Raw genomic sequence first — 144,179 nt, 5'->3', positions numbered from 1 at the left:
CATGTCCTTTTGAGATACCTGGAGCCATGCCATTCATAAATCCATTTATATTGATGTTTCTCATGCTGATGGAGAGGAGGAATTAACATGTCTTGGAGAGGACAGGGGGTGCCCTTTGTTTGCTCCCTGCCAGTCCTGAACTTCAAAGGTCAGTTCCAAAGTGCCAGTCTTGAGAAATCAATACCGCTTCATCAAGCCACAGTCCCTAACCCCCTTCCTCCCACCTTCTTCGACCTAAGATGACCACCTTCTGTTCAGGTTATTGAAAACTCTATACAGTCTTAATTACGTCTCTGCCATATATTAAATGGGACTGTTTACAACACCATCTGGCAGTGCTACCTTACACAACAGAGATAATAAATTAATTTAAAAAACCTTAACTTGAACGTCCTCCATCTTCATGCAGTTCAAAGTCCCTATCGATGAAAGAAAGAATGCGATGAGACATCTGAAGTTTTGGATTTGGATATTTTGCAAGTAGTTGTTACATGTGTTCTCTTTACTGCATATTGTCATTAAATTACCATAAACTAGCAGAAGCAAGTCGAAAATTACAATTCATTCAAAGTGTTTTACTTGCTGTAATTAGGTTCACCCAGATTAGCACTAGTCTTGAACTACCAAATGTTATATCAGATAGGACAGTCCTAGATTAGCACTAACACTGTGTCAAGGTCTGCAAGACCAGTGATTAATGTCAAATGTACTTACTCATAAATAACAATCATTATTTTAAAAGAAAAGGTTAATATTTTCAGAATAAACCAACACACTCCTCCTCTCCTGCTGTACAGTTTACATCGATTTTTTTACATGTATATGTGGTTTTTACATGTGGTCATCACTGCTGTAAAAACTTTTTATATATGAGATTGATTTCCCTTCAGAGAAAGATGGTAAAACCGAATCTATATTTTTCCCATCCCTAAAGTGTTCTGTTATTAATTTGTTCATTTTAGGTATGTCCATGAAAGTTTGTTCATTGCTCGTACGTGATATTCACTACATTTATGTTGTCGTTTTGTTTTTATTAAAACTATGAAACAATATTTAACCACATGTCAGATGCCAGTCAGATAAGAAACCCTTATTAATGCTCATGGCTTTAGTTATATTGAAACATGTATTCACCTTCAAAATCTAAATACAGTGCCTTATTTCCAGACATCTACATCTTAGTTGCTCATAAGAACAGTGTAATTATGAATTTGTTAACATGTACTTAATGTGTAAAAAGTGTGCCATGCCCAGTATAGCTCCAAAGGCATCCTTACCAGACAAATGTGTAGTGACATATACCGTTAATCATTTTTAAACATTAAGTACATGCTAACAAATGCATAACTACACTGGTCTTATGAGTAACTAAGATGTAGTTACTGACTACCTACTATGTTAATGTACTGTAACTAGGGAGACCTACTGTAAAGTATTACCAAAATCATTATATAAAATTACGATGACATTGCTGGTAAATTTTGCAAAAATAGCGCTTCTGAATGTTAGAAACTTAAAAAAAGTTTACATGCAAACTTTCTAAGGTGAAAATATACCCTTTGTTAAAGCCCTAGTTCATTTCAATAGGTGACAGCTGCTTATCAACAGAAACGGTTTGAATGAAAACAAAGTATCAGTATTACCTATAATCAAATGCAATTAAACGGTCTATTATAATTTAATATTCTTTTTTAAAACTTTTATAAATACCCTGCAAGCTTTTCCTACGTTATATAAAAATGTGTAAACCTGAAAGCCCACAAATTTAATTTTCTGTTCATGTCTACATTATATGTCTACATTATATTCCAGTCATGGTTTCATAAAGTCAACTTGTTCACCTTAAAATCTGCCTGCAGTGCAAGACAGAGTGATAGCAATATTAAGGAGAGACGTCAGCACATTCATTATTTCTTAAAGAAATACTTAACCCTAACCCTCTGAGTGAGACTTTAACCCTCTTTTTAAGTGTCATCCCTGAGCAGAAATATGAACATGCACTGGGTCCATGAGATCTTGAGGAATTGATCTACAGAGGAGTGCAGAAGAAAGCAATTGGCTGGTGGGATGAGAGGTACTCTTAAAGAGGGATGGCTAATTGCTAACCTTGTCATATCTCCCAGCTGGGGCCTTGGTGCTCCTGTTCAACTCTGCAGGTTAATTAGAGGCTCTTCCCCCATTAGTGTACATGCGACTCTCCCATCCCCTCTATCTCTAATTAACAAATGTAGCTCGAAGACCTTCTACACATTAAATGAACAGAAGCCTTTTCTAATGTGGTGCCTGACCTCTTGTGGATCCCAGTCTCCCTCTGAATGATAACTGATTCGCAGCTGTACTGTGCGTCATAGTGGTACAGGGGCTGGTCTGGGTGCCTGGATAGGAAACCTACACTGTGGACAGATGCATTGGGATACTACCTGCGATGCCAGTGCATTACTTCTACAGGACACAAATAAACCTTTAATGTACCCCAATTGAATTACACACACACACATCCGACCCCACAACGCTTACACAGACACAAAAGGACTTAAGGAAGTTATTGCAAGGATTTATTTACCCTGTTTCTGAAACGTCTACACAAGTTCAATGTCTTCAAATTCTGAATTCTACTTCTGAAATGTTAGAACACACATCTAACGGAAAGCTGAACAAAATGATAGTGAGACAGAGAGAGAAACTGCAGTATTTGATGGCAGAGGCCCTTTGTGTGAGAGCACCGAGTTTCAGATTTGATTTCGAGATTAGCTTACACTGCATGTCTAAGTCAGACAGGCGTTAGAAGTTCTCAGTGTGAGGATAAGAGCAGCATAAGAAGGACGTTTTTTCAACGTATTTTCCATCATATTTGTGATTTACAGCACTAACTTGTTGTATTTTTGCTTCCTGCTGGAACTAACAAGCTGTATTTTTCCATACCTTATGAATGAATGAATAAATAAAGTGATTTTGTTAATAGTATGGACTTTGAGTTGTAGTAATGAAGTGGAGAGTACTGTTTAAGTTTGTATACACTAATGCAGCAATACTGATAGTGTAGAGAAATCCACGACTACAAAGGGGTTCTTGCATTGAACAATAAAAAGCAATGTGCTGATGAAAGTTGAGTGTCTTTACATAAACACTTTAATCTAAATCGCGCAGTAGCAGTGAGTCATCCACATGCAGGTGAACATGTATAAGCAAATGCAGTCACAACAATCACAAATAACCTCATAAGCCATTCTGATAGCTTCCATGGGGTACAGAATTTTTGACTGTGAATAAATATGAAAACAACATTAGATATCGATTGTTACAACCGGGAGACGATCGTCAGCCAGGCTGAGGTTGGTGATTAACACAGAAAGTGCTGATTAAAAAAAAAAAAATCTAAATGCCTACCCATGTGATTTCCAAATCATCTCTCCAGGGTCAAAGTCACATGCTTAGATATTGACCCCTCTAGCCGCATACTGCAGAGCATGAAATCAGGATATAAAAGATGCTTAATGAGACAAAGCAGGAACACTCTAGGGTACCGGAAAGCTTCAGACCACACAATTGCTCCATATGAAGGAAACAGCTGGTTCAGGTGCCCAGCACTAACATGCGGAGAGTTGGCAGTTCAGTAAACCAGATAGGAAGTCATCTGTTCCTTGAGGAAATGCTCGAGGCCTTGCTGCCTCTTTGCACAATTTTATTTATTCATATATTCAAATATTTACACAAGATGTATCCACTGAGATCAGTCTCATCTATGGAAGTGCCTTGTTGGCAGGTGTCAGCACATCGAGCTTAGTCAAGGTGTGGGATCCCGGCGTGCATTAAGATAAGAGATATGGAAGCAAAGAGGAAAAAGGCAAAGAAAATACAAATGAGCTAGTTAATGAAATTCACAAAAACATTAAATCACTTATAGTTCAAAACTATTTTTTTTGATTAACACCTTAAACTGAGTCTTGACGAGCTACACTAGTATTTTAATGCTTGTGCAAGCTACTGGTCAGACAGATAAGAACTGAGGAGTAGGATTTAAGCTGAGGACTTGTACAGACTGCAGGTAAGTTTTGTTTGTCAAAAACAGAACCACAGCATCTGGTAATTAAAGAGATGGCTCATTGAAAAGCTCTAGCAAAAAAGGTGGAGAGTGTAGAATAATGGGCAATATGGCCTCAAATGGGACCAAAAGAGACTAGGACAGCCCTGAACGCTGGAACACCATGTGTATAAAATGTCAGTGCCTTTGTTCATTGCTGTTCACAAAACACTACATGAAAAACAACCATACACAAGTGACTACACAGGGAGAAGTATACAGGAATGATGATGCTAGGTGTCCAGGCCAAGAAGGGATCAACACTAATATACACTGCGTAATCCAATTAAAGGAACGAAGCTACACTTTGCTTTCTTTACCTATCCCTTGGTTGGCAACCTGTCCGGTTATGTACTGTCTTTCAACGTGGCGCTGTGCTGGCTGCACACAGAGTCACCAGGGGTTTGGGGCAGGGAGAGAGAAGGCTTCATTACCCCCGGCAGATGCAATGCCATGCTGACGCCACCTGTTGAAGCTTCAGGAGGCACAGCCAGGCACCAGCCACCCCTGACCTGGCAGATGGCAGCAGAAAAACAAGCCTGGTATACTGCCCACTGGATTTGGATGCCTTTCTCATTTCTATTATAGATGAGATAGAGACACAAACACACACACACACACACACACACACACACACACAGAAGCAGTGCTGCAGGTCTGTTTGCATAGATAAACACAGAGCTTTGCGTCTAATATTTATGACAACAACAGAGCAGGATTTTAAACATTAAGGGGCAATGTCAATTAGATTCTGTTTGGAACTTGTTTTATGTATATATTTATATAAAGAAAGAGAGAGAGAATTACATATAACCAGAACATATTGTAAAGTTTTTGTTCTTTCATACAACAAAAGCCTTTTAATATGGATTTACATCAATGCTCCATACAGAGACTTTGGGTCAGTAAGAAAAAGATGGCATCCTTCTAAAGCATTAACCAGCATCTTTAACTGAGCTCCATTACTGATAATTGATTTAAATGGAGACATTTTCTTGATAACATGCCATTTTCAACTACATATAAAAATGATTCCAAGTGCAGGGTTCACGGGGTCTATACAAAAAAGAGCTGAAGCCTGAACCAACTGAAAAGGACTACAGTTATGTCCTTTTCTTATTTTTAGAAAGTGGTTTGGCTGAATGTGTCTTCAAGGAATTAATCACTAAAGCTGTTAAGCTCCTACCTGTTTAATAATAAATGTAATCACTTCCTCTAGAGGTTCATTACTTCTTAAAAGAGATGCTTTCAGTTTTATTAACAACCAGCTTCTTCATTAAAGTCCAATTAAAACAATGCAGACCTAACAGCCAAGCTACACGTCCAGCACTAAAGCATATCTTCTGACAGTGCTCTACAATTCTTAAAGAAATAAAACTAATTAGAAATTACAATTACATTAAACATTTTCTTTACTCAGGTTATTTTTAACTTCAGAATGACAAATCACCCATGTTTATACTCTTCACTTACAGTAGTGACTAACAGTCAGTTATTGATCCACCCAATTTAGTAACACTTCTCACAGACAAACAAAAACACTTGTTTGGTTGAGTTATGTTCTTCCAAGTCTTCTACTTCTTGTCTACATGCGGCAAGGCTGGGAAAACTGAGAATTTGGGGGGGTGGCTTTTGTCTGGGACATCTAGAAGTCCTCAAATCTCTGATTAACAGGAGAAAAATGTCCATGGTAATAACACTGACTGGATTTCCATTACAGGACTTTAATTATAGAAACCCATGCCAGGGAAATTTAATTCAAAACCAAAATGATCTTCAGATGATCAAGTGCGCACTTCCTTTGGTAATTTTCAAAGCTGCACTAGAGTTATAGCACATTACGCTGCTTTTCACAAATGTTGTCCAGAAGTCCTATTCTGTGGTGATCTAATTTAATTAATATGATTATGATCGCAGTATTCCTGAGTGGTGTGAGAAGAGCAAGGAAGCAGAAGCTGGAGACAAACCATGAACGTCAGTATTTTTCCTTTAAAAAACGACATTCCATATACGATAACATACTTAGTTATTAATGTCATAGTACCATTTCCATAATGAGCATAAAAAGGTATATTGCATTCTTTTGAAAACCTTACCTTTTTTTTCTTTATAAAGTATTTCAGGAAAAGGGTAAGGTGTAGAAAATCAGTTATTAACTTCTAATCCTTTCAGATAGCACTTCTTTCTCTTAATTTCCCTCTTCGACATCCAAATGAGGGGGCTGGCATTTCGTGTAATCTTGCAATGTCTAGATAAGCATTACATGCTATAATTTACCATTTTACTGTGCTTAAGTCACTGAGAGAATCTGCATTCTTAGGAATATGAAATAAAATACAAAGCTCTGTGTCCATTTATTTGGATTTATTGATTATTATTGTTTAAAACAAATCAGCTTATGAAAAACCCTTGATTGCACCTTCATCTTCTCATCGCCTCAAGCCAGTCTCTGTATATGTCTAATAGAGATGTGTTGTTAGGTGCACAAAAGGTCTGCGTGTTAATTATCTTAAAAAAATACTAATCATTTAGGTTCTCAGAAAGGGCTGGTGAATCTTAATCTTGATCTCTTTCACAATCTTGGCTCACAAAGAATCTTGGCATAAAAAGAGGGGTGGGACAGAAAAAAACTTTTTCCCTTTCCTGTGAAAAGACAGAATTCAATGTCATTCTAATGACAGGCAGTAATAGCCTGAATGGTCTTGTGGCACCGCGTGCTCCGCTGCATAGTAATGAATCCAATCCTAGTAAACTCAATGACACCTTATTGCTGTAATCAACAGCAGTCATCAGTTGAATTCACATTTGTTCTACAGCAGAGGCTTTCCATTATTTGAACTTGCAGATTCTGATGGACTTTTTTTTCCAATGCTTTTAAAAAACACTTTAAGTGAAGAAATGAGGTGCTTTGAATACAGGTGCAATTAAAGGCAGCAGAGACAAAGCGCCCTCGGGAGCGATAAATTCTCGCCTCCTGCAGCGTGCACACACACACACGCACGCACAAGAGACGTAATGCGCCGTTATTATCGCAAATGTGAGTTTACGCCATATGTTTCCTCTCAACTCAGCATGGAGAGGTATATCCATAAAAAGCTATGACGACTGGAGAAATATGCCATGTTGTCAGACAAGAAATAAATTAACCTTATTTTAGGCTGTTACATATTAGTCTTTTTAAGCAAACTTATTCACACACACAGTCAAATAAGTGAATGTAAAATAGCAGCAGGACCAGAATGAAAAGTGTATATATGTGTGTCTTTCCTGTTACAAAATGTATCATAGCCTGAATCAGAACTGAATTATACCTTCAATATGCCTGCCACCTTCATATCTTTCCCTGAAATAAGAGGCATTGAAGCATTTTATTGATGTGGTTTTAGACTTCACCCTTTGCCATGTTAAAAAGTCCATTTTTTTAACATAATAATTAAGTCAGAATCTAGCCTTTAGTTTTAAAAACAAAGCAGATCAAGCTTAAAGTTTAAACCAAGAGACTTGAAGTTCTTTGGCAGCAACCTCAATGAAGAAAATGTTTAGGGAAGTGTGGCAGGGAGGAGGAGGAGGGGGTAGTTTAAACAAAAGAAAAGACAAGACGGAAAATTGCTTTCAGAAATACCTGTTGGCAAAGCAAAGGGCACTAATGGAATTGTGAATTTAGTTATTCATACACCTTCATAAAAGATGAGGCAATTTAACATTTATTTTTCTCTTTTTTCTTTTTAAGTTCTGAAGCTACAGAGCTAGAAATATATTTTTGAATACTGTGTAACCCCAGGTGTGTTGGCAACACCAGTCTTTGACAGGCAGTAAGTAATTTGCTCATTCCTCACAGCAGGGCTATTAAAATAAAGTATAAAAGCTGACGCAGAACACTAAGCTGGATCAAACACAGTGCTACCTGAGGGGTCCCAGAGCTCAGGGGAATGCACAGATTTCCCATCGCTCTCTACAAGACAGGTTTTATTTTTCCAGTCCTACCTAATGTAGAACCGTACTTACATTGTGCAACTAATTAAGTATTTAAATTCAGTTTAATCGGGGACATTTAAGAAATCAATTTTATAGTTGACAGAAATGTCCTCAAGTGCAAATTACACTTCTCAATTAAATACTTCATTTTTTTGGTTTTGGAATTTACATCTGCACCCAATTTCTCCATATTATTCCATATTAAAATGTGCATACAATACAACTAAGAATAGTGATCATTTAGTTTAATGGCTTTAGTTTAGTCTAGTAATGAAAATGCAATGCTTTGAAAACAGTGAATAATGCCAGAAATACATCCCTTTAAAAGTGTTTTCTTTATGCATTTGAGGTCATCACTAAAGGTTTTTATACAATATTGTATGTTGTTTAATGTTTTGTGTACAGAAGGACTTATCTGTGAGGCACTATCATATAGAAAAATTATATAAAAACTCTTTGAAGGACTTTATTTTAATACTTATTTGTTGTAATTTATTATCTTTAAATACATTATTTGCCTTGAAAGTCCCCCCCCCCCCTACACCCCCAGGTTTATGTCTATGCAGTCACTGACCTGTGCTTTGTAATACAATGGGCTGTAGTGAATTAGCATTAATAATGGAAGGCTTTTTTCTTCAGCAGAATGGATTTTAATATACAAAGCACATAGTTTAATTAGTTTTCACTAAAGGATTTTCTAAGGATGTCATTTGAAAGATGCATAAAAAAATTGTGTTTTTTCACAGCTAATTAAACAACTCCTATGAAATGCGTCAAAGCAAAGACAAAGGGTCATAATGTAAAACCCATCTGAGTAGAGCTGCTGACAGAGATCTTGAACTATTCCATTTTTTTTAATTTGATAATAAATTTAATTAAGTGAGCACTGTTCAGCTTTGAGGAGCCCAGGCCATGGAGCAATTAAGTGCTGCACTGCTGCAGGTTCACACGAAAGGTAAACCACAGTCCAGCCATGAGCTACCATAGGACAACAGGAACCTTTTACAGATTCAACCAGGGGCAACTGGGTAATGTTTGCACAAGACTTTCACATCGAACCAAGAAGATCCTCAAACTATTTATCAGAAGAAGCAAGCACAAATAAATGTATATGTATTATTAATAGGTATCTATGTATGTGTGTATATATATATATATATATATATATATATATATATATATATATATATATATATATAATATTGTAGCAATTGTAATGTCACTCTGGACAAGGGCATCTGCTAAGGAAGAAGAAGAAGCTATAGATTGAAGACAATATATAAACCAGCAGTGGATTGATATAGGCTGATGATGATGATATACATACACACATGCACACATACATACCTTTACATGTACGAATGTGTAATAGGGTGTAACATTATAAAACATCTCAGACGAAATAAAGATAAAAAGGTGAGACTGTAAAAATGTCCAGCTTTCAATCTCTTCAGAAACAAATATACAATTGTTTGCGTTTCATCTAAACCTCCTGATGACAATGTCAATTTATACGTGCTAAAACATTTATGAAGCTCATGATTATTCTTTCCAGTACTGTTGCTCGTTATTTAAACATCAGCAACATATCCATGACACATCAGCAACATGTGGTGCAGCAAATGCTGACCCCGTTACTTTCAAAAGTAAAACTGTTAAATGTATTTCGTACTCCACTCCCAATTCCTTTCTAATCTGAAGCAGTAGCACAGTACCCAACATTAATTACCTAACCTGATATTTTCTTTGCTGAATGGAAACCTTCCAAGGTGCAGTGAAGAGCAAGAGAATTCAGGGCGATTAATGTAATCATTATAATCTGATTAAATTTCCCACCACACAATCTTTGCACATCAGCACTTAATCCACTCATTGAAATAATTGGATAATAATGGATTTGGATGTTAAATTGTTGGTTTCCACCCCAGAGCGAAGTCATGACCCGGTGCTGACACCCATGTTCTGGCCTGTCTCGATAGCTCAGGATTACAGGATCACCTTTAAAGTCGTACAAGGAGTTTATTGAAGTGGAGAAAAGTTTAAAAATAATTCTAAAACTACACTTTGACCAACTATATTTCAGGTTAGTATCTTTTTGTTTTTTACCCCCATTTCTAGTTTACCTATACCTAAATACCTATGAAAATATATTCTGAATTGGTCTAAGAAAACTAATTGAGAGAAGACACAAAAGCAGCTGTTCTGTTAAAATAGTTTTTAACAATACCGCTTGCCCACTTCGATTCGGTTTATGTCGGCAAGACTGTAATGAAGCAGTTTAAAAATGCAGCCTGTCTGTTAGGTAATGGGTCTTCAGTGAAAACCAGGATGAATTTTTGAGGTGATAGCTAATTATGTTCTACCTTGTAATGCCACAGGCCTCTTCAAAGATCCAAAAAAGATTGGAGTGTGCAAGTTGTGGCCCGGAGCCAACACTGGTAAGTATTATAGATGCAGACAGCTTTTGGTACTGCTGCCTTACATGTACTTTGGCAATTTCAGCTTTAATCAATGTCAGATACAATGACCTCTGAAGAGAGATGGGTTGCAGATGACAGGAAAAATATTTTAAACAAACACCAATCAATCTGATCTTACATTAATTTGTTTTTTTCAAGACAACCAAGAATCCCAAAGCATTTCAACCAAGACTGATATACGAAAGTGCAAGAAAATGATTTTCAATATTAAAGTTCACAACTTCCAGAAAGAGTTAGAATTTATATAATGATTTAATCAGAAACAAACATTCATCTTTTCTTGATCACTTTATGATTTCATAGACAGGGACCAGTAATATATAAGAAAAAAAAAAACAGCTAGTGCTTTGTCCATCATGGAGAACATTGTCTTGGTCTGGAGGCAATGCAGTTGACATTTTGGAAACTCAAAGGGAAACTCAGGAGGATACCTTGACCAGTTTCAATACCACCCAAACCCAGAAGTGCTCGTCCAATTGGGCAAAAATCAGCTGTCTGGACTGAATACATTAATTTATATTTCTAAAACAATAACACTACACACCATATACATCCTATAGTGGTAAGGAAGCTCTCGCTCACTGCATCTGCTTATGCTGCATCACAAAGCTGAAAAAAAGCTCTCCCGACATTGCATACTGGTCTAGCTTTCAAAGAAGGCTCAAAACCTGATTAGATCAAGCTGACTCTCTTAGCTCATCTGTTGGAAACCTGATCCATTAGTCACAGATTCCCTGAGGTTCTCTCCAACAAAAAATAATTTTGGTCCCACCAGCTCTTATGAAATGAATCAGTGAGATGGGCAAAATTACTGAAGTTCAAAATATAAAAAATACAAGAGGACTTTTCACCTAAACCACCCTAAGGAGCTAACAGTTCCTAACTTTACTTTTCATCTGTAAGCAGGAGAGTGTGAGTGAAGACCTGATTTCACAAATTAATACTCTTGTAGCTCTGTATTCCACAACATGTAGGAAATCCACAGACTGTGAAGACAGCAAGTATTAAAACACACCTAGTATCAGAATATGTGTATGACCATATTACACAGACTGAGCTCTTTGCTGGTTCATCAAAACTCACCTGATAAGCAGAGGATGTTAAATATCCTAGAGGCCCATATTCAGATGGAAGAAAAGCACGTTGAAAATATAATTTGGGTTCATTTTACTGAGTGTCCTTTCATTGATGATCACAATTTTTGCATTTTTGCAATTTTTGACTTTTTTCTTTCTTTCCAAATGTGTTCTAATTGACTCCATTTACAACAATTAAACTTTCTTCGTACATCTTTCTGCATATCAGTAGTGGGTTTGCACAGCAGCTTATTAATTATGCCAATCACCACATATAGGTAGGTGGACTCATTCAGGTGTGCTTATCTAAAGCAGAAGCAGGAAACAATTTACTTACAGGCAGCTTAGACAAATTACTAAGCAGTGCTATCTATAGAGTCAGGAATAAATAAAAGCCTTGTCAGCAGCTCTTTATTTTAGAGACAGACTTGGAGCAAAGAAAGATCGATCCTCACTTTATAGCTGATGGTACTAACATTCTTCAAATTAAATGTTTTAACTATTAACAAAAGCAGACATTAATTAGAAAACCTTCTGCACTTCTGCTGTCGTTTAAACCCAACTGTTGCCTTCCGTTTTGTACACTGACCTGAGAGACAAGGTAAAAAAACACTGTTATCCTTTATATACAGGTTAGGGAATGATGGGTTTGCAACTCCATGGCCTTAAGCCTTGAACTGAAAAATTTGTTGTGCAGAAATAGTGAGGGAAAATACCTTTACTAACTTGTATTAACTTTACATTAAACGTAAAGAAAATAACCTTGATAGACCAAATATCCTTCCCTCTTTAAGATTTAGTAGTGGAGTATAAAAGAACAAGAGATCAGAAAAAGGAAAAAAAACATTACAACAGTGCATTTGACCAGATCTCAATGAATCAATGTATAATTCTAAATTAAGATGGTTTCACAGACCAAGATCATCACTAGTCCTGGACCACCCAATGTTATTTTAGGCAGGTTAATCCAATACTAGTCAATTAGGGGCTGTGATACCCCCTGTAATTGTGCAGTAAAAGTGTGAATACACCTGAGAAAGAAAAGACAAGGAGAAGACTCAATTGCTTTAACTAAAGTAACACTTATATACTAGACATATGGCTTTAAAATTGCAACACATATGGTATTAATTATAGTCCCATAATTAATATCTGAAAATATGCATAGTCAGTGATTTGTTAATTGCCAATTGTCTATTAGATATTTTCTGAATGGGACTTTGCTGGAGGACAATAGAACATTTTGGTTGTAAAAGCCTATTGGAAATTCAAGAAACAATCAATAGAAAGAAAACTGCTAATATGCATTGTTGTATGATGACAAAATGAATACTTAATAGCTACCAGTGGGATGCCATATTATTCACACTCTGGCTGCTTCTATGTAATGAGAAAAAATGCATTACAATTTAAGTTTAAATTCAGACCACTTTTGACTGTTCCTCATTTCAGTTAAATACTCATGTCAAATCTGCAATTACAACAATTATTACTGCTTCAGCTGTTTCAACTACATTAATGTTTAGGAAAAGTAAGCAATATCCAAGTACAAATTCAATAGATAGAATGTCACAAAACTCTGTCACTATAAGACTTTTTCTTTTCATATAAAGCTGCAGCATCAAAACTCAGTGTTGCACTAAAGTTCACAGACATCTAGGCCAGGGAAAATGCCACAATGACAAAGGAACAATATTGCCAGTCCTTGCCAGATAACAATATGAAAAGAGACATGTTGGAAGTACTTAATTGAAGTGAGACAGCAGTACTCCCAAATTGAAGCCTTGAAGACTGGATTGGTTTAATTTCCACCTGTGTTCCCATGATACAACTCCGAGCTGATAGACTGAAGGCTACCATCCTTCACGTTGTTTACTTTGAGCATCGAGTTGAACAGGAAGAGCCTCTGCACGCTCTGGCTTGGATGTGGTTGCCTCAGTGATGGATTAGTGTAAAGATGCAGTATACCAGTGTGAGGTATTCTGTAGGCACTGCCCATGTGGTGGCTAGCAAGACAGCTTATGTTTTGGATGATTATTCAGCCACAGACATTTTCAATTTAAAAACCACAAATCCCCCTTCAATCCTAAAATAAAGTAAAAGATGAAAGGAAACAAACAACCAGGGGATAGACTGTAGTCCATTATTATTTGGTTTAAAGTATATACTTTTGGAAATATCCCGAGAAGCTCTGACTGCATTATGTGACTCTCAGAACAAAAGGATTTTGAGATTTCTTTAAAAATATATATGTTTCCCTCAACAACAAGTAATACCTTGTTCTTTTGGAGGAATTAACAGAGCCACTGGATCCCTAGAGGCAGGATTACACTTCAGTCAAAAAAATAAATAGCTATAATACAAAAAAACTCTTGGCAATGAAAGGTAGTCCTGGTACACTTCAAAACCCATATTGTAAAAAACAACATTAATAGGATAGGATAGACATAATTCCAAAAGAAGAGAGATTAAATGTGACCACCAAACTGCTGTCCTTATGTTTAAAAAATAATAAATAAAAGTTCTCAAATAGGGTCTCGTAATGCAAACTGGGAATCTACCCACTAGTTACACACTTTAGACAGAAATAGATGTTCATTGTGAAAATTAAGGAACAGGGATACAACTTAAATCTTCTGTAAAAGACATTTATCTGCACAGATGCAGTGTGAAAGGGTTTCTTGGGACTTTCTTGGCACTGGGATGATATATGGGTAAGGTATGCCATAACTTACAGATAGGAGGTACAAACAGAAGCTGAATCTCTGATACCCAGAAAAGCATAAGATAGCCCAATGTATGCCCTAGAGCAAAATCTCTAACCTAATCCTGCTTTTAGTGGGGAAACAAAACACATGTAAGGAGAAATATTTTTCTGAGAAGAAAAACTTCCATATTTCACACTATTCCCAGGTCTTTCATGTGAGCAATATTACAAAATAACTTGGTACATATCAATAAATGTTAATGAATAGATATTTTATCATTCAGGACATGCCAAAGTTGAAATAGTAGAACAACGGGTGGACATTGTGGAAAGCAAATGCTGTAACCTATAGAAAATCAAACAGGAATCAATACTGCTGGCAATGGAGCAGCGATGGAAAGGAATGAGATAAAATATGTCAGCTATATCTCTGATCCGGAAGTATTTACAAGTTGCCACAGACAGACAAAGGAGAGTACAGGTGAGAGGCAGCCATCTTGTTGTTTGACTAGTTTCAGACTTAGCATTACTCATTTTGTTTTAAGTTTGCCTTAATTTAGTTAATCTTGTCTGCAGTTTGCCTTAATTGAAGTCAATTCAGTTCAGCTGCTGAGTTGGTGAAAGTAAATAGGTAATAGAAAGGTGATTTAGTCAAGAACTAGCAGGAATTCTTTTCCAGGTAGATCCAGGTGGAGCCAGATAGGTTAGGTGAATTGGTGTCAGGTAGACAAAAGCTACTTAAAGCAGCTGTTGAGAAAGAGCTGCGCTGTTCTCTGTGACAAAAAGTTCAGCAGTTGATTAGGGAACAGGAATCAAGAGACTGAAAAAAAAACTGTAACATTTAGAAGCATGTGGCCACTACAGTGTCAGGTTTGCAGAATGGTTGTCTTCCTGGATGAACTCATCCAAGAAGATTTCATTTGTGAACGTTGTCAGCATGTTGAAATCCTAGAGATCATGGTCAGTGATCTTGAGGCTCAGCTTGCTGATCTGCGCTGTATTAGTGATATAAAATAATTAGTCAATCTGCCCATGAGAGAGATGGTGTGCCCACCAAAACCTAGGAGAGTTGAGAACTTAGAGCAGGACAGCGTAGAGAACTGCTGGGTTACAGTAAGTTGTAACCAAAGAAAAGGGTGAACACAACCCTTAGAAACATCCCAAGAGCTAGAAATGCCCAACAGGTTCCAACTGCTGGACACCGAGTTGGACAGTGACAGCTCAAAGGGTGATGGGAGGTCAGTTGAGCACCAGAGCACCATGGTGCCCACTCCCCCCAGAACAGGGAGGTAGTTATAGTAGGAGACTCAATTCTTAGAGGCGTAGATCACACAGTGTGTTCTAGTGATAAGGAGACCTGCATGGTATCTTGACTCCCTGGTGCTCAGGTTGTAGATCTCCCTAAACTAGTAGACGGGCTACTGGCCAAAGCCAGGGGGAATCCACTGGTCATGGTCCATATTGGAACCAATGACACAGGAAAAAGTAGGACAGAGGTTCTGCAAGGCACATTTAAAGAGTTAGGAATGAAACTAAAGAGCAGAACCTCCACGGTAGTTTTCTCCGAAATACTTCCAGGTTCCACGTGCATGGCAAGGGAGACAGGAAGAGAATAGAAAGTTTAACACGTGGTTGAAATCTTGGTGTAGGAAAGAGGGTTTTATATTTATGGAGCATTGGTCTTTCTTCTGGGATTGATGGGACGTGTATAAACCGTACGGTCTACATCTAAACAGAAGGGGGGCTAATGCATTGGGAGAGCGTATGTGCAGTGAAATTGAGAATCATTTAAACTAGGAACCAGGGGGGCAGGGAGCTCTGACAATGGGAGATGTTCCACTAAGGAAAGAAACCCAAGGGAAACTGCTAGTAGGAAAGTCCTGAAATGTTTGTACCTCAATGCCAGTTGTATACGGAACAAGATGTTAGACTTGGAAGCCACATTGCTAGTGTGTGACAATGATGTTGTAGGAGTGACATAAACATGGCTTACAGAAAATGATGGGGATGAATACAAGTTGGAAGGATACACACAGTTTAGGAGAGACAGGCAAAATCGAAGAGGGGGTGGGGTAGCATTATATGTGAAAAATGAAATTGAGGCAGAAGAACTTGTATTAGATCCCAGTAACGGAACAGAATCTTTGTGGGTGAAACTTCTGAATAAAAGATCTGGAGGATTAGTGGTAGGGGTGTGTTACAGACCACCCAACTCTATTCAGAAAGATGTTGCATTGTACAGAGTAATCAGGACTGCATGTAGCAAGGATGTGGCTGTTATAATGGGGGATTTCAATTTCCCAAACATAGACTGGGAAAGCCCAGTTGGGACTACAGAACCAGAAATAGAAATGTGTTCAGATGGTAAATGACTGCTTTCTAACTCAGTGTGTCAGGGAACCAACCAGAGAGAGAGCATGCATTGACTTGATCTTTTCAAATGACCAAGATAGAGTCAGAGGGACACTAGTTAGAGAACCAATGGCAAATTGTGATCACAATATGGTTAGCTTTGAGGCATTCTTTCAAAAAACGAGGACCAAGTCTAAAACAATGATCTACAATTTTAGAAAAGCAAACCATTATAGTATGAGGCGGCACTTAGAAGAGGTAGACTGGAGCACATTGGATACAGATTCAGTTGAAAATGGATGGTTATATTTTAAGAATATACTACTTGAGGCTCAGGTGAAATTTGTACCAAAACTTAGCAAATTGAGGACCAAAAAATTGGCCAAAATGGTTCAATAGAAAATGTAAAAAAATGTAAAGAGAAAGAAAATGTTGTATAGCACATACAAAAGGGATAGAGACAAAACAAAATACAAAGAATATGTTGAACTGCAAAGAGATCTCAAGAAAGGGATCAGGAAAGCAAAGAGAGAAATAGAAAGAAACATAGCTCTTGGAGCTAAAACTAATGCAAAGAGCTTTTTTCAATATTACAACAGCAAGAGGTCAATAGAGGAAGTGAAACAGATAAAGGGCAAAAATTGAAGTATTTTTGAAAATGAACAAGATGTGGCAAATGTTCTAAATAAGTATTTCACAGAGGTTTTTACAAAAGAAAAAACAGATGACATGCCACAGGCTAACAACCAGTCCAGTCAAACCCTAAGAGAGATCAGGATAAATGAGGAGGAGGTACTAAAGGGACTAGCAGAATTAAAAACAAACAAATCACCTGGGCCAGATGGGATATTTCCAACAGTACTTAAAGAAATCGGGGAAATTATGTATAGGCCGCTAACTCAAATATTCCAAATGACACTTAGAACAGGGGATGTGAACTGACTGGAAGACAGCAAATGTCATACCAATCCACAAGAAAGAGGACAAAACTGAGCCAGGAAATTACAGACCAATCAGTCTCACCTGCATAACTTGTACAATGTTGGAAAAAATGATTAGACAGAAAATAGAGGAGCATCTTAATGAAAACCATATTCTTGGAGATAGTCAGCATGGGTTTAGATGAGGCAGATCATGTCTTACTAATTTATTAGAATTTTTTGAACATGCAACAGTAGTTGTTGATCACATGAAAGCATATGATATGATATACTTTTCAAAAACCTTTTGATAAGGTTCCACGGCAAAGACAAATAGGTGGCTCAGCAGATACAATCTCGGCAGCACAGGTTATTCAAAGGGACTTAGATAACATTCAGTTGTGGGCCGACACCTGGCAGATGAAATTCAATGTGGACAAGTGCAAGGTATTACATGCAGGTAACACAAATGTCCACTATAATTACACTATGGGAGGAACAGAACTAGATGACATAACACATGAGAAAGACCTAGGAGTCTATGTGGACTCCTCACTTTCTCCATTCAAACAATGTGGGGAAGCAATAAACAGGCAAACAGAATGTTAGGGTATATTGTTCTGGGCTCCACACTTCAAGAAAGATATCGCTGCTCTAGAGGCAGTTCAGAGGAGAGCAACCAGACTTATTCCAGGTCTGAAGGGAATGTCCTACTGAGAGACTGAGGAACGGAACCTTTTCACCCTGGAACAGAGGAGACTACGTGGGGACTTGATTCAAGTCTTCAAAATTATGAAAGGCATCGACCACATCAAACCAGAGGAGCTTTTCAAGATCAGCAGGGACACACGCACCCGGGGACACAAATGGAAATTGGGCTTCAAGGCATTCAAGACAGAAAACAGGAGACACTTCTTTACACAGAGAGGCGTCACAATCTGGAACAAACTCCCCAGCGATGTGGTTGAAGCTGAACATTTGGGAACATTTAAAATCAGACTGTATAGGATCCTTGGATCACTTAGTTATTAATGGACACCAAACAAGCACAATAGCTCGAATGGCCTCCTCTCATTTGTAAACTTTCTTATGTTCTTTCTTCTTATGTTCTTATGTTTCAGCTCACTGTCTGGCCCGTGGTGGAGTAGTGGAGTAGGAATTGACTGCTTTCAGACCCAAAATGGAATTGGCTCTTGGATGGATTCAGGGACTGCTTGTTTAAATCAATAGAGACCCTCCCGCCCTTCTCTCTTTGTACATAGATTTTGTGGTTAAGCTTTAATGAATGTAGTGGATTTATGACATACACAGTGTGCCTTTCACATTCAAGTAAGCACTTGTTCTCTGCTTGACATTGTGAGCTGCAATGGTCACAGCATGAATGATAGTTTTATCATGTCACCAGTAATGTGAACTTTGTAAATATGACTATTATGTGTAATTATTGTAGTTGTGTCTGTTTTAGGAGCAGTAGACACCTCAGGATATGACTCTGTGAGATACAAGATCATTACTGCCTGAAATAAAATCACCATAAACTCCCTATGTTAAGTATTAACACAAATAATGTTTACAAATCAACTTCTAATGACTTACATTTAAACATTTCCAGTTTAACATTTGGTATACTGTATATATATATATATATATATATTAATTAAGAGCTGAAGTTCAAATCTTAATGAAAAATCACCTATAGGAATGGTTCCCTTTACTAATATTAAAGGTAAGGTTCATTTTTATTTGATGATATTCTCTGTATAGGAGCTGAAGAAAAAACACCAGTCAGTGTGTGTGACAGGCCGCTGTCTGTCACGGCACGGCTGCTGCTGACGTTCGCTGATAAGGTGCTCATGTGCCGCAGCTGTGTTGTCCGCTCCCTCGCTAACAGGGTGCGGACTCACGGCTGCGGGCAATGAGCACCGAGGCGATTGTGACGTCAGCGGCAGCTGTGCCCTGTTTATTTAATCCCTCTCCCTCCCCGACGGAAGCAGCTAACCAGAGAGAAGGAGAACTGTTTGTACAATCCCTGCCTGCCCAGAGCACCCTGTTTTGTGGACATTTGTGTCTTTATTTTGCTTTTGTTTTCCCTGTTTGTCTGTGTCCCCTGAACGGACCTGACCATTAATAAAGCCTGGACACTACTGGAATTCGAGACTCTCTCTCCCCTTTGTGTCCGGCGTTCACATTTGGTGGCCGATGTGGGGAAGCTCCGCGGCATCATCATCCTGAACTCCCGACCTGGTAAGTGGAAGGACGGCTATGGAGGCAGCTTCTGTGGAACAATTGCTGGCCACAGTAGTGCAGCGCCGAAAGCTCAGAAGCCTCCGGTTCGAACACGGATCCCGGCCACGGGCCTTCGCACAACAGCTGCGGGACGCCTGCCACCGCTGGCTCAAGCCGGAGGAGCACTACGCCCTGAGAGACCTGAGAGATCGGCTATCGGCACTGGGGAAACTTGCACAGTCGCATGTCTTACAGGCCCAGGAGCGACCACAGCGCTTGTACAACAGGGGAGCCTGGTTATGATTGTTCACCCCGGGGGACAAGGTACTGGTGTTACTCCCAACTTCAACTTCTAAACTGCTGGCTAAGTGGCAGGGACCCTTTGTGGTCACACGCCGCTTAGGGGATGTCGATTATGAGGTGTGCCACCTGGACCGTCAGAGAGAAAAGCAGATATACCATCTGAACATGCTGAAGAAGTGGCGAGAGGAGGAAGCATTATATGCTTCTAGTTCTTCCCGCAATAAAGAGTCTGAAGCCGCTGTTTCTGAGGTTCGCATTGAACCGAATTTAACAAACACCCAGAAACAGCAGGTTCACTCTTTATTGTGCCGCTTCCAGCATGTCTTTTCTCACCGACCCGGGTTCACACCTCTCATTGAACACCACATTCACACAGCCCCGGACACCTGCGTGCGTGTCAAACCCTATCGCACCCCCTATTACAAAAAGCAGGCTGTCAACGAAGAAGTGCAGAAGATGTTGGAGCTGGGAGTCATTGAGAAATCACAATCGGAGTGGTGTAGCCCTATAGTCTTGGTGCCAAAGCCTGACGACAGCACTAGATTCTGTGTTGATTATAGGGAGCTCAATGCAGTGTCTAGGTTTGAAGCCTATCTGATGCCCCGTGTGGACGAGTTGCTGGACCGGCTGGGCGCTGCTCACTTTTTTACGACACTGGACTTAACCAAGGGATACTGGCAAATCCCCCTCAGTCCAGTGTCCCGAGAGAAAATCGCTTTCTCCACTCCTCGAGGTTTGTACCAGTTCCGCACTATGCCTTTTGGGCTGCACGGAGCCCCTGCCACTTTCCAACGGCTGATGGACTGTGTGCTCCGGCCTCACCAGCAATATGCCTCTGCGTACTTGGACGATGTGGTGAAGACTGGAATAGCCACCTTGTCCAGGTCGCAGCTGTGCTCCGGTTCCTTCAGCAGGGGGGGCTCACGGCAAACCCAGGCAAGTGCACATACTTCAAAATCTGATAGCCTACATATTACCATCTGTAAATGTCTATCTTTTTCTCTCCTATTCTATTATAATTTGTAGCCTCTTGTGCAATAACGTTTTCTAATGTCGGGTTACTCTATAGGGTTGGAAAAGCTCTGTGAAAGACTCTGTTAGCAGTATCAGCAGGGACCCTCTAAATAAAAACACCTGGCATGTGTACCTTATCACTCCCCAAGAGTCCCTCTCTGAAAACCTATTTTCTCTTTCCTTTCCATTCATACACACAGGAAAATCATGGCACCCTACTCAGTACAAGTTTACAATGTACTCATTTAACTAGTCCATGGCACTAGGAGAATTTCCCAAATAATACAAAAAAAATAAAATCCACTTGATTTCTTTCTCTCATATATTATATATCATCACCATCAGGCTATATTATGCACTGCTGGATGAAGGCCTCCCCAAGATGTATCCACTAAACCCTTTTCCATGTCATACCTGCAAAGTTTATTATTTCATCTTCTCGTTTTTAATATGGTCTTCTAGGTCTCTGTATCTCTTGGGATCCATTCAGTAGCTTCCTTCACACATCTTTGATCTGTTCTTGGATGTGTCTGGCCCATTGCCATTTGAACATTTTCACTCTTTATATATATGTGGAGGCCTTCATCCAGCAGTGGATGGACATGGGCTAATGGTGATGATGAATATAAGATTTTAAATATATACACACAAACACATTTGCTAATAGTGCAAGCCTTCACCTGAAAGACCTACAGTAAAAGCTTGAAAAAGTAATTTATTTCAAGGACTCCCATGAGCAACACTACTGAACCTTGTCAAAGTATGGACATGTGAAGGTTTCATTAGAGGAGAACATTTTCAGAGATGTCTAAGCTGAAATCACAATAATTTCATCTGCAGCATAAATCAGATCTGAGCCCAGCTCTGATAGACTTCAGGTTAACCATCTGTGGCATCTTTCACCCAGGAGTTGCATCTGGAAAACAAATTGCTTATTTCAAGCATTTCAAATGTATTGTTCTGTGTCATCTCAGAAAAGCATACCATTGTCTATATGAAAATGGTGTGAGGCACAGTGATGTATTATCTGCCTCCAGTCCAGACAATATTGAGCCCTGCCAGTCAGAAAGCAACAGACTGTTAATATAGAAACAGGCAGGACCCTGTGTAAAGGATTACCAGTACATGGAAACCATCGATACAGGACTGGAAAGAATAAAGAAAAGTCTACAAGATACAGCAAGACATGTTCTGAGTACAGAGGGGCCACAGCCCAAAAAGGGATGTAGATGAACTCCCGAGCCAGGCGGCAGACCTGGGAGGGTGCCTCTGTTTGGAAGGGGACAGATGGGAGCTGTCAGGATCTGTATGGCACTGGGTGGTAACATCAATATTAACAGACAGATCTAATCTCAGATAACTGCTGTAACCTTTAATCATGACAGGCAGATTTATCTCTTTGTCTCCCTCCCCTTGTTGGTGTCAGCTGAAGGTTGCCAAGCAGAACCAAGTGTTATAAACCTCTCCATTAAATTCAGCAGCATGGCATTGAATCCCAACTTTAATGGGATGAGACTTCCAATTCCAGTAAGTCAATGGGCTAATTTCCTCTTCTTTTTTTCTTCTACCCTAGACCCTCTATTCTGGATCACCTCTGTTTGAGACCACTGAGTACTGTGGATCTAGGAGGATATGACAATTACAAAATGAAGTGCTAAAATAGTGTAACTCTTACTTAGCCGAATTGGCACTACACTTCACATGCAGTTAGCAGACTGTGGTCACAGAGGGTCCTTACTGATTAATGTGTACAAGAGATATTCAACAAGAATTCCAAGGCTTCCAGTTGGTTGCTGGTGCTGTATGCACTGATAGACATGTGGGTTGATGAGGGAGCGGCATACCTGTCAATGGGGATGGATCTATTATATCACTTTGCAGTCACATGCATTATAGAAGCCATGCCGCAAAGCATGTCCGGGAATCTCTGCACCTCCGGGTCTAATGTATACTGTATATCAAGCCTGGAAGACCTAACAAGGTAACAAATAGGCCCCAGTTTTGGTAGCAGCTCTCGGAAGCTGAAATTTGTATCATGTATGAAGCAGCATGACAGTGTCAGAGGATTTCCATACCCTTTAATATGAATAGTGACCTTTCCAACAAGATGAAAACAGAGGACTTCAATTTTTTATGAGGGGTGATAAAAAAACGGAGCTGAGAGCTCTGTGTTCTCATGCCCATTATGAGTAAGAGGATCGTGTGACCGTAAGCAGTGCAGTTCACTCCAGAAGCAATTGCAAAGTCATTTTCGGACTTTGTTATGTGCAACGTGAAATTTAATTATCTTAAGGCAACAAAATAATTGTTACATTATTAAATATCCCTCTGAAAATTAAGTTACAGTATACGGGGCACTGATACAGAAGAGAAGCCGAGAGTAAAGACTAAGCCCTCAGCCCCATTTCCAGGTGAGTGAAAATGCAGCGTAGAGGACAGAGATGGATGTATTCAATAAGAAAATGAAAGACTTGCTGACATACCCTTAACATCCCAAGAGACCACTGTATACAAGTGTGCTCACTTCACACAGTCTTGTTTCCTTGCTCCAGCTCTGATGTATTCTATGTAATGCATGATGTTCTCTACAATACATGACAATGTGTTTAAATAGCCTTCATACATCTTGTGGCACTGGGTAATGCCTTTCTCCAGTACCTATAGGAGGTCTATATGAAAACAGGACAAATGCCAGCTGCATTGCTAGAATGCTTTACTAGACTTTTACATTTTTGAAGTGCTTTTCTTCTTGCTGAAATGATTCACCAATATTAAAACAAAACAAAAAATAATGTAAAGGTCTTTAAATGTCAATTTAGTCCACACAGAGTGTATGCAGGGTATGCTTTCAACGTGTAATATATTTGGCACACATTATCCTTGGACTACTGCGATTCATGTGTTAATTCCAGACTCGTCATGGGGGCAAGCTTGTGAAAAGGTGTAATTTATATGTAATGGCAACTCTAGATTTACATTTTTATGAAGATCTTATTTTTCAGTTGAGAGATTATTATCTGGACAGCTGGTGTTTTTAGGCAATGTTTAGAGGGCTATAATTTAGATAATCTTATGGAAAAAAAAGAGACATTTAATAAATAGTGTAATCTTCTAGCAATTAATTACACACAGTTTTCGGCACTATTTAGTTTGGTGATATGGGTGTAATTTCACAATGAATTCAATCTACAGGTCCTTTTGGTTCATAATGTAATGTCCAGAAATGTGTTCTCAAGCAGCTATAATGCAAAGAGGGAAAATATGTTCTGTCTGTAAGAACAATAGTTATTATTACTAGTATTATTATTATTTAAATGTTGTAGCCTATATTTTATTGAATGGTTATAATTTAAATTTGATTGGCAATTAAAACATATATAGTGATCTGATGTGGCATTGTTAAAACACAGATTGTTGTAATATGTATGAATAATACTAATTTTGTAATCATAAGTTTGTGTAATGATATGTATATATACACATATCTGGTGAATTAGGAATGTTATCTTTAAAAAAGTAGAAATTATAAGCAGTTTTCCAAATTGCTTCAAAATATTGTCATCTCATTAATAATGCACAGTAATACCTTTTAAAAAAAGCCACATTTTATTATAAATGAGAACATATATGTGTGCATTTACTATGCCTGGGGAACCATTTCAGACACCAGGTTGTTAGCAACCGCTGAGGAAAAGCAAAATGATTTTGTGTTGTGTTGAACTTGACATTTCTTGTAGTTACAGACTAATGTTATATAGTGATAAAAACGCATGCATGACATAGCCTATGTGTTTGCTTCAAAACCATCACGTTTACTTATAATTCAGATTATATAAAAAAACTATTACAAAAAAATCAGAAGTGTAGCTCTTGAAGAAAATTCAATTAATCTTTACAGATGTATCAAGAGACTTTGCTTTCATTGTTGTCAAATGGATTGTGCTGGTGGTGAAACTCTCCGGGCGTTTAAAATGAATATGACTATGTCCCAAACAAACACTCCACTCTCAGGTCACTTTCTTACCAAGAAGGACAACGAGACCGACTGAAACGGATGATTACGCTGTTAAATCGTATTCACCAACCAATCCATCAGCCAGGACCGTCATTTACAAGATCATGTCCCACAGCCTGCTGCATGTTTCACAGGAAATAAATAAAATAAATAAAAGACTAGCCAAAGACTGTTAAACATATAAACAGATATAAAAGTATATTTTGTTTGTGGTCTCAACAACATATTAAATTGAGGTACATTTATACCACTGCAATTGATACAGAAATTGGAATCCATAATTGCAATTAGAACACAAAAGACTGAATCCGATTCTATGGCTACCAAACAAGCAAGATGGGAAGAATTAGATCCTCGTTTGTTTTTAAGATTTTTACTCACAATAAAAAGTCCTGAAAACTGTCTACATCCATCTGAATTAAATTCTTAATTGTAGCCCTGTGTGGCATTAGTGAAATTCAACCCTATGGAGCAACATCAGCTTCACAAATCTGAAAACAAGACTATGCCTTGGGCTATTTGTCTATGGGGTAACAAACAGCACACTAGATGTGCTTGTTCTTTTCTGCTTGGAGAGGGAAGCATCAATGCTGCCCGCAGAACAGCTGAATCTTTTGAAATTATTTTCTTCATGCCATTGACTAGTCCTTGAGATTCAAGACACCACCATACTTAATAAAAATGAAAGCCTTTCCCTGTGGCAGCACAGAGACAGAGAGTTTTTTCCCCCCTTGTTGATAGGTTGCTAATGGAATGTCACGCCCAATTTCAGTAATTATGCCGACTCTTTCTTCAGTTCCCTGACATCTTCCTAATTAATGTCTTTCAGACACCTTTCTGAGCACTTTTTATTGCAATGTTTATGGCTGTAACATCATAACATATTAAAACTGCAGGACTCTTGAAGGGCTACCTTTCCATACCTGGCACAAAAACAAACAAACAAACAAACAAACAAGCAAACTGTCCCTTTTCCAGCTTTAGACAATTATAATTAAATATATATATAAATATATATTGTAGAAACGTTCATTGGGTATTGGTATAGGTGTGAATAATCTGTAAAGATTCATTTTTGAAGTTCATTAATAAGGGTATAAAATTACAATTGTAATGTTGCACAAATAGTGTTTAAAGAGTGATGTATTTTTTCCGATTCTCAGTGAGCTCAAACTGATTGACTGCCAGAAGTTTCATCTCAATCAGTTTGCTGCAGTGATAATGAATTACTTCCAGAACATGGCCAACCCCAATCTTTTCATCTCGACTGGACAAGTGGTGACAACCCTGAGAAAGAAATAACTAACCCAGGGAAGTTTTCAACACAGTGTTGTAATCCTCTCTTGCTGCCGATTATGCTATTGATTTTTCAGCGAAGCCTGGTTTAGCTGCTATAATAACAATGTGTAATTTATCGAAGCCGCAGGTTTGGTCTGAAACCGAGCAAGAGTGCTGCAATTAGGATTTATAGGCAAATCAATTTGAGCTTAATTAAAAAGATCTACAACAGTAGCCTCTATGTTCTCTGCAGTTCCTTCATCAAATTGTCAGACGCAAGAAAATACAGTGACATCTTTATTCAATCTACCCAGGAGTGAAATAGTTAGGCTACGTCTTAGGACACAGGGAAGCTGGCTGGCACCAATCTAAAGAAGGCTGGCAGAATTAATTGATCTGCATCTCAGTGCAGAACATGCTGAAAATTAGAAGTTGATTAATTTTGTTTCAGATTGATAGTGGCATGTTGCTCAGTGCTTGGTAGTCTGCTTAATCAGATGTTTTTCTCCAGCTCAGAGAAACAGATCCATAAACCAGAACCAAAGTTCTCACCCATCTACACTGAGCATGTGTTTAAGTCGGTCCAAAGAGACTGAAAATGTACTGTAAGGCTGAAGAAAGACAGACAAACATTTCAACAATTGATCAAGGAAAAATAGCACCAAATGTTTCTATAGGAAATAATTAGAAAGAAAAAGATAATGTAACTATATTTTATGTTAAAAATAAAAGGGGCCTAGTGTACATCACAGTTTCTTCAGAGAATCATTAACCAAAGTGGAATCTACACTGGAGGATATTCCTCAAGGTGTTAAAAAGAGAAACATTTCACTGAACTAACTGTAAATCTCAGGTAATTAAAAAGGAAATTATTTAATACATTGTTACACTTTTTAAGTACGTTACATTAATAATACTCCTAATACAGTAGAGTAATTTAAAATAGACAATTAATTAATGAATAGCCAATTATTAATGTAACTACAGCTACCTCCACTGCAGCCTGAGAGAAATTACAGCACAACACGAAGACCAACACATATTGTGAAGGCATCCATTTATTCTCTCAGTGCAAGTCTGGAATGCAAAGAGCAAAGCTATCACTTCAGACAGAGGTCTGACTCCGCTGTCACTAATAACACTGCAGGCAAGCCAAGGATGCTACAGTCAACTTCATCAGTCAACCACCGTGGTCTGGCCAATTATGTGCTTCCCAAAGAATTCCCAAAGACTGCCAGCCAATCCAGATTTGAACAGGCAATTCTCCAGGCTGCATGGCACATCCTACACAGCCAGCAGGGCGTTCTTGGAGAAGAGTTACTGAGAAGCCAGGAATAATAATAAGTTTAAGAACTATCACAAATCCAGAGCGCATTGGTAGAAAGAACTTACCACAGAACTCTCAAAGTGTGGGAACAAAAAAATGTTCATTTGGAAGTAAAGACATCTCCTCACTTGTCACAAAATGACATGGAAGGTTAGGAAACAAATAACCATCTAGGCTGTTTTCCAGCTGATTTCCCATCAGAAAAATGCTTCTGAATTCTTGAGAGATTTGTCTCTGGATGTGCAAAAGCAGCAATAAGATGAATATGAAACTAATCTAGTCTGATTTCTAGTCTGAAACTAATATTGCACTGTGGAACTAATTAAAAACCTGACCCAGAAACATTAAACAAAAAAACTACTTATCTGCCAATGTAATGTATTTTGTATATTTAAAAAAAATATTTAAATACTTAGCTACAGATTTTAGAAAAAAAACAATGTCCTTGTTAATAATTTCAGTAGTTATTCTGAATTATAATTGTCCTGATAAAAACACATTTTACATAAATACTGTTGCATTTAGGCAGTCACACTTTTTAAATTAAGAATGGATTTATGCTTTGTGATAGTTTGAAAAAGTCAAGTGCATAGCTTCAAAATCTGAATTAAATGGAAAATTACATCTTCATGTAAAACACAATGGTAAAAATGTTTGGCCCCATATGACAGTGTGGGACTTTTGAACAGAAGACCATCTGAGGGAATAAAAATGGCACTTGAATGAAGAGCACTGTGTTTTCTATTTCTTGTCTATCCAAAAAGTGTGTGTTCCTGAAATGGGACATTTTTATTTATAACCCTCCAGATCTTCCCTGGAAACTCTCCAGCTGTGGCACCTGCCAGAAGGAATCACTCTGACAGACAAAAACTGGAGATACTACTAAAAAGCAACAAGAAGAGACTCGTTCCCCGTTATGATTCAGCATCTTCTCACAGAATTTCTCCTGTAAAGCAAAGCCAAGCGTCTTGGATGGCATGCACCACAGTCAGTGAGGCAAAGGTGGTTGAAAAACGGCCTTTTATTAGCAGCCATGAATGCAAAACAGCTATAAAAGCAATATACTTGGAGTTTAAAAACAGTGAGACTTTCCTCTCTTGCTCAGGTCTATTTGCTGTTTTATGACATTGGAATAAAAAGAACCAGAGTCATTTCACAAATAGAATTACTATATTAATTGCGTATAAACTGCATGAAGGGCAATAGCTGGAGCCTCAGTACCGATGAAATCAGACCAACTCTGGACCATTAGCACCGACTGAGCAGTCCGTTCGATTGCACACAACCAATTTCTTTAACAGGCAGAGAATAATGAAGTTTGCCACGTTAGCCAAGTACTCTGTAATCATGTTCCACAAAGAGCAGAAATAAGATTGACATTTCAGCTTTGAAAATTAATCAACTTGTGATTAACAGACACACATTAAAATGGAACTTAATGTTCACCGCTGTTAATTTTATTTCCATCTGGGATCATTCTGCAAATCATTATGAAACTTTTGGATTGGCGGAAATGGCAGCTATAATAAAAATAACTGCACAGTGGTAACCCAGCTGTAATCAGTAGCAATCTTGTAAGTGGGGAAAAAAAAAAATGCATTTTGGAAACATATGGTAAACATGCAGATGGGTTCAAGTGAAACTGCATTGCACTTCCTATAATAAAGACTAGACTACATGTGTTGAAACAAGACACAGTATATGGTCTAGATCTGTTGTTGGGGGGGGGGGATTTGCCACTGACACCCAACCAAAATAAAATATGCTTCAGTCAATACATTGGCTGAGCCAGGAAGATGCTCATGTAGAAAGTAGCTCTTCCTATGCATCTCTCAAGGGTATTTTTTATATTTTCCTTTGCTTTATTTTATTATTTAAAACCAGAAGCATGAACATGATAGATTTACTAGTTTTTGACTGCCATCACCAAACGCCAGTCTGCCTCTCGATTTGCATTTGTACAGAGGCACTGCTGAGATGTAAATCTGCCTGTGTGAACGCGGGTCTGATAGAGCTATATACCTAGGGCTGATAACTATTCTCACTGGGCTCCAGTTGTGTTTCATTGATTGGCATTTATAAAACCATTTAAATACAGCATTTGGCTCTTTCGGCAGTGCTGGGGTCTCCAGTGGCTCAGCTAGAGCTCCAGATAACATTTAACAGCCAACCTTATCAGAGTCTAATGCCTCTGCCTACCAGCACATTTGCAGAATGTTAATATATCCTTTATTCCGATTAACTCTACATCAGCTCATAGAAGATAAAAGACTAATATATTGGACTTCGACAAAACGTGCACCTGTCAATAGTCTTGCTGAGCGTGCAAGTATAATCTTTTCACTTGCACTGCCACACAAAGTGCATTGAGTTTTAACTACAAACCATTATTTAAATTTTCCCTGCAAATGAGACAGAATTTGCAGGAGAGCCCTAAAAATATATAAATATATTAACTAGTATTTCATATTTGGGCTCTATATGTCACAATTTATGAATTAATATTATTATTATACACATGCTGAAATCGGCAAGGACAAATTTGAAAGAAACTGATCATTATTGTGCATCGCATTCAAGCTTTTACTTTGCAGGAGCAGCTCTGCGTTGACCAAGCACATACCGTAATGTGTACTAGAGCTACATTCTGCTTTTTATTTCAGTCTTGTAACTTATTTCTGAAGGGACATTTTGTCAACAGATTTAACATCGTACTACAGTGCACAATTCAATTAAGTTACTTTATCTGTTGAGAGTAGCATTCCCCCGAAGATATTTAAAATTGACTCATGAAATTGTCTTTCATTTGTTTAAATAGTTCTCATCTTCCTGTAAATAAGAATAAAATGGAAACTCATTTTGTTACACTGCCCAGACATTTATTTAGTTATTTATGTATTTTTGAAGTACTAGGTGAGTACCAATTATTTTCAGTGTGAAATTCCACTAGGCCTCAAGTATTTCCCCCCACTTTCCCCTCTATTTTGCTAGTTGACAGGAAAGAAAAATGAATGCCCTTTAATGATCAATAAATGTAACCTTTAAAAGTTAAAGCTTCCAAGTTAACACATCACTATTGCATTTTTGCTATATTTGTTTTTGGCTCAGATCCATTTGGATCACACCCACCAGCGGCAGGCTGCGTGGTGAGCAATTTCACAGAGACGGAGCCCAGACTGGTGACCCAGGACCCCAGGAGTCCTCAGTGTTATCTCATCACATACTCACAACACATGGAAAACCTCCGCCACAAAACAAGGATTTTCAATTGCTCTTCAAGCGCCGTATTCACAGTTGCAAAAACAAATCAAGTTCCATTCAGGATTAAATACATCTTTCCTAAATACTATAATAAACAATTTAATTGCAGAGACACTGTTGTGTGTGTATGGGTTTTTCTGTTAACTCAGCTTTTGGAAGCAATATTCTTCTCCTCAGCAAAGAATGCAGTTCCTCATATGAAACTCTCAGACAGTGTGATGTTTAATGCAGCTCCACTGTGTTTTGCTCCTCATACTTTCACCTCTGGTCCCTCATGAAGGTGCTGGAGTAAAAAGTATCATCAGTGAAGAAAGCCTGGAGACCTTAGCTCTGCCGGGCTCTATTGCTCAGAAACCCAGTGAAGTGACAGTGGGGAACCGGCAGGACAACACGAGAACAACAGAGATTGAAAAGAGAGACACGAGAAAACCACAAAGCAGAACACTAAGGGAAAAATAAATCTTTTCACAACTGAACCAAATGTCTTTTTATGCCGTTTGCTGAAATGATCAATCTGGAGCTTTAAATGAAGCTGTCCATTTAGAATAAAATAAAGAGAACCCACACCCCCCCAGAAAAAAAAAAAAATATATATATATATATTTTTTTTTTTTTCGATGATTTTCTATGTCCTGTTTAAAATGTTCTGAGCAGAATTAAAACTGTGCTAGGAAGAAAAAGAACAACAACAAACAGCATAAAATAACTTACAATTTTGACACCTGAACAAAAACATAATGGAAAACGAAAATGGGGACAGGTCATTCTTTTACAGTTGATTTAATCGCTTTTGAAATTGTAAATGGGGGAAAAAAATATATATATATATTTCTTGTTAGATGAGTCATTAAAAGCAATCATGTAAGCCTCCATTAACAGTGGACACCGAGAGCTCAGGCTATGCTAGTTATCATATCAGGTGTTTTCTTTGCTTGCTGAAAGCCAGGAATGTCACAGTCTGTAGCTGTAAGCACAGAGCAGCAACAGAATACCAATGAGCCCAGGAGGGCTGCGATCCGAGTCCCTTGCTTGGATTGGAAAGGTCTGCCCTATTAGTGGCTGTTCCCACACAATTTTCACCACTTCTCCTCTGATAGCACAAAATTCGCCACCTTCAGAGGGAGTTCAGAGTTCAGAGTTCAGCCTGTACTGCCAGCTTACACATGCCACCCCCACCCCCCATCTCTCGCTCCCTCTGGTGGGCAGTGGAGAACAGCAGTCAAAAATCATATGCTTTACAGACAGCGCTACTCTAATATTCCCATAACTGTGAAAGATTAGCAGTCAAGAATAGTTTGCGTTCAAATAATTAATCGTTTTCTTTGTTGGTTTTTTTTCAACATGACTAACATATTTCTTTTTAATGATCTCCCAAGTGTTGCAAATAAAATTACTAACAAAGCAATAATAGAATAGAGTGCAGATTAAAGTTATCATTTGTCACAATTAATGTAGAGTATTCAAATGTATACAAGAGTTATTCTTATGTGTTAACAGCATTATTATGCATTGACAAACAACGTTTAATTTGTAATTTCGCAGCCTGCCATTAACTGTTATTCAAGTTCATTAAGAATGCACTCCCCCAAACACTGGGAAAAAAAAAAAAAAAAAACTCTCCACGTGAAATATCTACTAAATCACAAAATAAATAATATAGAGCAATTCATCTATTCTTCATTTTTTTCTTTTTCTTCTCTCCCTACAACCCAATTCAGGGTGTTGTGTAAGTGACAAAATCTTGTGACAGAGTTAACATCATATTCTATCTCAAGAAAGCCACATTAGCATACATTACAATAATTCTGCATATCTGTCATTTCAAACATAATGAAAAGAAAACCGAGACAGGGTCCTTGTAAACTCTGGAAAAAGACATTCTAGGATGGCCCCCTTTCACCGTGATCTCTTCCCCAAGCAAGAGATTTGAAGTTGTCAATGGCCGTTTGGGGAATTGGCTCACATTTCCAAAAGCAGATGGAGTATCCCGCACTTGAGCACTGAGCGATGCCTTCCTCAGAAAGCCATGTTGTCCCTTGTTCTTGTAAAGAATCCAATTTTTTCAACTGCCTGCCTCCATTAGTCAGGGTCAGGCTCGACATGAATTTCAGGACCATCTCTCCTTAATGAAAACAAACCTGAGGAGGAACCTGTCCCCTGTCTGAAAGGTTAAATATGGCAGGGGGGAAATGAAGACGGCAGCAGAGCTCTCATCTCGGCCGTAACTGTTTCAGATTATTTAATGAATGAGAGAGGAAAGAGTTATCAGCTACCATAAACCCTCATGAAAGGGTCTCTTACAGTAAAATGTGATTTGATTTAGGAAACCCACTTTTACGGTAATTCCCCAGTCCCTCCTGTCAGCGGTCTCATAGTTGAAGATGGGGGGAAGAGAAAAATATACATATCTTGTTTTCATTTCATGTGATTTTATTTATTTTAATTGAAATTAGTTTTCACAGCAGCATCCTAGTATAATCCAGTCAGCCACTAGTTTGTCTTGCTCTTGGTTTTGACGAATATCTGGAAAATGTTTATGTACATCTTTAAGAAATCCCGAATCCGTGCACCACTTTTGTTGTCGTTAAAGATTTAAGTTGATTCCACATGCAACCCTTAAAGGTGATTGAGGGTTTCTTAATCATAGATGAGTATCTTGCAATTTGTTTTAATTTCCTTAGTGCTGAAAATGTATGCAAGAGACTGATAGATGTTGTATGTGATACTATGCATCATGCATGCAGATGACAGTGAGCGGTTTGCTGCTAAACACCTTTACAATATATTTTCTCTGGAACAACAATATTTAAATAAATGCATTTCAACTGGCTGACAGGTTCTCTCATCAAAAATGTGAAACAACATTGGTTTAAAAAACTAATCTCCAAGTGACAAGTCTACCAGTCCCAGCATTTCGCTCATGTAATGTGATTTATAAAAAATCAATTTGCTATGATAACCTTTTGAGACTACAGAAAACCCTGGGCCATAGATGATATTTATTATATCCATCATATGTATAACTAAAGTACGTCTCCAATAAAGGGAGCAATTATTTCTGATCAGCTAAGGAAATGGAATATCCTGGGGAGAAGGAGGACATATTTTGCATGAAGGATAATGACATCCATTTCAAGCAAATGTATACAAAACATTTTAAGGTTTTACTCATTAGTTCCCTTTATAGATCTCCCACCAACATTTTTTCAATTGCCATGCCTTATATAAAAGCAGAACGCCAGCGACCAGCTCACCTTGTCCCTTCAATGGTTAGATGCATCTACAGAACGCAATATAAAGGCGGTTTTGTTAATGTACAACATTCCCATCTCTGCACAAGTCTGCTGCACAAACTACTAGTAGTATTATTGTCATCTGTAAATCAGGTGGACTACCACACTCACAGTAGAGAAATATAGTTACTTCACTAGATTGTGGAAGTGGTTTTAGTCATTGGTATTCCCACCTTTCTCAGTAGAACTAAATTACAAAAAAAAGGTTTATGAAAGTCTGTAAATTGATCTGCAAACTAGATCCAATGACAGGGTTGTCAGTCGAAACACTTAGATAATCTTATCTGAAGCCCATGTTCATTTGCATTAGTGTACATCACGTTTATCGCAGTCATATTTGTTCTCCATATAGAAATGATCAAGGTCTAAGTGATTCCCCCAACTACTGTCATTGATTTAGCCTCCATTCTGACATATAACCTCTGTTATTTTCTGTAAGTATGATACAAAAACAGAATCTCTACTCAAGGGAATAAATTAGTATATTCAGTGCTCTACAGGGCTATATGTTGAGAGGCACACTAAAAAAATTAGTGGCACATCATCGTAAATGGTTCATATTTAATGCTAATATGAAAAACACATGCAAAAATGTTCAAGACATTTAAATACAGTGCTGTACAGTTGTACCTTGTGGGGGTGCAGTGGCTCAAACCAAAAAAGGGGCAATTAGTTCCAGGGGGGTGGGGCAGTCGGGTCATATAGGGCACTTCGGGGGAAAAAATGGCATGGGAAAGAAAATGGGCACCCCTGCCACCCACCTCTGCACGTCCCTGTGTAAATACACACACACACAGCAGCGCCGTTGGAAACTCATACGTTTCCCATTAATTTTTTTGTTTATGATATATATTTATATTTTAAATTCAATATGTTTTGCACTAGTTTGATTATATAGCATAATGCGCCACAGCTGTGCAACGCACTTCCAGAGGCTGAGGAACGCCCTACACATTTAAAGAAATGTCTTAAATCAGTTTTTGGAAAACGTTTTTAAAGTTCTCTGTTAGTTACAAGTTTTAAAATAATCTTTTCAGACTTTCTATTGTTGCTCTCCTTTATTGGCTAACCTAGCTGCTTGTTTTCTTGCTTATTTTGTTGTCTGTGTACTGTCCTGCTGTTTTGAGTAAAACGCTCACACTGTAGAGCCCTGATATTATAAATACATAAATAAATATGCAAAAATACTGTACTAAATGACTAATGCAAGAAAATGCATTGTATTATATCCAGTATGATTAATTTTAAATAGATTATAACTATATAAAATGCATTACAAATATTTTTGTCTACAGTTGATATCAAATCATGTAGAGTAATTTTGATATGGAATGTGAAATGTCAATGTATTCATTTATTTTAATCATTGCTCCATAATAATTTAGATGGTACAAGGGGCACATTCCAACAAGATGCACAGCAGTCGTTTTTGAATCAAATAAGATAGAGCTCAAAAGAGCAAGGTGGCACAAGGAAAGACACTGACGCCAGTTCAGAAGTAGCAATGTGGAAATGCAGGAATGTGTTTTCTTCCTTGTGTTCATCCCCGTCTGTGTCCATTTCCATTGCACTCTTCAAACCATAGCCATTTTGCTGTCCTCTCCTACATTACCTGGTCATATTTGAAGGAATAGTTAAAATAGCCTCATGTAAATGTATTACTCGTTTTGCCTTACTCATTGTAAAAAAAAAAAAAACACCAATGGCAGTAATTGTACTGCTTGGGAGAGGTACAGGCCATTCAGCAGCGCAATGTGCTCTCTTATGAATGATGGACGTACAGCTTCGCAGCACCAATGAGGATCTGCCATCGCTGGCTGCCACTGCTGAGTTATTTTAATAGCCCAAACGGGCATAAGTCAATCTAATTCTTTATACAGGCCCATAATAAAGGTCTTTTCTTTCTCTGTACTCTCTGCTTATTATAATGGGATGTGGATGTGAATGGTTATACTCCAGGATTTCAACATCTAGAGCACATAATGTTGTCGCTGATGACATTTAAAAAAAACACCACAAGCTGCTCTATTACATACATAACAGGTGGGAGCTCATTATTTTTTACATAATTCCCTGTGGCATGTGACCTGTACTCATCATGAACCCTTTTGGTGTGTGCATATAGATCTGTGTGTTTATTATATGTTTGTGTATGCGTGTATATATTTATACATACATATAAAACTCCTCCAGCTATCTTACACTATTATTGCATATTCATGTACTAAACTGAATGTATTATTTTGACCCCCCAACCCCACCCCACACACACACACACACACACACACTTTACCCAACCAGCACAAGCAAACCCCTCTAGGGATTTACAAAAACAGTATGCATTATTTGTATCATACATTTTAAATGACATGTTAGGAACAGTTTATAGCTCTTCATTGAGAATAATCACTTAAATGCTTAAATCCTCCAAGACAAAAAGCAAGCTGCTTCAAAAGCATAGGTGGTGACAGATTTTAATCCCGAATCAAAGTTGCATAAAGAATGCTCCAGGCATTTCCCATCACACCTTACAGACAATGACAATATCCAGAGAATAAAACTGCATCTAATAAGACAGTATCCCCAGCCTCCTTCCACTTAACTCTAATATACTGAGTGGGAATCCGTGCTTGCATATGATTAATATCATTGCTGCTTAAATATTATCCACTAATTCAATTTCATAGAGTATTGCATTACATTTCATTTCATTAATACATAATTTTGTCTGTAATGGTATTATGAAGATTACATTATACCATTATGTCACATGGAAAATACACAGGTGTCCTACAGAAATATGACTTCTCAAAAACAAGGAATTATTTTTGTTGATGGTGTAGCTAAAATAACAGTCTAGAATAATGTATAGTGAGGAACATACAGTCATCAGACTCACCCTGTAAGAATGAGATCATTGTTCAGATAACATAAATCTGAACACAGTTGTTGTTTTTTAAATATATATTACACAGTGAAGTACAAATCTCTGTAAGTAAAGAGACATTCAAGACTCTGGGAACAATTCAATCATGCCACCCTTCACCTTACATACAACAATGAGCTAACACATTGTGTGGCCAAGATCAGAAGTATTAGTATTTAAGATCTCAGCTCATTTTTGGCATATACTATATGGGCAAGTCCACACAGAAAGTGGGTTTACATTGGATATGTCAAAGACAGCCCATACAAGCTCAGTAGGTTTAATGTTGGTTAATGGGACACATAACTGATGCCAACAGACCTATATAAAGTGCACTGTGTAAGTCAGAAGTTCACAATGTATTTATTAGGTTGCAAGCCTATCTGTTGATGAAATCCTTTTCATACAACAAATATATCTAACCAATTTAACAGCTCTCTATATATAAAATTGTTACTCTGCAAAAAAACAATTTCCACATGTTAAAATCCATGCTCAGCCTCCATATTCCCATCTCTCCCCTTCCCGGTTCCCATCCTGCAGCTGTGCGCTAACAATCTGTCAGCGTTAGAGGCAGACAGTAAACTGGGAACAAAGTGATTGTTACAAACTGAAGCTAAAGCACGAAATCAATAAGTGCGTGTTTCTGTCATCACACAACAAGGCTTATTAGTGGCAACGCGCAATAAATCTGTGAAGCCCTTTTTCAATTTCCTGCTTCAATAAGCACCCCCTTGCTGCAGGACCCCTTTCCGTGGAAATGTTTTGTTTAACAAACCCCTGTGTAGGCAGGCTCATTACCCACTGTTGTGCGTGGTGGTGGGGATGGGAAGGTGGGGGTATTTGCCATTGTTAAGCTAATAATGTATTCACTGGATATCATTCAGCTTTTCTATTCCGTGACAAACACTCCTTCTCTATATGCCTCAAAGTTGATTTCAATCTCTGAAGATGAATACCTCCTTATCATTTACCAGCTTCTTGTATGTCAGTTTATTTTCATTTGAAACAAGCAATGACCTATTTTAAGATTAAAGCACAGGAGGGGTTCTTCTATGTCACCGATACTTGGAGTGTCATCAGCATTTTAAAATGGAAAATTAACTGAAATTACATCTAAACCTTTTAAGGACAGGTCCAGACAACAATTCTGCAACAGCAAATCACGCTATGAGCAACTACCAAGTACCGTGTGCCTTCAGCCTCTGTTCTCAGCCAGATGCATGATAAACATTTGAAACCTGCCTAAAACATAATGACTACTGGGATATCTGTCCTTCATCATCTAAAACACAATTGTACGTTAATGTATGATGTGGCGCATCAATGGCATTGGTAGTCCTCTGTCTATGGGAAGTTTAGAAACATCATGGTGTGTTTAAGAACATAGATCAATCCATGCATGTCTGTTCTGGAGACAAAGCTACACAGTAAAGATGTAAAGATGCACAGTATACAAAAATCACCAGACAATACCTGTTGAAGTAAAGTTGCAACAGTTTAAAACAACGAAGGGAATTAAGGGAAATTATAGACAAAAACCATCCCTCTTGCACTCTAGGCATCCAATCCCAGGCTTCTATAAATACCTTAAGAGTATTTTAGCAATGAAACGATATTGCTTTGTGAAACAATTCAAGGTGAGCTCCACATCAAAGCCATTCCAAGTGAGTTGTTACACAGAGCATGATAAAAGTAAAGCGAAGAATTACAATCCAGTACCCAAAAATAAATTGCATTAAGCTGTCAAAACATAGATACAGGACTCAATGCAAAACACTTCAAGCTACTCATGGCTTCTGACCTTTTCACCTGCACGAGCAACGTTTACACAACAAAAACAAAAGTAATATAACGAGTGGCACCGTGACTTTCAGAAGACATTTTAAGTTGGGTTTTTTTTTTTTTGGGGGGGGGGGGGAGGGGGCATAATACCCAATGTAGAGAGAATATAAATCAGACCCATTTTTAGTCTCAAAGCAATCAGCTCCTGAAAAAGTACACTGGTGTTCTGACAGGCAGCTGTTTCCATGAGTAAACAACAAATGTAACTAGTTTGTGGCAGCTCAGTTCAGCACCTGCCAGCTCTGTTATGAAGCCCAGGGGATAGAGAGGATAATATCATCTCTATGTAAGGCCTATGAGCAGCATCATATTATGGAGAGCATTACAAGGGGATTAGATTTGCTTAACAATGTTCTAAAGTGGCTGTCCTTCACCACACTTTTTACTAGTAAAAGCTTTTGTGGTGCGGTGAATGACAGCTAAAATACAACAGGACAAGACAGGATTGCACTGAGGAACAGACAACCACTTGGTAGTCAAGAATACAAAAAAGCCCCATATAAAGTAAAGTAAGAGAAGAATTTTGAAGTGAGAACAAATCCTCTGAGATATGACGTTTTGATTTTCAAAGAACCATAGGGGGCTGAAAATTGATTTGACCTTTTTACCTTCAACAACAGTGACTTATCTAACCATTTCTATTGTGTGAATAAAATGAAAAAATATTTGGAACCAGCAGATCAAAAAAAAAAAAAAAAACATAAAATATTTGACATTAAGAAAAATATAAACTTTTAACTAATTAAAAGCTTGAGTGTGCTAAGTAATATGTACCCTTGATTCAATCATGATATTTGTAAGCAGCTGAACTCCAGTTGCAGGTCACTACATGACAGGAAGATTTAAATGTGAACAACACATATTGTTTAGAATATCAGTCAAATGTAGTAGTGACTGAGGGAGACCTTATGACAAATAGTCATTCAGAGCTTCTCAAATTCAACCAAAATCCATTAAGAAACAGTTCATCGGATTGTCTTGTTACGCAGATCACTGCTACACCTTACAACTTAAAAAGCAATAGGTAATGAGACTTTACCTGATGCACACCTTTCACTGTATTGATTTAAACATTGGCCTTTGGTTATATAAAACTTTTGTTTAGTCTACAGTAGGAGGTGATGAAGGGATAATTTATTCTGTAAATTGCTACATGCAGCTATCCCTTTCAGATGCCTGTCTGACTTTTACAGATGTCCTGCTGTTTCAGATCACATACATCTTGAATGATTGAAGTATGGTAGCCTATTGAGATATGGTGCCTTTGCCATAAATGCATTTCCAGATGTTGACAGTTTCCAGATGCTTAATCATAGGTCACGTATGCCTTGGATCTCTCAATATGACTAGATACTTAGAGGAGATGTAGGAAGAATCACTTAAAATGCTTAGACACTAATTTCTTGTCCTGTGTTTGTATGTGCTACAACACCACCGACAATCTCATAATATTTTCGTTCTCAGAGGGGCCTTCTTAGACAAACTCTCTTCAGTCAAACCATGTCTTCAACACAGGGTGCACAATCCTGGTACTTTAGGGATACAATATATTCGGGTTTTAATTCTACTTGAACACCTAATTAAAATAAGGATATTGGAAAATTATCTAGCCGGATGTAATTCAATATTGTAATATTAAATCAACCCCATCCAACTTTATGCAGGGATATTTGGTTATTCTAGGCTGTTGCAAATTAATGTTCAGTATTGAATTAGTTCACTGACATAATTAAACTGATTTTTAGATCTATTAAAAAAACGTACACAGATAAGTACTCCATTTCCTTCACTGGAAGTTTCCAAAAGTTCAGTAGTATATAAACTCAGGGGATTTAAAATAATCTATAGCTCCACAGTTCTGGGTTACTGCTGTAAAAACAATGCATCATTAATTTCAAAGAAATTGTGGGTTTTATCAGTAACTGTCTGCTTTCTGTACTTTTGTTGCAAGGCATTCCAGCATGATTAATTACTTGTTTACATTTCCACCCCTGTTTTTCCAAGACAGAGACGAGAAAAATAAAAAAACATGATTTCTTCTGATTTATCTTTCTCACTTAAGAGTTCATTAGCAGAAGCATATTGGTAAAATAAAAGACATTGACACAGCTGATGGATATAATCCGATATTTTTCATTAACAATATGAAAATTGATGACACACAAGATCTTTGACTAGAGAATTTCAGTCCAATAACCCCTTTATCTCAGTCCACTTAGTGCTCCAACAAAACAAAATGCCCGTATATTTTGGTTCCCATAGAAACAATATTGCATTGCCAGCTAAATACAATGAAGGCATTTCTAATTATTAATATGGTATAGTGCATTTGTATTTGTTTCTTAAATTGTCCTTGAAATAAAAGATTTGCATATGTAGCTATATTTCTAAATATACTAAATTCATTGTACCTGAAAAGTATGGTTTGTGCTGGTAGAAACATTAAAATGCTTTAGTTCTGCATGCACAAATCATGAATTTTATGATGAATATTAAAAACCTCTGAAATGGCTTAGATACAAGACTTTGGTACTGCTAATTCTGTGTTAAATGCACTTACAAGAACGTATTGTACAGATCAGACACTCACTAAGAAGAAAGGATTTATCCTCAAACACAAGCAAGAAAAGTGCCAGATAAAACTACCTATTCAAATCAGAAAGGAAAATAAAATTATGAAGTGACTAATATTAAGCCACCCCTTTCCACCTCCAAAGATCACCATCCAATAATAAAAGAGCACGTATACGTGTAAGCCCAACACTGCAGAACTCCAGCTGTCCTAGCTTTGTCTTGCCTCAGGTCTTTCTCAGAAAAAACTAACCGTTCTTCTATGGTAGATTGGAGGTTCTAGCTTCGCAGGCCCTTGGTCGGCTGCTTTCAGCCCCATATCAACCTTACTTGGTCTGACAGGGTCTTTCCCCCCAGACTGAATGAGTGACACAGTCAATCAGGCTCAAATGCTATTCATTATGACTGCGACCCATGGAGCTTATAAGGGCTCGGCAGTTTATTACTTTGCTGGAGACCACACAATAATGGTTTTGTTCACATTGTGGAGCTCTGCAGGAATTTCAAATGGTCAATCTACAATGCAATGTCAGCATGGACACTAGAATCCACAATATACAGATCCCCCAAAACTTTCGCATATGAAAACAAATCTACCAACCTGGATTGTCAAGTGGGTGATATCTATGTGATGGGGCGCATCCTCACACTGCAGTAATCACTATACATAAATAAAGCTATATTCATACTACATTACAACTATAAAATGAAAAAAGCAATGCTCAAGAGATTCCAACGCGCTGATCAACCTCACCAGTGTAGAATCAAAGAATACTCAGATCCTCTGTGATGAATAATCATGCCTAGAGACATCATACCTACTGTAATTCTAATTGGGAAACGGTGCAGCCCAGGAGTGAACCTAACATCCTACAGGTTTCGCTGCAGTTGCTTAAGTCTTTCAAGTGCAACCGTAATCCTAGCCATTTTACATTATTTCCATTACCCAAAATAATTAAGTTTTCCAAACAGCCCCAAGTACTATTTACTCTGTATTACAGGAGATGCACTCCTTCGCGTTTTCCATCCAGTCGATCTTTCTATATGCCTGGAATGCTTTGAGTAAAGCTTCTCCTCTGGAAAGATTATATTTAACTCATAAAAAAAAAAAGAATTAAGCGCATAAGTATGTTTAAGATGTGAATTTATGCCTTAATGAAATTGACTTTGGCTGATGTTATAGGTGTTTAATCGCAGAAACCAATATTAATTAGATTGGCTGGTACTTGTTACTTCATACAGTGTTAAGCATTTGGCTTCTGTTCCATTAAAGAGCCACGCACATTTGTTGATTTTATATGACTGGTTAATGATTAGTCTTAATGCTTTCGGCAAGATGCATTTTGCAGACTTGATCTTATGATTACTACGGCCCCATGGAACACTAGCGGGGTGTAAATGAATGCAAATTATTTCCAACAGCTTGAGACGTCAAGATAAAAAGAAAAGCACTGCTTTCCTGTAACATCTTAGAAAAACTTCACAAAGATAAAGCCTGTTTATTTAAGGAGTATATGCAGATTACACTCGGCTCCTTTTAGACTTGATCCGAGACATCAGGACATCGTGTTCACTGTATTCACTGATGCAAACGAAGTTAAATGTAAGGTTGGATGGTCTTGAACTCATTAAGTGATACCATCCACCCCGTGCCCCATCTTCCAGCATAAAGATCACAGGCTCTCTGGCTTTTAAAGCTGCCACGTGACTGAGCTCACGATGGCAGTTCTGAAATAATTGAATTAGGGGTGTCAGACTCCAGTCCTGGGGGGCCACAGTGTCTGCAGGTTTTCGTTGCAACAGGAGCTTCCAATTTGTTAATTAATGTCATTACTGACTCAAGTAGGCTTATCTACAATTTTCATATTTAATTTGTATAGCCGATATCTTACAATGTTTTGATTTACTAAAAACACTGAACCCACTGAACATTTCAGAGTCTGGAGAGAAGTGTTAAATCTATCCAGATAATTGATTAATTAGACCAATTAAGGAGCTAAGACCTGGACTGGAACAAAAACCAGCAGACACTGTGGCCCCCCAGGACTGGAGTCCGACACCCCTGATTGAACTGTTCCAGGACTAGATAAGGTAAAGTAAGGTAGGTTGATTCTCTAACTACAGTTATTGGAGATCAGCTTGTTGTCCAGTATTTTGTTTTACAATTGTTACCTAATCATTTATTATTAAATAATCACTGCTTTGTGTCATTTTAAACACTCACACACTGTTACCCACATCAAATGGCACCCCAGGGACACAGTCACAGACCCTTGAGCTACAGTGTCATGTTTTAATCTGTGTACTGCCCTAAACCTCACTCATTATGAAAGATATTTGAAATGTGGTGTGTAACAAAGGCACATTAAACATAAATTAAAATCCCACTGTAGAATGAAGGATATTATGTAAGCCAAATGCACATACTTCTCTGTGTGTAACAGAAAAGGAAAAAAAAAACCCAAAAAAACACGATTACGCAGGTTCTCTCCAGTGATTTGTATGCATGCTTAGGTGTCACTGAGCAAGAATGAACAGGTGGAGATAATCCTGACATGGGGGAGGCCAGATCTCACACAAAGACACCAGAGATTGTGTTATAGATGCCTATCTCTCGGTAGGGTGCCTTTCAGCTCCTGCAGAGAGTCACTGTGGGGAACCTGGCCAGGCACTCAATAGGATTACCTCTGACTGTCATCCAAAATCAATGTCCTGTCGATGCAACATGAAAGGGAGACTTAAGCCTTATTTAGAAGAAAGGAGACATGGACAGAGCTGGATTAGCATATGTAGGTATGTCTGACACCCTCACCGCGGCCTGCTCACTTCTGCGCAGGCGTGGGAAGTTATTGTGGGACGGAGGGAGAGTAACAGGTCCTATTCTGCAATTAAAGCTACTGGACACGGCGATATACACCCCCTAGCAAACAAATACTGGACTGAAACACATTGTTTGCTAGTCAGATCACCTGGCTGGACTTTGTGACACGGAAACAAAGTCCAGTGTTTGTGTTGCTGTTTGAGGCACTCCGAGTCTGCGCTTCACCCGGAATAATATCGACATTCCCTCCATTGATTTCGCCCCAGTCATTATTCATTCATTATTCAATATTATTTCCTTGCCAGCGGAGGTGCAGCGTTTCCCGATGTCCCGGCTCAAGTTCAGCGCTAACCTGTCGTGGCTGTTCACGGAGCGGCCCGAGTTCACGCAGCGGCTCCAGGGCGCAGCGGCGGCCGGGTTTCGAGCCGTGGAGGCGGCGTGGCTGTACGACGCGGACCCGCTGGCGCTCCAGGAAGCCCAGCGACAGGCGGGGGTGGAAGTTGTGCTCATTAACACGCCGCCCGGTAAGAGATGCACAGATGATAATAACACCACGGTATTTAAAATTACAGTTTACCACCCGTTTGGCCAATTAAAATGTAGGCGTTTAATAATAATGCAGCAGCCCTGCACGGTCGATTACTTCTCGCTCTCCGTAGCGTCAGACGTGGAACGCGTAAAAACATTATTAATACGTACAGTGAACCAGGAATTTCTAAGTAAGTTTACCTTAAATGCATTAGTTGTGTTGAAAGTAAAATAAGTGAGTTAATCCTAAATTGAATACACTAAAACGTCCTTTACTATGCTGCACACTGACGCCGTGGCGGGGGATTTATAGCATAATGAGCTCGACGCCCCGCTTTCAGTTGAGCCCAGACTCGAGTTTAAAGGCCTGACAATGTCCTAGAGTTATTTCTTCAGGTAAATAAATGCTCTTTATTGCACCAAGTTTCCAGCTCCATGTGGGTGATGCTATCCTTGTTGCAGGAGATGTGGATAACGGGGATCTCGGGCTGGGGGCTGTCCCTGGCAGACAGGTGGATTTCAGAAGAGGCCTGGAGCTGGCAGTGAAGTATGCCAAGGCCCTGGACTGCAGCAGGTACAACCACTGCTCTGCCATGTGACCTGGAGAGCCAGCCAGTGTGCAGGGTGGCAGCATATGGTGCCCTGCGCAACACAGCCTCTTCTTCAGTTCTCCCACAATCCCTTTTCCATGCACCAGTTAAATATTATTATTATTATTATTATTATTCATGTATTTATTAGCAGACACCCTTATCCAGGACTACTTAGGAAACATTTAAAGTATTACATCAATGCTCGGGCCGTGCACTGTAGCATGCCTTTTAAATGAATCAACACTTTTTACATTTAAGAATCAATGCTTTTATTTAGCTCACAAAACAAATAAAGCATAACAGGCTCTGCTGCTCTTTTACAACTATATTAAGCATGCTGCATACCAAAAAAAGGGGGTCTATAGGGGGTTGTCTGATCTACTGAACATTTTAATTACAGAAAGTAGGATAGAAGCTAATAGGTGAAAATAATAAATACATATTCTATATATTAGCTATCTTTATTGAACATTGCGTGATTGTGCAGTGTCTGCTTGTTTCCTCAGGATCCACCTGATGGCCGGGAGGGTACCTGCAGGGCGGGACCGAGCGGCGGCTAGTGAGGAGATGGAGGCCACATTTGTAGAGAACCTGAAATACGCTGCTGGTGTTCTGTCAAAGGTCACTCTGGGTCACCAAGTTTCAATCTGGATCTGCATATGTGATATATATATGCATAATGCTAATGATTGTTACCCAGCGATCCAGTGCAAATGTATTGTGGCAAGCGATGGGGGATGGGGGATCTACGGGGTTGGTTTACAGAGCAGCTTGCAATTAGTTAGTAAGGGATGAAGATTAGGTGTCAAATTCACTTGGTCACCTACATAAGCTCCAGGGGCCGATTACACAGTGTGCATGATGCAGTTGTATTCTCCGTCTTCAGGAAGGGATTCTCGGCCTGCTGGAGCCGATCAACACCAGGATTACAGACCCCCGATATTTCCTGAACACGCCACACCAGGGTACGTTAGAAGGGATTCCTTGAACTTCACCTGTACCGGGTAGGTTCAGATTGCAAAAGATAGACCAGGAGTATTGACACGTGCAGAGAAATCTTGTAATTTAATCTTTGAAGTGAATTTGAATACTGGTAGGAATCAAATGTACATTTTACATGGTGTATGCTAATTCTGAATGATGAATGACAGCCATCAGGGAGGGTCAGACGCATGCGTGTGTTTGTATGAATGAGTAAACTAACAACAACCTGAATTGTGTATTCCTAGCTGCTGCTATTTTGCAGAAAGTTGGCCACCCAAACATAAAGCTACAAATGGTGAGTATGAAACCATTATACTGGGTTTTATATATTTGTAGCCTCTGGAATGACCTTTAACTGTAACCAAGAGGATAGTTTATACATTTGGTCTTGACAGCTAATGTATGTGCAGTCACCGTTTCCAGTAGGGCTATTGAGTCAGCTGTACTGTAAATAAAGGCTTTTGGTTTGGTTACATGCATTAAGTGCAAAAATCAATATTACACATTATATGTCATTTTATTCTCTCCTTCGCTCTCGCTCCTCCAAAGTACCATTAGTTGTATTATTCTGTCAAATAAATAAACAGCCAATAGGATTACAGACTGTGAGAAATTATTTAGGTTCCGAAACGCCATTTATTGTTGTTGTCTCAAAACAAAATGTGCCGATTTCAGGTTTTTTAATACACAAAAGACAGCACTGTGGAGCAGAAGGAGTATTGTCATATTCTAGCCCAGCACTTCATATTGAACAGAATTTTCCATCAAGTGAAGTGCCGAATTAGTTACACATCACTTTAAGTTCTACTAACTTTCAAACTGAGAAGGTATAAACAAACCAAAGCTTACCTTTTATGCTTGCCTTTTTTGATGGGCAAAGGATATAAAACCACATTCCTCAGAATGGTTTCTCTAAGCTGATTGAACTGTCAAAAGCAGTCTTTAACCCAGGAACTACGAAGAAATATGATTAAATAAGGACACAAAAGTAACTTGAAAAGAGCAATACTTTCTTAAATCACAGCTGTGTTGACATCTTGTGCTACCATGCAAATACAGCTCTATAATTGATGCTCTCTGACAGAATCCTTTTTTTTTTTTTTTTTTTTTTTTGTCACAGGACATCTTTCACTGGCAGATAATGGATGGCAATCTTACACAAAACATCAAAACCTACTTCCCACTCCTAGGCAAGTGCACTTGCTTTTCTGGGTTGTTTACATCGTTCAGTTTAATTCCTTGGGCAGCGTTGACTATGACTCAGGTGTCTTGGGGAGCTCAGCTGTGTGGCGGCACGACAGGCCACCTTGGAGCAGCTGACACACAGACGGCCTCAATATAAAATTAAAAACAGATCAATGTGCTAATATGAAGACGCATGCCTTGACTTGGGCATTGTGAAATGTACAGGCTGATAAAGTGTCTGCTGGGGTTCTTACCCTGCTTTATCGATCAACTGAATGAAGATTTTCATATCCAAATTAGTACATTTCAACAACTATTCTTAAAAAGAAAAAACAGTTGCGCACTTCTGATTGGCTGATTATCTTGTTCAGTCATTTTACACATTACACAGAACATTTAACCCTTTAGTTGACCTGGGTTATAGATGCCCTGTCATTCTTGGACTGTATTTGCAGGTCATATTCAGATTGCGCAGGTTCCCCATCGCAATGAGCCAGACAGCCCAGGGGAAGTGAACTTTCCCTACGTCTTCAATCTGCTAGAGGAAATGGGCTACCAGGGCTACATTGGATGTGAATACAGACCCCTGGGTGAGTTAATGAATCATCCCTGAATAAGGCAAGATAATTAGCTTTAAAGAGTGCATCATTAAGAAAAAAACAGCAATCTCGTTCATTATGAATAAGCAAGAGTACTACAAACCTACCTGTCCTACGCCTACATAAATTGCCTTGACAACTTAAAAGCACGTAATTTATTATTACTTAATTGTAACAAAGTATATCCACATTTAATACTACCTGACAATTAAGTATTGTATAGCATGAATGTATTGCAAGTGCTTGAAACACTGTAATTGTAAATTAAACAGCAGTACAATTTGTATGGTTTAATTTATTTTTTAATCTGAACAAATATTGTTTAAGGGAAACGCATAGCTGTTGATGCTATCAGATTTGTCGTGACATAAAAAAAGATCTCTGCAACACTGTAGGACATTTTTCTTGTGAATAAATCGGCGAGTAAATTATTGTAGCTCTTTACGGATATACTAAGGCTAAGGACCAAAACCCCCTTAAATGGATGGAGGCAGTAAAGATGAAATCTCAATCTAAAAACATTATAGAACATGTCTTCAGATTGTAGAAAAGTGAAAGGATAGGAGAATGATAATTAAGCAGGCTGAGAAGTAGTATTTACATATTAAATATTTGAAGTGCTTGGCCAAGATAGATTCAGCACTCCTGGCATGATTAGAAAGACTAATCCTTGATTGATTGGGAGATTCATTAATTGTATCCATTTGGTCCAGTAATCCCCTTTTGTTTCAAATCCATGGTTGTATTAAATCTGTTTTATAACTGTTCAGCTGTTTGTTTGTTGGTTGATTGGTTGGTTCTGGGAAAGTTCTGGGGACTGCAGCGGTTCCCTTCTCGTTGGTCAGCAGCTCTCATTATTCACAAACGCACCCCCCCCACCTTCCCCTGCTGGCTGTTCATTAACTGTAATATTTTGCTGCCCTACCAACCAGCTCCCCTCATTCCCATTTTCCCTGTCACCTGCGGCCCTGTAATTGAAATTAAGAATGCAAGTGGAGATCCACGCTGAGATGCTGTGATAAACACCGAGCAGGCAGGGGCCGGGAGGGAGGGCACCTAATGAGGCCATTGCTATGCAGAGCCAGCCGTGGACTCCTCAACTGAACACATCCAATTTCCGCCTCCCTCCCCTCCTCTTAACCCCAGAAACTGCTCTGATTTAACGGGAAACACAAATGATGACTTCTAGAGGCTCAGAGATTAAATGAGACTAATTCTGGCTTTGCTCCTTGTTCACTGAAGCATCGCCTCTTAATGTTTAACCCCAGAAAGCCATGCTGCCTTTGAAGTCACTACACAATGCCTCTGAAGAGAAAGGTCCTGTTTTTTTATTAATGTTGTCTCCTTTGAAACTTAATGGTTCCAGTTATTGCCCAGAAATGTCAGATTTAATATAAACCATTTAAAACAGGGAACTTTGACAGTGCAACACTTACATTATTCAGAGAAATAAAATAATGTACGTTCTTCCATTTTGCATGTACGTGCTCCTATTACTGTGAACACACAGCGTGCAAAGGGTTTTTCACAGCACTGGTGGTGTCTGAAGGGAATGATTACATGACTGGATACAGGACAAAGATATGGCGTGAATAGTTTTGTTTTAACCGTAAACTGCCAGTTTTCGCTTACTTTTGATGTGTGTTGTTTCAGGTGCTACAGAGGAGGGTCTCGGGTGGTTGCAGGACTACTGGAAGGATAACAAATGAAGGCAGGTGATGGGCTTTCACTGAAGACAAACAGTGAGGCCATTGCAAGACGGACACTAAAACCAACTAAAGAAAACTGTTTTCTGAGTGTGGATAAAGAGGTAATCCAGAAACAGATACACCTGGGGACTATGAATTCTTGGGGGAGATGGAACTAACAAAAAAGAAAAACTATGCAGCTTTAAACTGACTTCTGTCCAATCCAGAAATAATACAAATGTTTGCAAGAGTAATACCAGGAGGCAGTGTCTAATGTGGAGAGATGTGGATTAAAGTTGCTGATGCACACAAGATACATATTTAACACTGGGCCCGATCCTGATAATAGAGGTTGGATACGGTGTTTGCTACAGGAAGGAAGCCTCAGAGATAACATGTAACACAACAGCACAGACATTAGCAGTGCAGAGGAAGCTGTAACCTTGGGAGATGCAGATAAGCCAGGCTGCTGCTGAGCCTGAAGAAAGGGATCGACTAACAGAGGCGCCCGGCTTAATTAAAGCGGCGCCAACTCCTGCTTTTGTTGGTGGACAATGCGCTTCCTGTACCGAGATTTGAAATGTCTTCCATACTGGAAATCTGGTTATAGACACCGCCTAAAACTTCTCCAGCACCGTCTCCCACCAGAACTACACACGTGCTGTCCAATCTGAACACATGATCTCTCCGGGGCTGTTGTAGAATAAGATGTTTGATTTTATTCCATTTGAAAGGAAACAATCGGTCTCAAGGTCTTTCATATTCTTGTTAGAGCTTTTTAAATTGTGCGTGGAGAAAGTTTCAAAGCTCTTTCTACTCCTCATATGGTCTTTATCTGTTATACATTATAAATTATACTGTACAGAGTTGTACATTTTCTTAACAAGGAGTCTGTTGAAAATGAAAGGAAAGGAAAAGATTTTTGTCCCCTTGGCTCAGCAAAAAATAAAAGAATAAATGCACTGGCCCATGAAGTTGTGCAGTATGCAACCGATAACAGTTGTAATCAATTAAATAGTTTAAAAAGAAAGATTAATTTAGTTTTCATACAGATTACTGTGTGCTAATGTTTTATTAGCGACTCACATAATGCCTTGTTACCCACTGGCATGTCTCATTAGTGCATATGTTGTAGATTTGCCTGTCTTTTACTCTCAATTTAGGTTTGACACATCCTTCCAGCAGCTATTTTAGATGGAACTGGTGCTTAAAATATGACAATATCAGCAGAAATAACTGAAACATCACACAGAACTTACATTTTTAACAAGATCAAAGGGAAAAGGCTGATACATAGTACTCTTTCAACACAATTATAAACTACTCCATTGAATAAATGTACTTACAGCAACCATATTTCCATTCTCTAATCTTACTAAGCTGTTTTTTATTCCCCAATTAATTTTTCTGTAAGGATTTTAACAGCTTAATCTAAGGGGCCCATGCAAACTTGGCACCAGGCATCATCTAAAGTCACATTAGCACTGAAGAATGCTGACCCCTGTTGGTACAACAAGGGCACTGACTGGCCTATTGATTTGCTGCCAGTTATTTCACCCCTTTACAAAAAAAGGAAAATCAATATTTTAATATAATGCAAAGTTTTTATTTTATACTTACAATTTGTATATACATAATGTACATATTGAACAAGGTCAGACACTCAGTCACTCCAATCATAAGCTTACATATGCATAACTAAAACTCAGAAAGTTGCATTTTTAAAGACATGAATAGTTAGACCTTATTAAATACCCAGTGTTCTTCACTTGAAAATGAACTGCAAAGGAAGGAGACCATTGTCTTGCTTACACACATGATTAAAGCCTCTCCTTGCCTTTATCCTTTTTAATTAGGAGTGTGCAGAATGCTGAGATATTTGGTTTCCTTCTCGATACATAGACGTGAAATATTAAGGCCGTTTGCTTCCTAGGTCGTGCCATGACGTCTTTTGAGCCGAGCAGAATTGTGTGCGTTTATTGCACCCATGTGGTGGATGAGAGCGTGTGACGGGACATAAGTGAAACCTGCATCACGTGTCCGAAGCCGTTCCTGTAGAATACTAAACACCATCGCCTGTGACGCCCTCGACTGAATTAATCGGCAGTTTAATTGGGTTTTCAAAGCTCTCTCTCCCAAGGTCAATATAGTAATACTGTCTCCCAATGCATTGTTAAAAACGTAGGCACTTTTGGAATTAAGTTGTTGGCTGTCAGGAAATTAGGTAACACACAGTTGAAATGATAAAAGTATGAAAAATTTATAACTTTAAAGCTCTCGGCTTTAACAGGCAGCGAACATTCACATTTACTAAACATTTAGACCTGCCAGGTGAAATCTAATTTCTTTATTTTCTGGTTACAGAGCTTCATTTTTCATTCCTCCAGTGTGGGTTCTGTGCAGCACACCACGATTAATATTTTAAAACGTTCCTCCAGTGTCATGATGTACAGTATTGACGGAATCTAAAAGTTCAGCCGTTTCATCCAGGTGTTGTATAGATTTGTGGAACGAGTGCATAATTCTGTTGGCGGTTGAGGACTTTTTTTTTTTTCTTCTGAGATTTCACAGCATAGCTTTAGCGATTTAATACGAGTGCTTCTCTCCAAACACAAAATTACCAATTTTCAAGCAGCAGACGTGTGACAGGCCTTATAGTAACCTTCTCCATAAAGAAGCAGGTGCGTTTAAAGGGCTCACTGCGTAAATATTTTAGCATTGTGTCCTATATTCTGCTCTCTACAAATTCACTTCACACTAAGGAGCTCCATCAGTCAGTACATCCCTCTGAGGTAGTATACATCTCATATAGCGCCTCTGTCTTTGTAAAGTGCCCTTGCTCCAGAGAAATGCCCTCTTCACACACATGCTGTAGGTGTCCTCCGTCCTGGGTGGCAAGAGGCACTTTCACAGGACACGGGCAGGCATGCTCTCTGTCATCTCTATTTGTACAGTGTATCTTCCTGTATGGCACAAAAACTAATCTCCAGTTTTTGCCCCCTTTTTTTCCTCATTTTCAGGCATAGGAGGAACATTTTGAAAAAGTTAAATTAACATTGATTAAAATAATAATAATAATTCTTCAAGATCAGAAACCCAAGGCTCCTTGTGCTAAACAGATAATGATTCGGACCCTATCATAGACAAACCTCTTCAGTGTTTCAGACCACATACATCGATACAGACTACCAATGAGAACGGCCGCGTCGAGATGCACCCCAGGCACTGCATACAGATCACCAGTCCCTTTAGCGAGGTGCGCTGCCCGGCGGAGGGGAAATTAGCAACTCCAGTGTCATATCAGCACCGGAGAAATAAAGTGAATTTCCTGTGCAACAGCCGGCACAAACACGATTTCATTCTACAATGTGCCTGTGTGTGTTGATACTATAGCAGCCAGCACTAATAGCAGGGTCTGGAGAGCACGTCTGTTTGCACCCCAGTGCTTTGCTTGCCAATGTCACGGGCGGTGTCTACAGCAGACCCGTCCAGAGGTTGAAGCAGGCCGTGTTGATGACAGACTCCAGGTGGTGGTACATGGACACGAGCTGTGGAGGCGGGCTATTGCTGGGCTGCGGCTGGGATGGCAAAGGCTCTCTGAAAACCACCTTCAGGCTCTGGAAAGGAAGTAGTGACAAAGAAATGGCATTTTCAATCGAGAGGAAAAAATGTGTCCACCCGCGTCACAGCTTGGCATTCAGACACGCTCGGCTCGACTGCAGTGGTTACAAAACGGATTATGGTCTGAGGCTTTCCTGTTTAGAACAGATAAAAAAATGAATGCTTTCAAATGAAAATAAAAGCAATTGCTCACCGTTTTCCCTGCCTGGGAATTGAGGAAGACCAGAACAAAGCAGTCAGTGAATTTTTGGTTTAGGACAGCCTAAAAAAAAAAAAAATCATGAAGAAATAGTCAAAAGTCCAGAGAATAAAAAGGGGGATGGAATAACTATATCCCTAAAGCTTTCTGAATGCCCACCAGTCAATCGCAGGGTCAGGATCAGCTTTTCTAAAGATACTGGATATTCAAAAGGAAATACATTCTGTACAGTGTCACTAAAAACAAACATATTCATTGTTCACTATGTACTATGGAAATGTCAATACTGCTTTGTTTGGCAGACGTACATAAACCTAGGAAACCCCACCGAGATAGAACTCTTTGATTTGCACATATATAGTTATGTCTAAAGCTTATGGAGGCTTTTTGATGTCGAGGTGCAGTTTGAATAAAGAATACAGTTGAGAATGTGAGAGGAGGGCGAGATCTCTGTGCTGACGAGGAACCAGTGGCTCCAACAGGCACGGCCGGCACAGGAGGTCTCACCAGATACTGGATCCCACTGTCCGCGTCCACAAAGTGCCGGCAGCTCTGGGGGAACCTGGACAGCAGCACCTTGATGAGGCTCTGGTACCAGCCAGGGCTCATGGTCAGGAAACAGTCCTGCATCAAACACGGACACACAGCTCTTTTAGTGAGTGCACAGGTCTTTGCATGGATTGGATTGAAGGCCTCTTAAATTAAGCTTGGGAAACCTTTGATGGTAGACTGTGTAGGATATCTGTACTGTGATGAAGACAGACATTTTACAAACACACTCATTCATCACTCTGTTGCCTACTGCAGCCTCAGCTAAGTAGGTACTTGGAGGCACAATTTAGCACTGCAGTGTCCAGTCGCTAGAAATGCATTATGTTTAAAATAATATCAATTAAAATACTGAGAGATGGTCTGCAACCACTAGAAGTATTGATTTCATACTGAAGGACCCTACCACAGAACACAGGCCATTTGCATAGTCTCTATATACAGTGGGAATTGATTTTAGGGTTGAATTTGCAGGTGTCCTCTTAGATGCATATTGAATATAGTGTGAATGTGCCTGGGGGGGTGATTTATCAGATTTATGGTCAGAAAGGACGGTGACGTATTGTATCGATGTAAAGACAAACATTGTTTCGTTCTTTTAGTGGTAGATGGGGACGATGTAATTTACGTGTTTAGTCCAGAATACAGTGTAAGAAGGAATATGTGATGTTAGGTCTTGGCACATAGGTATTTCTGCTCCTGTATGTGGAGAATGAATCGCAAAAAAGCGATACTAGAGACAAGAGCATGAAGTGGAGAGGGTGTGAATATGTAATTTGGACAAGTAACGCGTATAACACACTTAAATCTGACTCACGAGGAAAGACAGCATATAATGCATGCCACATTTACAGCTCAGTGGGTTGTGTGAACACTGGCACGCCCTACTATAGCAGTTATTAAGGACTGAGTATTTACAGAAGCTGTGATAGCAACAGAGCGAAAGCCGAAAACGGTCGAGAGAACAGCTGTGCCGAATGAGTCCAAGGTATATATACACTGTGGGCCTCACCACCGGGCAGTCTGTAGCTCACTCTGCATTTTGACGGACACAGGCAAAACTCTCAATGGCCATTTAGCAGTGGAGTTAGTTATACAGAAAACATCTGAGGAAAGCTGAGCAGGAGATACTCCCTCGGCTAAAGGAGGACTGCTCTCCATCTCTTGAGATAATCGTTTCTCTCTCCCTCCATAGTCAGATGTGTTTTAAGTGCACAAGGATTGGTTAGTGAAGGGCTTTCTAATAGCACACTCGAAAGAGCCACAACAAAATCACGGCCGCTCGGTGTCAGCGCCCAAATCAATCAGCACCCTACGCACATGATGCATCCTCCTCCTTGAGCAGCGGGTTCCTACTCCAAACTGCCATTTAAACCGATAGCGACATGAAATAACTAATTTTAATTGTGTTCAGAAAAGAACAGTCCTTCACAAGAATGGATCTGAGCACTCATCTGAGCGAGCTGGATAATAGAGACCCATGCAAACGTTAGGAAAGGGGTCTGATTTAGAGAAAAAGTGAATATGAATTATGAATAAGTAATAAGACAATTATGATTGCTGGAAGAAAATTATGAATTACTCCATAACAGCTTGTGTGGTCTTACTTCTGCACCGGACTCAGAAGCTAGAGTATTGATATCTGTGCTGTGTTAAGCTGTGCCTGCCCTTTCTCCTGTGTGTAGGGTGTCCAGGGGTGCGGTTGTGGTTACCAGTTGGGGGTCGATCTCTCCCACCAGGCGGCTCTGCACGGCGTTCAGCAGCTCCTCTAGCTCCACGAAGGACAGCTTGCTCAGTTTGAGCTTGTCCGAGGCCAGATGCTCCCCGTGGAACAGCCGCCTCCACAGGTTATCCCTGCGGCAGTGTCCCATGGCCTGCTGCACGCTGGTCTGGATCTGCTTCCGCGCCGAGGTCACCTCCGAGGCCAGCAGGGGGAACAGGGGCGAGGAGTAGAAGAGCCCTGGGGCCATCCTGCCCTGCTGCCCACCGGAGTAGAACTCGCTCGAGTCGCTGCCCCCTTCCTCCCACGGGTCCAGGTCCAGCTCCCTGCTGTCTCCGGTCTCTGCCCTCTCTCTGGAGAATTTGCCCCCCAGGTCGCTGGGCTCACGGTGGATCTGGGGCAGCTTCTTGAAGCGCCTCATGTCGGCTGTGAGGCGGGGGAAGAGCTCGCGCTGGCTGGTCATAATCACGTAGTAGCGCAGCCTTCAGGGACAACAACCGGAGAGGACTTTAGTGCGGAATTGTTCCCACTTTCATTTGGACTTGGGTCCAGTGTATTCAATACATCATCTGCTTTAAAACTCACTGAATTGCAGTGGATGAACGTGTGTCTATTTGCGTTAATGTGTGTATCAGATTAGTTTTTGCTGGTACATGACACATTAGAGAGCCTGTTGCTAAAACATTACATGAGCACACTGTTCATATCAAGAGTGTCTTTTTGTCCCATTGTTCACATCGTGACAAGTTGTTTTAAAAAGTCGTGTTCAGCAGTCACTTTCATGATGACTGTGTCAATGAGAAGAACAATTGGTGGCACCATTTTTAACAGCTGCTGTAATGAAGATGAAACTGTTGCAATATTTTGAAACACTGAACTAAAAGAGAACACGTTTTATGTATTCACCAATTGGCAACAGTCGAACGGCCAGTGGGGGCCTTACCTGAGCAGGTGTCTCTCCCCCTCGGACTGCTCCTCGAACGGAGCGGCATTGTGGCACACCAGCAGAGAGACGTCAAAATCGTCATGGTGGCGCAGGCCCTCTAAATCCTTATATGATCCCGAGCTGAAAAGAATCAGAACAGGTTAGCTAAGCTGCAGGTGAAAGCCCTCATAATAACATCAGCATTTCAGCCATACTCCGAACACTCTGCCACAAAGGGTCTGAATAAGAAACTCGGTAATGTAAACGTTTCACTTTTCACTCCCCTACTGATGCCCACTACACGCCACTTTCATTTTTGTCTCCCTGACAGCACTGTACCTGTTCCACAGTGCCACCAGCGCGTACTCGTGCAGATCGGTGCTGGGCGCTCCCTTCTTGTCGCCGCCGCTCATGGCAGACTTGGACATGCGCAGGGGCTTCATGCCGTAGGTCCCAGCGTGGTCGGTGATGTAATTATACAGCTGGTGCGCTGTAATCAGTCCCATTGGCAGCGAAAAGCTACCTGTTGGAGAAGCACAAAGCAGCAAAGTGAGCCCACTACAGCAAAGTGCTCTTGAAAGCCATTATCTGTAGTTCTGCTGCGTTCTTCTGCCTGATCACTTCACTCATGTCAAAGCTCAGTCCTGGAAAATCTATAGTTTTGCTCTTCATAATCATAATATTTCAACCACAGCAATAATCCTATCTACTGTACACCAGTAACGTATCTGCAATTCATTTTTCAGTCAATCGTTTCAAATGGCAGAGCCACAGGCATTAAAAAGCCATTGTTTAATCCACAGCTTTCAACCACAATTCCTGGGAGGGCAGTGTCTTTTGTTTTTTTTGTACTGACAAAGCTCTCACTTATTCGGTGCAATTCTTTAACTGAATGGATACATTTAACAGTTCTGTCCAAACCCCGTTATCATTCACTGATAATGGAACTTGAGTCAGGAATACACCGAACAAACTTCACCCACCGAGCAAATAGATCAATTATGTTGATTGAACTGAAGACCGTCAGCTCACCCTGGAAGACGTGGTTCCGCCCAAACTTGGGGATGTCTGGGTGGTGAGCGATGAAGTCCTCCAGGAAGCTGGTCAGCTGGTAGCCCTGGCGCAGGGTCATGTGGCAGCCCAGCAGGTACTGGTGCACCACGCGCAGGTGGAAGTCGTAGCTGAAGGAGTGCACGTGCATCAGGTCCTGCACCTTGTCGCACTCCTCTGTGAACAGCATGGACAGCTGCAAGAGAGTCAGCGGCCCTGGTCAGCACAACATCTGCTGCACGACGACCACCCTTCCCAGCTCCCTGCACTCCTCCCCCTCTCCGGTGCCCACGCTGAGAGAAGTGGCAGCTCGCCTGCAACACGGCCATTCCCACACTGCGATCAGCCGACCCCTCTCCCCAGAGCCTGCCGTAGTGACGGTCACTCAGCACCCCGTCATTGCAGGTGCCTCCGCTTCCCAACACTTTGCAAGAAGAGTTCTAAAGCAGTTTTAGAAATCAGCCTAACCTGGTTTTAAACAGTTTTCTTCCCCCTTTAAGCAAATCTGTGAGATAAATCTGTGAGATAAAATCAATCCGATAAATTTCTCTCACAAGAAACAATAAAGGCCTGTTCAGTGGCGATTTATTTAACTGCAGATTGCAACACCATTTCATCACTGTACTTTTCAACTCCTGACTACAGCAAATAAACTAATTAGATTTTGTACCCGTCCACTTTACAGCCGACTGCAGTCAACTGATCTAAAATTCTTTCATATAATTACATCCAGCATCAAAGACTGAACAGCAAAAGCTTTACTAGTAAATGCAAATGACTACACACAAAGACTATAGGCCATTTGCCTGGAACCAATACAAATATCTTATTAAATCAAAGAGCTTAAGTAGACAATGTCAGTAAAATGATTAAATGTTGGTAAACCCTATTTTAGTCAATATTATATAGCATTCATATTCTTATAAGTCTCTCAAAGAACACACTACTTATCCCCACAGTTCTGCCATGGTTTCTATGTTTGTTAATAAAGTAGGGCTGATGAGACTAGTGATTAATGCAAACTAGAAAAGGTTTCAGTCTGAAACATCTTCTGCTAGCCTATCAAATTCTTCACACCTGATTGGTACAGCTGGTGCTGTAAACAAAACAAAACAAGCTTTAGAAGGATTTGATATACATCACTGCTGTGATATACCATGTGTTGACACTTGTGTGTTATTACAGCAGACTTTCTGAGAGCCATTTTAGCAGTAGTGTACTTTAAAACACTTTTGACACTCAGTGAAGCATTTTAATATCAGTCCTGCTGTTACCCCAACTTACTGTCACAGCTTTTGTGCTGCATTAAGCTGTGATGAGATGGGACCAAAAAAAAAAAAACACACACAAAAACTACATTAACCTAAATTACCCTTTGCCAAGCTGGGACCCAGTGAGATTCCAGCAAATTCAATGGTTTCTAACCTCTGCAATGCCAAGGTAATTTCATTTCTATTTACAAAATGTCACACACAAACAAGAGGGAAAGCAGAGTATAATGCTGAAATGTTCTAACAATGCATGAAAGAAGCCAGGGCATGCTGTTCAAGCCCAACACAATCTTGTGGTATCAGCAAGCTAATTAGGATCCATATTTTTAAATCGCTGCATGGACCAAAAGATACACACAATGCACAAGAAAAACACTGGCTCTCAGGTTGACTCACAAATGTATACTTAATTATACTTAATTACTAATGTATTGGTTCAGTCAATGGCGATACTGTAACCCAAATGTAAACATGAACGAGATGGGAAAATGAGGTTTTGGATTGACAATATAGATCCGTACGCTAAAGACACAAGCCTGACTGGAAGAGGAAGGTCAAGCTGAAGGAGAGCCCGCTGATGCCCAGCAGGGGTAGAAGGAGATGCCGGGTGAATAAGGCTCCTTCTTACGCCACAGTCCGTCTCCGACTATAATCAATGGATTCATTAACATATTGCATAAGACACCCAGATGCCTGTCCACTGGATCTGCGGATGTCAATCGTGCATATAAGCACCTGCATTACTCATCCGTTCACTCCAAACACCAAGAGGATTCAAAGCAGAGCATCCAAATATTATGTTAAGAGCTGGGATTTAGAGTGTTCCCTTTAGGCCACATCACCACTTACAGACTCAGCCCGGATCCCAGTGAGGTGATACTGTGGTGACAGTCATTAAGTGGGACCCAAAGGGCTACACGGTGATGCAATACGGCCGCACAACTCGCCAAATGATCCCTACAGGTCACCCCCTCTCATACTTACCGGAGGGCCACTCAGTCATGGGTCATTGGCATTAGAATGCTTATACAAAAGTCAAATTGAAAAACACAAAGTAATGGGGGAAAAAATATACACGTCACCATAGCAGATCAAACAAAAAGGAAGATGTAAAAGGTTACACAAACCCCCCAGCAAATAACAAGTGATACCTCCCCACCCACAGCCCCAAAGCAAAATGACCAATCAGAGGCAAACCCAAAGCAACATGGGTGGAAAAACAAAACACAAAACGGAGCCCTTTGAGCACAGAGGCGCGCTCCCTGCTCCCCACGGAGAAGTGGAGAAGACAACAGACTCAGACACTCAAGCAGAGACAGGAGAATCAACTAAGCGGGGTGTTCGGAAGCAGAGAGATGCAGGACAGAGGACAGAGGAGTGGGAGAGGAGGGATGGGGGGGGAGAAAAGCAAGTTTTGGAGAAGGACGCCCGATTGGAAGGAGGCCCCCGCCCCTGTGGATGCTGGGACATACCGCTGATTCGGAGACGGAAGTGGCCTCGGCGTACGGCTTGCTACGAGGTTTGGAGCCGAGTGAACCCTGATGGAGAGAGGAGATGAGATGGGACTGGGCACACAGACACTGGAAACACTACTAGCTCTACACACAGGCGTGGATTAGGAACAAGCGGCACCAGAACCAGTGGCATCTACAGCAGAGAGAGGACGACACAGAGGCACAGACACACAGACGGACACACGGGTAAGTCAGCTGCAGATGCACCACATGGTGGGAGGAGAGGAGGAGATTTTCAAGTGGGATCAACGCGGGGCATTACACACAGAGGATAATCACACGCTTCATCCACACCAATCATGAAAACAAACAGTATGTGAAATAGAAATCCAGGGTCATCCTTTCTTCTCAGATGTCCATTAGAACTATTTGGCAGACTTTATAACCTGAAACATTCCCAACTCCTCCCTTTTCTAGTCTTGCATATGTTATTTAAACTCTCACGTCTGAAGATTAAGAGACTAAAATGTTTAAAAAAGAAAAAAACAAAACAACAAAATGAAAATGAAAATGCAAAGAACCAGATAATTGTCACACGCAATTACGGCAGCAAGTGTAAGGAAGCGAGATTATGGTCTATGAAGGATCGGCGCGCGTGTCTGCAGTCCCCACAGCTCTGTTCCACTGTAGATAAATCCAAAGGTTCACTTTGTTCCAATATCCTGTGATGTTTAATCCTTTCTAGATCTTAAAAACATTAATACATGCGACGTTATGGGGCTTCCTCTGCTGTTCATTAAATCTCTACACACCACTAAGCTAATTAAAAGGGAGAACTGAGATGCATTTCTCTCCAAAGCAAAACCCATCCCACTTTGTTTCAGGTATTACAAGTCATAGATTAGACAAATGCAAATTAGCAACAAAGAACAATTTTCTTACTGGTTGAAATGTAATAAGTTACCAAAGGGTTTCTATATACCTTCCCATTACACAATTTTGTATGGAAAGTTCAATGTAAATTGAAAAATAAACAAATTACTTAAGTGTATTGCTGTATTACAAATATATACATACAAACATCTAACAGGTAGGCCTATGGCTCAAGTAGATTGAAACTAAAGATTTAATAGCGTGGGGATCCCAAAGTTAGTTCCAATTCACCCACCACAATTTACAATCTCCCCAACCCTAAATAACATCTGCGTGTGCAATATGGCAACAGTAATCAATAGCTCTTGTGTTCAAACATTTTTAAAGATACACAATAATATTTCATATCCAGTTGTATGATTAGCAATATTTGCTCTAGTCTAAGCGAACGCCTGTGACTAGTCCCGGAGCTGCCCGACACGGACTTCAAAGTAGCTGATGCAGCGCCCGTAACAGCATGGCTTCTGGCAAGCAACATCTGGAGATTTTTCAGTAAACACTAAGTGATCATTTGAAACTATTTACTGTTAATTATACCTCATTTGAAACAAAATTTGACTAATTCCATCAAAGGTAATTACAGCGTAGAAGAAAAAATGAAAACTACGGACAAAAAGCAAGTTTGGCCAGCGGGCACCTAGTAAAACATCTGCGAGAGCCACACATTCGCTAGGTCCTTTTCTCTGCTCTCGTCACTTTCTAACCTAGACACTAGCGCTTCGATAGCTGCAAAGAGATGCTCACAGTGAAGGTACAAAGAAAGGAGGCAGACTATCTCACAAAAGGGCCCCTCTGTTGATAAATATGCATCGTCTCTGTTACCTGTGAATTCACCGACTGTCCCATAGGGATCCGGGAGCACTCCAAAGCATACTGTTTCACACAGAAGTAACACCCCTGCCGGGAAGAGAAACACACAAGGGTTTACGCATTCTGCTACACAAATACAGTTCACAGAGACGCATTAAAATTCAGTAGCTTTAGTCATGATACATACATTCATAAAGCGTGCTGCTTTTTCTCCAAAGAAACACACTCCTTATAGAATAGCCGTTTATATTTTTCCAGTTCAAAGTATCGACCACATTTGCCTGATCATCTGTGGTAAAAGATGGCCACTGCGATGATCTCCCGATTGCTTTGACTCCGTCTAGAACGCGTCTTAGGGTTTAGTGTAAGAAACCGTAGCCTATTCTACTAATTTATGACCGCTGCTGCAGCCACATCCATTACGCCCTGACTTCTACAGGTCGAGCATCTTAAAAAGTAATTCCACACTAGAAGTCCCACTCGCTTCGGATAGATGCTGATGCCCAGAGTGGAAATGAGTACCAGAGCCCCCCCACCCAGCTGAAACACCTCCATTATAAAGCAAACGTGATATACACACATTCTCAACCTTATCAGGAGGCTCACAAGAAGAAATAAAACCTGTGGCCACAGGTTTTATTTCTTCTTTTGAAGCAGTGAGCAGACCCAGGACGTGCCCCCTTGCTCCTGCCCCGCATCCTCACCTGAAAGGCTAGCTCCATCAGCACGATGCCCCCCGGCAGCGCTCTCTGGAGGTGGTAGGCTGCGGCTCCCGCCCCGCCGCTCTGCTGTAGAGAAAATAATCTCTTAATGCTCTGCCGTCTCGCTTGGGGTTCGCTCCGAGAGCCGCTTCCCTCCTGCTCGGCTGCGTCCCAAACCCCCCGCTCACCTTGGGGCTCTCCTCGCTCTTCTGTTTGGCGAAGGAGAAGGACGCTCTCCCCTCGGTCCCCATGGAGCTGAAGGCCGCGGCTCGGGCGCGGGCGGTGCTGCCAGGGGCGAGGGAGGGCACCGTTAGACAGGGTACAGAGCATGCAAAATCACACCTTTCTTTTAAAGCCAACGTCTTTTGGCTGTTTTGGCAGAATCACATATTTTACTGTATGTGTCTAGGTCAGAACAGACAGCCCTCAGTTTTCAGCAGGCTTTCAATCTTGTTCTGCAAGGTCACGGCTCAATCAATTACCAGATCGTAGCAGTTATTTCTCAGACAAATGCTTCTGTGGTCAGGTTTTAAACATGCAGGATTAATGCAAAGCACGGACAAGACACGGAGCTGACTTGGTCATACTTAGTTTTTTTTTTGTAGTTTTTTATTTTATTTAAACTAAGGTCTGCTCAAATCTTCTATCAATCTAAGTAAGGGGGTACGATCTATATGATTGTGCCAGGGAAAAAAAATGGAATGTTTTACGGATGGCGTAACCCCTGCTTTTCCGGTGATTACCTCCTGGCTGGCGAGGGCGGTCGGACCTGCACCAGGATGAAGCCCATGCTCTGGAGGTACTGGACATACTGCTGCAGGAAGGTGTTCGATATATCCAGCAGCCAGGGCTCGTCCTTGAGCCGGGAGGGCAACATCTCCACGGAGTCACAGCTGTGGCTGCGGTCCCGGCCGGAGGCTGTTGAGTCACTTGAACGGTGCCTCTTCTGTGAGGGCCAGACAGACAGACAGACAGAGGGGCTTTAGACATAGAAAAGCACGGTGCCTCCTCACTAACCTCCTGTAGGGCAGTAAAACCCAGGAAACAAGGTTTCTCACAGAACAATGTGATAAATGTATCTGGAATCCCATTTGCTCTGGGGCTTCATCAGGCCCGAGGCTTTAATAAGAAATGGGAATAATTACAAAGCGCCTTGGTGCAGACTGACTCCAGTGTGGCACATCCAAGTGGGATCGGCACAGACAGAATCCCAGGATACACGCAGGGTGTGAATCATGCAAGCTGCTGAAGCATTGCAGTCTTCACAATGAGAAAAGCATCCAATGAGATCTGTCTTATGCAGTACAGCGACAGGGGAGCAGCTGAATAACCTGAATGCATGAAGCAGATACTGCTATTCAAGACCTGCACAGAAACAAAGCATGAAACCAAAAGGATACTGTAACTACACCATTTAATTTTCATACCCCATTCATTAGATTTTTTGTAGTACTTTTGCATTTCTTTTAGTATGCATCAATTTTTCACAAACAATAAAATTAAGTTGTATTATGCGTCAAGTCAGGGGGGCAGTAATAACCAGTAAACACGGTTTATTTTAAAAGGACAAAGGTAGTGTAGGAAGGGAGGAATAAATGGAGCGATTATTCTGACATTTGAACACACAAACACGAAGTCAGAGGTGTGTATTGATCCCCCCCCATATCCCTTCTCTGGGGCTTATCAAAGCCGTTTTGTTCGCTTTTAAGATGTGCGAGACCTTTGTAATGGAAAACAGGGTTGCTCAGTATTCCCACCCCGGTCGAGTCTGGACAAAACGAGGAGGTGGTGGTGCGATCGTATCGATGTGGCGCCCGGACCGTACCTTGATCTGGGGGTGGACGGTCTGCTCCTCCTGGATCTGCTTGCGAAAGATGGGGTCGAAGAGCAGAGGGGTGGCACAGTAGTGGACCAGGCGTGATGATTGCTTCAGGGTGTCCAGGTCAGCCACCTTCATAACGACAGCAGCAGACATCAAAGACCCTGTGGGGCCACACTCACACAGCCAGTGAATACTTCAGCCCCACAGGACAGCCCTCACAGCTCCTCAGTGCTGAGTGTGTGTTGTTTTGTTATTTATTAGTGATGAGTGGTCTTTCACAACTAATTTTACAAAGAGTATGGTAATTATTTACAGCTCTTGCTGTGCTCAAGATTAATAGTTATGTTTTACTCACCATTTAAGAGATTTGTCTACCTTGTGAAATGTTCTATTGACCTCTTTCTCTGTATATCCCATGCATTTCAGTAAAGTACCACTGTACATAATTACTATAGAAATCTACAAGACATCTATCAAAACTCAAATGCCAAACGACTGTTTACAGTCAAGGTGTGACATTCAATTTATGAAAAAGATTTATAGCCAGAAATAAAACTGGCCAGATTTCTCCAAGACCTTGACTCAGAAACAGATTTTTTTCAAACCACATCAATTGTAACATTAAAATATTAACAATCTGCCCAAATCTCACTTTAAGCATAATTCTCGTCCCATCAATTAACGTCACGTCTTGCTTATTGATCGATTTGTAACATTAACATGTTGATCTTCCCTATGCATTTTGGTGTTAAGCCCTTGATAAATCTGCTCTAACATGCTTTCCTGTCATTTTATGCAGTTGAATGTGTAATCCATCAGGCAGGGAAGACATTAAAGAATAGGGGTCCATCCGATAGCCGAATTACAGCGATGAATGGTGAAGCCACTCATCATGTTCAAATCATACTACATGTAAAAAATGAAATGCAGCAGAGTAATGACTCATTCATCCTTCTGAGCGTTTGGTGAAATTACACCGATCTGACTTTTGATCACAACAGTTCATCCAAATTGTGAAACAGGGACAAAAGGCTTTAATTTCTCAGCATTCATCCCTGGCACATCTTCCTCCATGCAAGGGGGCCCCCTTAATAGGGTTTTCTAATCTTTGACTTCTCCGTTATTAATAGGTTATTTCTCCTGACACTTAATGGATCCCAATCAGGTTTGAAATAAATTATGGCAGTCCTCACAAAAGTAATTAAGTCTTTCATCTAGAGACAAAGTGTACAAGAGAAAGTGCTACAATGGTTACAGATAACAATCAGGATTAAGAGCTTTAAAGCTCGTGCCATTTAGGTGTCCGGAAGTGTCTCAGAAGTGAGGGTCCGCAGATGGAGGCAGCGGTCCGAGATTCACTGAGCTCTGCCGTTGCTTTACTCTGGTCTACCTGCCATTGTGCTCCTCATACTTACTGTAATGGGCATGTTGGACTGTGCTGATCTCTGCTGCCATGTCACAAAGAGGTTCTCAATTTTCATCTGCTTTTCCATTTCTAACACCCAGAGAAAAAGTGACAAAATTAACTTTCAGTCAGATGCTGCATTCGTATTTTGAAAATGACTCTCTTTCTTCACGTCCTTAGTGAACGCAAGCCTAGCCTTGGGTGTCTCTCAGCCCACTCTTTCTTTCTTTTTTTGTACTGATCTATAGCTCGCCTGCCATATCATTCCACGAGACCCCTTGCTGTGCTGTAACACTGTATCTACACAAGGCAGTCTTTGTTAGTTCTGCAAAACTGCATTGAGGGCACTTCAAAAACTCATTACCACACAGATGTACAGAAGAATTTACACTTAGATAAGTGGAAATGTCCTTTCTTTCCTTGCTATTAACAGGCACCTTTTAATTTACAGTAAAATGGATTATATACAGAGTAAATGAACTACTATGATCTTTATTTTCAGACCAGGGGTTGTTAACGCTCAAAAGCTTTATAGGAAGCCAAGAGGGTTTATTTTATTTTAACGGCTTTGCATGAAACAGCCTTGAAGCTCTCAGTGTCTTCCCTCTCGTCATATACTGTTGCTCATGAAAATACCCCCGTGTCACAAACACAATCCTTTACACTCACCTAAAGGAACACCATACTAATACTGTGTTTGACCCCCTTTCGCCTTCAGAACTGCCTTAATTCTACGTGGCATTGATTCAACAAGGTGCTGAAAGCATTCTTTAGAAATGTTGGCCCATATTGATAGGATAGCATCTTGCAGTTGATGGAGATTTGTGGGATGCACATCCAGGGCACGAAGCTCCCGTTCCACCACATCCCAAAGATGCTCTATTGGGTTGAGATCTGGTGACTGTGGGGGCCAGTTTAGTACAGTGAACTCATTGTCATGTTCAAGAAACCAATTTGAAATGATTCGACCTTTGTGACATGGTGCATTATCCTGCTGGAAGTAGCCATCAGAGGATGGGTACATGGTGGTCATAAAGGGATGGACATGGTCAGAAACAATGCTCAGGTAGGCCGTGGCATTTAAACGATGCCCAATTGGCACTAAGGGGCCTAAAGTGTGCCAAGAAAACATCCCCCACACCATTACACCACCACCACCAGCCTGCACAGTGGTAACAAGGCATGATGGATCCATGTTCTCATTCTGTTTACGCCAAATTCTGACTCTACCATCTGAATGTCTCAACAGAAATCGAGACTCATCAGACCAGGCAACATTTTTCTAGTCTTCAACTGTCCAATTTTGGTGAGCTTGTGCAAATTGTAGCCTCTTTTTCCTATTTGTAGTGGAGATGAGTGGTACCCGGTGGGGTCTTCTGCTGTTGTAGCCCATCCGCCTCAAGGTTGTACGTGTTGTGGCTTCACAAATGCTTTGCTGCATACCTCGGTTGTAACGAGTGGTTATTTCAGTCAAAGTTGCTCTTCTATCAGCTTGAATCAGTCGGCCCATTCTCCTCTGACTTCTAGCATCAACAAGGCATTTTAGCCCACAGGACTGCCGCATACTGGATGTTTTTCCCTTTTCACACCATTCTTTGTAAACCCTAGAAATGGTTGTGCGTGAAAATCCTAGTAACTGAGCAGATTGTGAAATACTCAGACCGGCCCGTCTGGCACCAACAACCATGCCACGCTCAAAATTGCTTAAATCACCTTTCTTTCCCATTCAGACATTCAGTTTGGAGTTCAGGAGATTGTCTTGACCAGGACCACACCCCTAAATGCATTGAAGCAACTGCCATGTGATTGGTTGGTTAGATAATTGCATTAATGAGAAATTGAACAGGTGTTCCTAATAATCCTTTAGGTGAGTGTATGTTGGCATGCTGGTATGAACCACGTGTTGATATGCATCTACTATACATGAAATCACCTCAGGCTTAAGTTTTTGGACAGTATCTTAAACAACCCCCTATTATTGCAAAAGACAAAATCAAATGACTTTTTGCAGTTTGTACTGGAATAAGTTACTATTTACCTTGAAAACACATACTAACACATTATTACTGTGGATTAGCCAAGGCATACAAACCAGATTGCTTTTTAATTTATTTTTGTTTGTAATGTCCCCTGTGGATTAATCTAAGTACAGGTTACCGAGATGCACATGGGCTGTAAAGGAAATGTGTAATATGAACACCTCCACACGTCCAAAGTGGGGATGGCGAGTGAACAATGAAGCATGCGTCCTGGCATCCCATACTCACCCCTGCGCTCCATGGCCTTGATGTCCAGGAGCTGCGCCCCGTGCCTGGCCACGGTGTCCGTGTTTCCTGCCGCGTCATGAGCCGACAGGATAGGCCGCCCCACGCTGACGTCCCTCAGAGCTTCGTCGAAGGGCACCAGCTCCGGGGGGAAGTGCAGGGGCGGTAGGCTTCGGCCTGCGCTGCTCAGCCTGCCCTGGTCCTTACTGGGGGGAGGGATGGGGCTGCGGAGTAGAGCTTCAGCCTCCAGCGTGGAGTTCAGGAAAGGATTGGGCTCCTGGAAAAGAACAGCAGAACAACTTGAATAACCCGCAGCACAGCGTGCGAGGAGCCTGGAAATGCAACAAATCTTGAACGCACTGCAGCAATGAGAACAAGACAACTGACCACATTGGAAGCTGGAACTTAGATATACAAATCTAGCCGTTATCATTGTGTACATAAGCCTGAAACAGTGACATCAATCCACACAGATTTTGGATAATCTTTCTTTATAACATCGTAAAAATCATAATAATATAAACTTGGCTGTTTAAGTCTGGGAAATATTAATATCAGAAGTTCTTAATGGATGCAAAGGAGAGGTTGTAACTGAAAGGAATATTCTGGCTCTTCACTGTGACAACGAAGGATGTTACATTTACAGGATTCAACACAATAGTGAAGCAGAAGGGAAGGTTTGGATCAAATCGCCGATCTCGGGACTGGATTCAAAGCAGCAGCAGATGATTTACTGTGCGGGTATATTTTCTGCTGCATTAGCCCTGCCTTCTGTCCACATCCCTGTAAGGTAAACAATTAAAAGCAGAGACGAGTAACTTTTACATTTTCTTTTCTTCTTAGTTTTGCAATGACATTTCATGCTGCAGGCGAATAAGCTTGTATTAACCCTGGCCTAAACTCCAAAACAGCACACAAACCGCCTGGAGGAAATGGATCTAGGCACAAAAAGTGCCTGAAAACTGGGTTAAGAGAAATATTAAATGTTAAAATGTCTGAATTCTTGCTGTATGCCAGTAAGTGGCTGTGTCCGACAAAGCAGTTTAAGAGGTCAAGGTCTTTGGATCTTGTCCCCCCTGCTAATGGCTCAATCTTCCAGATTGTGCTGCTCATTGTACATACAAGTTCAATCCTTTTGAATTTGACATGACAATATTGCTTATTCTTGCAATAACAATGCTTTAGGTTTTCACCCGATTCATACAAGCTGTTTTCTAACTCCAGCCAATAGTTGGAGCAGTTGGAGAGTGGGAGTAAATATTTAACTGTGCTACACTCACCCTCCAGTATCAGACAGAATTATACATAAAAATGGCCGACTTGGACGGAGATACAGAGACAACTGTAAAAAATACATCATGAGGAGAGAAACTAACACGTCAGCAGAGTCACAACACAAAGCAGGGGGGCGGGGCTGATATTCACTAGCGAGGCGTCCATCTATTGGTGAGAATGACGTGGGCTGCTGAAAAAACCTCCAAGACATAAGAGGAAAATGGCTCAGTAAGGATGTGAACACCAGGTTGGAGCTATGCTAAAGAGGATCTGAAGATAGACAAACCCCAAACCAAAAAAAAACAAAACAATTAAAAAAAACAAAATCATATATATTTTGATGAGTAGCCTATAGTACACATACAGCAATGAGAAGCATCAACCCATGTTGGTTAAGCTATTGGCCGCAATATATCTTGTTATCACTCCTTCACAGATTTTCGCTTGCCAGACTAACTTGTCCATAAATAATGACTTGTGAAAATCCTTTCCGAAGCTGGCTGTCTGTGAAAGAGAGCGCTGGGGAAGGCCCTCTATCACCGCACGGAGCTCTGACATCCCTTGCTTTATCCTCGATCATTTGTGTCCTTACAAAACTTCCAGGGAAAATAAATAACACTCATAATATGATGTGAAATAAGACCCACCAGAAGATGATCAGAAGAAAGAGCAGATGATGCAACCCTGCACTTTAACGGAAACCAAGGGGGTTAAAAAGGCAGTCCCTGTCACGCAACTTGGAAATGAAAACAGCTGTGTGTTAAGTGCTGTAGCAGGTCCGGGCTGCACTGGTCTGGAAGCAGTCACTGAGTGTCCCTAATAGGCTCCATAGGCGCTCGACAGCTGCCTGTCACTGTCACTCCATCACTGCGTACCTGCAGGGCGTCCCGGAGAGGCCCTGTCAGTGTCACACGGACGCACGGCCACGAGGTGAACTGCAGGCTGTTGCCCTCTCCCTGCTCCCCAGACACCCTTCTCTCCATGGATAGGCTTCCCTCTCCCACCACCTTCTCTCAACGCAGCCCTGGTTCCCTTTAATCGGACACACTTGGATAAATGCACCATCTGTGCGCAGGACATGTGAAGCACACCGAGCCTCACAAACCTGAGGCGTTTCTCTCAGGAGGCGTTCTTTAACAGTTGCATTTTCTGTAACTTGAATGAAGTAAGATGAACACCTGAACATATAGGTATGGAGTTCAGATTATAGATACATTTAATCATGGCATGGGTCAAGGTATTTACATGAAATAAATAGAAACAGGGTGGGACACATACGCCATAGGAGAGAAACAAGAGAATGCAGTGGCTTCCAGTACGACTTCTGCATGTAACCCTGAATTGACAGCATAATTAGAACTCAGATTTGTATACCAAAGCATAGTCAATGTAGGGTTGGTCTCTCTCTGCTCAGGTTTGTAAAAGTCTGCACAGTACTTGTAATTCTAATTTGCCTCAACAGCCCAATGCCCTGCTTTTGGTTTATTACCAGAATTCAACATTTGGTACCTTTATTTTGGCAGAGACGGTCAAACTGAAATGATTAAAAATCTATATTGAATGCCTATATTTCAAAATGAAACCTGAAATGACATCATACTCAGGACATAACAACCGACCTTCGTACAATGTGGCATTTTTAATTCATGCTTGTTAAAGATTTTCTCGTAGGCTTCTCATTGAAACCTGGTTAGTCAACAAACTTCAAGGCTACAGGAAGCTTCTCGTTACTGAAGGGATTTATTTATGAACAATTCTCTGAAGTGATTCCCAACTGTTTAACTATAAAGGATTAGGCCGAATGGCCATGTTAATGTGCTTTTTAAAAAGTGTTCCAACTCAAAATCACTGCAGTCACCTGATGGGTAAAAGCAGAATGCAAATTAGCTACCAGCTGTTCCCACTATGGGAAGATGGCAAGTATTTATTTCACCCCACAGGCAGCCTGGTTTAAGGAAACCCAATTCTGAACAACTTTCTTTACAGAATGGATGGAAGAGTCTTATTTGACCTCAAACAAACCTGAAAAAGTTACCTTTATTCATATATTTGTATGAACAATTTCTGTTGATTTTGGCCTTATCAAGACTTGTATAAATCATCAGGGGAGAGGAGAGGAGAGACACCAAAAAAGATAGTTATAATATGAATAGTTCACGATCACAGACACACGCACGCGCGCACACATATTTCACAACACAGACGTGACATGTTAAAAAGAGAAGCTGTATATTGAAGCCAGTGGGAACCTCTTGGGGAGGCCTTCATTCAGCAGTGGGTCAATAGAGGCCGATAATGAAAATATACAGTAGCTATAGGAAGAATTCACCCCCTATTGAACATGTTTTGTTGTTACAACCTGAAATTTGTATGCATATAAATGGGATTTTCTTATTTCCTTTGATTTATACAGCCTACTCAACACTTTGTATGTAAGAGAATCTTTACACCGCTTATTAAAAAAAAAAAAAAAAAAAAACTGAGATGTCTTGGTTAGATAAGTCTTCACACCAAGTCAATACTTGGTAGAACCACATATTTGGCAGCAAATACAGCTGTGAGGCTTTTGGAGTGAATCTCTTCTTTGCAAATATAACTGAAGCTTCAATTTGCTTGAGGAATGAAGTATTGGATCAATGCATACAACCAGCGCTCATCTATGGTTCCAAAACCTGGTCACTGAACGCAAAAATGATACATACACACACACAATCCACTAGAAAGAGGCAGCATTGCAGTGCAGGCAGGTGCAGGGGTTACCTGTTTGGGGTCCTCATGGGTGGGCGTGTCCGAGAAGCAGTAGTGGTGGAAGAGGCCCATTTTCTGGCTGAGCAGGCAGTGCACGACGTGCGAGCGGGCGTTCTGCCACTGCACCAGGCGCACCAGCCCCCGGCTCACCGACACACCCAGATCCACCGACCAGTTGTAGGTGTACAGCGTCACCTACGGGGGGTGGGGGGGCAGGGGTAGAGAGAGAGAGATTGCAAGGGGGTGGGATGGGATGGTGGATAGTTTAATTTAATTTGTTTGTTTCTGCTTGAAACCTCTGAAAGATTAACCAACTTTTTTGGCCTGCTCTTAATTCAGTATGTTTTGAGGATGTAATTACAGAATAAGAATCTATCTGTGATCTATAATTTAGGAACAAAGATAACCTCATAAACCATTAAAATTAATATTTTATGCAAAAAGTGCTACTTCATCCTTTTTTTATCAGCAGAGATACTATTTCTAGATTTATGATTGTGTGTGTGGCATTATAATGGAGTCATGCAGATTTTTGTTTGCACTGCAATATGTTCTCTTCTGTCAGTTCAAGCATCATTACATTCCAGTATTTAAATGAGCAGAAGGTCATTTAAGTAAATGTTTCATAGCCTTTGAAAAGCACTTTCCCTCTTTCTTTCTTTCTTTTTAAACATCCCAATTAATGTTTCGGGCTGCAGCCCCTATTTTCATTTCTGCCACAGTGATTTCAATTTTTCAAGTCTGATCCTCGCCGACTACATGCTGGAAATGAAACATACTTCAGCGGTGGTGCCGATTGAGAGCAGGTATAAATCGCACTCCTCCCCGGATTGCAAAGTAACTATAAATGGATTCAGTTTTATAACCATTCATTATTTCTGCATAGTATGGTGCTCACAAAATGAAGGGAGACCAGGGAGAATTGAAAAGTTATAATTATCCCTTAACTCAGCCCTAACTTCTGAGCCATGTACACTTGAAGAGATAAGGAAAGTTTGTTTTAAAATATTCATTTTGGATCTGTAGGAAGAGGCACACATTTCAAAAACTGTCAGCCAATATTAACTTCCTAGGACTTCGTAATCTGTAAATACTGGTTCACAAAAGAGGAACCAGGAAACCCACCTTCTTGTCCAGGATGTGGATGAGCAGGAGTCTCTGCCTGGGTGCAAGGGCCCTGCTCGACAGGCCGGGGCCAAACGAGTCGCTCGGCTCCAGGGCCTCAAAGCGCTGGAACCCTTTGTGAGCTGCAGGTGAGAAACAGCAGAGTCAAAGCACAGCACTGGCAGCCTAGCAGACAAGAAGTAACACACTGTACAATGCCTGTTTTAATTCATTCTTCTGGATTTCTTAAAATACTGAAACCAGTCTTATTTTTAACCAAGAAAAATTGCTATATAATGCTCTAGCAACATTAAAACACCACTAACAATCTTGCCACTTACAAACACACTATGATCACACAATAAACCTAGATGGAGAAATGTATTTTCTCTCTACAGTATTGCCGAGGTTACAAAGGGAAATGCTTTAACACACCAAGAATGTATTTGCAGAGTAATGGACACAGGAGGAAAACTACAAGATCAGACTGGGTCCCAGTGCACTTTGTAATGAACGCCTGTGTGTGATTCAGTATACAACTCATACTACGCAGAGTCGCTACGGTAAGGCAAGGAGTCTGGGAACCTCCGAGCTGAGGACAAAAAAAGTGGCCTAATTTACTATTCCTGTAGTGTGGAATCGTGTTTACCTACCAGGGGATTTGTTTGTGCACTACTTTTATCTAAAGTGTGCACACTGTCGCAGTAGCTTCAGGCTGATGAATTAAATATCGGTTGTTGTGCGGAAATTGAGAGAATAACAGAGACCATTTACTGGGGTTTTATAGGGAGGGGAAGTGCGTCTATCTGAACGTAATAGCAAATTGATTGATGCGTCTTTCTTTTCTTTCTCCCTCCCTCTCTCTGTTCTTTTTACAATTATGCAGACAAATCCTTCTTTGTGACATCTCATCTGCAGAGATGCCTGACTAGAGACGGGAGCAGCAGGATACCAGCATTACACTTCTCCATAAAAAAGGGAGACCGTTACACAGACAAGTTAGTGCCGACAGAAAAAAATAATATATCATGAAAGTGGAAAGAAGTTTCTTTATTTTCCCGTGTTTTCCTGTGTTGTTTGTTTTTGGTGTATCGAATTTGATATGATGGATTCATATTAAATTATGTAAACAACTACAGAAATAAAAAAAGTTATCTGAAGCAGTCATTTTTGGTATTAATGTATTCTGTGTAAAATACAAATCTAAACTATACAGTTTAAGACCATTACAGCTTTGTCAGACTTTACAATCTTGCAGCTTCACTCTGTTGGTGAGACATTATACATGTCTAAAAACTGCTCTTACTCTGAAAATAATACATACAAATAATAACAGGAACTCTTCAAGGAGATTATTGCAGGGTGTTTGTTCACAGCAGTGATTTTGATTTAATACCCTGCAAGCTTTGCCACGATAAAGCCACAAAACAAATGGCTGAACAGAAAGTATGTGAAGCTGATATAAGATGGCACAGCTCCAACTGTAACAGAGGCTGAAAGCCCAGACAGAAACATTTCTTCTTTTTTTATTTCTGCTTCTCTCTGTAACCTTCACCTTGTGCGACCTTCCCCAAGAGAGAGGAGAAAAACAAACAAAACTAAAGGACTGTAACAAGAACAGCGAGTAACCCAGCTTTCCACAATCCCTCCACCACCACCGCTCCTCTCAGAGCAGCTGAGGTCAGACTTACGTGTGAACCTATTAACCAGAGGGTGGCTTTCCTCCTCAGAACTGTCTTCTGTGGGCAAACAGAGGATGAGCACACAGCATGGCAAAGCAGTGACAGTGACACAGACAAGTCTACACAGGCGCGCCAGCTAACTCTACAGAGAGGTTTTATCACACGGCTGGAGAACTCATTTTGTTAAAGATCAACTCGGGAGACTCATGACTGACGAAGTAAACGCTAAACAAAGCAGGCAAGCACAGAAATCAGCGCTGCGCAGAGGGTGAAAGGCAGACAGGGTTCAGACAAAAGCAAAAATGCTGCTATAATTAATTGAGTAGCATGTGCGCTAGCAGTAGAAGGCAGCTAAGAAATGGTTGTTTGCCAACCCTTATTGTTAGTATTTGTGTTAAAAGACCTTTTATTTAAGCACGTGGCATATCTTTAGAATATAAACTGGGTTAAGAAATACAGAGCCCAATAAACCAGTCACTCCATTTTCCCTCTCATGAAGAGTGCCCAGACAAAACAGAACTTTCCTCACCAGGAATGAGGAGTGAATCCATCACTTTGACAAAGAATTAGGGCATATTGACTACCTCAGCTCAAGGGAAGTCTTCGGTATTTTGTTCCTGAGCTCCTAATTTTTTGAACTTGAAGATGAAACCAATTGAACATTTTATCAAAACATTTACGTCATTACTATTGAGGTCCATTGTTTCAAATGACTGGTATATGAAATTAAAACCCATCTGTAGTTCAGTTAAGGGCACCATATGAATGGATATGAATAGATATAAAGTTGGAACAGAAGCGTGACAATATTCAGGGTTATTGATTTGTACTCCTTACACAAAAAATAAATATTGAGAGAGAATCTGTGAATTTTTCTTTACACTATTTACTTACTTAAAAATCCCCTCATTGAAACTACCACCAGAAACTGCTCCTGTTGTCTTTTTATGCCATTCCCTGACATTTCTGACAACCAGGCCTTTGGTCTTCCCTAAATCTGTCTCGAATCAGACTGGTGCTTGTTTTGCATTCAGCTGGTGTTAATACTAGGAATACCAGCCAAGATGCATGTTTGAAATTCTATTTTATAAAAAACATCTTGAGCTATCTTATTTATAACTCATTGAACTGGATGAAACAAGTATTTCTTTTTTTAACTAAGTACATTGCAATGCTCTGCATGAAGTGCTGTGTATAAGGTGTTTTTTTTTGCATTCTATTAACTCCTTTACTGTAAATATGTCCTAAAGCAATTCATGTTCATGCCAAAAAAGTCCTCAACCACGGAGGGAGATAAAACAGTTCTATACCGAATCTAATGGTATCACCATATACATAAATCACAAAGAATAGTAGCCAGCTGCAAGTGGATTTCCTTACAAAACCGTTAACAGAAACATAATATAAATACATATTTATGGATTTGATCTCTTTGACAATGGAATATTAAGGTATTTTTTTAACAAAACTCTGAAGTACCCTTTGATTCTTTGCCTAAGTATGCATCTACTTCCTCTAAAGAATAGAGCAGCAAGAAAAGGATAATTTTGAATTAAACAGCAGTGAGAGCTGATTCTAGTGAGTTGTAAAAAACAAGAAAAGGACAATAAAACAGCTCACTACTTTGATGTAACAGAGAAAATAGAGGCTAGAAAGAGCTTAACAGATTGTATATTGAGCATCTTCTGATATCATATTGAACCAACAGGCATTAATAAAGCAATTTTTTTGATTCACTTCAAAAATCAGGGAAGGATATTCACCAGAACATTGCAATACGCCTACTATCTCTCTATCACACACTGTTGAAAATACACAATTCAACACAATGGTTGGAATATGAAAAACTGACACACAAAGCAAGGTCTGGAACCTCGGCAAATAAACACACAACCAAAATAGAAGAGATTATGATTTGTTTTTTCTGCCGCAGAGGCGGACATTCAGTGAGTCAAATGCTATTATCCACAGGAAAGTATTCAATTTCCAAATCACGAGCAGCATAACTCTTGCGAAGAGTGGGGAAGCGATGGCTCTTTTAGAGGATTTAAAGTGTCAGATTCAGTACAGAGGGAAGAGCAAACAGAGTACTAAGAGAAAGAAAAGTTACCTTGCTCAGTGCTGCAATGCCATTGGTGGAAGTTGCGTCCAATGAGGATAAAGTGCCTGGCAGTGGCAGGAGGTGTGCTGGGGTGATGGCTGAGTGACAGGGGCATGAAACACTCTCCTTGAGGACAGCTGGGAAAAGAGAGAGTAATCACAAGAAAACTTAGTCCAACTACTCCTTTAATTGTAAAACATGAGGATTAAACAGAGGGATGTGTAATCTGAATAATAAAATAAGAGGGTTATGTCATATATGTCAAAACCAATAATATCCGCAAACATTATGGCAGTTGAGTGGCGGGGTCTCAGCGTTATTCTTCATTATGTTAGCAAGAGACGGGAGCCGATTAATTATTGATGTGTATTCGTTTGTTGCCATAGTGTCACTGCCTTGTTGACTTTAGATTTATCTCCTGTGTGAACAAGGGTAATAAGGAACAACTGCTATCAACTGTCTTTTCCATCGCCTGTCTGATGGGAGGTGTTCACTGCTGCAGACGCTGGACAGAGCCTGCGTTTCATACCAGCATGGCTTTTATAATTGATCATATTATTAGGAAATAGGGGGATTAAAGAGGAGGCCCACACACTCCTCAGATGTAGGCGCCTCCACCCACATCTGCCTTATAATAACAAGGGATTAGTGACAAGTCATCGCACATTTCCCAATTCTGATACACTGCGAAAAAGTGCGGTTTCGAGAAGCCTCCGCTCTCCCTCAGTGCGTTTAAAGATGGAGCAATTAAGGTTTTCAAATCCAGATTAGCCTCTATACCTATTCAGAGCTTTCCCTCCTCCTGTGCAGCTCGTACAGAAGACCCCCCCATTACCACCCCCGCACATCGCCGAAGCTCCCTCCACCTCTTCTCACTCAGAGAAAATTTCACCATCAACACTGCACTGCTCTACTTTTCTGGGGAAGCAGCTTGAGCACCGAATATAATTAATATAATTCTAACCACGAAGAACAAAAAAAAATAACAGCCAACAAGAAAGTCAGGACGGCGCTCTTCTTCTTTTGTTCACTCTCTTTCACGGATTCCAATGGTTTAGCTGATTGGGGAGATGTTGCCTAAGGCATTGTGGAATTTTAACCATAAAAAAATAAAAAAATAAAATGTATGCAACAATCTACCATAATACTCACCTAATTCTCTCAAACACTTTCACTGTGGTGTCACTGGCCAAGGAGGCTACCAGATTGACAATCTCTGTGAGGACAGAGGGCAGCAGGAACTGAGAGGCAATTTCGGCAGAGCCCTGCTGGATGGAGGGGCAGCCTGTCAGTTGGAAACACAGGACACGATTGTTAGCAACGGACAAAGCAGGAGAGAATGCCACCGGAGACAAGGCCAGGGCACCGCAAACTTTGGACACCAAGGACTATTGCATAGACAGGAGCTTTAGGCTATAAGTATCATCTCGTCTGGCAGTAGGATATCGAAAGCAGTACCTAGCTTTGCCATGAAGGTCAGCCATTGCTGGCAGGTGCCCTGGAATAGCGAGTGCAGGGTTCCCACCTCACCCTCCTCCAGCTGAGCCACACGCCTCCTGAGGGGGAAAACACACACATTTCTTCACACCGCCCTCACACAACACCACCCCCATCTCCTCAGCGGCGGGACTGTTACATATTTTAACAAATGGTTCATCTTTGTGGAGAGACTAGTAAAGAAATAGAAGAGACTGAAAAAGTAAAATGGGAAGTTCAATATAATTTACTCTTTGACGGCGAAGCTAGAGACACAACTGCATAATTCAGACATTAAAAAAAAAAAAAAAAAAAAAAAAAAACTAAATTCGTAAATTAAAAATGAAAGATAATTGCTGCCTTTGAAAGCACTGTTCAGTCTTACAATTTGATTGCAAAATGTACAAAGAGCTTAATTAACGAGCCAAAACTGGTATAAACGCAAACTAAAAGATGGTCAGCACAGTGATTACATGCCAGCGACCCCCTGTGAGAATTCCTTGATGTTTAAAGAGCAGAGTGAGCCCAGCTACAGAACAAGAGCCTGACGGCGTGTGTGGGCGCTTGCCTCTGGGCCTGCTCCATCTCGGCCGCCACGGCTCTCTCCTGGCTCCAGGGCTGCTTCACGCTCTCCGTCTTGTGTCGCCGCCTCACGGCCCGGCTGTCCTCCCCTCGCTCCGGCACGATGTCGTCCGTGGTCTTGGGGCTCCCCAGCTCTGAGGGGTCTGGTTTGCTCTGTGGGATACGCAGATATATCCATGCATTATAGTCTTATACGGCTGCAAAGTAATGAAGGGATGCCCGACTAAACGAACACTAATTAAAACAAGGATCTACATGACAATAAAGGATAAAGCCTTCTCGGGATGAGCACTGAGATGAGGAAGGATTTAAATGGGAACCATAATGAAATCATCCAAAAGCTTGTGGATTTTCAGCCCTTATTTTCAGAACAACATTCAAGTGCTGTGTAGCAGCCCCTGCCCGATGACTAACCAGTATTTCCCAAAAGCTCCGGCGTGCCGCTCGGCCAGTGGGGGTGGTGGACTCGGGGGTGCTGCTGCCAGTGCTGGGAGTGGTGCTGGCTACTGGGATTAAGGTGATGGGAGACGGGCTGGTTTTCTGTCTGCCAGGGATGCCCGTCTGCCTAGGAGAGTCTTTGGCCTCTGACTGTGGCTTGCTGAGGTGGCCTATAGGAAGTGGGGACAATTAATGGTCAGTGAGGAACTGCTCACAGGACACAACACAAGGAAACAAATGGCAACAGTTTGTTACGTGATTCCCACCATCAACAATCTACACAAAATACAGTTTCCAAAGCTACTAACTGCTTTAGTCTGTGACTGACTAAAATGAGATTGAAGATTGAATTGGAAAAGGTCGAAATACGATGTTGCATCAATGTGCTGTACAAATCTTTCTTTACCTAACCTCTTTCTAAGGATGTGACACAAAAATATACAGAACACAAGGAAAGGCATTTGAGAATGAAAGCAAAAAACACATTACGCAAGGTATTCTGTGACCTAGATACGTTTCCTCTTCAAAGTCCATCAAAGTTTCGTTTTTTTTTAATGCTTAAACTAAAGCATCATTCCTCACCTACGGAGAAACAACAGTATTCAAAAGGAGGACGGCAGTGGCATGCTGTCCGAACATCTTACCATTGGTCATCTCTGTCTGGGCTGAAGCAGAGAGGGGACAGAAAGCATCCACACAGAGCGGGTGTGGCAGTACCCGGAACTCCATGATGACATCACAGAGGGCGTGGCGCAGCGCACTCCTCAGTTTTTCAGTGAGCTGCAGAGGACTGACATTCCCCTGCTCCCACACGTCAAATCGAACCCGTGTCAATACTCCTGTCATACACAAACATGATGGAAAACGTCATCCCCATCCTAGGCAGCTTGAAACTCTTTAATGTTAACAAGAACAGACAATTTGGGGGAATTCTAGTGATTCTCTTATTACGTTTTGGTAAGAATGGAATTTCAATTATTAAAATATTGTGCTAGTGGCAAAATAAAACTTACTCATCTTGTGTGATTAGTACTATTCATTATTCAACTAAATCACATTTCAGTGATGATGAGAATTAATGAACAATTTTGTAAAGGCTGCCATATATAAACTCATACTACAAAAAGACAGGAGAAATTGATGAGGCTCAAAATAATCATATAAATACACAGTCATAGCCTGAGACGGGGACCGTGATGCCAGGATGCCAGTTTGGTGACACCAAGAAAGATTTATCAATGATCCCACCACATCGAAATTAGCACAGTGTCAAGTTAAAAATACATAGAAAACCATTAATGCCAAGAACAGAATGACTACTTATAATTGGTGTATTTAATAGTCGATTGAGGCAGCACTTTAAGTGATTTAAGTTTCTTTTCATCAGGTTCATGACATTAACAGCTTCATTTTCTACTCAAATAATATGATGCAAATTGCACTTCAGCGTAAAGTTAAATGTGAGCCGCCATCTCTACCTGTCTCCGGGCTGTCGGAGTCCACCTTGTTGACTGTAATGAGGGATTCAAACTGGTCGGGCTGCAGGGGGGTGGCAGAGCAGTCCCATCTCGGCAGCTCAGCGCACTCCAGGGCGGAGGCCAGCAGGGGGCAGCCATGAGCATCCACAAAGGATTGGGCGATACAGGCTATTCCTGGAGGACAGGGGGAAGGGTTATCAGAGAACACACTGGAAATAAAGAAAACATGACAAACAAAACTGTATAACTACCAGTCTGGTTAGGGTTTCTTTCAGTAATTGATTCGTCTGATGTAGCATTTGAATTTACAGAAGAATCTGTACATCACTAAAAGTTTCCACTGGTGCACACCACCAAACATCTTAGATTAACTAACCAACCACGTTCAGATACAGACACGAACAGATACATGTGTAATCTGGCAAATGGCCGAATGGTCTCTGGAAGACTTCTTTATTTACCTTTTACATAAAAAACACTTAAAAAAAAAAAAAGCACATGTACAGGCCTGTCTGAAGTTTGCCAATGAACATCTGAATGATTCAGAGGAGAACTGGGTGAAAGTGTTGTGGTCAGATGAGACCAAAATCGAGCTCTTTGGCATCAACTCAACTCGCCGTGTTTGGAGGAGGAGGAATGACCCCAAGAACACCATCCCCACCGTCAAACATGGAGGTGGAAACATTATGCTTCGGGGGTGTTTTTCTGCTAAGGGGACAGGACAACTGCACCGCATCAAAGGGACGATGGACGGGGCCATGTACCGTCAAATCTTGGGTGAGAACCTCCTTCCCTCAGCCAGGGCATTGAAAATGGGTCGTGGATGGGTATTCCAGCATGACAATGACCCAAAACACACAGCCAAGGCAACAAAGGAGTGGCTCAAGAAGAAGCACATTAAGGTCCTGGAGTGGCCTAGCCAGTCTCCAGACCTTAATCCCATAGAAAATCTGTGGAGGGAGCTGAAGGTTCGAGTTGCCAAACGTCAGCCTCGAAACCTTAATGACTTGGAGAGGATCTGCAAAGAGGAGTGGGACAAAATCCCTCCTGAGATGTGTGCAAACCTGGTGGCCAACTACAAGAAACGTCTGACCTCTGTGATTGCCAACAAGGGTTTTGCCACCAAGTACTAAGTCGAAGGGGTCAAATACTTATTTCCCTCATTAACATGCAAATCAAATTATAACTTTGTTGAAATGCTTTTTTCTGGATTTTTTTGTTGTTATTCTGTCTCTCACTGTTAAAATACACCTACCATTAAAATTATAGACTGATTATTTCTTTGTCAGTGGGCAAACGTACAAAATCAGCAGGGGATCAAATACTTTTTTCCCCTCACTGTACCTATATAGCCAGTAACGTTTAAAAGCAAATGATTTATGAACTCTATTCTAACAGTTTATTCAAGTTATGATTTATTTTAAAGACCACCATTCTGCTTAAGTCATAATGATCCTATTACTAGCCCGCCGATGGCAAATACTAGCACTTCTTCACAAGAAAACTCTCAACAGAGCATTTTAAGTGTTAAGTGTTTTTCAACTCAATGCATTTTTAAACAGGAACAATCATTTAGTCGATATCACTGTGAGGTCTGAATTGTCTAATTGTAGTCACTATAAAATGGCTATAATTTATTTGAGAATGATCTGAAAATGCATTACAATGTGTCCTAGTCCCCTTGCACAATTTATGATATTTTAAATTTATATTGGGAGGTGTAAGAGACAGTTTAACGCCATGACTACGTCTTTGAATTTACTGCATATATTAGCTTGTGCAGTTTCAAATTAACCGTAAATGTAATAATTTATTATGGCTCAGGAAAAAATATAGTTATCCAACTTAATCTTTTCTAGGTTCAGAGGTCCACTCTGTTCTTTAAGATATAACTTCTCCTCCTCCGACCTTCTACAGTTCACCAAACAACTCAGACATTTTGGTTAAAATAGATTAATAGCAAATAAGAAAGCCCTTATTTGGTTAGATTCCACTATAGGAATTAATGTGCAACATTAGCCAGCAGATGGATTGTGTGGAACTTGATGAATAGCAGTGTCTGAATAATAAATAGGAAGGTTTTTTAAAAAGGTATAAAAAAGATAATCCAGCAATAGTTTAAAATAAATCAGCATCATAGCTGTGCTATTAGTGCTGTGCTACTTCTTTCACTGGCTGCAGGATCTCCTAGTGCTGATCACTGTATTTCTATTTCTGGAAATAAGGCATAAATGTATTTCAAAATGTACACAAGGGCTGCACCTTGATGTCTAATCTTTATTACATTCTGTTTTCTGGAATTGGCTCCACAGTCACTGTTTCTGCTGCCGTCTTCATTGATTACACAGGGCTTTGCAAATCGGAGACTCTTGTTAAGCTTAGAGGGGTTGCCTGGGCCCTGATCTCAAACTACTTCAGGCAGAAGTCTTCACTTGTTTGTTTGTTTGTAACAGAACAGAAACCACATGGATTTGATTTTTTACAACACAGTCCTTGAGTGCATTATCCTAACAATCTATTGCAGCAGCCATCGCCAAAAAGCAAAATGAGATACGCATTTAAAAGAAGTGTCCCTAAACACAAGATGGGTTCTGTGTTATAGCTGGTTTTTAATCTCCACTCTCATCCAGAGTGGATAGATGTACTTTCATCAACATGAAAGCAAAAGTCTGTTACACTTCCAGGTCAAGGTCACTTCCCCCTAACGGAAGATTAGAAACCAGCACCACCTTGATGCGAACCCAAACTTTAGGACACAGATGTTCTTGTGCTCATAGTAGCATGGCTGAGGGAGGGCAGTCAGGCCATGAGGACAAGACAGTCTGAACCCCCATAGTGAAGTGAGTGATAAGATAGGTATGCAATGCCAGGCAGCTCCCTGGTCATCGATAAGAGATACAAATACATCCAAAGCCTAGAGCAGTAGTTTCCCACCATGCTCCTGGGGCCCAGTGTCCTGCTGGTTTGAATTTCAGCCGAGTTACTTAACTGAACTAATAATTTGCTTAATTTGACTTTTTAAATAGTCTAGCTTACAAAAAGTATCAAGTGCCTTATATCATTTTATATTTCCCCAGCTGTTTGATATAATTAAAAGGCACTGATTAGCCAAATCATTACTTCAGTTAAGGCCTCAATGAAGTGAATGAGAGCTGAGCTGGAACAAAACAAAGCAGGACAGTGGGGCATTGGGACCAGGGCGGAAACACCACTGGCCTGAACATGGTGCACCTGTGGCTCAGAATGAATTTGCAAGCAACAGCAATTTTCTTCTACACCTACACAGTATTTTGTTTTAAACTACATCCCTCTCTTAACTGGTAAAAGGTATACATGCTCTTCCAATATTTATAGGCTCGTCTTGAATCCAGGCTAGTTTTCCATTCTGCTTAAACCAACCCCCAGCAAAGCATAAACTGTGCAGAATGTATTATTTTACTTTTGCAGAAAGAATAGATTAAATAAATATAATGTTGGTCAGCATGCACCTGAAAATGCTCGACCCATGCATATTAACAAAACACCCAAAGAAAGGACTGCATTTCCAAGAATCACTGGCCTTCGTCAAATAACAAAATTGGATAAAAAAAACAAACATATATATATATATATATATATACACACACACACACACTCACCTAAAGGATTATTAGGAACACCATACTAATACAGTGTTTGACCCCCTTTCGCCTTCAGAACTGCCTTAATTCTACGTGGCATTGATTCAACAAGGTGCTGAAAGCATTCTTTAGAAATGTTGGCCCATATTGATAGGATAGCATCTTGCAGTTGATGGAGATTTGTGGGATGCACATCCAGGGCACGAAGCTCCCGTTCTACCACATCCCAAAGATGCTCTATTGGGTTGAGATCTGGTGACTGTGGGGGCCAGTTTAGTACAGTGAACTCATTGTCATGTTCAATAAACCAATTTGAAATGATTCGACCTTTGTGACATGGTGCATTATCCTGCTGGAAGTAGCCATCAGAGGATGGGTACATGGTGGTCATAAAGGGATGGACATGGTCAGAAACAATGCTCAGGTAGGCCGTGGCATTTAAACGATGCCCAATTGGCACTAAGGGGCCTAAAGTGTGCCAAGAAAACATCCCCCACACCATTACACCACCACCACCAGCCTGCACAGTGGTAACAAGGCATGATGGATCCATGTTCTCATTCTGTTTACACCAAATTCTGACTCTACCATCTGAATGTCTCAACAGAAATCGAGACTCATCAGACCAGGCGACATTTTTCCAGTCTTCAACTGTCCAATTTTGGTGAGCTTGTGCAAATTGTAGCCTCTTTTTCCTATTTGTAGTGGAGATGAGTGGTACCCGGTGGGGTCTTCTGCTGTTGTAGCCCATCCGCCTCAAGGTTGTACGTGTTGTGGCTTCACAAATGCTTTGCTGCATACCTCGGTTGTAACGAGTGGTTATTTCAGTCAAAGTTGCTCTTCTATCAGCTTAAATCAGTCGGCCCATTCTCCTCTGACCTCTAGCATCAACAAGGCATTTTCGCCCACAGGACTGCCGCATACTGGATGTTTTTCCCTTTTCACACCATTCTTTGTAAACCCTAGAAATGGTTGTGCGTGAAAATCCCAGTAACTGAGCAGATTGTGAAATACTCAGACCGGCCCGTCTGGCACCAACAACCATGCCACGCTCAAAATTGCTTAAGTCACCTTTCTTTCCCATTCAGACATTCAGTTTGGAGTTCAGGAGATTGTCTTGGCCAGGACCACACCCCTAAATGCATTGAAGCAACTGCCATGTGATTGGTTGGTTAGATAATTGCATTAATGAGAAATTGAACAGGTGTTCCTAATAATCCTTTAGGTGAGTGTATATACACACAGCTCAAAAAATTAAGACACCACTGCAATTTTTTCTTAAATCAGCATCTCTACATGTATGGCAGCCATTCCTTTTTATTCATATTTTTATTTGGAATTTGGGAGAAATGTTGTCAGTATACATAATAAAACAAAAATGTTAATTTTACCCAAAAACATACCTATAAATAGCAAAACCAGAGGAACTGATAATTTTGCAGTGGTCTATTCTTTTTTTCCAGAGCTGTATATATATGAGCAAAAGAAGAACATGTAAGACCATGGCACAAACTGAGCAGAGAAACAAATACCCCACAGCACAAGCACATGAAGCCTAAGTAAGGGTGTCAGTCTGCAGGGGGAAATTGCAGGCGATACCTTGGAACTGGGAAGGTGGGAAGAGATGTTGAACGAGCTCCGACATGGTACCTACGTCAACGACAGAACATCCACAGGGCGGCTGAGCACCATGTAACACACGCATGCAGGTACACACGAATGGAGGGCACATCTTCATGGGAAACAGACAGGATTGTACAGTCTAGATGAGGACACCACACCTGAAGACACACTTTGAGGTGGCAATATGCACAGAGTTCAAAGACATTAATTCACTTATTGCGAATTAAGGAGACAGATGAATGATGGAGTTAATCGTGTCTCCCCAGGGATTTCCATTACAGGGCAGCTTAAGATTAACCTGTTTTACAAATAACGCTCTGTGAGTTTGGCTTCAGTGATCCAGTAAGTCAGCAGATGTAGAGTCAAACTTTATACAAACAAAAGACAGCAGGATCTCTCTCTCTCTCTCTCACTTTCCAGGTTGACTTTGTATTCTGCATAACACTGAAGTGTTCAAAAGAGCCATCCAACAAACTTCAGTCACACATTGAGGACAAAATCTCTTATGACACCAAATTCTATATCTTCTCCTGTATGAAAGGGGGGGAACTTCACAGTATATCACACTAGGCTTAAAACTCTTACAAACAATAGAACTATTTATTATATGTTTTCTGTGTGAATGGGTCCTTCCTGGCAATTTTCCCACATTCAAAGCCAGTGTGAATGGGGTGCAACAGGAAAAGAGCAGGCAAACGTTGCCTGCAATTTTCCAGCATTTCAGTGTGAATGGGGTTATAGACAGACAAATTCACAATGCAAAGATTGCAATAATAACAGTCTTGTCTTAGAAAACTGATTAGTGAAACCTAAAACAAAGGAAACAAATTAAAATAATTTCCGTTGCACAGAGATAAACCCTACATTTATGGGAGGACATTATGATATTGGTTCATAGAAATCATAAAAGAAACTGCAGAGAACCTAAAGAAAAATGAGTATCTGACATAAGAAAATTGAATTTGAACATGAAGAACAAAAAACAAAACTCAAACCCTGTCACAGAGAGCCAGATTGGCTCCTTAAATGCAGTGGCAAATCATTTAGCAAATACATAGCATAACCGACAACAGCGGTCACGCTAAGAACTTATACACTTTAGAGCAGGAGAGCAGAAACCACAGGTGAATCGCACGGATCAAATAGCAGCTATAAAACCTGATTTTTTTAAAACTGTCAGTACTATTACAGAAACTTTAGTAACTGTTCAACAGGAACATTTTAAAAGCAGCTGCTGGTTTCTTTTGTATTGTAAGATTTAGGCCTGAGAAAGATGCTTGGTTTGCTTTCTTGCAGTCATGTTGATTTTAATTATTTGAGCGCAGCCTAAAATAGGATAGAGAATGACAGATTTCAGAGCTCAGCCTGTGACTCAGGCACTCTGCCAGTCAGTGTTTTAAGCGGTTTCAGACAAGCTCAGCCGCTAACACTAATGATAATTTTTCATGTATCAGTCAACTGGAACCACAAAGCGGGATTTAATTTGTTTTAATGCATTCATTTTGTAATATTTACAACGGCACCCCACAGCCCTGACATTCTGAATGCCGTGTGCGCTGTGACCAACATGCCGGGCCATCCATAATTATTTAATGCAAATGTAGAAATAAAAAAAGCCCATATTAAATTACTGGAGCTGTTTAGTCAACTTTTTTGTGTAATCAAATATAATTAGTCAGATTTCCATAAATCTGAAATGATTAAATCAAATACCATTTTAACCACCCCCAACCAACATCACCATCAGAAATCATTTCCCAAATTATTATATTCTACATACTCACATCAAATATCAGGAAATTAAGTTTAGGTATACTAAAAATGTGCACCTAAGGGTTTTTACCAATATCTTTGATCAGATATTTCTATTTCAGAATTCATATATATATTTATGTATGTTTGAAGGGTAAGTGCTTATAATTATACATTAAACAAGTTTGATAAAACCTACTAGAACCTGTATAGCATCTCTGAAACATTCAAATGGGAACAAGCTGTTCTGAGGCGTGGCTAATTCTGATCAGTTCAAAGTAGCTGCAGTATCGTATTTATTAAAAATATATGGAGATACATATTTTTAGTTCTCTTTAATAATGAAGGGAGAATTACTGCCTATGAAACCACATCTGTCAGCAAAAAAACAGACTGTCTTTCTCTGGACTGCGGCTTAAAATAAACTGTAATTCGATCCAACTCCAATATTTGGCTAGAAAAACCTATAAATTATTCTGAAATGGTAAACAAGCCAAGACTACCTAATTACATTTTCAGGTAATGATTTATATTGTGGGTAGGTTACATGTTATGGTTGTAATAGAAAACAACATGGTGTGGGGGGGGGGTCAGTGGCACTGTTGCTGCAGTGCTGAGTTTGTAAAATGTTATTACCTTTCCCTCCCGTCCCCTGACCTCCAGGCTTGTTGTAGAGGTAGATTTCTGAATCAGGCAAACCGTTGCTCAAGTGAAAGTAGTGCTGGAAAGGAAAAATACGTCAAACAGGGAAGAGAGAGGAAAAAAAACAGGTCAGCACTTTCAGGTCCTGCCTCTTTGAACATTCAAATAAATACGCCTGGGGGATTAAAAATATATACATCATAAAACAGCCTTTACCAAACATACCTCTTACATTTACTATACAGTGTCTCTGTTCTCTCTCCATTACTACTGACATTTTGACAAGAAAATATATACTTCATTATTTTATTTCTTAGCAGACGTCCTTATCCAGGGACACTTACAATTGTTACAATATATCACATTATTTTTAAGCACAATTACCCATTCATACAGCTGGGGGTTTTCAGTGGAGCAATCTATTTAAAGTACCTTACTCAAGGGTACAGCAGTGCCCCCAACTGGGATTGAACCCACGACCCTCCACTCAGGAGTCCAGAGCCCTAATCGCTACTCCATATTCTGCTATAACCACACATCAGAAGAGATCACTCCAAGGGGTTTAAAGCAAGCAAGCAAGCATTTCTATAATTGTAACTTCCACCATTAATGGTGAAATGGCAGAAATATGGTCTGTTTCACTGGGAACAACAGTTTGATATCAACGAAGACTAATTTCCATTGTAATTAGGCTGCTTGCTCTCGGTCTCTGCGTTGCCGCTCAATGGCCCTCGTGCTAATGGTATGAAGTCAAGATCAGAGCCTGTGCTGTAACTGAGAGGGTCTCCAGTCACAGGGGCCAATGTTCAGTCTCTCCAGTACCTTGAAGTGGTGCTCCATATTGCTGTCAGTGTACTTGGGGACGTGCAGGAAGATGAGAAGGTTTTGCCGGAGGTAGTGGGCAACAGCCTGAAGCCAGGGCAGCGAGAACTCGGGCAAGGTGAACTCGATGACCTCGGTGGCCGGGGAGCCAGGTGGTTGGATGAACTGTGGATGAACACCGCCAAGGGAGCAAGAGGATGAAACATTTTGTTCAGCCATGTGAATTACGCAATTATTTATGAAGCACGTTATCAGCTCTCTCTCAATTATTTTTATAGTTTTTTGTCCCTCAAGAAAACGAGATAAGTATAACAAGACAAAGGGTTATGCGTACATGCAGAAATCATATGTAGTACATGTTCTAATGGTGAAAAACAAACGCTAAAACTTAATTATCCCTAAAACAACTTCTCAATTTAAAAGAGGGAGGCACCCCAGATATTTAAGGGTATTTAAATATAAATGGAAAGTGCGGAGGAAGAAATTTAGACTAAAATGCATTCTGGGGTTCTAATTACTGTAATAACTGATAACTGAGGCTTGTGCTATAATCCTCGGAGCTCCAGCTTTGACATTCGCTAGTCTTTTATTCCAAATTTTATTCCAAAAAATGGCAACCTCGAAGCAAAGAAAAAGTTTTTTTTGGAAAGTGCTCTAATGCGAGGGCTTTTTAAAGGGAAGCTTGGAAAACTGCTTCGGAATAATAAGCAGCTGCAAAAGACTGTGCTGTTAAAAAGCGATCGCCTGAAGTATGTTAAGGTTAAAAAACTGCTGCGCTTCAACAAGAAAAATGACATTTGCAGCAACCTATAACTTGTAATGCGTTTTACTTGCTCTATCGATTTAATGACAAGCGGCGAGGGAGAGTATTTTAAATGCGCTGCTGCTGTTAACACACAACCAGTACCTTTCCCCACCTACTCTCATTGAATATAAAAGCGCCGTGTTATTACATTTAGACGTACCTTTATGAAATTATGTATTAACAGATTTTCTCTAAGCACAGGGTGCAATCGTGTAAGTCACTTAAAAATGAAAAGAAACAGGCCCACAGACACATAATATTAGTTTAGCATAAAAACAGTTAATCGAAATAAAACGGATGAATAAGCAAAAGCAATGTCAATTTTGGACAGTGCGAGAGGTTTTTAGACAAAACTGCAACTGAACAAGTATCTGAGTCAAAAACAATGGCAACTGAACACAGTCTAAATTACCTCCACGTCGGCTGGGGTGAGTTTGCAGTTCCTCACTAACATGACAGTTATGATGTCCAGGGTTGCTTCATCCAGGCGTTTGCGGAGAACCTTGACTAGCTCGTCCGTGATCTCGGGGCCTGAGACAGGAGGACAGGGGACAGGGGGATTGTGGATGGACAGACAGACATTACGGAGTTCTTTTATTATCCACAAATCCACAGGTTTAAGAGCCATGGAGTTCAAAGGTCATCAATAAGGGTGTGCACTCAAAAGACCTCACAATTCAGACATTAAAACTATAAACCAACTATAAATCCAAACCAGACTATAAACAATTTCAAGCAAAATGTCAGCTCCAGTATTGATAATATCATCAAATTGTCAGTTATATTGCACTGAGCTGTGTTTGATTCAGAAGAACTGGGGACTAATGGATACAATAATTAATACATTGTTTGGAAAGGCATTGATTTAACACAAGTGATTAATCAAGCTTTTATTGGAGAAACTGTATTAGTCCCATTCCTAAAATCATTGCTGTAGTTGGTGCACTTGGAGCTCCACAAAATACTGTTTTAGCATAAGAAGGACTGTTCAGTGGGTGCGAGTCAGTGCCCATCTTCTTCAAAACATGTGATTTTACAGACGAGAAATCACATTAGGGAAAAGACTGCATTCATAAAAACCTCACTCCGAGTCTGAACCTCAGCGGAAGACCAAACAGCCGGCCGTGTTTAGTTAAAGCAACAGTGCCATCTAGCAGGCTGTCAGAGGCAAGTGTTTTACATAAGTATGCCACACATAAATCTGTGGGATAGACCATTAGTGTCTGCAGACTTCACTCATGATAGAGACATACTAATGCAGAGCAGCAGGCCTAGATTTCCCTTTCCTTTTTGCTTTTATGACCAGACCACACAGTCCCCGCATGCTGCCACTTCGCCACCAACCATTAGCTTGACATAGCCCACCTATGAAGTTACCATTTCAACATATATTTTTACATGTTTTGGTCTCAACATGCTCCGTTAATCTCAATCAGTTTAAGCTAACACGGTATTGTAGTCAAAGATTGCGTTCTCCTTTCCATGAAGTATTAGGCCTCTTTAATTGTGTACTCAAATGTTTGTACCTTACAAAGGCACGTAAGCTTTGGCAAATACGAGTCGCTATGATCCTCAAAAACCTTTGTGCTGAAGGCAATTTCGGGCTAAACAACTAAGCTGAGGATGAATCAATTGCATATATATTTAATTAAGATTGTATTATTAAAAAGTTCAGGAGAAGGAGAAATGATTGTATTATTGAAAAATTCACAAGGAGATCAGCAAATCAGCCTCACACTGAGTTTACCATCTTAGTATCATGACTTTCAAGACCAGCTAGCCTGCCTGCTGACCCATTAGACTTTGTTCCCACCTGTCCCCACCCACTCTCATACCTGCTTGTCCAACTCCATGAACCAGGAGGAGGATATGCTTGTCCACCTGCCCAACAGGACGAGAACCCTCCACACTGCGGGTGGACATCAGCTCCATGGACGACTGGGAGCCCTAGGCAAGGGAAACAGCCATCAGAAAACTACGAAACAACGCGCTCCGGCCCGTTTAAACCCTCATCCTACCACCGTCATTCTCTGCACAGATGGCAACGCACGGGAGAATAGCACACAAAGTGTTGTTCAGTCACCTAGAAGTTGTTGAATATTTATTTTAGTAGCTGAGGAACACTATCTCTCTCACAGGTTCTGCCCAACTGATAGAGGCTAAATAACAATGTAAGATAGGAGTAGAAGTCTCTAGGGCTATGGAAAATACACTAGGGAAAAAATACATACATTTCAAAATCAGAAGATCTACATAAAATGTTCCTGATGGGAACATAAGAAAGACTAATCCTGAGGTGTCGTTGAGGAGTAAAGATAAGGATTTTGTATCTTGCATAACGATAAGGATAATGGGCTTTCACTTAGACCTCAAAAATATCCAACAGTTTCCGCAGCCTTCAGAATCCCTCTTAGCGTGTGTTTTTGTTAAGTGCTTTCTTGTGATATAGCTGATTCTATTGCAGAAGTAGGTCATCTGGGACAGTTTGTTCTTTTACAAGTATTCCTCAATGTTTTAGGGAGCAGGGTCGATTAAATAACAGTAATCTACATGGATGAAGGGCAGGAACTGACTCCCTGCAGTGCGGTGAAATGGAACTGCCAGGGTTGCCTAGAGCCGTCTGCCCACGTAACTTCAAGGGAACTTTGCGTATGCCCATGTAACTTTGTGTACATCCACGAATATTTGGCATATACCCTCCTATAATTCCTATAACAAATCGTTCGTCCGCCATTCCCCAGTCAAGAATCCCCCAGGTTTATTATTTGGTACTAGATTATACCCATTACTCTGCTGCATGCAACCTACAAAGAACGAGCGGGAGCATTACCGAGATCTCCTCCGAGAAGATGGGCTCCTGGCTGCGTGCGAGGGCGACAGAGCGAGAGGGCAGGAGGGGATTGCCATCCAAGTCAGAAAACTTCCCACTCTGGGGTGTCTCAGAGAGCCTGGGAGGGAGCAATGGGGAGGGGGGAGGAAAGGCTCAGTAACAAACAAATTTGTAGGAGAAAATGGTATTGAACTGATGGGAAGATCTGTGGAGCCCACCTGAGGTAGAAGACCAGTTTGGTGGAGCGCTCCTGGTACACAAACATGTTCTTCCTGTTGACCACTGAGAAGGCGTTGAGCACAGAGCGCAAGGCCTGAATAGCTGTGGAGAGGGTCTGGATTAGTAGGACCACAAATACACTGCACAGCTCAACTACATCAGTGGAGCTACACACACAACCAGGTGATCTAGGAAAAACACACCTCGAGAGACCCCCATGTTCGGACCCATTTTGAGGCGCGGATGAATGTGGATGATGGTGCTCCACACGACATCGCAGGCAAAGTGACCAGGGATGAACTGCATTGTAGCTGCCAGGTAATCTCGCGGCTGGTAGCTCTCGTCGGCTGTATAATCTAGCGAGAAGGGAAACACTTTCATTGAGTTATTAAACAACTTTCTTTTCGTGAATACGCTAAAAAGGTTCTCTGGAAAAAAAATCCCCATCTCTCAGCAAACATTTATTACAGTTGCAAGCCAAGTCCCAAGCCTCCGCTGGAAATCAAACAATGCGTTTAAGAAGATTCTGAAGCAAAGCAAACACGGATAAAAGCAAATTAAACAAGTAATTCGGGTTTTACAACGTCTATAAAATAAAAAACGATACTGCTGCTCAGAGAACCTGGACAGCCTAACGACAACCTCTTAAAAGCCTGTTAGTAGTACTGAAATGTGATGCTGTAAACAAAAGCACAGAGCTCCTAATGCTAACCTGGCATGGATGTGTTGACTACATGCATTGGGCTGGCACACTATTGGGAAGGATTATTACTAAGGCATCATTTAGAGTCCATCACATTCAGCCAGTGTCTAGGAACCTCCTTATAGTCAAGCAATTTGTCATCAATCAAGGAGGACAACAAAAAAAGGACAGTATATTTTGCATATTGATAAAATAGCAGTGATGTGTCAGTTTGGAAATCGCCCAAAACTAAAAAGCGCATTGTATGCCAACTCGGCCTCACCGTCAGTGCCGGCTGCTCGCTGTCTGTACAGGGTCTCGTTCTTCCAGATGTCCTCCTCACTCTCTGCCACCAGCAGGGAGTTACAGACGTGGCTGTCGTGGAGATCCTGGAGCAGGAGTCGCTAGAAGGGGGTGGATGGAGAGACGACAGCTCAAAAGGAGGACATGGTGAAACTGCTACAGGTCCAAAAAGCTTCGGTTCCGTAAACATGTGCCAACTTCATCAGAAAGTTGCATACAGGACGTTCAGATGAATGGAGCAGGCTAACTGGTATGTTCTGTGCTGGTATTCCAGCAGTCCAAGGTTAAAAGTGGGCTTTCCAAAAGGTCAGTGCAGGAGAAGGCAGTTATTTAGGCTTACCTGATTGACCACGCGACAGATCTCGCCAATCTTCCTCACCACCACCTGATGCAGCTGCAAATACTCTGGCACCTCCTCCTCTTCTTTCTCCGTCTCTCCTGGACCATCCTCTTTCCCTCCATTGACACTCCTGCTGGACACAGCAGAGGACCGCAATATAGTTAGAAACAAGAGCCCCATCATTTAAAATGCCCATTTGAGTAAACGACAAGAAACGCAATAACATATGCAGAGGCGCCCGGGAAGGCAAACAAATACAGCTAATTTACATTTCCCGATTTAGTTTCCTCCCCCCTCTAATTATAATATGCTTTCTACCCATCTTTAATAGAAATGTTCCTCTGAGCCTCAGGGCCTCTGTAATGTACCGTGAGTGAGAGTACACCTCCACCCTGTCCTGATAGATCTTCACGATCAGCCAGAAGTCGGGCATGAGGGGGCACTGCAATTCCTGCTCGTTCATCGTGGCCCCTTCGCATTCCGAGTCACTGCTGCCGCCGTCGTAGCCTGAACCAGAGAGAGAGAGAGACAGGGAGACAGAGTCCGGGTCACGGTGGGCATGGCTGGGTGTGACATTCAGTCCTACATCCTCTAATCATGTCTTCCTTCTACAGGCCTTTTCTTTTTCTGGTTTGTTTAGTTCATTTTACGAGGCAGGTCTGTTGACACCACGACAGGAAGGCCAGGAAGGGCCTGGGAATGACAGCCACCCAGATGATGAGGAAAGGAACAGAGTGGATCCTCACCCAGCATATCAGAGTCCAGGCTGCCTTGACTGGACACCACACTCTGCACCCGGCTGGGCCTCAGCTTGCCACTACCTGGAGAGAGAGCACAGATGGCTGCAATGAACTCAACACCCCATAACAAGCTCAGTCTTACACACGGCCACAACTACAACATGCCTCTGCTTTCTGTAGGTGGAATGAGATGTCAGGAAATGAAGCAGTTCAGCTCCGGGATGAATGGTAATCCTAGCATGTTGATTCAAAACCCATGCAATGTTTTCCTGTTCTGCCAATGGTATCGGTTGTCTGCATATTTTGGTAGGAACCGGTAGGGGAGAATACTGGAAGGGAAAGCTTTCCAGCTCTGCCGAGGCCGTTGACACAGTTGTCATCTATTTGATAACATCTGCTGACATTTAAGATTCAGCTATCAGGAATTCAAAGAGATTAGGAACAAATTGTCGACAAAATGTTGACTCCTGCAGCAGCCGTGTCTCCGAGGCACACGCAATGCCGTAGCAGGCCTGTGCTAACGAGCAACTCCCAAACTCCACAGACGAAGCTCATAATGCAGAGAGCTTAAAGCGCCGTGATGGTTTTGTGTGGCTGCATTACAGTTTGCATCTGAAAACACAGCAGCTAATTGTACCCAGTTGTTTATTCATGTTTTATAATACCCACGGTGTGTTTTGGAACAGTTTCAAGTATGAATAACTAATTTATGGAAAACAGTTATCAAGACCGTTTAGGAATTTCTAATCTTCAATCTTCCAGCTTACAAATATCGAGCCACTGCTGTACACACATCTCCACATTCATCTACAACACATCTGCTGAGGCCAGGGAGGCTGGCGAGGGGAGGGCACTCACTGTGGGTGGCAGACTGCACCGACTCGGCCAGGCTGACTCCGGAGGGCGTCTTGGGGGGAGACGTCTGCTCGGAGGAACGGTCTGTGCTGTTGCTTGCCTGCAGGTATGGAGGGGGCGGTCTCTCCCCAGGGGCGCTGCTGTGAGAGCTGTGGGGTCTGGTGGCCCGGTCCTCGCGCTCCTCTCTGAGGGGGGTAGACGTGCTGTCTGGTTGGCCGGCCCTGCTGCTCTCAGGAGTCTCCCGGGCAGAATCGTCAGGCAGCTCCCCCACGCTGGCAGCTCGCTTTTCCTCGGAGCAAACCTGAACACAAACACATCACGAAATAATAACATCATTAAGAAAAATATTGCAGCAGAGAAGAAAAAACTTGCAATATTATGTTTTGATTTTGATTTCAAATATGCCCTATTTACTTTCACTATATAGTCACCAATGCTTTTGTTTGTTTATTTATTATAAAGAAAACAAATATTACATTTTTTATGTTTATCTCGCTCTATCATAAACTCTAGGGAGGAAACCTAATATCAGCAAACATACACTCTGAGCAGCTTTTTATTGCTCTTAATACTTTGGAGACAGAGTTCTTCTATAAGGGCTCCACTTTTCCCTGAGAAAAATGGTCCCAGGAGACCATAAAAGACCAGTCCTCCTGTTTCCAGTTCATACAGACCCACACCCTCACCCCTGACCTCAGATTTCTCCTCTTACCTCCACTTCGGCATCCAATCCCCTTCCTGCTAAGCTCTGATTGGCCGACAAGGACGCTCTCCTCATTTCCTCTCCTTCTGTGCAGTGATTGGCCTGCTGGGAAGATCTGCCCGTCTCCTCCGCCTGCGTCCCTGGGACGCTGACGCTGCGCTCTGACAGCTTCCTGGCTGTCTGCAGCCTATTCGAATGCAGCCGGCTCACCGACACGTAGTAGAAACTGTCCCACTCTCCGTTGAGCAGGTACCCCGAGAGAGACATTCTCCGGAACTCCTGGGAGGAAATGCACGAAGATAGTAGCCGATCTGTAGTGAAAACATTCCTACTTCTTTCATCCCTGGATGAATTATGGTCTGTAATTTGAGCTGTGAAAATCATGAGGCACAATTTTCATAGCTCTACTGTATAAAAAACTAAAAGCACTGAATCAGTCAGTGTCAGAGTATTACAGCGTGACTGGATGTGAGGCCCAGTCAGATCAACCTACCTCCTTAAACTTCTCCAGTGACTGTTCAGGGCCGAAGACAAACTGCAGGGGCACAACCTCACAGTGGCACTGCGGCCGGCCTGGGGATCGGTACACATGGTCGGCGACCTTCTGCAGCATGGCGGTACTGATCACCTTGGAGTGGCGCAGAGCGGACACCATCTCATCCTCCAACAGCCAGCGGATCTGAGGCGGGGGGCAAGCAGGCCGGTGAGCACAGAGCCGGCACCGATCTCATTTTACAGACCCTCCCGGTCAGAGTACCCAGCAGGATAAACATTTATTTTTATGGTTATTAAAGATTAATTGCTTTAGAGAGTTTCCAAACCAAAGAACATAATTCACGGTTCAGTTCAAATACAGTGTGTCAGGAGGCGGCTCTTTCGTGATACAGCAATGGGAGACAAACATAGCCGCAGTGTTAAAAAAAAAAACTCTTGATCTTTCATACCTGCTCCAAGACCACTTTACCACCTGGAAAAGAGAGATCTATAATCTATGATCACCTCGGACATTTGGCTGTGATTAATCATTGGAGTAGCTCTGTAACACACTCCACAATACTTCCACATGAAAAAACGGAAGCCACACAGATGCTGAAAAATGACAGAGCCACATATTACCTGGTGTGGCCAAGGCTTTTCAAATACAGACGAGAAATGTGTCTATTTAACATCAACAATCGTGCCGGTTTATCCCTCTCACGTGAGTAACCTGTGTTACTCTTACGAAAGGGGCACACTCACCTCATCCATGGTGGCCAGCACTGCTTGTTTATGAGGAACAGGGAGTTTAGAAAGAGGATCTCCTGAAAGCCTGCACAAAAAAATGGGGCAGTTACTTTGGACAGCTAGCGTCATGAGCCGTTTATTCATATCAAGTGCATTTTCAGAGCAGTGGGACCTTTGGGGGTAAATATAGTGCTTCGTAAACTGACATGGTGCGATTATTTCACACTCACACTTCCTTGCTGCTCGGTCATTACAGTTTTGTAAAGCTAAACACACCGCCTCTTTCCCAATGCACTCGGCCAATAGTACCTATACAGACTCCCTCTGTGTGGCACCCGCCCTGCCCTGCCTAGTCTTCGTACAAAGACACACTGACCCGTCCTCTCCTGCTCCATGCAGACCAGCCAGGTTTCCCATGAGCTCCTCATCAGAGCGGTAGGAGGACGGCTGCCCAGGGGAGCGGTTCAGCGACGCGCTGCTCTCTGAAGTGTATCTGAAACACACAACAGGACAGGGACTGTATCCGATCACCGAACACAAAACTACATGGAAAATATAAAAATATTGACAATTAAAAAAAAAGGAATAATTATCCCAGAGATGATCCCCTGGTGTGTTTGTGTTTCACCTGTTGTGATGGATGTCTGAGGCCATAACCTCTATCTCCAGGGGCAAAGTCAGAACAAAGATATCCAGAGTGACAGAAAGGTCACCGAGATCCACGGACTGAAGGGATTCGGCGTTCTCCAAGCAGGTAATCACCTCCCCTGCACACACACACACACACAATACAAACATCATTACAAGACTTCAGTTATAGTAGTTTCCCCGAGATGCATCCCAATGGAAAACTGAATCGACACTTTAGTTTTCAAATTAAAATACGAAACCTGGATATCCCACAGAACAGAAGGACATGCAAGTATACAAAGCACATTTATTATTTTACTATTTTAATAAAGTGAAATAATTTAACAGACAGCAAAATACCATTACTTCTTTATAGTTATTTCATGACTGGCTGGGCACATTAAATTGGATTGTTTTGTCCGGGGAATAATAATGAGGGGTCTTAAATTCATACTGGAGCCCATTTGTGTCATGTTTTGTTCCCCCCACAGTGTGACAAAATACAGTTTCTACACACATTTACAATGCTCCATTGTAATTGGTAGTGGATACTTTATGGTTAACGTGGGGTCAATGACACTCAACGATAGGCCGAAGAAAGCCAGGTGGCTGTGAAGTAAGTGTGTTTTGGGCGCCTCACCCAGACAAGTTGGCAGCGTCTGAATGGGCATGGAGCCATGGCAGTTCTTGACGTTGACGGAACAGGTGAGGTGGACAAACAGAGGTGGCATCTCCTGCTGGGGGCCCTCAGGCTCGAGGAGGGAGTCTCCCTCCAGGATGCTGAAGGAGTCCTCATCCTGGTTGACAGTGTTGGAGTCGGAGAGAGACTCGTTGTCGGGAAACTCCCGGTCCGCCCGCTCCCGATACTCCACCTCCAGGTCGGTGTCGCTCTCGGTCACAATGCAGCACCCCGACACGTTCTCTACACACAGCCGTAGATGCACAACACACTGAGTAGCTGCGCATCTTACACAAAGAGATCTGAATCTCATATTTTATACATGGTAAAACAGAAGAAAAAGTCCACCAAAGGAGATGGTGTGAGACAGACATGAGCAGACGTCAGCCACAGCAGAAGACAGGGCATAAACCGAAAGATTTACACAAAAAGTAAATGTTATATGTATATTACAAGATATTCTATTAGATGAAGTGCCTGCTCTTCCTCCACAGATCAAAATCAGCACTCTTGCGAAACCTCAGGAGAGATACTGTACCACTGTCTTATGCAAGACAGCTGTAGGTCATATGAGTTGCATCACTATTAATATGATGCCTCCTTACATCAGCCCTCACAAGACATTCTCTGAAGGTCCTGAAGTAAACACTGTAGAACCACACAGCAGCTCCCTCACCATCCTCTGTTGCCAGCTCTGCCTCGGACACAATGTCCTCACTGGGTCTTCTCTGCTCCTCGCGATCGGAGTCCTCCTGCAACACAGCCAGGGACTTGAGTCAGTTCAGTCTCTGGGTTACGTTTGAAAATTATTGCAATAAGTCTCTGGAATTCACTTTCCCTCCCTCTCTCTCACTGTTGTACTCACCTCTTTCTTAGCTGAGGGTGGACAGTAAAAAAAATAGTGTGGGTTTGCTGGCACAGTCTTGAAGTATTGAGCACCTATTTCCATAAACTTGTCCTGTAAAAAGCATAGGGGGAAAAAAATCCATATTAGATATAACATTGTATATTGCATAGATAGTTCCCATATTGATTCCACACCCCCATTATTAGTTTTCAGTGGGGAACAAAAGGCAAACAACTTTAAAAAACCAAAACAAATATGCACACAAAAAACCTCAGCGATACTTTCTATTTTACATGCATCAGCGACATTCTAGGTGGCTGGATTTTTTTTCATCTTCTGATAGATTACCTGGATAATTCTGTGCAGGTCAGGATAAACCTCACAATTATGTTGCGTCTGCAGAAGCGAGAGGGGGAATTCTGGGTACACCTTATTGCTCTTTGATGCTTCAGAGGCCAGGGGAGATGTGGGGGCAGATGCTCTCCCTCGAGACTCTGCCTCACTGATATCTTCTGTCTCCACGCTGCCAAGGCAAGCAAGAGAGTTTGTATCTCGCTACAAGGTTGAAATAGGTACTTGTTTGATCTGTAAAAGTGCTGACAGTTCCCTCAATGAAGAAATAAAAAAAAATCTGCTCATCTGCTAAATTCTTTCAAGGACTGTAGCTGGATCTCTAGACACGAGATAAATCCAAAGGTTGCTTCTCACTTATTGATTGCAACAATAACTTAATTTTCCATACAGTTTTTGTGCTTTTTCCAAGCGGTGAGTCATATCGATCAAGTGGCAGGTCAGATAGTACAAGCTTTTTATGTCTGTTGAAAGGACTCCAGCAAATGTCATAGCCGATGTCTAGCCAAGGCTTTACACTCGCTACAATGTGCTTTTGTGGTGCAAACCTCAGCTGAACGTTTCAACTGTGATTAGTTTTCCCTCATCATACTCCCGAAGCTTCAAAACCATATTGTCACCTTTTTCACATAGTTATTATATTATACAGACAAAATGCATTTGAAAAAATAATTCTCAAGTTTGATTTTAGAAATGTAGAATTTAGAAAAGTCTCTGAGTTTTAGGGGCTGGGATTTCTGTAAATCTTACATTACAAATCTGCATAAAAATGAAACCCACAAATTACAAGGTCCAAAGCTGTACCTGGAGGTGGAAACGAGGGGCCCCCTCACCGTGGCCCCCTCCTCCTCAGCCTCCCCTACACCGATGGTGAAGGTGGCAGGGGGGCCCGACGGCTCCTGGGGCCCGACAGTGCCTGGTTGGTCGCAGCCCTCTCTGAAGACCCGGATGTGGCCACAGAGAGTCTGCAGGAAGCAGGTAATGTCGATTTCCTGGAGGGACTCCTCACAGTAGTCCATGGCGGTCAGCACGTCTTGGGAGCTGATGCTGTAGGACTGCTGCAGACTGCGGTACACACCTGGACACACCAGAGCACAAGCAATCAAATCACATCACACAACACGATTAACATTTCCACAGCCTGTTACACGGAGGTGCCCACAAATCTTTCTTAACCTTTATAACTCATCTAAATGTTCTGCTTCCCTTTGGGTTTGCTGGGAACTCTAGAATTCATGCTTGAATGGTAACTGCGAGGAAGATTGTTAGACTGCACTTACAATCAACAAAAACAAAAAGATCAAAAAGACAACAGAACATGCCTGTCCTCACAAATAAACACATTCAAAATCATTCTGAAGTCAAAACAGAAGTGGGGAAGCTGCTCAATATTGGGGAAACAGCTTCTAAAAGACAAAAAGACAAAAAACATATGGATACGGATCCATCAACCTGTCAGGTCCGTGTTATTTTCTCTTCAAGAGAGCCTTATTTATCTTTGAACTGACATTTAAAGATGCCGTTGCCAAAAACATAAATGGAATCCTGCCCGGTATAATCTTTGAAGCTGACAGCTTTAATTGATACTGCAGTCACAAGAATGACAATCATCAGGAGAGAGATTGTTAAATTCAAATAGGATGTGCACGGACAATATTATTTTAAACTGAAGTCTGTGGCAGAGAGCATAAAGTCATTTGTAACTGGAGTTGATCAGCATTAAAACAACTGCTAGGTGACTTCTAAAGACAGCCAATCCACTACTCATGATATCTTCATTTATTCATAATTACCTTTGGCCTTTGCCCTCCCCATCTTAAAACAGATTTTTTCACCATCCATTTGAGTCTGTTCAAGATTCAAAATAACACAAATTGCAATTCCCTTGTAAAATGATTTTCCTTGCCATAAGGTTTCTTTGTTGCTAACCTATTCAAAATCCATCTTATTCACTCATCCTTTCATTGTCAGGAGAGCTGGAGATGCTCACACATCACTTTAAACGAAATTACACCACTGCACTCACATACTCCTTTCTTCGTCTGTCACACAAAACAAGGAGACATCGACTTGAAAATGTTATACCACTAATTATTTTCTAATATAGCACTCACAATCACTCAAATTAATAGCTGACATGGTCATTTTTCTGTACTATTACTTCCAGACAGCATTAGAGAACAGAGCCTGCAGCATTGAGCTTTGAGCATCTGCTTGCACACCAGCACTTAGTGCAGCACTTAATGTGAATTTGAAGAAGCACACCATTAAACATTGCTCTTCTTTACTATATACCATGAGAAATATGATCTCAGAAATAATAATACTAATTAAGAAGCAGGGACTGACGGACATCCACGGGCAGGGAGTACCTTTGACATAGCTCTGGTGGTAGTGCTCCTGTAGCAGGCTGCAGAAGTTGGCCAGCTCCTTCTGCTTGTGGGGGTGTGCCATGAGGTCAGTCCAGGACGAGCTGGTCGTGCGCTCCTGAGAGAGGGACCTGCAAACACACAGACACGGCACATACAACATCCATTGCTCTCAAGCGTCTCCCCTTGTTAGTGCAGCAAAGTCACTTCCAACAAGAAGGAAACTCCTTTTCCAGCTGAATCAGCAAAAGCGAACATGAGCCAAGTGCACCAATCACATACAGGGAAGCTGGAGAACTCAAAAGCAGGATTAGATCAATTCCTTCAATTATACCAACTCTTATTCAACTTATTCAACTCTTTGCCCTGTACGATGTATAAAGAGGTGTCTATAATTTGTAAAAAAAAAGATATATAAAAGTTTTGTTTTTGTAATATTCAGAATTACCCATTCTTTCCTCACAAAGTTTAACTTGTCCTATTTAATTGTTAGATCAGATCAAGTGCGTCCTCCAAAATCTTTAATGTGAAAAAAAAAAGCCTTGGGATTAGTATTTTCTCCACCACTTCCCTTCATAATGCAAGGAGTACAACAGAAACCGAAAATGTTTCAACTGCATGTTAACATCTGCAGATTCTGTGCTAATAAGCCAAGCCAGCGATGACATCACTTTTTAGACAGTTTCTAAACTTTAAAAATCACCTGAGGGAAAGCAGAGCATATACACAGTTAGTCATATGTAGATGCCATTTTAAACTTGGAAACAGATATCGAGTGGTAAATCAAAGAAAGATACAGAGTATAATAGCATAACAAAAATAATCCCAGGTGAAACTGACAACAGCCTTTCCATAGTTAACAAAGAGCCTCTTGTACCACGATGAAAGCCAGCAGGAAGTGCTGAAGGGAGCTAAATGGCTCAGAAATTATCTCCAGATCAGAAGCTAGTTTAACAACCCCTAACCTTCAAACCAAACCCAGCCGAGAGAGCGGTGCAGATACTTTGAAAAATCTGGGACTGCATTAAATATCACCTTGTAATAGGTGTATCAAAATTATGCCAAGCCTCCAGAGGGATTTGGCCTTTTTATTTTCTCTGTCTCTCCCCCACTTCTTTTTCTTCCGAGTAAGATTTAAGAATTTTAAAGCAACGCCTCCAGAGTGAAGCATCACAGGACGCTGGTACATCAAAAGCTTTCTTTTCTTTTTTTTTTTTTTAATCAACAGTGCACATTGCACCCACAGAAAGCGCTCAGTCTCTGGGTGGCAGCACTGAAGACTTTACTTTTATTTAATTACTTTATCTTTATCTAAACTAAACACCCAGGAAAGGGGGGAGGGGTAATTTCCTTGCTCTGAAATTCTCAGATCTCTAGAAATGCAGTAGCAGTGATTCAAAGCACCGCACCCAGCCCCAGAGCAGGCCATGCTGCCCGGACCCCGGCACCGGACGAGCTGCGAGAGGACTGGGTTCGAGGACAGCAGGAAGCAGACAGTCATGCTACCTGAACTTCATCTGCTGACACAACTCCCAGGAATCTGCGTCTTGAGGTCTAATCTCATCCAAAATAAAGAACAAAGATGTGAAATCAATAAAGGTAATTAGCTCACAGGGTGTTTGCTTCATTTAAAGCACAAATATGTAAATTCAAAAGAATCCAAAAAGGCCCAGCACAAACAATATGAATACTGCTTGGATTTGAATAAGCATGCCTTCAATCTTAATATTAGGAGATAAAAATAAATAATATCTATAATAATAGTGTTAATTTAAGAAAATAACTTCACTTGTTTTGGGCATGTGTGCAGTGTTGACATACATCAACAATATAATGATCAAGAACCACTAAAGGATTTCAATCAGTGGGGGAGAATCTGAGGGATAACAAGGGGTTAATAAAAATGTATATTCTCCTGCTTATTGGGCATGTTTCCCATTTCCTGACGCGTCTTCAATTTCTGAAGGATCTCTTGGACACCGAAAACACTAGGAGAGCGCGACATCAAATTCTGCACCAAGCCTTTTCTCAACTGGCCACTTCTGGGCACCGTACCCTCCTCCCCAGCAGGAGGCTTCCAGTACCTGAAGAATATGTCCCTGGGCTGCCTGTCGGCCTGGGGATGGACCAGCTGCTCTCGGAGGGCCTCCAGGGAGCAGTTATAGATGTAGACGGGGCAGCGGGGCCGACTCGGGTCACTGGCACTCTGCTGGGAGGCCTGCCTGCTGAACGTGATGTGGAAATCTCTCTTCTGAGGCTCAGCAAACTGGACACCTTCCCTCTCCTCGGCACCTGACACAACAGACAGGGAAGAGCAGCCATGAGGGGGAAAAGTACAACACATCATCTCTCGGTTTTAAAATAGCTACTTCCTAGTGACCTCTACCATCGATTGATGAATCGATGAAAAATAGAAGTTCCAATAAATGAAGCTTTACACATAAGCAAGTGTTGCACCAGTTGTTTTATTTATTTTTGTGTTTTGTTTTTTTTTCTATTGTTCACCACCTGAGGAGATCGTCAAGTTATAAGCTCTTGGTCTCGGGTAATCACTTTGAAGATTTAAGATTGAAGACTTACAATTTCAGGATATAAAAAATATAAGGAAAATAAATAGGTGTGTTACATAAACCGTTGGTGTAACCGGTGGTGATGTATTATAGTATATTTTTCAGAATAACATTTAATTTAAACATTCTAATAAATGATGGTGGTGTAAAACTTGAGAGCTTCAGGACTTGCAGTAGAAGTCCTCCCTCCCTCCCTCTGTGTCAGTGCAGCGGGGTGAAGGGTAGCATTCACTACCTGAAACATGTGTGCCGTTCTCCTGCTCGTCCACCCTGCCAGCCCAGTCCTCGAGGTCCACAGCGGACGTAGCTGAAGATCTGCTCTTGCTGCTGTCTGATGCCAGGGAGATCTGGGCGGGTCCAGGGTTCAGGATGCTACCGTTGGAGCCATTCTTGAAGGTGCCGAGTCCGTGCTCAGCAGGCAGCTCCGGTTTCTCCAGTCCATTCAATGGCTCAAAGTGTGGCTCCAACTCCGCCTGGTTCTGGCTCGGAGGAGCTCCCTCCTCATGTGAAGGGTCTTCCTCCCGCAGGCATCCACTGCGCTGAGCGTCCTTGTCCAGCGACGATGCCATTAGGATTTGGACATCTGTAAAAGTGAAAAGCCAGGCCTATTACTCTGAACTGACAGTTAAGCTTTTGATTTTGAAAAAAAAAAGTGTTTAACTGAGGGGAACCCATCTTTACCTGTGAAGGTTGCTGGAAGGAAAGTGAGGAATATCTGCTGGGGGTTGATGTACTTGGCATAACACTTCCACTGCGGCACCGGAGTCTCGCTCTCGGCCGGGATGGCGTCCTCGTCGGCCAGCTCCGCATTTCCAAAACTCTGTAACCAGTCCAGACACACAGGGGCTAGAACTTAACAGAACCACTCAGCCAAGGTACTGCAAAAGCAGGGCAAGCTTCCCTGGAACCAGTTCACCCAAAGATACTTCTCCCCAGGGTTGTCACACATGGTTTAACTGCTCAGAATATTTAGCCGAGTGTAAGTTGTATGGCCTCTTACTCAAACTGTCTCTCTCTCCAACACATATCAACGGTCTTACAATGTTTAGGATACGACAATCTTGTGCGGTTCTGTGCAAGCACACAACCCATGACTGAACTGCTTTCAACCTTCTGCCCCGACAAGCTGGCTCATATTTCCTGGCCTGACAGTCACAAGGCCAGAAGTCAGTGATGAAATCTAGCAAATGCTACAGAAACAGAAACACGGGTGCATAAGTCACCCAAGACAGTAGATATATTGCCGATTATATTTTAGTTTCCAGGAACAGTGCCAAGCACAAGACCTTGTAAGCTCATTCTGAAACTAGCAATCCAGCCACTTTACAGACAAGTGCCTTATACCAATCGGGGTCAAACAGGAACAACCAAGTGTGAGGAACAAAAAGAACTGCAATGTTACACAAGAAAACAACTTGCCTGGTAAAACAAGGAAGCCTATCTGCAAGGTGCTGTATTTCTCAGGAGAGATTACCTGCAGGGTGCTAGTTGATCCGGTCACCTCCTTACTGCTCCCAATGGTGTGAAAAGACATCACCGTGTCCTGTCTTTCCAAAGTCTTTTCTGACTTTAAGCCTTCTTCTACAGGAAAGGAGAGAAGGTGGGCATGTCATAAACACCATGTTGACTAATTGCTGTAATTTCTTATAATGTTACATTAACTGAATTGCCAAATTCAGTTTAAATAACACGTCCTCAATCTCTCGCAATTTACCCCAGCCCAGATTACAAAAAGTCAGAGGAGCTTTATGTTCAGCAATTAAGAGAATAGGAAGTCAATCCCCAGTTAAGATCAAATAGCCTGCGATGGCAATTTAAACCATGTACTGATTTTCTGTCTAGCCTTTTTACTCCAGCTTCCTCAGTGGCCATAAAAGCAAGATACATACTTAGATCTGCTCATCCTTAACTGTGTAACACAAAGAGACAGTTTATTTAAGAACTGTCCATAATCACAGTAAAATGTGACTGTTTCATCTTCCAACTAGAAAGAGAAGACCTCAAAACTGACCTCTGATGACAGGCAGTGTGAAGGGGGGCACATGTCCATCACGTTCTCTTTGCAGGATGTGCTGCATGAAGGTCACATAGTCCGAGTCGGCCAATGGGATCTCGCGGTCGCTGAGGTCCTGCTGCAGGCACCCGTGAAACAGGCTGAGCAACAGCTCATTGGGCAAGGAGGGCGTGTTCTGGAATGAGTCCTCCTCCTCCACTGAGGGCAAGGAAATCTCATCAAGACAAACATAGTGAAGCAAGACTAACAGTACAAAGGTTACTATGATTTCATGTTTTGTAAGAAAACAAACATCGCAAAGCAGTATGACATAATTATGGGAAATTATATGAGGCAAACGCAAAGTTCCTGTCCAATTACGGTGGCATACAGTGCCCACAGAGCATAGTTCATACAGCGGGTTACCTCTGCTGAGAGTGAGGAAGAAGATCTCGATCTGCTGGCACTTTGGAAGCAATTTCATCAGATCGAACTGGAAGGAGATGGTGTGGATGCAGTCACTGCTGCTGCTGCTGCTGCTGTCGCCTGCATTCAATTAGCAAATAGAGTATTACATGCACAATCACATCCGTGAAAAACAAAGCAAGAAGCTTTGCAGTGGGGGAAAACTCATTTCATTCTCATGCTGTTCTTCACAAAGAGTTGTTTAAATTACTTTTAGTATTTTAGACATTTATGGTCTGCAAGCCAATCCCCATTCTTGTCTTAAATTCCACAGACATTGTCTATTCCCTACACAATTATAATTTATGAGAGTTGCAACTCACCCCCTGTGCCCTTGACTCCACAGATGGGATACACGTGGTCCTTATTCTGGCACAGCTGGCTCAGGTACTCGAAGGTCAGCATGGTGGACATGCACATCTGATCTCGTGGGAAAATCTGCATACGGAAAAAACAAAAACAGATTAATAAATAAATAAATAAAATAACGTAAGTATCGGTAAAGCAGAGGGAGTTTCTGTCTGCACAGTGCATTGCAAACCCCTCCATTATACACTTCTATCAAAATACTTTGAATTTGTCCCTTATTTATAATTACAATGCTCCATCATACTCCTCAGATGTATTTAACAGTGCTAAAAATATCTGTATCCCTGGAGCACCGATACTGGTTTGCAGCAGTGGGTGCTTGCTAATCAGCACATGGGAGGCCATGAACAATGAATGCACAATTTACTGCGTGAGGGATCTCCTGGTAGGTGAGGCCTTGCAGGTGTCTGTGGTTCGCCGATGGGCTGGAGACAGCACCACTCTGAGGCTCGATCCAGCACTCTGTGACCAGGTTGAGCTCGGTGTCGACGTCAATCGCCTCCACTTCGGTGTCATTGTCATCGTCTGTGGAGAAACTGACGGCACGCACGGGAAGTTAATGGAGCACAGCCAGCACGGAGAGTCACTGAGGCATAGTGCGCTGCTCTGTGCTGAAAGACAGCTTTAGCAGAGCAACAGAGCAATCTGTGCAGAAAAGTAAATGAAACGCAGCCCAGGGAGTCATTTAGATAAGAGCCAGGCTTGTGCTTCTTCTTAAGCACATCTTAAAGAGCTGAAAGCTGATGGAAAAGGTTTAAAAACTGCAAATTACAAATTAAAGCCTGATTGGAAGGGTGTACACATTTACACTGAAAGGTTCTTACTCGATATGAGGAAATTAAAGATCCAGTCAGACAGACAACTGTCATTTCAATCCCAAGTGCACATCTAAACAAAAACGGCAATTACAGTTTGGCAACTATTTCTACCAGGAGGCCATAAAGGGAGAAGGGGAATCATTCGGGTTGGATGGTTTCCAGTCAGACAGATCAGCGTTTCCCCCCAGTCTGCTTTATTTGAGTTATTGTGGAGAATCAGCTAAGCAGAACCAGAGGAGCGACAAGTTAATCAGTCACAACATTGCGACTCAGTCTTTTGATCTTGTCCATATGCGTATAGCAATTACAATGCATTTCCTGCTGTATTAACCAACAAATATTGTACACAGAAAAATGTCAAATGTTTTTTCTGTTAATTCCTAGACATACATATTTGGCTTATTTGCAGAGCTTATAACCAATATGAAACCCCTTTAATGGTATTGGGAGTGAGCTGGTCTTACCTATCCTTTGTAGAGGTAGAGTGGGGGGGGAACAGGATGTACTGCACGATACATGTGTGGTTCTCCCCGTTACTAGCAGCTGAAGAGCTCTGCAGAGGGGAATAAAGGACACGGATATAGTGGAGGGTGATTTTCTCTAACTCAATTTATCTGCGTCAGTGTGTACAGATTTAAAAATAAATCTCTTATACCTACAGCTGCAAACCATGTAATGAATTGTAAGCACATCTATGCACATTTCAATAGCAAGAAGACTGGAAGTGTGCGTGTTCTGGTGAGTTTTTGCAGTGTCTGCTGTTTGATACCTTTTGCTTACACAGTAAAGCTATAGTTGGCTTACCTTCATGGGCAGCTCAGTTACCATGTTCACAATGCCTTCCCCACTGGCAGCAAAATGAAACCCTTCAGACAGGCGTATTCTAGACGAACACATGAAACAAACACATATCAAATGAAGCACACTTTGCTTGGCCAGTTTCAATCCTCTAATCTTGGCTCCCTCCAAGACCACGATTTAAGGAAAAAGAACTAGGACTGATGCACCAAAAAAAAAGTGACCTTCATATCTAAAAATCGCAATTTCAACCCAGTTTTTATGTTTGAAAAAAGACAAAAGGAAAATGCTTTGGCCATGACATCATACCAAACAACCAGAACAAAGCCTTAAGTATGACAAAAGGACACACACAAAGGTAAGAGAAACGCATTAGTCTGTCTACATTCAACAATACATTTTCATGTTGCTCCTCAGTGGAAAACTGATCTCTGCCAGTAAGTGAGCAAGATCAATCTCAACTAGAGTATTTCTGTCTTGACACCGAATGGATTAAAGTCTGTATAATGAGACCGCTTTCAGATCACTGTTGGTGGCAACTAATACGATAATCAATGAGACGAGAAGCTGACAGTCTTCAAAAAGATAAAAGGCTTCGAGAAGTAGCTGTGAACGTGTTATCACCGGCGTCAGCAGACTGCAACAGTAATCGGTAAACAAATGTAGACGAACTTGAAAAGAGGGAAGCTCCTATATCAGCGATAGGGGTCAGCACTTTGTGACACTTGCCCTCAGTTCCCAGAGTGATATAACAAAACTGCAACTGATAATGTTTACTGCCGCTGAAAGCTTTTGACCAGTATGGTTAGGAGCCAATGAGGTGCTGCTTTATTTGCATATTGAACAGCGTCAATGGTTGAAACTTGGGAACTGTACCGGTCACTCCATTATTGATGATCTGAGAATAACCACTAGACACAATAACACCCCCCCTTTTTCCAATTCCTGTTTTGTTTATTGATCTATATTATTTAACCTTTTGAAGTCAGAGAATAAAAGGTTTGTTTGATTCTTCGTATTTCTTTTTTGGGCTGTCTTTGAATTAATCTGACAAGAACTATCGGCATCCATCTTACACTAGCACTAGACCCTGAAAACATGAGAGGAATTCTTCAATAGAAAAAAAAATACAAAAACATGTTTCTTTAATCCCACACACATACCCTGATCTGAAGGAATCTGGATATTTCAGGCTGTAATGTATCAGTAAAGGAGGAGGATGATAAGCAACTTACTCTGAGAGGATGGAGAGGATCTGCGCCACAGCGGGCAGCGGGACTGTGGGGCCCAGACAAGCCTGCACCGCCCAGACCCAGCGCTGGTGCAGGAAATACCGGGAGAGGGACGCCAGAGTGGAGGAGGCGGTGCGGCTGGCGGCCACGGTGAGCGGGGCAGAGACGTTTGGCGTCTGGGCGAAATTCTCCATGTTCAGGATGAACGGGGTCCGATAGTCCGACGGGAGTTTCTCATACCTGAATGTGCCAAACAATCATGAATATACCACAGTCCCCAGTGACACAAACACACCAAGACACACATCCCCAGCACTTGGTTACCTGATGAGAAGCTTCTCCAGCGGTTTATTAAGCACAACCACACAGGGCCTGTCAGACAGCGGTGGCTGGGTGGTGGGGAGAGGCGGAGATTTGGAGGGGGAGTTGTTGTTTCCAAGGATCTTCCTCTTCACCTTGGGCGTGGCCTCCTTGTTTTGGACGCGGTGAGGGAAACGCAGCTTCAGGATCTGGTCTCGGAGCTCATCCACGATCTGCGGGCACAGGAGACAGAACGGACAGGGTTTAAGATGTGGACGTGTCTTCTACAGCTATATATATTATTTGAGCACAAGCACTGTTTCTTACCTTGTTTCTGGTGTGAGCGAGTGTCCCTATGGGAAAGCCCAGTCTGAGCACCATGCAGGGGGCTTTAGAGATCAGACGCACCAGGTAGAAGGAGGTGGGGGGCTGATCAGGGGAGCTGCAGGAGAAACAGACAGGCCTGAAGCAACATATTGATCCTACCTTTCATTACAAGATCTACAATTCATCCTTTTTCATTAGTGTCATTTGTGAAGCACTTTATTTAAATCGTAGATATTTCTAATAGCTCGACACTAAAGAAATCAAGGCTCCTACCTGTAGATGAGTTTAACGTAAGAGTAGCCCTCCACCAGGACGAAGCTGCTACAGTCCCGGAGCAGCGAGGTGAGTGCAGAGTGTGAGATACGACACTGAATGGTGCTGAAGCGTCCATTGCCTCCCGGAGAGTGCAGGTGCTTGGGAACCGGCCTGTGAGGACAATCGCACACGGAGGGTTAGGACACCGCCAGGGAGAAAAGTCACACAATTAGACTGCTTGGCTCTCCTGCACCCAAATACCACACTGTATTTTAGTCAGCCCGTATATTGACTCTCTTACAGGTCATGCTCCAAGATGATGGCAATGCGGTGCATGTGGAGCCATCGCTGCCAGAAGTTGGCATCCATAGATAGGATAGGTTTCCAGTACGATGCAAACTGGGACTGCCGAGAATCCTTGGATCCACTGTGTTGAAGGGACAGCACCTGCAGGGGTAAGAGAAGGCATCTCACTATCCACTCCAGATCTGCGGTGGGGTCAGGAAACAGATCGCGCCTGAAACGGTTACAGCGAGTGAGATTGAAAGGCTTTAGGCTGCAGTGTAGGCCAGACGCACCGGGGTGGTGGAGCCCGGGGGGATGTAGAAGAGGGGAACCCCGTTCTTGGTGCTCTCTGGGATGGTGTAGTGCTCGGGGATCGAGTTGAAGGACTGTAGGTGCACCAGCATCTGGTCGGTTTGGTTTATACTACAAAGAAATAAAATAAAACACGTGAAGAAATAAAAATATAAAAACCTCTCCTAAACGTAAATGGCATATAGCATTAATAATTGATATAACTGCAGTCTTCTAACAAATATCTCAATGACTCAGCAGATATGAATATTACAGGATCTTCGTCCTACGTCTTTTGTCACCCTGGCGGCTGACCTCTGCAGGGTGTTCCAGAAGCGCCGGATGACGGACGTGCGGTAAGGGCTGCTGATGGGCTTCCTCATGGTGCAGCTGATGTCGTGCAGGATGTCATAGCTGCCCTCCATGGTCACCTCCACCCAGGTGGTGCGATTCGTGGGCTCCAGGGGCCAGGACGCCACCGCCAGGTACTCGATACGCATGTTATGTTTCCACAGGAGAACCAGCTTCACCTCCAACTGTGTGCTTCCTGCGAGACACAGCAGAGACAGTGTTATAACTGTACAGCTAATAACGATAAGAGACGTTCAAGTGGCTGTGTGCCGTAGTGCTCTTTGGTTACCCTTGGTGAAGTTGACCTCACGGATGGTGTAGCCCTCCCTCAGTCTCACCGACACCACGCTCACCAGCTGTGCGTGGACCTCCTTCTCAGTGTGCTTCTTGCGACGCATGGCCAGGGCAGGGTTCCCACTGGCCGACACCAGGTGCTCATTGAACAGCTTGTGTTGGGAAACTGCGGCACATTAGGAAGAGAGACACTCAGGCAACAGACGACCTCAAGTGCAATCGCCCACCCAGCCATTCGTTCAGTTCTATCACCGAGAGTAATCGTGAACGCCTTCGTTTTTGGAAACAAAATGAGTGTCAAAGAAATAAAAAAAATATTAGATGATGAAGGGGGGAGGGGGAGAGTGAGAGAGAGAAAGTGCGTATTACATTCTCACTGCAGCTGTGCAGTCCAGAAACACCATTAATAACCCATTGTCGAAGGTCAGGTGTGCTTAAGCAGTAGAAGGATATGAAAGTATCAAAATTTAATAAAACCACTAAAGATAGACTTCTCAGCCTTTTCACTTCCCATTCTGAGTATTTTTGTATCAGCAAAATGAAACAGTGTCTTCACAGGCCCTACTAATATCAGTTCCCCTTATTTGGGTTGTTTTCAAATGTATAAAACAAGTTTCAATTCAAGCACTACTGAAGAAGAGGGACACAAGAAAACATGAGGTTTCCAAAAAACACAATCTAAGGATTCTCCTCTCAGGCTGGAGTGAAGGAGCTGTACTGGACTTACCACAGTAGTATTCTGGGTTCATGGATTCTCCGGTTTTCAAGAAGGAGTAGGTGAGGAAGGCTTTGTGATAGGTGTTCATGTCTTGATTGAGAAGGTCCAGCTCAGGGTAGGTTGACATGTAAGACCCAAAGGTGGCCAGCGAGATGAACTTCATGAGCTCCACGTTGGGGATGTAGCCAAAGCTGCAGTCATAGGAATAAGCCCCTCCAACCTGCAAGGGCAGAAAGTACACACTGAACAAGCTGCCTGCTGAACAAAGGCTTGTCACATCTTCAGTGTTTCTCAAAGGATAAATTAGACTTTTTCCTAAATCTGTGAAGATGGCTTTAAACAAGTAAAAGGCAAAATATTCTCTCTTCACTAATAAACAAACAAAACAGCTACTATTACATTAAACAATAACAGCAAAAATATATATTTTCTACTACCTTATTGAGGACTCTGGTATCCTAGAATGCTCTTGCCAACATGTTAGGGTTTAAATGCATAATTAGCCCTCTCTAACCAAAAAGTTCAATCCAGCACCCTACCTGAACAAAGGAGCATGCGATGGTACCGCTGCGCAGCTGGTTCAGAAGGGTCTCACAGACGGCAACATCTGGCACACTTGTGACTCCATCTGTGATGATTATTATACCTGTGGAAAGAGATTATATTACACTGCAAATTAGTCTCAGTGCAAATAACAGCCTCATCAGACTGGTGCTACTAGGCTCAAATAAGTACAAAATTAGATGGTTTGGATTAGGATTCAGTGAAATGTTCTGTCACACACCCGCACTGGAGTTGGGAGGAAGAAGCTGTAGGGCCAAGATCCCCTGGCGGACCATGCTGACCAGCCCCACGTCAGCTGTCACCATAGAAACTCCCGGCTTCCTGTGGGGTTGGTCTTCCAACATATCGTTCGTGATCCCAGGGCACAAAATGGCCCCATCAGACTGAAAACCAAGAAGGAGCACAAAATATTTTCTGTGAGAGAGTTAATGACATGGAAAAATGGTGGTTGTTTAAAGAACTCTGCGACAGCTCAGATCTCGACAGTTAGGCAGCGCCAATAATAACTTGCAAGAATGTGTGAAGTGTTCAAGAAAAGACAACAAAAAAACAGCCTCTCATACACAGCAGTGTTTCCTTTACAGCATCGGACAGGTATGATGTATAGAGGGGTCAGCGTGAGGAATTGGGAGGTCAGTGTGTAGCTGCTCACCTGCCCCCTTGCTTGGTGATGTTGTTGCTGCAGCACCTCTGCAATGTTATTCTCCACAGCCCGTAGCTGCTGGTATATATGCTGTAAGAAGTGGTCAAGGTCGGTGCGCAGCAGCTGGCAGCCCTGCACCAACACCTACAGTGGGGAGAAGGGTATTCTCAGCTGGGAATTCATTAGCACTTCTATTTCAGGTTCAGAAGAATGACACATCACTCTCTGCCTTATTGCATTATCAAGTTATTCTATTCTACATTATTCAATATTCTGAACCCTCTGCAGGAGATTTCAAATAAGGTTGGATACCTGGTGTGAACTCAGGCCGATAATGGAGGAATAGGCCAGGATAGTGATGAAGATCTCTGGCTGGAACATGAGATCAGTGCCAGGGACTTTGAAAGGTCTTGCCAGCCCAGCCAGACACCGGGTGAGGGCATGGAACACCTCATCAAATATCATCTCCCCCGTACTGTCATCCTGCAAGACGCAAAGGACAACAACATCAGTAGCAATAATGAGTAAGACAGGAGTGAAGAAAATCCACCCTGTTGTAAAGGTCACATGACACAAATTGCCTTTGAAAAATGAAGAGCTATGTGTGCCTGCTGGGTTTATCTCATCATTATTACACAAGCTGGAAATGCTTTGCCTGGCTGGTGGCCAAGGTGACAAGACACTGCAGGACTGAAGAGGACACCGTTCTTACCACAATCCCCGTGGAGGGGCTGAGGTCCAGCTCGATGATGAAACGGTACCGCCGGGCCAGGAAGGTGACCCGGGTGGATGGCACCAGTTGGTACGGCAGTGTGGATGGGGGGTCATCAGGCTGCCACCCCTTTGGGAGGATACTGAGAACATCGAGCTCATTCTCCGAGTTTAACTGGGTGCAGAAACATCAGAGGAAAGCAGTTACTTCCAAATAACAAGGTACAAGCACTAGTATAATAATCATCATCATAAATCCAAGTTTAAAAAGCATTATGAATCAAATCAATGAACTACAAAATATAAATTAGTAAGGAAACAAACAAAGCTCCTCTGTAGTCACCGGTTTGTCTGAAATACAAGGCTTTATTCTCCATGGAGGTTTGCTGTTCTTGCACCCAGAGTTTACTCACCAGCTCAGCCTTCAAGGTGGGCCGGATGACCTGGTTGAGTTTGCTCAGGAACCAAGCCAGCCGCACGTTTCTGGAGATGCGGTACTCCTCCTTCATGAGCAAGTACACCTGCCCAGCCTCCTCCACCTGACACAGGAGACACCAGTCATTCACACTACTAATGACCATCTGAGGGACAAGGAATGGAGGGATTGTGTCTGGTTTTATGCAAAAGAAAATCCTTCTTCCTCAATGACCTACAACAGCTACTGAAGTAGTTGCAGCTGCATTAAAAGAGGCCACAGACACAAGACTGTGTGCCACAACTAACCTACCCACAGGGTGGCTACAGTTAGACCTTTCACATCCAGAATAATGTCAGAATATCAGAAGATGAAGAAGCTTTCACATTATGTTTAGTGTATATAATACATGATATTAGACAATTAGACAATTAGACTAAAACATTATAATCAATATCCTGTGTTTACAGCTGAAAAAAACAACAATGAGATGACATTTGTATAAAATACTTGGCACCACACTATATTGGTAGGACATGTTTGACACTGAACTGCTCTACGGTTTAATGGCGTTGCGTGTTTAACGGTGTGACACATAGCATTTATTTTAAACTCATCATGACAAATGTATTTCAACACCCTAAACTGAACGGCCATCACGCAGTTTTCTACTACGAAAATAAATACAAAGTAAGACAAATTATTCTTTTGAAAGACAAACTTGTACCTCTAATCATCATGGACTTGTGAAATACTTTATTCTTTATAATAACAGTAAATAAATACTGCTGATTAAGGGTTTCTGCCGGTAGTAGTTGCGATGCGAGCTGTGCAACTATACTGTTTTGACACATATAGGCCTGGCATGGCTTTTATGAAACTGTCATCTAAAATAAAATGACACACGTCAATCCAACACGCCCAGCTTTCGCATGTGTTTACTACTACTGCCAGATCATTTCATGCCACAATTACTCGTCAATTTTGCAAGATCTCTATCTGAATACTTGTGTTTCCTGACCTCATGATCCTGTCTCTCTGCCATCCCTGGCCTCGCATCCCTGGGGGGTCCCGTGTGTCCCCCTGGTCTCTGTGCAGGAGTTACGATTCAGAGCCGCTTGTTTACTTCGTTATAACCGTCTGTTTATTTGGCAGAACCTGCACTGCGACCCGGAAGTGCCCCCTCATGTCTACGCCTCTGAAAATATACAACCCGGAAGTGATTCATTAAACTGAAGTCCTCCACTTGTGTGAACTCGGTAGTTTTTATTGAATGTACTGGAACTTGACAGGCAATACAAAGCTAATACGTTTAGATTTGGGCACAAACGTCTCTTTAAAACATATTTTGCATTATAAATAACTGTTATTAAATGTTAGTTCTACCATACAGAGCCTGCTGATTGTTTGGCCCCTCAACAACATGGCGCTGTTTTCTCAGCGTCCTCCAACTATCCCACAATGCCTACTGTCTTTTCTACCATCGAAAACACGAATATAACTTCCGTGTTGTCTTACAGCACCAAGGATTTCATTTGTTGAAGAAAATACATAAATAATGCAGGTAAATATGAGTACTTTACATGTTTACAATAATCTGGAATATTATTTAACTTAAAATTGTATATGAGAGTAAGAGCTTTTTAAATAGGTGATTGTGAAGAAGTATATAAAGTGCTCTGTGGATCTTCACTCCAGGAATACTTCAGAAATCGTTACAACCTCATACTAACTATACTGTTTCACAACCTGTGTGCATGTACCAAGATACGTGGGTATGAATCGTGGTTGTTTAGAAATTTATATTGCATCTCCTATCCTCGTTTCTTTTATTGTTCACTGTAGCAGCGGGAGGAGAAGCAGCTGGAGGCGTCCATAGATGCTCTCATAACTCGGGTGGCGCACCTGAAAAACTCGCTACACAACTTCATCTTCAAACTGGAGAACGAGTACGACAGACTGACATGGTGAGAGCAAATCCTGAATGTGTTTTGACAATCTCTAATGACAATCACTAATGATCTAATAACATGGTAATGAATCGTTAGGGATAAACACCTGGGTGCACTTCAGCTCTCAAGGACCAACGATCCTGGCCGTTAATTGAAGGTAAAAGATGAATCAGAGAAAGTTGTATAATAACTAACATGGGTCCAATTAGTGGTTTAAGGTTATCTGATCAGCTAGAAGGGACCAGGACCAGAGTAGGTCACCAATGATTAACAGGTTGCAGTAGATCTACAAAACTGATTCCCAAATCTACAGACGCTTCCAAATCTTATATGAAAGGGTAGACGGGCATATGCAGATTAAAACCAGAAAGAAAGAGACACACATCTATGAAGAGTAAAATTCGGTCCAATCTGGGTTCCCACGGTCGTGGAAAATACTGGAAAGGTCAAGGAATAAGAAATGTTTTGGAAAGTCATGGAAAATAACCAAATCATTTTAAGTCATGGGAAATAGCTACACATATACAGTCAAACACATTTACAACATACATGGGCTATAATGTATACTCTGATACAGTCACAGTTTCATGGTGCAGGATAAAATTGTATTAAATCCTGTTTAAATGTCCCTTTTAGTACATACTCTGTAATACATGTGGTTATGGCACACAGTGGTCTGTGCCCGATATAATGTACACAGGGATTTCCAAGTCTTGGGAGAGTCCGTGTGAATATATACTCTAAGCACAACTCCTATAACCATCTAGCAACACAAAGAAGCTCGGTGCGTTCACAACACGCAGACTTTCGTCATCCTGCACAGATTCTCAAGAGCATTGGTTGCGCAGTGTTTGTGTGGATTCTGAGCAGAATGACGCAAATCCATGTACGCTATTGGGATTAAATTGGTCAGGATCTGCCAGAATGATGATCGCCCCTTTTATGTGAAGTAAAGTTAATAGTAAAACACTTCTTTAGCAGCGTACGGGAAAGGATTACTGTAGGCCCCTACTGAATTGACCATTTGTGATGTTTTTGTTAATGAATGTAGCTGATTTATAGTAGTTTATATTCAAGGCAATTCAGAATTACTGCTAAAATCACTAAATACAGATTGTTATTGTTTTGTATAGTTTCTACTGTAATAATACATATACATTGATCAGACAGTACTAGGTTTAATTTTGCATTTACATTCTTTGTATACTCTTTATCAGTTGATGGGAGCGTGTTTCATTAAAGTGGGTGAATTGGATGGCTGTAAGGGGAGGAGGAGGCCCTCATGACTAAAGCTGATTATGTGGTTCTTTCCTGTTGTGTTTATCAATATCCTCATTATCTTCTGTGTGCATTTCCAACTTTCCAGCATTTTTGTTGTAAACTAATAAATAATTTAGTGATGGAAAAGTCATGGGGAAAAAAAAAAAACAGATTTCTGTGGAAACCCTTGGTATGAACCTGTAGTGTTGGGCCACTTAACTACCATATTTGTTTTTTATTTATTTTATTTTTTTCTATCCCCCTCCAGGCCGTCAGTACTGGATAATTTTGCCCTCTTATCAGGCCAGCTGAACACCATCAATAAGTTGTTGAAAAATGAGAAGACGCCTTCCTTCCGCAGTCAGGTCATCATCCCCTTGCTTCTGTCTCCAGACAGAGATGAAGAGCTTGCTGTAAGTTCTTTCGAGTTATGGGCATTGAACCTTCAATTAAATTCTGCCCTCAAACAAACCAAGACAGACAAAGTTTAACAAATTCACAGATAGCCACAATCCTGATTTCTTTCATGCTGTATTTGGAACTAAATATTTTTTCCTTTGTTTTTGTGAACATCAAACCTTGCCTTTTATTATTATTAATAATAATAATAATAATAATAATAATAATAATATTTATTTATTAGCAGACGCTCTTGTCCAGGCCCTTGCCTTGGTTTAACACAGTAATATTAGTTACAAACTCAACTAAACCTGCCTGGCTGCTGTTTTTCTAGAAACTGACAGAGCAGCGCGTTCCTGTGTTCAGCCATGAGATTGTGCCGGACCACCTGCGCACCAAACCGGACCCCGAGGTGGAGGAGCAGGAGAAGCAGCTGAGTACGGAGGCGGCTCGGATCGGCCCAGAGGTGGCACAGGTAAAGGTCTGAACACCATCAAATCTGACACACACTACTTGCTTTAAGACCCTTACTGGATTATAAGTAAACAGAAACTACAGAGTTTTGCAACTGCGTTATTCCGCTGAATGCTTTTTTTGTGTATTAAAAAGTAATTAGATGCTTTTAGAGTGAAGAGAAAAAAACTAAAACTGCATTATCTTCTGTAGTATGAGTGGCATCTTCTCCTATTCTCTTGCAGAAACAGATACAGACCCTAAACAAACTGTGCTCAAGCCTCCTGGAAAAACTGAACAACCCTCGAGAGGACAGGGAATCGGAGAGCGCAGGTAATTGACAAAAACCAAGATGACCGTTTTTGAGTAAAGAGTTTTGGCGTTGTTGAATCAGGTGGCGTGTAATAGACACGCATGGTAACTTAGTGTCGTCTCCGTTTCAGCCATGCGGCAGAACAAGCAGACGCATAACCCTGCGGACACGACGGCATTGGTGGCAGCAGTGGGATTTGGGAAAGGGCTGGCCAAATGCAGGCCCCCAGGACCAGGAGGGGTGGTTGCTCCTGGGCAGCCTGGCGGAGGACCTATGATGCAAGGGGGGCCCACCCTACAGCAGGTCACCATGGCTGGTTCCTCCAACCAGCAAACCGGCATGGGCCCTGTTCCCCAGCAGCAGCCAGGACAGCCAGGTAAGAATACCTGCTGACCAGGTCTGGTGTGAAAAGCAACACGCAGGCTACAGTATGAACCCTGTGCTGTTAAATGGGATGGTTAACAGATCTTGTATAAGAGAATGATTATTTTAACTGGGGAGCAGTTACTGTAGGTGGGACATGGGTTTTTGGGTTGCATAATGTTTACACCCTTTCCGTTTTACCACAGGGAAAATGCCGAGCAATATTAAGACAAACATCAAGTCGGCTTCAATGCATCCATACAGTCGCTGAGCCCGGGATCTGAAAGCCTGAAGTCTGCTGGACAAATGTTTGCTAACTGAGGGAAAAGGACCCTGTCGCAATATATATCCTCTATTCCCTGACATCTGTAGAGAGTGCTCAGTCTTGCTGTAATGACTGCCTTTCACAGCCCAGTTTCACAGGCTAGCAGAACATCGGATAAGAAAAGGCAAACCTCGAGGAGACAGATTTTGCAGTTTCCTTGTTCAAACTGGACAGTTCCTGCACGCCTGTACACAGAAAGATCTGAAATGCTATGAAAAACAAAGTGGGTTTTTTTGGTTTGTTTTTTCTATTATTGTTACATACTTGTTTTTGTTATTATTAACTGCTAAACAGTGGTCTTAATGGATTCATGTGGAAATTAAGTATTTTGAATAGACTCTGTTCTGCACACTTTCCTATTCAATATTTACACTGAATACTTATAGACTGGTGGAATAAATAATAAATGTTGATTGATAATCAGTTTCACAGTATTAAGTGCTGTTTTTTTGCCCAAGGATGATACTCACTGACGTTATCTTATGTTACAACCTGAGTTCTCTATCCTTTAGGAAGTTTTTTTTTTTAATTAATTTTCTTTTAATTTGAAAAACAATTAAAAATGAACAAAAAGGTTATGAAACTGGTTTAATAGCATCTTTTGTATCCTTTACCATGGTTTTTAGGATTTAGCATAATATTTCATGCACGGCCCTTACACAATCCAGGCTGTTATAGATTTTTAGCAAACATCGTCCAAATGTTACATTCATTTTAGGTTAACCTTTTACTTGTATAAGGTGTTATATGTCTGCGTAAGTTGCTGAGGAACGAATTAAAACTTTAAAAGTGTTAGAGACATTAAATGTTAACATTTCTTTATCCTGGATTGCAGGATTGAAGTGGAATCTAAATTAATCTTATTTTAAATATCATGTCATTTTTGTTTTTGTACAGGTTTATGAATGAATTGCTCTGTAATTAGATATTTCTCATAAAAGCCATCTCAATGCGGAATTGTCTATTCCATTTCTACAATCTAAAACAAGAGTCTCATTATTTTACTAATTTTCTGTCCTTGATCCACCCAATGTACCATTAGGGATACCTTACGATGTGCAGTCTATGTGTCTAATTGTACTGTGAAATCGTCCAACAGATTGTAAACTGTGCTGAAGACACAGGGATGAGTTAACACAAGACTTCTTACCGATTTCCTACGTGCATACTTTATAGTAACACTACACTACACTACACTACAATCTTTGTCTCTTAAAATCACGAGCCTTTTTGTTCGATTTTACAAAACCACCAAAGTCAGTGACTCTTTGTTCACATGTCAGGGAGGAAGTGTTCCTAAGCAGGGTCCCCAGTCCGGCTCCCAGAGGGTTGCAGTGTCTTCAGATTTTCATTCCGCCCAAGCACTTAACTGCCTAATTAAACTAATTATCTTAATAGAACCAATTTAACTACTCTCTCCATAATGTATAAATTGTTTTAGACCATATTGAATCTATGGAGGTTTAGGCCATTTAAATAAATCCCTTAACTATTTGTAATGAGGTATTTAATCAATATAAAAATGATCAGCCTTAGAAAAATCTAAACAAATCACAAGATCAATGGCGCCCTCTTGTGGTGAAAAGAAAATGCTGTAGTTTCAAATATTTTCAGAGTGTCGGCTGCCCTCTTGTGGTAAAATGGGAAATATATATATATATTTTACAGAAAACATCAAGACTTGGTTAGTCAATTTAAATAAAGCATTTCTTTATTTTAATTTACTTTTATCGACCCCCCACACATACAAATTAGTATTATATCTAGCATGGTTTTAATATATTTCTGCATTCACTAAGTATAATTTTGGAATTAAATCCATTCTCCTTGGCCCTAAATTCTCACGTTTGTGTGCTAGATGGATATAACCTTGAGGATATTTTCCAAAGTAGAATAGATTTCCTTTCTGCTCTACTCTGGTTATCTGCAATTTCTTTTGTTTAAATTGGTGTCTGTTTGTACTGAATTTTTACACTGCACACCTATGGGTTGTTTGCATAAGACATGTTTGGCAAGCCTGTCTAGTAATTAAAAGCCTCGTTTACTTTTTATTCATGTGGTTTCCCCCATTTTTTTTTTTTTGTGCGGTAGGGATCAGTCAAATCAGCCATGTCGCAATGTATTAGCCATCTAGCATTTGCTTTTGTTAAGAGGGTTGGACAATATAGCCAATTTCCCTGTTCACTTCAGCAGCACTGGTAATTAAATAGGGAGTTTTATGACAGCTGGAATGCCAGATGTCATTGGAGACATTGATTGCACTCATTGGTTTAGTGCCACCTTTGAAGGATGAAGTTGTTTAACATACCAGTTATTGAAAGTCATTTTGTTCCATTTACATGCAGGCTGTAGATTTAGAGAGGTGCTGGCGGAAATCCAAACCTAATGCTGTGTGACACTGGTGTTTTTACACAGTCAGTCATCCTGGATTTCTGTCTCCTATTATTTAAAACAAAACAGCACAGGTTAGAGAACAGCAAAAGTTGGTGTTTATCCTATTATTTTTGTTGCTTAAAAACACTGGATTATATCAATAATGTAAAGAGTTACAGATTCAGTGAGTAACCAAGCTGAAATCTGCTTAAGACTATTGGAAGTTTGCTATATTAAATTCTAGGAATCACCGAAATAGCACAGAACCATCAATACAAATATGATGATAAAGGGAATAATGAAAATACACATTGCACTTTGGACATAAAACTATAGCAAAAACATTAAAAACTTCCCTCCTAGAGATTATAAACTGAAAAAATATGCATTCAAATGCCCATGTTTATTTTTATCGTAGGCAAACAAACGTCCCTAAATCTGCTGGTACTAAATGTGCAAATAGGATGCTTTGCCTCAAGCTAAAGGAATACTGGGCCTGACACACAACTGTTATTACACTATGTTATAAACAAGACTGGGAGTAATTTAAAATGATGCATCCCTAATTAAAAGATATATATTTAGAGAGAGAGAGAGAGAAAGACACTCCACTATAGATAACTCCACTATCTAGATTTTTATTCCTCTGCTCCCATTATTAATTATTATAATCTCATTAAATCAATATTCATGTGTGTTTGGTGTACATGTCCAGAACGGTTGACAAGAGTTTTTATTTTATGTTATTTATTTATTTTCGTAGTTGAGGGCACAAAATGTGACTGTGCCAAATACAGCTGGAATTTCAGTAACCTAATGAGAGGAGTGTTAATATGACCTAAGTGAGATTTATTCCTCTAATGTCTAAGACGACGCTGGGAGCGGCAGCATTAACAGATGGAGACGCTGCTGCAGGTACAGCCGAAGAGCTGCGTTTCCACGGTTTGTTAATGAAGTAAAGAGAGAGAAAAAGGACACGGGCGCCTATTTTGCTTTTTGTTTGTTACTTTTTAACCCATGAGACAGCAACAGGGGCCAGCCACTCAGGGCAAACCCACATTGTACTGTTATGTTAAAAGAAGACAATAATCAATGTGCATCATAAATAATAATATAATTATTCTTTATTTTAGTTTTAAAGTAATAAGGGAATAGCTATTTTACAATACATACAATTAATCAGTTGGGAGGTAAGCACACTCAAAAGTGTATAATATTGGAAAGACAAGAAGGGCCTGCCTTGTGTTGAGAAATAACAAAACACAAGAATCGATGACAATCAAATCAAGTAATTGAAATTATAACCGACGGTAAATTAAATCTTAATGTATTTAGTGTGACTGACCCTTTAGCTTCTCACAGTCAATTTAAATTCCCAGTGTCGTGAATCTTTAAGCTGCGGTTACTGATCCACAACTTTTAACTGCCCATCACAGCTGGCATTCAAAAGCCCCCTTTGTAAACACTCAAAACTAATTCCCACACGCTCCCAGTTTCCCTACAGTTCTTCTGTATTTAATGTCACCATCTGTTTGGTTATGGTTACCTTTATTTTCTACTAATCTCTCCTTGCTCTATCCATCAAGACATGTATTGTAAACGTTGAAAAGAGTGACTTTGTCTATTTATTTGTATTTCCCGATCAAAGATTTTTTTTCCTATCTAGGTTTCAGATTCATGGACAGTCTGTGCTGCTCCGTGTACACAGACACACAGCGCTTGCCAATGTTAATGTCCATGAACTGACCGCAACATAACAGTAGCCTGCTCTCATTAGTAAGAGAGCTCTCACGCAGCGGCAGCAGCAAAAAAAAGAAAGAAATAATTAAAAAATTGCTGAACTATCCTTACTACATTAATATTCTGAAGGTGCAGAAGTAATATTATACGCTGGCCATTTTCCAGGAAGGCAAGAGGGTCTGCATACATTGCTTCTTAGAAAAGATAATCCATTTTATGAGTTTAATAAAATTTCACAAAGAATTTTAAATGTACGCCAATCACATTAATAGAATGGGGCACAGGAGCAAACTGCTCAGAATGGCTGGTAAGAACTGCTTGTCTCCTGCAGTAGAGACAGTGTTCAGGTCTAATATACTGTACCCATTGAAATAAAAGACAAAAAAAATGTCTAATAAATAACTTACTGCCACTCAGTAATGTGAGGCACTAGTAAAGCTACTCCTGCAGACACAAGACTTCTTAAACCACTTGACTGGGTTTCCAGGGTTTGTGGTTTATTATTTATATAGGCCACACACACACACACACACACATATATATACAAATACATGTGTGTGTTTGTGAAATACAAAAATGTGCACAAGGCAAGAATATTATTTGAAATTGGCCAATGGGAGATTTAACTTGGAAACCTACTACAATGGTTTCATCTAATTTCCCTGTTTGGAAATAGAAGGTCCGCTTTCTTTCAGCCCGCGGCCTGTGAGGAGGCTAACTGTGGCATTTCACTATTGTTCAGAAGTCAGGGACTGTGACCATCCAGTGGTTTTTGCCCGGCAGTCCTTGCTCCCTGACTATATTTAGTCGATTATGAATATGTAATAGTGGTGAAAGTAATTCAGCCAGACATCCCACTGTCCAGCCTAATAACATCAAAGTCATTAATGGAAGAAATATAAAGTTCATCCTGACAGTGGGCCTTGGAATCCACAGTCTGTCCACTCCACTGCCTGTCCCACCGATTATGGCTGTGAAGTGGGATTATAGCGCGTGGAACGACGCCGGCTCCGCTAACATGTATAGCAGCAATATGGACTGCTGTGTGACCTACATACATGCCAAATACTGATGTCTGAGACCCTGACCACGAAAACCAGGGTTTACTCTTCAATGTCCGTTTCATTGTTGCTGCAGTGAAGTGGACTCAACACGGCAAGCTCCTTTTTTGTATTGGCGAGGAGATGACATTGAACAGGAAAAAGGAGTCTTGGGTTGATCTAGTCACATTAATATGTTTCCACACACATATAGTCACACACACACATACACTACAACTGACCTACATATGCAGAAATGTAAGGTCCTAGCCAAATTAAATGCAATTAAACATTTAACATTACGATGTGCAATATAATGGCTTTATCACTCATGTCTTAAATAAGAGAATACTGTTAGCAGTTGCTGACATTACCATTTGACATCACAGCTAGCCTAGTTTATAGGGATACATTTAGTGGTCCATATTTTCAATGAAATGTGTATCGATTTAATTTCACTAAAGCTCATTTACAAAGCTTTGTCTGATGTATTGACAGATGCTCTTATTTGTAAGGCTGACAAAGAGCCGTCTTCTGTCAGCGGGGCGGAACTAATCACAGAGAACTTTTGTGCCGATCATCGCATATCATCAACCAAAGAAAAAACTGAACACAGTGACAAGCCGGCTTACAGTGTCTGCACCGATTGCCCTATATAGATTTATGCTGGTATTGGTAGTAATATACCGTATGCAAGGCAAGGACATCAATGCAGTCATGGGAATTGCCTCAATTCACATACAGGACCAACATTAAAACCTGTGTAAATTTGTCTCCAGAAACTAATGAGATTTCAGCCATTACAAAAGGACTCTGACAGTCACGTTCTGTGTGAGGAGTGCACACAGGATAAAGCAATAAAACAGGAGAAAAGCTGAAAACGGGACCAACACTAGAAACACACAGAAATCAGTGACCACCTCTGAACATACACACCTGCAACACTGGACAGGGGGAACCTATGGATTACATGCTTCAGATGCAGACTTGCAAAGTACTGCTTTCATCTTGAATACAAGGAACAAAAAAATAAAAGATCAGGTATTTTCACGTCACAGAATGATGCCCCAAAAGCGCCAATGCTCGGCACCATGGGATACCTCCTGTGCCAGTGTAGGGCCTCCTGACATTGTTTTCATGCTGCATATTAACGATCCTGTATAAAGGCCTAATTCTAAAGCAGCGCTGTTGTCAGTTTGTTCTGTACCTTCTGCTGGCCTCTCGGCAGATCAATCTCAGCCCTTCTTTGTATCCGAACGGAGCAGGGGATGCTCACAGGGTCAAACGTCGCCCTTTTTCTGCAGGACGGCTTTACAGAACATGACAGAGCTCTCACACATCTCCCGACCCCCCCACCACCCCCCAGTCTCCTTTCTATCAAACATCTGTAGGGTGTCTTGGAAGAGTGCATCAGGACACACACACGTTCACTTTCCTCTCACGACAATAACAATCATCATAATAATCATAATCATAATCGTGATTTGGAATGTGCAGCCTGATGTATTTTTGCACTGTTTTTGTCTGGTTGTTTTTTTTTTTAAGATAGCGAAGTAAAATAAGAAAAAAAAACTGTTTTCTAATAAAAACAAATTTGCAGACAGCAAATTATTTGGCTTTTGTATCGTCGGAAATGAATTCCCCCAATCTGTCTCTTTGCCTTCAGTCTTTTTATTCCTGCTTTTTGTCAACCTTATTACACAAAGGACGGTGCATACGGCAAGTTTTCAGGATCAATACGGCAGTAATGGTTTTTGTGTTCCCATTATCGTTGTAACAGAACTTGTCAGAGAGAAGGCTATACATTCAGTTGCTCGCTCTGTTCAGGTTGAACAGCCAAGTGGATAATCTGATAAAGGTGCTGTTGATTTTTTTAGTTTTAGGACTCTTATTGCTTAGTAGTCCTGTTAGGATCACCATTAGTTTTCATAATATTATATATAAAGAAAAAAAAGAGCCCATTCCTACGCTTGCTAATACTTGCTTGCTGACCTCTAGTCGGTCCATATAAGCTCAGTTTAAAAGTAAAAACGAAAAATCTCTGGAATAAACACAATAATAAGCTATTCTATTCTATCAAAATAATAATATGAATTCTTAGAATCCTGATAATATCCTTATGTATAGTCAAGTGATGTATTTCTACTCTTTAGACCTTATCTTAACAAAGCATGACAATAATTTAACATTTCTACAACCACTGAAATAATAGCAGTCAGGAGGTGTGTCTGAGGATTATCAACAGAGTCCGTTTCCTCCTGGACGTGCCCCTTGAAGAGCCACAGGAATGTCCCACTGAGCACAGCTGTCCCAACTTATTGAAAGGCCGTGGCCCGTGGTACACCGGTCAAGGGACACGGGGCCCAAGACTCTCTCATCCGATCTGATTCGTCAACAGAGCAGAGGGGCCCTTCACCTTCCTCCAATTACCAGACACATTGCATCACTGTCCGGTCCACAATTTTCAAACACGCCAAAAGGTCTGTTGAAGCTTGACTTGGGTTAGCTGACATTATGGATTTATGGATTAATTTCAGTCCCCCGTTGTCTGAGGATCACCCGAGTGGGGCATGATTTTAATGACAAACTGAATAACGCTGTCCGCACTTGAGTTTGCCTTGACGTGGACTCACTGTCAAGATGACTCGTCTGAGGGTGGATCTACCCTGATGCTGCCTTTCTAATCAAGCTTACAGTGCAGTTCATGACATTTCTTCTATCATCTAAGACTGACTTAATCTTTACCGCTTGTCATTTTGCATGTTATGTTTGCCAAACGTTATGTTTCAGACAGCTGAAACAGGAAAGCAGCTTATTTCCTTATAAAAGAGGCACGGGATGTTAAAAGTGAAGCTGGATTTGGGGCAGGACATGACACACAGCGGAGGGAATAAGACAATAGCTAATTCACTAAAAGAGAACCGAAGGGTGTTTGTTTACAGCCTTAACCCACTGTGACACGCTCTCACCTACAACAAGCGAATTAGGGCTCAAATATGATATGACAGTTCTGGCACGTTCACGTAATTCTCAGTATTTTGAATCCTCAATGTGCCAGCCACGCTGAGGGGATACTTTTGAAAGCAGGTAACTATTTCTTGAGGGAAACACGGAAAAGGAGAGGCTAATGATGGATGTGAGGTATTAAAATAGCAAAGCTGGACATAATACTCCTGGTATATATAAAAACTGACCTTTGTAAATAGGCTAAGCAGCCACACAAAGAAGCCTTCTTACATCACTGGTTTAATTCAGTTATGAGCGAGCTCTCTAACCAGGTTTTCTAATCCCCAGCGCTGCCTCGCTCTCTACATGAGACCCAGGAATGAGACGCGCATCCCAGGCGGGGGGAACACACCAGAGACCCCCCTGATCAGAGCCGGAGAGCAGGGAGGCGGTGGGGATGCACCAACTGTCAGAGGATGATATATAAACTTGCACTGCTGTCACCACGGAGCCAACGCTAAACAGCTTTCCTGCTGACTAATTACAGCCAGGCAAATATTGTGCTGTCTAGTCTCACCACAGCTGGCGTGCTGGCAACTTCTCTGCGAGATCAGATAAGCCGGGGGACACGCTGGTTTTGTTTCATACACCCAAACAGGAGGCCAGACATCCTGCTCCCACCACCTCTTCCCTTTCTGTGGTCAAGCTCGCTGTTTAATCTCTGCATCCTCGTTAGTTAACGGACGGGGACAACAAGGCTTTGCACTCTCTTTACACAGGCTTTTCAAAAGGACGGATTCAATACAAAGAAAGAAGTATTTTCAGTGTTCCTCCTTCCGAAGCTCTTATCTCCCCAAACCGAGTGCCTCGGAAACCTCGAGACCTCTGCTAACATTCAATTAGCACTTCATTTCAAATCATCCGGCACGAGGAACACTTTTTTCAATTAAATCTTACAGTCTTAATAACATATATCTCCCTTCTCGAAATTAGTGGGACGACACGTTATAATAATAGGCTGGCAGCAATGCCCGAGTTTTTCAACAGATGAAGCTTGTAAATATAGGAATGGTACGACAGGTCTTCTGTTAAATAAAGACATAAGAAATACAATCAACAAGGGTCCATTTAAAGCAGGGTTTAGAAAAGTAGTACACATACACTCTAATTCATATATTTAAATCTAAATGTCTTTTTCAAGTCTGTGTGACATTTATTTTGTTCATTTAAGCTTAGAATAAAAATAATAGATACATTTTGAATGACTTTATAATTATTTTATAATATGTGTTTATTTTATTGTAATAACAGGCAGTGGGCATTTATTTCTAAGGCTGTTGTGTTTTGGCATTTTTTGCTTAGACAACTAAAAAGGTTGTTAAATCACAATTAAGCTTTAAAATACAGACATAAATAAAGCCATTCCTTTCAGTACAGAAGGAAGCTCTGATGGTCAAACAAAAAATATAACTCTTCATTTCTGAAGAGACAGACTTTACTTATCATTTTATTTTGGATCCCTTCTTTGGGAAGAGAAAATCCAAAATGTTATTACTATGTAAAGCGTTCGGCTTTTTAATAATTTAATATTGTGTTAACATATTCAGTTATTTCTTCAAATCACCTCAGAGAATCATAATAATTACCTGCTCTATGTAAAATCTGATCTTTCCAGGTTCAACACGCACTTTGAAAGAATGACATTTTGCTACCCATCCAAGTATTGTGGTGTCATTATCATTAATTAAATGGGCCTTCAATTTTTTCATGATATATAATGGAACCTTATAACCCTACTAAAATACAATCTGCTTAAATAGCAAGCATGCGGTACCACAAAAACGGTGCAGTGATGTGCCTGTGATCTGATCTTAAATCACCTGTGAATCAGCTGGACAAGTCCCAGAGTCAGACACTAATTTAAAGTGCAGAGGTGCACATATGCAAAGTGTAGCACTCTCAGATACTCAGGTAAAGCTGTAATAAAAATCTGACATGACATTACAGTCTCAGATACAGGATTGACATGACTGTACTTCTATTCATATGAAAGGTACTGCAATACTATTATATATAAATATATATACACATTTTTGGTGGGGCAGGGAATACTCAAATACCTCAATATGCATGCATATATATATATATATATAAAACAATATTATTTGTTAACATCTTCACTGGCCGTAATGCCAGTAGGTATCCATAGCATAGAAATACTGTTATTTAAAATCCTATGGACTTAAATAACAAATGTTTCAATACCCTTATTAAACCACATTTAGCCTATACTAAATGGCAGTTTCAGCCTTCTGAGCTGTCCCCAGTGACAGTGTTTAATGATATGTTAAAGATTGTTTGTGGGAAAGTTAATAAAAACTAAGCTACACACACACTCCAGATACACTTTGTCAACTGACTAAGCATAATGTTGTCTTTGTTATCAAACATCAACTGTCAAAACTCATTGATAAAGTGGAAAGGCAGAAAGGATCAATATGTGGCTCAAACTATTTTTATAACTGACAGACAATGTAATGTAAAGGAACAATGTATACACTGTGGTCAAAGTATAAACCTAATTGAAACACTGTCACCTGCTCTACTACATAAATACACAAAAGCTCTGATTAAAACTATATCAATAATAATAAATAATAATATTGGTGCCACACAAATGAAGAAATAAGAATCTCTCCAGGAGATAAATAGTATTTCTCATGTTAAGGTGAAACTAATCATGATTCATGTTTATATTAATAATTCAATCAAGTAAAAATAAATCACTACTGTATATTATAACATCGCTTACTGTTTTTATTTTTATGATCACCTCTAGTGTAGCCTAGTTTCAAGGTGTCTGAATGTGGCTGTAGACCCAGACCCAGGTTGGCCTCACACCCCAGGCGTCAGCGGCCCCAGTCGCTCCTCCCCTGCCCGTCTTGGCACTTCGTCTTCCCGGTCGTCACTTCATCATCGTGGTCCCGTCATTTCGTCCACACCCCCTTCCCCTTGTGGCTAAAAGTTTCTGGTTTCTGATCCGGATAAAACGCATCGGTACAGCAGTGACGCGTCTACACTGCCATTTGATCCGGATCCATTTTCAGCCGCCACAGGGGTCTTCGCACGCGCACTAGCACGTAAGTCCAAACTTAATTATATGCATCAATTAAATGAGTCCTTTAAACACAGAGCTGTACCAGAAACTGTCGTTTTATCTCATTATGAAATATCATAACATGTAAAACCAACGCAACGTTTTTCGCAACCGAAGCATTAAAAATAACGGATATTTTTTGTTCACATGCCGGGACAGCGCTGCTCTTGATCCTGCTCATCGATGCACCTCAGCACAAATACATTTTAGATTTTGTTTTTGACATTGACAACATATATATGTACACCACATAAAATTGACACCACACCGTCAAATAATAAATACACATAAAATAGCCTACATAACTAGTGTACAAATTGTTATTCGAAAGATTTTATTAAATGCTATTAAATAACTGAGAAGCTCTAAGATAATTATTAGCAGGAATTGTAATGCATTGTATATGAATAATATTAAGTTATATATGAAGTGGGCTGTAGCCTATAGCCGACTAGGTAGTATACCAGGTGATACACCCTACACAGACTCAAACATAATGGTATTATATGCATTACTACTGCTGTGTGTCCAACATTAATGTGTCCAGCACCTAAAGCAAATGTTTTAGGCAGGTGTGAAGAAATGTTGTTGACATGTTCTTCTTCTTCTTCTCCTTTTTTTTCACAGCCTTAGTCCCAGACTGTCCTGGGGTCAGCTGCTTTGGTTGCTCTTCTCCACTTGTCTCTGTCGAGCACATCTTCCTCATTCACTTCACATACCTCCATATCTTTTCTCACACAATCTATCCATCTCTTTCTAGGCCTGCCTCTTCCTCTGTTGTTGTTGTTGTTGACATGTTAATAGATTATATTTATAAATTTACTAAATGCAAAGTGAGTGAACAGAAGAAAAATTTCAATCAAATCCATATTTGGTGTGACCACCCTTTGCCTTCAAAACAGCATCAATTCTTCTATATATTTGAAGTAGCCTACAGTAACTTTCCTGATAATTGTATATGACTCAATTATTGGAGTTAGTCTCAAATACATTTATAAATTAAGACAAAATATGTGTATATATAATATTGATATGCCTATGCAGCCCATACGTTCTATGGCTCTGTTGTTGATCTATTTATTTATTGCCATTCAGTCAAACAAAGACTAGGAATTTGTTGCCACAGCACACATACAACCATATATAAAAATAGAGCAGTTCCATACGTCCTGTTGTTAACCATGTGTTGAGAGGTAATGCCATCCTTTTCAAGGTGTTATTTTGTGCGTCACAGACATGTTTTTTGTGTGGCGCATTCACACGAATTTAACAGGGATCCCGCATCATTTCAGTAATCCTCAGTAAGTCCATATTGCACCAGAATGGAATGTGCCACGCAGAATGGGGTTTTAAACATGGCACATCAGGGGTATCGCTAGACCCTATTTAGGGGGCTTCAGCCGGAAAAAACACCATCATCAGTGAATATATCATGCAATCTTCACCTCTGTTGACTGATCATTTATGTTTCCTGACAGCACTGCATCTCTCAGTATCACACTGGCCATCTACTTCCCCAGTGATAAAGGTCACCAGATTTTACAATTCATTTCGATTTTAAGAACACGCTTTGAAACCCTGCTTTTGGGGAACCGCCTGAAAATGGCGATCCCCCAAAATCAGCCGACGTGATAGAGAACAACTGCCACCGAGACTTTCCCCATCAGATCCCGGCCGGGCCTCGGTCTGATCCTCATGGCGAGGCTCAGGGGCCACAGGGACCGGCGGCCCTGACTGTGGGTCTGTGGGGTTGAAGCTGAGCAGAGCCGCCGCGCCGCCGCGCCGCCGCGCCGCCGCGCCTCTCTCCCCGGGTTGAGCCTGCCTTCATTAGCACCACTGTCGGACAGCAGCGATGGCGTCACCGTGCCGGTGTGATCCCAATAGGTCAGTGAGGCCTTCAGGGCCGGCTCCATTGAGCCCCGTTCAGTTCGTGCGTTGTTTGAAGAGACTATATATCAGCTACACGGAGAACAACATAGTAAGTGGGCAGTAAGTTTTGTGTCGGCTCACCCAAATGGCTTAAAATCTCTGGCCATGCTAGTGATGATCACTGAAAGAACATGATTGTACCTTTTAAGTTTTTTCATGTTATATTTTATAGTCTTCCATATTATGCAATATGCTGTTGGGTATGTATTGTCATTTGGGCTATTTGAGTTATTTTGTCAGTGGTCTTAAATTAGTTTTTCCCCCAATTGGGTGTTGTACAGTGCCAAGTCTAGAGATGACCGACAGCATCTAGATTATTATTTATTATTATTTCGCCTTATCCAGGGCGACTTACAACATAAGTGCAAGAATACAGTTAAGTACAAGGCATCACACATTACAAATTCAATTTACATTAAACATAGCAATTCAAAATATAATACATTTTACAATTTCCAATTTACACAGGTAAGTACAGTAAGTGAGGTCATACATCCTGGAAAGTAAAGTGCTGTCAAGATGTAGTGTCACAGTTAAGGGCTACGGGAAGGGAGCAAGGGGAAAATCTATCAATAATACAAGTATTAGTAATGCAAGAAGCATGATAAAATGCTGTGAAGTGCTATCTAATGGGGATTAAAAAACTGATATTACAAGTACTGTCTGAAAAGATGTGTTTTGAGTAAGCGCCAGAAGGAGGTCAAGGAAGGGACGGATTTGGCGTATGTTGCTCAGGAAGAATCTACACGTGCGTGTCAGCATGGTGATGTGCTGAGTGTAGGAGAGCGCAGGATTGAGGGTGACTCCTAGATTTTTAGCAGAAGAAGAAGGAGAGAGTGTTGTAGATTCCAAGGGGATCGAGATGGGGAGGTCAGCAGAAGGTGAGGAAAAGTGGGAGAAAAAGAGGAGATCTGATTTGGAGAGGTTGAGCTTGAGGTGGTGCGAGTGCATCCAGGCGGAAAACGCAGACAAGCAGGAAGAGATGCGAGAGGGGATGAGAGGGTCAGAAGAGGTAAAAGACGGGAAGATCTGGGCATCATCAGCGTAGAAGTGGTAGGAGAAACCATGGGAAGTGATGAGGGGGCCCAGGGAGCGAGTGTAGAGAGAGAACAGGAGCGGGCCCAGGACGGAGCCTTGGGGAACGCCTGTGAGGAGAGGTTTGGGGGTGGATGAGGAGCCTCGCCATGTTACTTGGTAGGACCGGTCACTGAGGTAGGAGGAGAACCAGGTGAGAGCAGTCCCAGAGATTCCAAGGTCAGCGAGGCAGGAGAGGAGGATGGAGTGACGGTGTCAAATGCTGTGGATTACTATGTGTAATCTTTTCATTAAGAGGGCCCTCTGTAATTCTTTTATGAACCACCCCAAAAATGGAGACTTGAGATGATAGATCAGAGACAGGGGCTTTGGAGCAAATTCAATGATTGCTGTTTATCAATATAAGACAAGGACATTTCAACCAATGTCAACTTTATGTCAGTCTTTTTAAGCAAAATACTGAATTACTGACAGAAGAGAATTGTATAATTAGGGATGATCTGATCTTGCCTTTAGTCCGTATATTTGCATCCATACTGCCTTTTAGTCCATAGATTATTTTTGCTTTTGTTGTTGTTTTGTCATGGTTTACATAAGCTAGACTTCTCTTGTGGAGAATTATGGGGAACTTCTAAACTTATGATTTTAAATTATTGTAGCCATTTATAATTACAGCCCTGTTTAACCTTCAATTAATGAATATACATTAAAAGTAAGTGAGAATTGTCATTTGGAATTACTGGGATTCATATTCATAGAGGCTGAAAATATCTCCACTTTATAATTATTATAACATTTAATAAAAAAGCATTTCTTACCATAAAATTAAGTTTATTTAATTAATTGGTACATTCTGATGCTCAGTTAGACATTTGTAATCTGATATTAAATTGTATGTATGCAGCTTATGAAAAATAAGACATTTCAATTATAAATATACAATTTTAGAATATGAAATGAAGGGACATTTTTTAAACACAAAAATGCTCAGACTTTACTGAACCTGGTGCCTGGTTTCTTTCTGCTCCTTGACAACCAATGGTTTTTCATTCACTGTGAGATTGCTATGTAACAGTATGCAGGATGTCAATATGTAGGGACTCTACAGAATTAAGACACACCCTGGTTGAACATATATGTCATGAGCTGATATGTAGTGATATTTCTTTATAACACAATGGCAGAACTTTAATAGCTTATTGTGCTCAATGCACCACACTACCAGGGGAAATAAAATGATTACCGTACACTTTATGGGCAGGAAAAAAAAACGTGCCTTACCGGTGATGAATTAAAAAGGGCAAACCTGACTTGCAGCTTGATACTGAGCAATAACAGCCATGGCTAATGCATGTATCATTTCATGGATAATTGTCTCATTTCACAATGTGCTGCTTCTTTGAGGTCTGCCGAGTGATGGCTGCATGTGAACTTGCGTTAAGAGAGGCTGATCGGCCCTGACAGGGTGTGATCTGTACTGAGCCAGAGCAGCAAGGTCTCAGCCCACTCTACTAATGAGATCAGCAGGAGCTAGAGAGACTCCAGGATCTCTGCAGCTACGCCCGCGTCACATGGCCAGACAGCTAATCTATCTTCACCGAGGAGGCACCAGCCAGCTACCATGTTTATTGTTAACCGCTTTGTAGCCGAAGAGGGGAGCATCTTATTATGGATTCTCCACGAATGAAACTGAGGCCAGCAAACCCAAACCAGGGAGGATTGTCATCTATCCTCAACAGGCTTCAAATATTAGTAATATGTCACAATCCAGGTATAATACCTCTGATGAAAGTACAATTGCTGTCATTATATGATATTTAAAGCACAATGTACCCTATCAATCACACACACCTCCTATATATTTTACAATAGTGGTTAAAAAAATAAAATAAAGGCATGTTCCAGACACTTTAGGAGCTACTTTACCTCTCCATGTAGAAAGACAGAATTCTTGTCTCAAACATTAAATGAATTTGCCTTTCAGACAAGATCCAGCTTTACTAATATTTCTTGTTGCAGACCCTTACATCTCTTTGCTTAAGATTAAAAGCAAACACTACGAAGGGGACATTTCAAATCATTATAATTCAGTTTTCTATGTTGTACCTTTCACCGCAAAAGGAGGATTCGATGAATGTTAAAGTACTGGAATTTAATATTACTGCATGCGTACAAAATCAGCTAATTATATGTTCAGTTCAAAGTACATCAGAACCTCTCTTGATAAAGATGCTGTGACATAACATATGATAACATAAAACAAAAACCTGATCTTAGAGAGAAGCATGTGTGACAGATGTGTATCAAGTTAGTTTTTTGACATTGACAAAATTGTTGCGGAGCACTGCTGTTGGTTTTATATACTGATTTCACTAAGGGATATTCACCTCCATTTTTGGTCTTATTCATTAATTACTACAGACAGACAGACCGGGAAATAAGTAGTATTTCATCTATAAACTGTCATTCCTGGAATTCTTATGAAAAGGTCTGTTATGAAGACCATATCACTGACAACAAGGAGACATTTCTTCACACAAAGAGTTATGGGGCTTGAAAACAAACTTCTGGGTCATGTTATAGACGTAGACTCTTTAAAATCCTTTGGAAATGTGCTTTATGAGATTCTGGGATCATTAAACTACTAGCAACCAAACCAGCATGTTGGAGCATTTGGCATTTGGTACAGTGGCACTCCAAACCTGTTCACTAGGAGATCAGTGACCTATCACATTGTGTAACCACATTAACCTTACATAAGAAAAATATTATTCTTTGAAGAAGTGGTCTCTATATTTTTTTAATCATAGGTTATTCGCTTCATTTTTTGGTTTGTTTTTTGTCCATTGCTGTCTTAGTCTATCAGATAAACACATACTTTGAAGGAACAGTCCTAACAAGATCCCCAAATACATGGATTGTATATATATGATAGATGGAAGACTTCTCACAAAGAGACCGCAACGATAACGAATTACTAATGAATCCCTGAATGTTGTCAATAGCTGAAATGGAAAGGGAATGGTTAATGATCTCAAACCGCCAGATAAGCACACTGACATGTAGTTCCCCACTGTGTGAGCCTGGTGTGTTTATGAGCATCTTGCAAACGCAAAAAAACAACAGAACAAAAAAGAAATGGACGCACACATTCAACCACATACTAGATTTTCTGTTGCAGTTTTACACAGAGAAATGCACACACACAAAAAGAAGTAAACTGCTTTCCGCATGAAATTCCCCCCCTTTTCCAAAGCCATTGGTTCTTGAACTTAATAGACTTGGAAACCTTGACATGCGTCTCCAAAGGCCCATATTAAATCTCAGATGTCAAGCAGGAGACCCAAACTGCCACGCTAACATCAATTCCCACCGTAAGAGGACGAGTTCTTGTCTTTTGCTGTCAATAAAATATGACCTTGTAAAGGGTATTGTGACCTTTAGAGCTATTTGTAACATTGCCATAAAACAGCAATCTGGAAAATCTATTTGAAAAACAAAACACAACAACCCTCACCACCAAAAACAAACAAAGATAATGTGTAACGTTTTTGCTAATAAATAATTTGCATGCAATTGTAAGTACATTTACAGTACAGTGGATAGTTACATGACTGTGTAAATCACTTTTCATTCTGTATAACAAAAAATCGAATCGGCAAAACAACGGCTACTACTATAGTGACAAATCAACCAGTAGGAATATAGTTAACAACATTTTAAGGCTTCATATAAACCTTTCAATATATAGTATTAGATTGCCTTTGCTTACTTGTCAAGATCCTCAAATAATGTAATATGATTCGATCGCTTTTTCAAAGATTTGCATTCAGAGGGCAATGTTAAAAGATTTATAATGTAAATATACAACTGTCATTTCGGAGGCTGTCCACTTTCAGATAGTTTTCACATTAAATTATTGGCCAATCTTGACAGGTTATCAAAGGTATTTCATATTATATTGATAGGTTTCTATGAAACATTTATATGTAATCTAACACGAAAACAAAACTAATATTACTATACTACTACTTATAAATATTCACAAACTTTAAACAATTGTATCTATTCTACATCTTACAAATCTTGACATTGTTTTAAAACCATTTCATTTCTTGTTTAACACATTATTATTACAGGTCAGATGTAAAGGTACAGGGATATATGACCGCAGCTCGTCCGACCGCTGATACTGCAGATGAGTAGGCCGAAATGCTATAAACTGTATGTCTAACCTCTAAAGTTATAATCTGAAATCAGTTGCTTGACTTCAAATTCCTTGGTGTTTACGACTTGGTTTATGTTAATAAAGTGTTTGTGCTGTTGATTGTAAGGCTACATTGTGAGGATAATGTACCCTGATGCTGGTCATTCTTATTGTAATTAGCCCCACCTACTAATTGTTGATTTTTATGATCATCGCCTTCTCGAAAAGCTCTATGCAAAGTTTCATTTCCTTAATATAGCTCTTGAAGAATGCTATACATTATGTAAGCATAGCTTTAGCATGGATGAAGGTGTCCTCCCAGCTAGGCCCTCAGGGTCACCAAATCCCTCTTGTGCTCAGTGAAGCTTCCATCCCCCAAATATAGAGGTCTAAATTAGCCCATGGTCTCCCTCCTCAAATTAGTCATGTTGCTCAGCTGTTCACTCATTGAAAAGTGAAATGGTCTTGAGCAGGAACAATCTGTGCACATTAGGTTAATATATTCAAATCAGACAAAGAAATATTCAAGATGCATCGTACACGGCTCCTTATGGATCTCCAAAATCACTGTCCTTTCTCGCTGGTTTCCTGGAGGTATGGGGCCAGGTGTTAACCCTGCACAAGTGTTCCCTTTCTTCAGAAAGAGAGTCCTGATATTTACCTCGGGAGTCTACAGCACACTGTATGATCACAGTAGTGCAATTACAGGAAGGGGATTTAAACAGAAAGTCTATAATTTACTAGTTATGATGATTTTCCCCCTTCCTTATGAAATACATTCAGCTAGTTATTAAAAGTTAATCTGATCCATGTTTGTTAGTGTGTAAACTAATGTAACAAGAGGCCATACTGTTAATTAGCTGAAGAGCGCAAAGGAGCTATAATTAGTTGATTCAGTAGCCAAACCGCAGATTAGAAATATCAGACCTCGTCAATTTGCTTGAACCTCACATATTTAGCACAGCTTCAGAAGCAATTGCACCATAGGCTATATAATCCTAATATACTAACAATGGAGCTGAACACAGACAGGCTTGATCTCCTTTCAGCTATTTGCATTAAATGTTGCATTAAATGTGTAAAATACCAACCCACTGCTAACCACATCTTAATAAAAGTAATTGTACATGTATCCACACAGAGACGCACAATTGCCATTTAAATCAGCTCACAGATGGCCTATAAATTATATTTCTGCTTGAGTTGCTGTGATACTTTTGATTTCAGTGTTGGATGTTTACAAATCTGAAGAGCCCCAAGCCCCAAAATTACTTGAAAGTCTGTAAAATGAGCATTACTCAGCTTGGCTCTTGCTTCCACTGATAACTCCCTCAAATCATCACAGTGAACCATGTTTATTGACTATTGTTTGATATTAAGCTTTGTAATTTAATTTAAAATTTAAAATACAGTTTTTAATAATTTTAATATGTAAATTGGATTTGAATACATAGAGAAATCTATGCAATTTCATCATGTATGTGGTATAAGATCACCATTTAATTTATTGCCACTGATTATTTGGAAATTATCTCTAATACAAGACTAATATTGTTTTTTCAGTTATTTTAATTAAGAACATTAAAATTAGACTGCATGTAATTAAGCAATAATACAGGCATGCAGTTTAGATGTTTTAGTGTATAAAAATGTTGGAAACAAACATCAAAATGGATTACAGCCAAATTAATTAATCATTTACATATATACTTACTTTCTTGTGTGTTTCACAGAAAAACACTTTAAATATTCCTGCACTGAGTAATACCAATAAAAGAAGATTTGTACACCGAACCTGCTGCATTTGGACAGTCCTACACAACAAGCGATCAGACGGACTGGAGTGTAATTAGATTCACTGACGCGTCTCGCAGCCTCGTCTGACACAACCTGACAGGGGCCGGGGATTTGGCGTGCTCCAGAGCGGGATGTCCTAAAGTCAAAGTGTAATTGGAAATTGGCTGCGACCAGAGTAAATAGAGAACAACCATCTAGTGTGGGATCCAGCCAGGACCAAGATGGGGTGCAACCTGGCCTGGCATGGCATGGTTCACCTGTTAACTAAAGGACTATTGGAAGGTCTTACCATATCGTCAGTAGGGAGTTAATTCCTTGTTTATATAGATTTTGTTCTTCAGTACAGATAATTTTAATCAAGAACCCACAATACTTTTCCTGGTGTGGGCATATCAGTCTCAGTTTAGTCAGTCAGGTATGGCTTTTCAAGTACTATGTTGTTGCCTCTTATCTAAATCCCACAGCTGACTGTAATTCGCATTTTGTTGGTAACTGCATTCACATGGAAAAATAATTCTATTAAGTTGACTGCAAGCATTACGGTTTAAAATTTTAAGAATATATCACAACTATAAAATGCATAAGGAGAGAAAACAAATACATTTCATGGGGTTTAATCAATGTGGCAGCCTAAATATAAAAACTTGTATAAATATCAACTGTCGTTTTTTAAATATTTCCTTTTCAGTCAATCGTAGTGCAAAGTTGAGAGGGATACGTGTTTGGACTGGTAATATAAGTGTCTATAAAATTATACAATAAAAACATGCTGATGCATCATACATAACAGTAAGCAAAGCTCAATAAAAGCCCTTCTTGCAATATTTTCTTAATGTCTGCAGTAGATCAGTGCAAACTGACCATAAGAGGTCCCCAGTGTTTCATCACAAACACTGATGTAATTCCAGAGAAACTGAAATATATTAAGTGAGTAAATATCAATGGTAGGTCTGTTAGTTGTAGTTTTTGATGAAGAAAAACAATCTAGTGAGGAGGTAATGTACAGTTAAAGGACAAGTGTATGTTTCAGTTTGATATTATCCTTTAAATCTTATATCCCTGCAAAGTGCTTTTAAACAGAATTTGGACCCAGGTTACAAAATCATCTTGACTTATTTATTGACTTCATCTTTTTTTTTTAAAGTCCAGCGTAACATCGGAGTGTCATTACGGACGCCGTGGCATCACTGGGAGGGGGAGAAGGGGCATTGATTCTCAGATCACATTACTGTGGGTTTCTGACATGAAGATCGCAGGAGATGAACACTCCCCAACTGACTGTGACATTAACAGCACATTTGAAAAGCAACATGAGTTTCTCACAGTCAGAAGTAATAGCATCAGCTGCTTAAAGGAAATTACTCGAGAAAGTAAAAATGTGCATATTCGGTATCTCATTAAAAAAAATAAAGCATTATGTAGTTTCCAAGATGGGCGCCAGAGTCACCAAACAGATACCAAAATTAGAGCTAAAATACTATGATATTTGAATATTAAAGCCTCAATACATTTAAAGGACCATATTCAAATTGACAATTTTTCAGAACTTCAAAATTAGATGAAAATGAACTTTCTTAAGTGCAAATAAATAAAATGCAGCTCTATAGATTTCTCCACTTTCGATATCAATACAAAGGACTTGGCCAGTTTCATATTTTACATACTTAAAATATCTTGTGTAAATAATTTTAACAAAACTCATCATTGCATAAACAAAACCTGTAAAAGAAGATAGAAGGCGTCTTATTTTGGTTCGAGGCGCTGAGCCTATTCTTGTCTGGGACTGTACAAAACCCAGT

The 144,179-nt window shown here is 40.9% G+C and overlaps 3 protein-coding genes across 11 annotated transcripts; 2 read left to right on the top strand and 1 right to left on the bottom strand.

The window, feature by feature from the left end:
• The first annotated feature begins 44,257 nt into the window (after positions 1-44,257).
• On the top strand, positions 44,258-51,015 carry hyi (hydroxypyruvate isomerase). Its single transcript, XM_066691882.1, has 9 exons — positions 44,258-44,443; positions 44,777-44,995; positions 45,462-45,573; positions 46,099-46,213; positions 46,479-46,557; positions 46,822-46,871; positions 47,697-47,766; positions 48,217-48,351; positions 50,014-51,015. Exons 1-9 carry the CDS (start codon positions 44,416-44,418, stop codon positions 50,067-50,069), a joined length of 864 nt encoding a protein of 287 aa, XP_066547979.1. The 5' UTR covers positions 44,258-44,415; the 3' UTR covers positions 50,070-51,015.
• Positions 51,016-51,632: 617 nt separating this feature from the next.
• On the bottom strand, positions 51,633-118,262 carry szt2 (SZT2 subunit of KICSTOR complex). 8 transcript variants are annotated; one of them, XM_066691874.1, is made up of 76 exons: positions 118,113-118,262; positions 117,090-117,215; positions 116,678-116,851; positions 116,278-116,448; positions 115,975-116,109; positions 115,543-115,705; positions 115,298-115,404; positions 114,768-114,978; positions 114,036-114,206; positions 113,711-113,942; positions 113,398-113,527; positions 113,121-113,266; positions 112,838-112,990; positions 112,565-112,679; positions 112,262-112,470; positions 111,941-112,177; positions 110,712-110,790; positions 110,372-110,460; positions 109,457-109,625; positions 109,044-109,158; positions 108,682-108,801; positions 108,274-108,474; positions 107,737-107,843; positions 106,944-107,082; positions 106,498-106,845; positions 105,777-105,984; positions 105,199-105,246; positions 103,696-103,823; positions 102,128-102,401; positions 101,321-101,495; positions 100,991-101,083; positions 100,802-100,877; positions 100,087-100,368; positions 99,445-99,583; positions 99,193-99,309; positions 98,832-98,901; positions 98,086-98,271; positions 97,602-97,871; positions 96,893-97,190; positions 96,041-96,115; positions 95,663-95,801; positions 95,295-95,427; positions 94,935-95,055; positions 94,173-94,325; positions 93,969-94,071; positions 93,751-93,868; positions 92,756-92,867; positions 91,333-91,451; positions 90,116-90,280; positions 89,288-89,372; positions 86,876-86,926; positions 81,657-81,830; positions 80,823-81,017; positions 80,155-80,348; positions 79,727-79,893; positions 79,141-79,238; positions 78,835-78,967; positions 77,692-77,819; positions 75,591-75,638; positions 73,921-74,042; positions 72,808-72,990; positions 68,776-69,049; positions 66,519-66,598; positions 65,107-65,232; positions 64,025-64,227; positions 63,470-63,566; positions 63,285-63,368; positions 62,593-62,667; positions 60,856-60,921; positions 58,095-58,308; positions 57,402-57,585; positions 57,081-57,203; positions 56,130-56,619; positions 54,376-54,492; positions 53,863-53,931; positions 51,633-53,665 (listed from the first exon to the last, which is right to left on the bottom strand). In XM_066691874.1, exons 1-76 carry the CDS (start codon positions 118,134-118,136, stop codon positions 53,522-53,524), a joined length of 11,397 nt encoding a protein of 3,798 aa, XP_066547971.1. In that variant the 5' UTR covers positions 118,137-118,262; the 3' UTR covers positions 51,633-53,521. The 8 variants fall into 8 exon arrangements, with proteins under 8 accessions (XP_066547971.1, XP_066547972.1, XP_066547976.1 ...); XM_066691875.1 differs by having other exon boundaries at positions 95,295-95,424; XM_066691879.1 differs by lacking the exon at positions 60,856-60,921.
• Positions 118,263-118,322: 60 nt separating this feature from the next.
• med8 (mediator complex subunit 8) lies at positions 118,323-122,590 on the top strand. 2 transcript variants are annotated; one of them, XM_066692298.1, is made up of 7 exons: positions 118,323-118,655; positions 118,937-119,058; positions 120,572-120,716; positions 121,037-121,183; positions 121,401-121,488; positions 121,599-121,844; positions 122,038-122,590. In XM_066692298.1, exons 1-7 carry the CDS (start codon positions 118,650-118,652, stop codon positions 122,100-122,102), a joined length of 819 nt encoding a protein of 272 aa, XP_066548395.1. In that variant the 5' UTR covers positions 118,323-118,649; the 3' UTR covers positions 122,103-122,590. The 2 variants fall into 2 exon arrangements, with proteins under 2 accessions (XP_066548395.1, XP_066548396.1); XM_066692299.1 differs by having other exon boundaries at positions 118,325-118,655; positions 121,037-121,177.
• Positions 122,591-144,179: the final 21,589 nt, after the last annotated feature.

Source organism: Amia ocellicauda, chromosome 19, assembly GCF_036373705.1.
Source record: "Amia ocellicauda isolate fAmiCal2 chromosome 19, fAmiCal2.hap1, whole genome shotgun sequence".
In the NCBI taxonomy this organism is placed as follows: domain Eukaryota; kingdom Metazoa; phylum Chordata; class Actinopteri; order Amiiformes; family Amiidae; genus Amia; species Amia ocellicauda.
The sequence above is the reverse complement of the archived record's forward strand: the minus strand, read 5'-3'. Positions and strand labels throughout refer to the sequence as shown.

What these genes read in the sequence shown, in the direction of transcription:
- hyi (XM_066691882.1), top strand. Translation starts at nt 44,416, where the DNA reads ATGGACAGAGCTGGATTAGCATATGTAG. An exon ending in CTGCTGGTGTTCTGTCAAAG is followed by an intron (nt 46,214 to 46,478) that starts GTCACTCTGGGT and finishes CTCCGTCTTCAG; the next exon opens with GAAGGGATTCTCGGCCTGCT. An exon ending in ATGTGAATACAGACCCCTGG is followed by an intron (nt 48,352 to 50,013) that starts GTGAGTTAATGA and finishes GTGTTGTTTCAG; the next exon opens with GTGCTACAGAGGAGGGTCTC.
- szt2 (XM_066691874.1), bottom strand. Translation starts at nt 118,136, where the DNA reads ATGGCAGAGAGACAGGATCATGAG. An exon ending in ATCACCAAGCAAGGGGGCAG is followed by an intron (nt 115,706 to 115,974) that starts GTGAGCAGCTAC and finishes CTTGGTTTTCAG; the next exon opens with TCTGATGGGGCCATTTTGTG. An exon ending in TCGCATGCTCCTTTGTTCAG is followed by an intron (nt 114,979 to 115,297) that starts GTAGGGTGCTGG and finishes CTGCCCTTGCAG; the next exon opens with GTTGGAGGGGCTTATTCCTA.
- med8 (XM_066692298.1), top strand. An exon ending in CAGAGGTGGCACAGGTAAAG is followed by an intron (nt 121,184 to 121,400) that starts GTCTGAACACCA and finishes ATTCTCTTGCAG; the next exon opens with AAACAGATACAGACCCTAAA. An exon ending in GCAGCAGCCAGGACAGCCAG is followed by an intron (nt 121,845 to 122,037) that starts GTAAGAATACCT and finishes GTTTTACCACAG; the next exon opens with GGAAAATGCCGAGCAATATT.